General features: G+C 31.0%; 3 protein-coding genes and 1 long non-coding RNA gene across 5 annotated transcripts; 2 read left to right on the forward strand and 2 right to left on the reverse strand.

Moving 5' to 3' along the window:
- The first annotated feature begins 5,857 nt into the window (after positions 1-5,857).
- Positions 5,858-75,491, forward strand: LOC121125115 (maltase A1). Its single transcript, XM_040720229.2, has 9 exons — positions 5,858-6,318; positions 54,092-54,399; positions 62,917-63,221; positions 67,165-67,406; positions 68,144-68,361; positions 68,416-68,571; positions 69,852-69,916; positions 74,943-75,095; positions 75,158-75,491. The coding sequence occupies exons 1-9, from the start codon at positions 6,114-6,116 to the stop codon at positions 75,303-75,305; spliced, it is 1,800 nt and encodes a 599-aa protein (XP_040576163.1). The 5' UTR covers positions 5,858-6,113; the 3' UTR covers positions 75,306-75,491.
- Positions 21,995-23,667, reverse strand: LOC139906521 (uncharacterized). Its single transcript, XR_011782102.1, has 2 exons — positions 22,746-23,667; positions 21,995-22,701 (listed from the first exon to the last, which is right to left on the reverse strand). It is a non-coding gene; the product is annotated as an uncharacterized lncRNA (long non-coding RNA).
- On the forward strand, positions 26,351-34,750 carry LOC121125117 (uncharacterized). The gene is made up of 4 exons (XM_040720231.2): positions 26,351-26,504; positions 27,543-27,708; positions 27,774-27,821; positions 34,327-34,750. The coding sequence occupies exons 1-4, from the start codon at positions 26,398-26,400 to the stop codon at positions 34,471-34,473; spliced, it is 468 nt and encodes a 155-aa protein (XP_040576165.1). The 5' UTR covers positions 26,351-26,397; the 3' UTR covers positions 34,474-34,750.
- Positions 74,911-121,679, reverse strand: LOC121125116 (uncharacterized). Of its 2 annotated transcripts, XM_071891571.1 has the most exons (7): positions 114,566-121,679; positions 108,904-109,182; positions 99,913-105,171; positions 95,561-95,800; positions 93,012-93,288; positions 80,860-80,885; positions 74,911-77,661 (listed from the first exon to the last, which is right to left on the reverse strand). In XM_071891571.1, exons 3-7 carry the CDS (start codon positions 100,060-100,062, stop codon positions 77,149-77,151), a joined length of 1,206 nt encoding a protein of 401 aa, XP_071747672.1. In that variant the 5' UTR covers positions 100,063-105,171; positions 108,904-109,182; positions 114,566-121,679; the 3' UTR covers positions 74,911-77,148. The 2 variants fall into 2 exon arrangements, with proteins under 2 accessions (XP_071747672.1, XP_071747673.1); XM_071891572.1 differs by lacking the exons at positions 108,904-109,182; positions 114,566-121,679 and having other exon boundaries at positions 95,561-95,802; positions 99,913-100,043.
- Between the last annotated feature and the right edge of the window lie 217 nt (positions 121,680-121,896).

The following is a 121,896-nucleotide window of genomic DNA, read 5'->3' on the forward strand; positions in this document are numbered from 1 at the left end:
AATTCAAAATACTACCGAAATATATTTCCTCCACTTTCCTAATAATCAATTTTGAAAAAGCCTTTGACTTGATTATTCCTTAATTCAGAATAAGCCAATTATATAGTTCTAGTTTCCCTCCTACATTCATCAGTGTAATATCTTGTATCACTAGAGCCTCTTTATCTAGACTTGATTTACGAAATGTAAAAGGAATGTTCTTATTAGAAACGGGATGGATGCAAACAAGGTGATCCTCAATCACTCATCTTGTGTCACAGTTCTTCGATATCACAAGAAAATGTCATAAAAGAGAATTATGAAGAAATCGTGGAGACATTGGCATAGGAAGTAAACCGATATACTTTCGGAAAAACTATGAAATTAGAAAAACTACGAATCCATGACAAACTGGTCGTTCTCAAAGTTGCCCATCTCTTAACATAAACGCCATTTTCAAAAAAAAAAAAAATGCAAAAAAATAGACTGTTTGAGAGATAAACAAAAAAAAACACTAACCGAAAAAAAAATCCGTAGATTTGAGGGATTGGCCTGGGTTGTTTTCTTAAACTCCTCCGGGTCCAGTTTGGTCTTTTTGACAAAACTCTTATTCCTCTTCAAAGTTTCGGACTTGCTGACTTGTTGGTGTTCCTGCTGGAGACGCCTAAGTACTATGAGTGTACAAATTGAAATTTGTAGGTCACGTTCTCGATTTGTAGGGATGGAAGAGAGCTCAGGTTTGTTTTATTTTGTCCCTAATTATTTATGCCTTAATAAATCGAAATATGGATTAATTACAAAAACTCAACCTTCATTAAGTATTTAATTAGTTAGTGTTCATATTTCAATCGATCACCTGGCACAGACAGACTCATAGATATAATTAATAATGATATATCAGCTTAAAAGAAGTGGGTCATCATTTCCATTTATTCACTTTTTAATTTTTTTTAGTCACTTTTTCTTTATCCTTTTGTACCAGAAAAGATAAAGGATCACCTAATAACTTCTTTAATGATACTCACCAAATTAAACCATTAATATATCGAGTATATTTAGAAAATAATATATCTAAATTCTTCATCAAACTTTTGATTGGTACTTGTAATAAATTGCTTATACAAGTTATAACTTGAACACGAGGTAAATTTAGAAATTATATTTTCCTAACTTACGCCAGTCATGTTCATAAAATATTTAAAGTGTAAGGATTTTAAAGACAGAACAACTTCAGACCTCAATATCTTGGCAACTCTCAAATATATGTTTATAAAATTGTGCTCATCAGATTCAAATGAAAAAACTGTATTAGAAAAAAAAATATTTAAGATTTTTTCCGAACACGAACGCCGTGTGGTCATTAGTGTGCCCCTCCGTGCCATGCACAGCCACAAAGAAGCAAAGAACTCCATAAATAATTATGTGAAAGAGTTAAAATGTATGTAAACAGATTCAATTTCATATTAGAATCTTAAATTGGTACAGTTTGTTTGTCCAAATCGGGAAATTTGAACCAGATTAATTATGGAAAACCCCATTATTTTAATACCCTTATGTGTTGGGAAAGTAAATGTGGCCTTCTAGTTCGCCGGATCTGAACCCCCTGGAGTATTATTTGTGGGCCGTCTTGGAGAGAGAATTCAATAAATGTGTAAATAATAATGTTGACACCTTGTTGGCTTCCATTCTCGAGGAAATGGTCAACATGAGTTTTTCATCAAGGCCTGTGCCAGGTTCAGGGTCAGTTTGGAGACAAAAAATCGGTGTTTTGAGTGATTGAACTACTAGGGCAAAAGATTCGTGAATTACTGAATTAATTTTCTAGATTTAAAAATCAAGCCCTGTATAAATTTTATCCTCAATCGCCCTATTCGTTATAACATACAGCTTACCCTAAAAAAATAACAATCCATTCTCGTCCCTAACTATGTAAACGTGAAGCTTGACTACTGCAGAAAGATGATAAAAGTTCTTTATCACCTTTTAACAAACATATTTTTAATTTCAAACATGTTCTTGGCGTATTCATTCTTGATTCACAAATCATTAGCCGTTAAATGTACTTAATTTATAAAATGACGGTGTGTAAAGATAAAAAACGAAATATTAAACAAAAATGTTTGCTTAAAGACATTTGTTTTGATACAATAAAATGATAAAACATTTCTGTTAGTTTCAGGAAATTTACACAGCAACAAAAAACTTATTCCTTGCAAGATGTAGTTTCCAAAATACCGCCGATAATATTATTTTATCATATTTCTCTTAAAGTATGCAATTTTTTTATTTTCCTTAAAGATATCATCTTATTGATATTTAATTTTGTTCAAGATCACACCGCTATTTTTATTGTTGCGAAAAAAGTACCAAAACCAATTGGTAGCAAGCCAAATCTTGTCAGGTATGGAATTATTATTCAATAATTGTTCACAAAGTACCAGAACCTAATTCTACTTCATATCAATCAATGTTTAGAACACGAATTACGGCGAAAGATGCAGAAACATCGACAGCTGAATAAAAATTACAGTGTAAATTTTGTGTTAGTAAAGTAACGCCTTGGTTTTCGTAGTTTGACATAAATAATTCATGGTACCCCTTGCAGATAAAAGGATTCTCGTTGCCAACTAAATTTGGCAAAAAATTGATTTCGTGGACATCGTTTTGCTAAGAAGAATGATTGAAGCAAGGCTACTACAAGAATGTTAGGCAAACACAGCAGATTTATTAAATAAATCTTTATCTCTTTCTATTTCTGGTGACGAGTCTAGGTAATTTATACTACATAAATATATGACGTAAAAATTTAAATAAATTTCATTATATATCATTATCATAGAAGTATCATACTCTATATTTCTTTAGCGATATTTTACTAAATATAATACCATAAGTAAGGATTTAAAATTAATAAATTATCAAATACTAAGGTTTAAAATTCAGGCTTCATCAATATTATTTTTGTCTTTTCTTCTACAAGCCACAATCCCAGCCTTCCCTCTTGCAAGGTCTTTTGGGAATCGGTAGTATGAAACACCTTTTGGTTTTTTCGAAATAGCCACTGCCCAGACAAATTTAAGTTTTATTTACCTAAATAAATTAAATATATGAAAAATACATTAACATACTAGCACAAATACGCTATCTTAAAGATGGCCAATGACAAATAGCTTATTTATGTTAAAATTTTACACTGAAACGATTTACTATAAACTATAATTATATATTATAGGTAAATTTCTATTCTAAAATCTCCTTGTATGCAACATTTTTTGTTTCTTCTGTCCATTTGATATAAATATAATCACACCTGCACTTTCTTTTGGCACTCTTGAAATTGCAACATATAATTGACCACTTTAAAATACGGATTTTGTTAAATATAAAGCAATTTTTACAATGTTTGACCTGTGATTTATTTATTGGCATTGCCATTGATTACTTGTCATGTTCCTTCTTCAACCATAAATATAATGAAAATTGAAGATACATACTAATATTAACTAACTCATCTTCTTCCTAATTTCCTTTCTTAATTCGTTTTTAATAAATTATGTTCTTTCTTTTTCTGTTACTCAGTGAGACATACATGACACACAGACACACATAAATTATTTTAATTATATAATATAGGATATTTTTATTAGCATTTGTCTTAATAATTTATGAAATAAAAAAAAATAGTTTTGACATTATACTTAGTAAAATATTGCTTGAGATATTTCTAGGTATTTAACAGTGGTTCTTAACCTCTTTCCTTAATTACACAATTTAAGAGTTGTATTAACTAAATTTGATTTTTTTTTTTAAACGAAATAATCCTTTTACCATAATATTACTAACGTTGGGTACGTTTACTAAAATCTACCATCACCACTTCCTCTTTCTAATTATTCTACCTTTTTTTTTCTCTCTCTCTTTCTATACCAATAACTTTTTTTGCCTAGACTCAACTAGATATCAATCTTATAGCAACCTAATATATTTTTGGAGTCGTGTCAAGGGCATGATGCGTAAGTTATGTGTTTTCAACACTTCAAGAGGTATCTTTCCCACCTATCTCTCAGAGTATACGTGGCGAAAGAAATTCTAAAAGGATAAAGTTTTTGATCAGATTTTGAACCATATTATTAAGCTATATCCACTATAAGTGTATGTACGAGTAATCTGATTGAACAGAAAACACAAATTAGTCACTATTGATTCTCTGAACCTCCGATAATCCGAAAAAAAAATAAGGAGTTGAATACTGGATAATTAAAAGGTAAGAATAAATCATGTTATTGCTTTACGAATAAAAATTAGAAAAATAAAAATTTGTATTATCTAATTCATTAATTTCCTCTATATATACATTTTTATGTTGCAGTATATTTAATATCTAGTTGAGTCTAGCGAAAAGAAGTTCTAGCTATAGAAAAAGAGAGAGAAAAAGAAAGAAAGATAATTAAAAAGAGAAAGTGGGGATGGTAGATTTAAGTAAAGGTGCCTCTTTTTTGTTTTTTTTAAAGGAAATATATCCCCCCTCTTTTTTTTCCATTTAAGAACAACTGCTTTAAATAAGACACAATTTTTGCTTTATTGTGACCTTTGTGGAAAAACAAACAAAGGTAAATATTGACTTACAAATATCTAATCAAAATTTTAAGTTAACAATTGGTGATAAGGAAAACACTTTTAAATCCAAGTTTAAAATTGTGATGTATAAAAGATCTGAAAATGAAGATATAGAGTGTAAGCGTTGTGTTGACTCGAAAAGTTATGACTCGGTTCAAAAAAAAGATCAGTCTATTTGCAAATTTGAAGAGCACTAAAGCCATTTTCATATATTTATTGAGTGGGCTTTATTTTTATCACTAAATTAATCAACTATTTAGAGTTTGATGGCGCTGTCCTTAAGTGATTTTCTTATCAATCACAATTGAATCAGCCAAATTGAGTTTATAGATATTCCATTTTCTATCAATTTAAATATTGAGTATCTACATGTGAGCATACTCATAAAAAACGGAGACTAAGACTCATGATTTCTTGCAGAGTATTCTTCATATTATTAAAACAAAATTTACCTTTGATATATTATAGTAAAATAAGGCCGAAATATTAAGTGCTTAACATATTTTAATTGTCAAATTAAAATTTTGAGCAAACATTGGCCTTCCTCACATTATTATTACGGATATCGTTCAAATTGTTTATTTTGACAGAATTAGAAACAAAAAATGTATCTAAAATACAAATTAAACCCTAAGAAACCCCGCATAAAGGGAATTGTTAAAATCAAATTCAGTTTAAGTTTTAGTTTACCTGCGAAAAGGCCATATTTTCCGCACTATAGAAAAAATAAATTGAATTTCCAGCAAAAAATCATTCTGAATCATGTCAAAAGTTTTATATTTTTTGAAAACGCTAATATTGAGCGATTTACTTCAAAAGATAGATATAAATAAACAACTATGTCTACAATTGATTTTGACGTTCCCTCCCTGGAATTTATATTACTTGGACCACTAAATAAATTTTAAGACTGAGCTTTGATACTTATTTGATTCATTTCGGAGGTGAGTACAGTGTTTCTAATCGTTCCAGTATTCATAGTAGTTCGTGGATCTATATATATATTAATGTTCCCTTAACATGTTAGATGGAGGTGCACTGATTAAGTATAAATAAACATGATAGTAATAAAATTACTTCATCTAACCTAGGAATCTTTTGGTGAAATCCATATACATATAGTATATTTCTTTCCCTAGGAATCACCTATAGTTTGTTTTTCTTCCAATAGAAAAATCAGGAATATATATATATATATATTTTCTGTATCATTTGCGAAAAATACTTTGTTGATCGATGCCATTTTTTTTAAAGTGACATCAGATACTTCTGGCTAGCTGCCTAAACAACAAACTACGTCCTACTTGCGAAGCTATCGCAGGCCCTTAAAGTTATTTGTTAAAAAACAATAAAAACTAATCCATTATCAATTCTTCTATGTAAATATTGTACCTATTAATGACCTAATCTCATTAAAGGGGGAAAAATTAAAAAAAAAAAACTTTTAGTGACATTCAAATAAGAAGTTTAAAGAAGTGTTGTTGATCTGTGAACTAAAGAAAATAATAGTAAAAACAATGAAATTTCAATTTTCAGCGTTTTTAAGTGCTACAGCCCTAATTCTTATGTTTGGCGGCTCTATTTTCGTTATGGTGTATGTCAACATGACTGAAGTGCAAAAGATACAAATGCATCATCAATGGTGGGAAAGAGCCATTATTTATCATATTGTTGTGCCGTCTTTTTATGACTCTGATGGGGATGGATTTGGAGATATTAATGGTAAGAGAAACAATTAGACCTGTCCATAGGGCAACGTCTTTAAAACATTGCTGCAGTTCTTTTAATCTCACTTTCAAAATTTTACGTCCATACGGGGAAGACAACTGCTTAATCTGAAGTGCTTATGAATATTGATAAACAATGTATTTTATGATAATCTTATTATTAGAGAAGGGAAAATAAGCACATTTGGCGTGTAAAAATTAACTGTACCTCTAAATTTATACGATTTGCTTGTGCAAGTTATTTTTGATGAAACTCAGGAGCGTCTACAGGCTTATATATATATATATTTTTTTTTTTTTTTTTTTTGGGGGTAGGCTTGGTTTTCAGACAAATCTGTTTTTTAGTTTCTGTGTGGCATTCTTTGGAATCGAGGAGCCGGCCAGAAAGATTATAGTGACTGTCTTTTGGATTTGCAAGGGACAATCCTCATCGACTATCTGGAAAAGGTTAAATCTATTACAGGTTCATATTATTGGACTGTTTGAAAACCGAGCTGCTGCAAGAAAACCACCCACAACTGGCCTCACAAATAAGTCTTTTACCATCACAATGCACCAAGATTATAGTGATTGTCTTTTGGATTTGCAAAAAAAGAATCCTCATCAACTCGCTGAAAAAGGTTAAAACTACTACAGGTTTATAGTATTGGACCGTTTGAAAACCGAGCTACTAGAAAAACGCCGACCACTGGCGTCACAAATAAGTCTTTTTCCATCACAATGCACCAGCTCACATCTCAGTAGTTGTGGTAGCCAAATTAATGGAAATAGGTTTTCAAATCAAGATGCTCACAGCACATGCAATCTCACGCACCTTCTCTCTACTGACATTCATCAACACATCATGGATTATATTAATGCTATCTGGAGTAGTAACCTCAACAAGACGTCCAGAACATTCCGAGTTACTTGTACACATATGGTCATTCGGAAAATTTTGAAACCGCTTATAAATTGTTTTAATCGAAGAATTTAGAATGGTAATAAAGCTTCTTTTTAGTCTCTTGATACGTTTTGCTTTCATAAAGTTATGTTTAATCAACAGACAAAATTATTTTTTGTCCATCTTTTGAAAGTCACACTGCTTCCTCGCATCAAATGTAGGCCAAACAGAAAAAAATAGACGGATCTAGCCAAAAGTAGGTGTGTGTTCTTCCAAGAGATACTACTACTTAAACATAACTTCGATACGCACCAGTATTGCCATCTCTTGGATTTTGCTCGGACTTTTCATACGACCCTCGTAATAGAATATCTACCTTCGAGTTGATAAAACGCTTTCAGTATAGTTACCTTGCTTTTTCCAAGATAATGAACAAACTTATAATTATTGCAAGCAAGGATCTACGTCTTTTTATTAGTCATTTTCAATATTTCATGAAGGAACTAATATCCCTATACTAAACACGCCCATCCCATTAGCAGAAATTGTCAAACCCGTGGACACCTGTCTGCGAAATTTTGGGAAACCCTGATTTATATTAATAAAGCCAAGTTTATCTGTATGTATGAATTAAAAATTAACTCCATTAGGCGATTTACATGTAGCATCGAGCGTGTTTACAGGTTGCACTTTAAAGACAAGCGGTTTTATTAGCAACTTTTTTGAAATTTCGATTACGGCTACTGCAGAGAAGTTGCTAAACGGTATGAGCATAACCTATGCAAAATTGTATTGTTCTACAAGGTCATCTTTAGGCAGCACATTTCGAATAAATAATGAAACAATGCAAATACTCTTTAATTAGTGAATATAGATACTACGAAGACATTTCTTGTCATTTTGCTCAAACTAATTTTAATACACATTATTTTAACCTATAAATAGTGTTTTTATAAGTTGTTTTTTTAATTGTTCTTTGGAACCAAAAAATAGAAATATGTTTGAATATTTTAATGATCTGCGTATGTCTTTTTTTATGTTTCAGGAAGGAAATATCAAAATTTTGTCATGATATTCTTTCTTTTTTCTCCACATAGTAGCTTTACAATAATGTTTGGCCTGGTTACTTTATTCAAAGTAATGATAAATACTATGTTTTAATTGTTTTTAACGAAATAAATAACTTGTGTCTCCTAATTAACTATTACCCAGATGTGCTACCTGAAGATGACATCAAAGAGCAATAAAATTTTCCATCATCCTACATTCCAACTCAATTCAAACTAGCTGTAATTGATATTTGAAAAAGTTTGAAAAAAAACCCTACTGTATTTTGCTCCCTGATGTATATTATTCATATATTTATTTTTTTATCGAAGAAATAACGATATACATAGGGCCATTCCAAGCCAAATCAATCCCTAAAAAATACCACTATCCTAGATTTTTTTTTCAAATTTAGTATATATTTTGAAATTATTGACAAAAAAAAAAAATCCAAAATTTCAGCCTTTTTGTCTTCCGGTTCAGGATATAGAAGTTTATAAAATTCTGATCTCGACGTCACCTATCTTATTTTTAAATCCCTGTATGTTTAATGTTTTTGAAGATATCGATCTACTTTGAAAACTATTTAATAGATAATAATTTCATCTTTTTTTTTGTTGAATTTTATTATTGAAGTCAAGAAAATTAGTTTTTATCCATAATTTTAAGAAGTCAATATTTTTACTTAAAAAATTTAAAGCATGTTTATTTTCAATTACACTCAAACTTTTAAATGTTAATTGGTAATATATCATAAACATAAATAGTTTTTAGTGATGTATTCGATCCCACTTAAATACTATAGATAAAAATATGAGTGTTGGTAAAGCAAATTTATGAATATCCTATATAATTAAAATAATTTATGTGTGTGATGTATGTCTTACTGAGTAATAGAAAAAGGAAGAACATAATTTATTAAATACGAATTAAAAAGGGAATTATTAAGAAGAAGATGAGCGAGTTAATCTTAGTATGTATCTTCAATCTTCATTATATTTATGGTTGAAGAAGGAACATGACAAGTTATCAATGGCAATGACAATAAATAAATCACAGGGTCAAATATTGTAAAAATTGCTTTATATTTACCCAAATCAGTATTTTCAAGTGGTCAATTATATTCAAGAGTCTCAAAAAGGGGGTGCAGGTTTGATTATATTTACATCAAATGGACAGAAACAACAAAAAATATTGTATATATGGAGGTTTTTCAATAGAAATTTGCATATTATATTATTATAGTTTATAGTAAATCGTAAATGCTTAGAATTTTAACATATATAACCTATTTTTCATTGACTATCTTTAAGATAGCGTATTCGTGCTAAATATACTAAATATTTTACTCCAGTTTTTGCAATATATATGCTTGGTTTTTAGCATGCAGTAATTACGGGGTTGGTTTGAAAAGTCCACCAGCTTCAACGTCAGCAGTTGTAGCCGCAAAACTAATGGAAATAGGATTCTAACTCGAAATGGGCACAGCACTTGCAATCTCATGCACCTTCACTCTTTTGTCATCCATCGCCATATTATGGATTTTATCAATGATTTCTGTAGTTGTACCTTCAAAATATTGACCTCGTGACCTTATGGGCAAAGTTTTGGATTTTTAATTTTTTTTAACTAATTTAAAAATATGTGCCAAATTTTCAACAAATCGAAGATGGTGCCGTTAAACATTTTCTATTTTTTTGAATGATTTCACTTAAAATGACCCTACAGCCATAGTAATAAAACTTAGCTGCCGTTTTGCATGTAGTATTGAGCCTGTATATCTCATGCTCAACCATGTACATCAATAAAGAATAAAGTAGAAAAAAGAACATCTATGGATTGAATAACAGATGATGAGTATGATCATGAAAACAATAAGTGACACTACGGATTTCTTAAATAGTTATCTTTTACAACTTTTAGGTAAAGTTTGTCAGTTCGACGACGCCAAATAATTCAGGGCAATGCCGGTACACCTACTAGTGACATAACAATATTAATTATTACTTACTAGAGAAAAATGTTGACAATTTAGGCTTTAAAAAAATCAAGGAATCACTTTTCTTCGTTAGGTTTTTTGTTTTGTCGTTATTTGTGGTCTGTATTAGTCATGTACCTTATCATTAATGCAAACACTAATCATGTGCAGTTTTACATATATTCGTTGTAGAAAGTTTCAAAATTTTGACATTTGAATCTGCACATGAATCTGCAAATTTCAAAGTAAATACTTCCTTACCCAATATATGAATGATACCACGCCAACTGTTATTATTTAGTCATCTCTAATTTGCAAATTTGAGAGGTTAAAAATAATATTTTTACAATGTTCCGATGAACAATTTTTGGGGAATACCTAATTAGCTGTCAATTGCTTGGAAAAACATTGTCGTAGTCGTCACCATGACGACACAGTACGAGAAAAGGATTGCAATTGCAGTGCTCCTCCTCGCAGATTGTCCAGAAAGTCATCTGGGGGCAGACTGGAGCCTCGAGAAAGACAATGTTTATATAAGGTGGAAGATTGGAGAGGACCTCAGACACTCTCAAGGAGCCAGCAGGAACCCCTCTGTGTCTGTAAAGCGCCTGAAGACGGCCTTCAAAATAAAATAAAAACACAAATTCCTCAAATGCTGAAACGGCCAGGATAATGAGCAAATCCCTACCAAGGAAGCTTTTGTATGGGGGCTGTGCAAAAGAGATCCTGAGCCACATCAAGGGAACCTGTGGACTCATTGGAATATTTTCTGATGAAAAGAACTTGACTGTTGAACCTGTCCTCAACAGGCAGAATGATCGAGTAAAGCCATTTGGAGATGTAGTAGAGGATCATTGATACGTCTCCACCACCAAAAATGCTGCTTCAGTGATGATGTTAGGCCAGGTTGTATCCAACGGGAAGTCTATAAACCTGGTGTGGTGTAGGATACAGGCTAAAGGATGATGAGTGCATAAAAACTCTCGACTCAAAGTAATCTCTTTAGATCAAATATATCGTTGGCAATTTTCCCTGGGTATTCCAACAAGATGGAACACCTACCCACACCACAATGAGACCGCAAGTGTGGCTTCAGACCAACATGCACTTCTGCAAAGAACTTCTAGCCCCCGCAGAGTAATGACCTCAACTCCCTAGAATATACCATCTAGGCGATCGTGGAGTTCCAGGCCTGTGGGAAACACCACAACAGTACCCACGCCCTGAATACCTCTGTTAAGAAGGCCTGGTCCTCCATGAGCACCAATTACATCCAGAGGGTCTGCAGCAGCTTCTGCCACTGCCTGGAGCTCACCATCAATTCTGCATGGGAGACACATAGACTAAAACATGTTCTTTGGGTTTTAATTAGTAAATAATTAATGGTAAGTAAGTTTGTTTCCTAATTCATCCAGGATCCTGCCATTGAATTCAATACTTTATGTGCTACAATGAGTTAATAATAATAGGTTGCCCAATACATAAATTATTAAAAACAGTAACACTTAAATCTTCAAACTTCAGCATTTCAGAGATATCGAGTTGTATATCCCTAAATTTCTTGTGTTATGTTAACTTGAGTCGAACTGATATAAATTGAGGGAAAATTAGATATCCACTTAGGGGTTTCTCTCGAGATCCTGTGTTTTTTATAAATTTTAAACCTATGGAAAATCCACGAAAATTGTTTATATTCCTGGAAAATCTGAAATTTAATTATTACATAATATATCTCGCATTTATCACCAATTGATTTACATAAAATATTCAATTAGATGTTTGTTAGACAATATTTAACTTCGGTTTCTTTTCTCCAAAGTATGCAATATTTGCAAAATGTGCGACTTATTTAAAAAGTAGTTCTTAAATGAAAAAGAAGAAAAAATATATATTTTTTATAAAACAAAAGTTGATTTGTTTTTCAAACAAAAAAGTATTTTCAATTTAGTTATTAAAATTCAAATAAATCAAAAAAATGTTTAAGAACCACTGGTTTAATGCCTGTCTACAGCTACAAATTAAATGTTTTAGCGACGATGCTTTTTTAATAATTTATGATCTTTGTAGAAATAAATATGGTTCAAACATTCCCCCCTAGCGAAACAATGTCCACTGGATTAATTTCTTATCCAAATTAAGCTGGCAAAAAGAATACTTTATGGCACTCACTAGGGGTGCCACCCACTGTGGTATTTTACTAACACATAAGTTTACACTATATTTTGTAGACAGCTGTTGATGTTTCTGCTTCTTTCCTCGTAATTAGTGTTTCGAACGTTGATGGATATGAAGTAAAATTAGTTCTTGTTAAGCTGTCAGCAATTATTTAATAATACTTGCATTGTTTGTGAAGAATTGACTAATCGGATTTTAAGTGATTTGAATCAAAATCTTTCTCGTAGAAGATCTACGAGATTTAATATTGTAAGTATTCTTTATGATAAAGGTTATTTTCGTGAGCGTCACATTGATCAAAAACATTTCTTCCAAAGGATAATTTGCCGAATTATATTTTGACAAAGGTCAATTTTCCAAACGGACATTTACCCCAAGGAAAAATGTTTCGAATGTACATTTTGCCGAAGGATAATTTCAGAAATTTGGACGAAAGGACTAATTGGAACATTTGTCCAAAGAATTTTATACAAATAAATATTTATTTATTTTAATGTTCCTTTAATTGTTTAGATGGGGTTGCATTAATTAAGTATAAGAAAAAATTATATTATTACAATTACACCAGCTAACTTAGGAATCTAGTGTGAAGTTCATTTGCATAAATTATATTTCCTTCTCTATGAATTACTTTGGCACAAAACTGCCCACATTGAGTTGAAGAAAAAAATTTGTTCCTGAGCGAGTTGTCCATGAGCGATTTTATATAAATATAATATATATATACAATTCCATATTCTAATTCAATTTTAAATTATATTATGATAAATAGGTATTTATCATTATTATATAGATAAAATGGAGTTTGTGTCTGTCTGTGCGTATGTCCTTTATGAGTGCCACAATTCGTTGAGCCTGAGAGGGTAAAATTTTGCATAGGTTGCCTCTTTTGAACATGGTCAGGCTAAGACGGGGTTGCCAATTTAGAGTCGAGGTAATATGAGGGAGGCTTATTCTGCTCCCTAAAACACAAAAACTGTTTTAAGGAGACTAGATAGGGAAATTATTTGAAAAAATTATTCAGAAAATGACAGAGTTTTCAGATAAACAAAACTTTTGTGTCCAATATTACAAAAGAAATCCATTTTTTTTTACAACTGAAAAAACCCAAATTGCAATCTCCACCGTTTTTTTTTTTTTGATTTTGATTTTGAATAAAATACAAATGTCATTTTTCATATAGTTGTTGTTGGATACGCTGGTCATTTTTTATAACTCAACCTCCTATCTAGTCTCCAGGATGTTATTTGTCATATAGCTAAATTATTAAGTGTTTCTTTGCAGAAAAGCAAGATTAATATAAACAGTTATTATAGATGAGCTCCTGGCTCAAAGGAGGCTAAATCCTTGGGACGCTGCTTCCGAGGACATCTAAAAATCCTTCTTATATCCAAAATACACCCCGGACCTCAGGTTTTACAAGTGAATTGCTGGACCCCAAAGGTAGTTTCAATTTTTACCGCCGACTTGTTTCTAGGCCCCAAGGACCGTTTTAATATGCTATGAGACATCCCCTGCCTACGGGTTGTGGATCATCTAATTCTACGCAAGTACTTTGTGCTCTTTTGTGTAATATTTATTTGATAAATGGTGTTACATAGACACTTATATACTTTGAAAAAATGGAGTTGCACTGATTAAGTATAAGTAAAAATTATGGTATTACATTTACTCAATCTAACCTAGCAATCTTTTGGTGAAAGCTATATACATAACGTATATTTATTTCTCTAGGAATCACCTGGGCGCGAACGTACACAAATTAAATTAAAGAAAATAACTTCTCGCGAGCACGTTGTCCATGAGCTACGGCAATTTTATTAGTTATAATTTATTTGACTAAAAAAGTATTATACATATACGATTTTAAGGGATGGATAGAGGACAAGCCACAGCTCGGGGGTATATTTTACCATATGGAAGATGATCTTGGTGCTTAAAAACGCATAGTTAATAGAGTTTAAACCTTATTTTTGTCCCAGCACATCACATGTACAACCTGAAGACCGGGGAGTATTTTGGGATATTATGAGGGGTTTTCAATGCTCTTGGAAGCGGAGGCAGACAAATTTTACTTGCTTCGGGTCTCAGCAGTTCACACCTGCACAACCTGTGGGCCGTTGTCTATTACAACATATTACAAGGGGTCCTCAGTGCTTAGAAACGCGTTGGTGTTAGATTTGAACTACGTTAGAATCACACACTATTGCCTTGTATTTATAAAATGATCATGAATGAATATAAAAATATTTGTAGGCAAAAGAACACTCATTCATTTATCTGTATGATATATATACCATATAATTGTCATATTATCATTTTCAATATCCAATCGTATATATCAATAAATTTAATATAATAATTTGCGGCTGAATGTTCCAAATGGTCCTTTGGCAAATTGTTCTTCGTTGAAATGTATATTTGGCAAATTGCCCTTCGACGAAATTTCATTCGGCAAGTTGTCCTTTAGAAAAATCTTTTTTGGCCAAATGTCATAGAAATGCTTATTATATAACACAAGTTCCTTATTTTCCTTAATATTAATATTAAAGGTGGTTTTATTTTTTTTTACAAAACTTGTTATTTGGGTCCCTGAAATCTCTGACATGACCAATGAATACGTTACATAAAAACTTTTATAGCTGAAACTTAAATATTCTAATCCAAGTTAGGTTTGGAACAAGAAAAAAATTGTTATATATATGCCTTGAGAAGTAAAAAATATAATTTCAATGTAATTGAAGAAAAAAACACTGATCAAACACGTAACAAGAATTATAAATGTAAAATATATTCTATATGAGGATTAATGTTGAAAATAATTATTTTTTTAAATTGTAAATATTTATGATAATGAATGTGAATGTAATTAAAAAATGTTCCTTCGTCATGTGTACTTCTTTCTCAAAGTTATGATGTACTAATCATATAAAAAATTAATCTCACAAATTTTCTCTTATAATTGGTTGTTTATGTAGATATTTTTTTATAAATTATCACATATTTTTTAAAACGTTATGAAAAATTTAAGTTCAAAATGTGCAAAAACTTTACACCTTGTTTTAAAATTTTGTAAAGAGAAGTAGAAATGGGAAAAATTAAATGTTCTACTCCAAATCCAGTCTGTTGAATGTCACCAACTCCGACTTCAATACACAATTTGATCATAATACATTTTATAGCCTATCTGATTGTAGAGACACTGTAGTACTTCATAGCTATAAATTTTATAACAATTTACAAAAAAAAATAACTTAACGAACAATCAATTTAATCCTTAGATTTTAAATAAATTTTATTTACATAAATAATAAATTTTTTTTCGTATCCAGAGGCGGGGGCATTACAAATTTTACGACTCCACCAAAAAAGGCTCTGACTTCGACTTCATAAATTCTAAATACATAATTTACTTTAGGACTTGAATGACTCACGCAACCCTTAAAAAGTGCAAGCTGTTTTTTTAGTTACATTCAATAGATAGAAATTAAGTAAATATTATTCAGTTTATTCGGTTATCAATTAATTATCACCATGCAACAGCATTTTAACACACAAAGGCTGAAACTTGTATTAATAAATGTTGTTTAAGCCGTAAAACACGAAAATGATCATTAAAATTGTCCAACTCAACAGGTTTAGCCTTTTAAGTCTTTTAAAAAAATGTCAGGTTTTAAGGGTATTTGATTCAGTGCCATATTTTGACATGAAAGACCTATATCGATGGAAAGAAAAGTCAATATAAATTGATACAAACATTTAAGCATTTGAAAAATGGATTATTCATTACTTTATTTTGATTATAATTAATAAAAAATATATATAACCACCTAAAATTCGAGCAAAATAAAGGATCTTTCTTCGAAGCTGATATATTCTTTATTTTCTCTTCAAGTGCTTTATATCATAAATGAAATAGACCTCATCTTTCAATTTAAAAAAAATGCCATTAATAAGGTAGATATTGATTGATTTTTTATCAGTTAAGCTTTTAATGTTTTAAGTTAGGTTACGTACGTGTATATAGATTTTGCAATATTGTTCCATGGAAAAAATTGAATCGCTTATTATTGCGGGCCTGCAATTATTTTCAAACTCCTCCCTCCTTTTAATAAGTAGCTGAACTGACATATTTTTTTCTGAGTTACCTTATTTACTGGAAAGATTTATCCATGGCAATGACAATATAGGCTAATGCTAAGTGTGCTGTTCATTCAGGGGCGCCATAACAGATGCAAAGAAAAAAAATGTGACCCCGAACCCAGCCCGACTACCAGGCCTGGTTCAATTTTTCCAATACTATAGTTGGGCCAAGTCTCCAACCCTGCAGACGCCCCTGATATTAATATTCATGTAAATGTGAATTAATCACTCTAAAAAGTAAATAACTATTATTTTACCTGACTTTTACGCAGTAATAATTTAATTTATCTTGTACTCAATGAAACACATTCTCACGCTCTTTGTTTTTTATTTTTTGATGTAGTTTTTCGTATGGATTTAAAGTACTTCATATTGAGCGGAAATTTGAGTTAAATTATACAATTATATGTTTAACGTCACTTGTTGCAATCAAAGTAATAGTATTTATATTAATCTTGGCTGCAAAGTATTTTTTCAATGTCGCCTACATGCCAAGATTTAGTTAAAAAACACTATTTATTTTTATGAAAATACACGAATACAAAGGTTCAATCATTTATATTTATAAAATTACAGTAAATATTTCAAAGAGTTATTACGGTCAATTAAATGCATTTAATTCAAATTTCTTGGATAAACAGTGTTAACTGTAGTTTAAAAACTCTGTTTTACCTATCTTAATTTTGGCTATTTTAAGTAAAATTAGCGGTGCCTCCAAAGGATCAATCAGAATCATTTGTTTATTGAAATTAAATATAATTTGTTGGAATATATATTTTATGTTCAATTTTGATAAAAATTATTCTTGCTCTCCTTTCGGTTGACATGCTACAAATATGCAAAATATGTTGGTCATAAGTTATATATAATAGATTTAAAAAAATTAATTATGACGTAATTAATCTATATTTACATATGTGATTAAGAAAAGATCGACATGATTGAATCACAGCAGACATGGATATTCTACTTCTGTAAAAAAAAAAAATAGTGTAATTTTAAGTCAGCTATTAGTGTTTTGAACTTGACCTTGTTTAATTTTTTTAATGATTCACATACACATTTTAGAAACAAAAAAACCTTTAGCGCACCAGACATACATAAAAGCGTTCTCGTTTTTCTACATTCAATTTTATTTAGCAATCTCATTTGGAGTATCCGACTTTTTTATGTAGAAAAAAACAAACCTGTAGAGCTCCATTTAACGAGTGCCCTAGTGTATATATATATACTGTACAAACCTGGTGCTACCTTATAATTAGAATGCGGAACGGAACGAAAATAATGAATAATGGCTCAACGATGAACCCTGAACGAAAAACTGAACGGAACACTTACAAGCCTGTTTCTTATTATGAAAATAATAAGTGCATATCCACGGAATACACTATACATATATTCGTGTAGTTGTAATATTATTTTGTTATACTTGTATACAGTTATTTTTTTTTGTTCATAGTTCAATTTTATATCTTGCCTTGGCTATTTTTAATTATTTATTATATTATTAGAGGTATCTAAATTTTCTCAGAATATAATAAATGTCTAAAGCAATTAATATATTCGGTTTGTGTAATATTGAGTATACATATTATTAGCCAATAATTTACATAGAGCGCCAAATTGATTAGGACTGGCCCTGTTCGATTGCATGGTTGATCACAATACAATATAAATGAAATTTAAATAAAAGAAGCAAGAGTAAGGAGAAGCGACAAACGTCGTCCAATCCCCCTTTTTCTTATTATTCAAATTGCATTGCCTGAGGCCCACAAATGAGTAACTAAATCTAACTAACTCGAAGACAAAGCTACAAAAACGACTAAAATTATGTACTCTAAGGCTACGAATTATATTTATGATGAATAATTTGAATTTAATATTGCAATAACAAATCCTCAACGGCTTGCTAGGCCCATTCATCAAGCTATATATCATAGCAGGCCTTAAAAACATATGTCTCTCTCTCAGTTAATTAATTAATTATTGGTGGGCGACTTTTCAAATATATGACGGGTTGATTTCATAGTGTTTTGAAGCTTCAGTAAATTAATTACCTTGGATTGGAGTTCACGATGAAAATCTATATGTAAGTGTATATTATGTATAATACTTTGCCCAAAAATAGAGCAAATAAAGTAGGTATGTTACAAAATGACTATTTATGGAGAGAAAAAAACTTTCAGGTGGCACGCACGGAAGTATAGAAGTGTTTTGGGGTCTGTATAGAAATAATGAATGTTCATTACTAAATTGAGGAAATCCAATTCTTGGCATTTATATTGAATGTAGATAAATTCTTAATATTTCACCCAGTGTTAATTTTTTTTCTTTCAATCCATTACTTCGTTTAATTGTACCCTTTGCCGGAAAATGAGCCATCTCCAGATAGCCTTCAAATTACGAATGAGGCGTAATAAATCAAATTACAATTATAATTGACTTAAAGAACATTAATTTATATAGTATCTTGTAAAGTTTCAATTTTATCTGTTCATAAGACGTACATCATTCTCAACCCGACATTAGCACATTTAATCTTTATTACTGAAAAATATGAAAGTATTTTGTCATAATTTTTAACTTCCTTATTTATTTATTTTTCAATAATTCTTGTTTGTTGTCTCGAAAGCATGGGAAGATGTTCATATACTCGAATTTCCTACATCAAAACCTGTGATCTAATACAATATGACAACTTTCTGAAACATCATGAGAATAGAATAAAATTTTCAGACATTACAGTATTGTGCAAAAGATTATATTTTTAAATACCTGGAATTGAATTGTATAAAATGAAATTCGAGTAGATGAATATCTTCCCACGCTCTCCAGAAAATTAATGATAACTATTGAAAAAAAGGAGAGGTTAAAAATTAAGAGAAAGTACTTTCATATTGTGCAGTAATAAAGATTGAAGATGAATATGTAGGGTTAAAATTTATGTACTATGAATTGACAAATTAGATAAAAACTTTACAAGATACTAGATAAACAAATGTATTAATGTCCATTGTACCTTTTATTTGATCCATTACAACATATTAGTGATTTTGAAAGCTATCCTGAGATGACTTACTTATACCCATAATCAAGAAAAAAAACTTGTAGTTATCTTGGGAAAAAATAGTCCAAAACCTTTCTATTGTGGACAATAAGAAAATGAATGCCGTTTTTCCATTTTTTTCCATTCGTTGTTCAAAAAATGACCCAAAATGCAGAAAGATAAGCTTGGGATCTAAGTGTTGGAATTGATTTAGAGAAAGAGGAAGATATCGAAATTGGGATGGAATTGCATCTTTTTTAAATATTTGTTGGACTATGTTAGGATACTTACCACGAAATTTTTTATTATCCTGAGATTCAAGTTTATAATCAGAGGAAATAAAATGAAATTTACAAAGGGCTGAATATTCTGAATGTTCCGAATTTTGGCTAGGTACGGCTTGAATCCAAAGTTTTTTAGTGACTCATCCTTAGGAAACCTATAAAAATGTGGTTTTATTATGATTCCGTTGCCAGTTTCGATACTTTTGGATCTAGTTGATCTGTAATTACTATAACCTCCTGGTGAAATATATATCTTCCCCATAATTATATATTAAAATAAAACTAAAAACAATATATAAGTTAAAATATCAGGCTTCTTACTTAATGCTGTCTTACTCATTATAATTTAATATTTGTATATTCATATATTATTACTTGTATTTAAAACAAGGTGCTGTATAATAAAGGTGTGTCGCTCACGACTTTTATAATTTGACAAAAATCAGCAAGCCCATTTTAATGACGTCACATATATGTGGAAAAAGCTAGCTCGTACTTGTATTTGACTCTAACTCCAAGATTACAAGGAATCTAACTCAAAATGTAAGATTTTCTACTTGCAAACTCGGCCTGGCACTATATAAAGGGGGAATTACATTTTATTTTCTTAAAATACCCTTGTAGGTATAAAAAAAATAGGTTAACATCTATTTACGTTCATGAATATAATACGATAAACAACTAACAACGTTGGGCACACTATTTTCTTGTAGAATTTCTTCTCTCAATCCATTTCGCACGGATTCCATCCCTTGACAAACCTTCTTCCACTTCTTGATGTAGGGCTGTCTGGCTAACCGCTCCTGACTCATTGCTAAAAAATTCATCAAAAAATTAACTTAAAATATTATTTTAGCTCATTATCGTAGTTGTAGAAAAAATATATATTCTGAATAACATCGACACTAACCACTCAAACAACAACGAACCAAATACTGAAGGTCTAAGGAAATAGGGGGCTTACAAAAAAAGCAAGTCGAACAACCCTAGCTAAACTCTTTTTGAAAAAAAGTGTGCTTCATTTTACATTCATTTTGAGATATTATCTCTAGTATTTTATTAGTTTTGAATGATAATTGATACAACTAAAGAATAGCTTCAAAGTGGCAAATAAATAGTAACGGCGTTATCACACGTATAGTTTTTGTGTACTAAATATATATGTTCGTGTATTTGTTTGTATATTTTCTTTAATAAAAGAAAATTCTTGAGTGTCTTGAGTTCGGCTAGGGTAAGGAACGGGAGTAGTTTCTTTATATTCGTCGCTAGATATGGTGTTTATACCAAGAATATTTATAGGATCTAATACAAGGATTAGGAACTCAAACTCGTTATAGGAAAGGAATAAGTGTTTATTAAAAAAATCACAGTACAATGTGTAACTGTGTAGGAAAAGCAATTACATGCTGTTACAAGGAATGATGACGTAAGATGCATAACACTATGACGTAAGATATATAACAATTTCAATCAAGGGAATGATTAAAAATTGATATTTTTTTGGCTGGAGTAGTGTAGAAAAAAGTCATTTAATCATTTTTCCTCTATCTTTCACCCAAGCAGATAATCATAGATTTGGGTCCGATACTTAAATAATCATGATACAAAGTTAACTAAGCTGTTTCGTTATTTTCATAACCATGAAACAACATCTTAATGACCTAAGTATGATCGGTCTACGTTACGATTAAGTTGTCTCATGGTTATCAAAATAATGAATCTATTCGTTATATTTAAAACTATAAGTCAATGTAAATGTACCGTTAATTTCTGGTAACGTTCTATCCAACCTTTATTTAACAATATTCTTAAGTTAATATTATGTTGTCCACGAAGTTGATAATCTTGTATAGAAAAACTCGTGCAAGGAGAAGGGGGAAAGACTTATGGTATCATTGTTTAAAATACTGATGTGATTATCAGCTGCCTGCTTTATTATGATTTTTGAGGGTATAACGAAAGTATGTATATCAAAATGTTTAATGAAGATATACTACGTATAATTGATGTAGACGTTTTTTATCCGTTAGAGTAGATTACAAAACGTCAGACTCCGTGAAATTGTAATTCATTATGAACCATATTCTCAGAATAATAACTAATGAAACGACAAAGTAGAGTATTTCTAAATATATTTGAAGTTCCAAGTTTAAAAAAGAAGGCTTAAATTGAATATAACCTACATACTAAAAAATAAACCATCATACATTTATGTTAAATATACAAAATTAAACAATTAGAATCATAACAATTAATAATAACAATGAATTATAAATACAGAATATTGAAATAATACATTGATCCAAATAAGATTTTCTTGTTCTGACATTGGAATTCAATTAAATATGTCTTAACTTTAGAAAATACAAGCCAGACGTGGAGTTTAATCAAAAAGATCACCACCCCTTTTTCTTCATGTGGAAGTTGTTATATACAATTGTGCACAGGATAGATATATCTCTACTCTAAGATCTAAATAATTATTAATAGTAAAGTAAATGTCAAAATTATAAAATTAGACAATAAATTTAATAATAAAAAAAAATATTAGAATGAAATCCATCGTAAAGATTTAGAGCAAAAACTAACTATTTAGTAATGCCCGGCGATATTACTCCTTATTAAGAGCATCAAAAAAGATTCCCCCCCTCACGTTAGTTATGCTTGTATAACAACATACTATTAAGGATACACACAATTGCTAATTATAATGCTACACCCAATGTAACTACCCCCGTTGTTGTGACCACTTAAGCAGTTGTTTTGGCCTTTTATGAGTTTTATGAACACCATTTCTTGGAGCTTATTAACCATAGCTAATCCTTAAGTGATAAAAAAGTAATATTGGATAACCTAATTATCATACCCAAGTCTTTAAGTGAAGAAACTAGTGTCAGAAAAACTAGTTGCAAACCATCCAAAGCTACTACCCCCGTTGTTGTGACCATTTAAGCAGTTATTTTTGCCATTAAATGAGTTGTGTATCATAATTCTTGATAATTTTAGCAAAAATAGAATCATATTTTATTGTTAGATTTAAAAAAAAAATGAATACATACTGTTAGACTGTACAAAATTCAGAGTTCCATTTCGAAATTGGAAAATATTTTATACTTTTTACTGATAACTTTGATCATAATTTAGTGTGAATGACTCTACACATTCTGAAAATTATATCAACTTCACAATTTATAATAGGGTTATTTCTATAAATGACATCATTTACGAACATCCTCCATTAATTTCATGATTGTTCCTCGGGAAGGGATGGGTTTACTGTGTATTTCTCTATAAATTTTTAAACGTAGGATGATTAACAATGGATATGGGCATATTACATGCAATAAGCATCTTAGTGAGATCAGAGTTAAAATCTGACTTGATGTATTCATTATTAACTTGAACTTTTAGATGAATATCCATGCTCTTGATATGAGATGAGGATAATGAGTGGCGTTTAATTCTAGACGGAGGACTAAAGGCACATTTATATCGACAAATCTGACAAACCATCTGTTTCTCGTCCGGTAAGTAATTCCAAATTCCCGGGCCTCCATTTCCAGAAATCCAGACAGAAGGAGACGTTATTTTATTCAGTTCTTTTCAGTTCTCTATCGACTATCAGTATCTAATGTTATATTAATATTGAATAATAAAGGCGGGAATGATAATGTTCTTGATAGAGGAAGATGTTTATTATTTGGTCAATGGACAGTGACACCATAAGTATTTCTTCCCTCCTCCTCGCACGCTTTTGTACCCTTAACAAAATTATCAGCCTTAGATATGTGTTGGCTAGGCTATTACTATTAGTTGCCTTGTTGTTGTAAGTTTGAACAACTGCATATTATTCCATTTTCTTTAGATAAGGAATATACACAATTATCTTAATATTAGGTATATTTTTATAATAAAAAATAATCATTATAGCGAAGATATATGAATAATAAGTGGTTATTATTTTTTCTCAACATGAAACGCTCATATGGAAAAAAATAAAGTTACAATAAAAAAAAATACGTTATCACTTAACAGCTCCGAATAACTATTTATATCCAATTGCAGAATAGAATATGGGTTTCACACAAAAATATCGAGAAAAGGGAAGCACATTATATTTACCAGTCTATAATCATGTTCCACTTGTTTTCCAATGACAAGTGACTCAGTGGTAATAAAGCAATCAGGCTTGAGCTTGAAGTGTACAGCTTATATAATTATAGAACATATGTCACGAAGTCCATCTTATAAGTGGAATTGATATAATTGTGATAGAGATAAGTGATTTCTGCATTATATACATCCAGGAAACTGATGGACTCTTATTAATGGAATAGTTTTCAGCCTTTCTATTCTTAGTTGTTATGATATTATTGCTTACAGTCATGTTGTTTCACGATGATATTACCTAAAGGCTAGAGTCCTTTATAATATTACCCACAACAATTTTTTTCTCACAATGATAATGTACACGACAATTTTATCACGCAACAATTTTTTCTGAAACCTTTTTATCACAATCATATTACAGTGACCCACTACTGGGTTGTGCTTATGTAATATTTATTAATGAATATAAAATATTTTAATGCAAAAGAACACTCAATAATTTACCTATATGATATATCCATATAGCATATGAACAATACCTATACATCATAATATCATTTGAAATTGAATTAAAATATACAATCATATACATCAATAAATTTGATATCATTTTTCGGCCAAAGGTCCTTCGACAAAACTGATACACTCCTTGGCGGTCCATTGAAATATGACCACTTATTAATTCAATAATTAATGAATACTAGATTTTTCAAGAGAGCTATCAAAAAGTGGGTGGAAAGGGCCTTGTGAGGGTGGTAGGGCCACTTTTGATACCAGCAATGAAAGAAACTAATCTTCTCCATTACAAATCTATTTTTAATGAGTCTTTTAAGTTCTTTTGAACTCTTTTTTTGACACTTTTGGCCCCCTACAGTCCTGATGTTAACCCTCTAGATTTCTACTTATGAGTGCATGTCGAGGGAAAGACCTCCAGTTTCCGCCATCCAAACAACGAGGCCCTCAAAGATACTGGGACCTCTTGACAGAAGACTACATCTGCAGTGGGTGCCTGACCTTCCGCCGCAGCTTGGAGGCCAATATTGCCACTAAAGTCGGCTACATTAATGATTAAGAGAGCTCAGACACACATCTATTTATTGTATTAATTTTATTGAAATAGTATATATTGTTAAGTGATAAATTATATCTTGTTGAAAACAAAAAACAGATCATCACATTGTATAATAGTTGAATTCATAAAATGACGGTTATTGATGTAATTCAAACTCGCTAAGAGCACCTTAACTATTACCACAAGCTGAATTTTGCAGCATGAGTATTTTTGAATTTCTAAGAAAACACCTGAGGAATTACGATCTATACTCGTTACTCGCCTAAATACTCTTTACTCACTCTAAACTTTTTCCTCGCTAAGAAACTCGTCAGTTAAAAACAATCATATATTTTAAAAAAACTATTGAAACTTTTCACTATATAACTGTTTTCGAGACTTATGTTCCACAGAATAACTTAAAAATTACTTTAACTTATTTGAATCTTGGTCATAAGAGTAATTAAAGAGTTTATATAGTCAACACAGTAATAGATAAATTTGAAAGTCCAGTGTGGAATGGGTATTTAAAAAAAAAGAAACCGAAAATCAAAATGGTAACCCTAACCATTTAAAGAATATTTTTGGAAGAGAGAAAGAATAATTCTCATGACGTTTCATTAAATCATCTACAATCAGCTATTACAAGAGAGAAAGGAAAATAGGATAAAAACAAGAACATTTGCTAGAATTACTGCGATTTCGATCCCCAATTCTACTGTGTCTAAAAAGAACTTACAATTATATATCTGCAATAAATCCTCAGGGTATTTTATGAGCACACAGGAACGTTCAAACGGGCCTTGAATATAATTGAATCTATTTAGGATAGGATGTTCACTACTCAGGTATTAAATAATAATGAAAACTGTTAAATCTATATTTATTCTGAAAAAATTATGTTTTTGTTAAATAGCATTTGACAAAGATTATTTACAGATAATTTAGCCAATGAACGAATTTGTCTGCAACCTTTTTACCACAATCATTATAGAATGTTGTGGTTAAATAATCCTCATTAATGAATATAATTTGTTATATGTAAGCCCTCAATAATTTACCTACATGACATATATAGCATATGAATAATACCTATTAATCAAAATATCATTTAAAATTGAATTAAAATATGCAATCCTATACATATGTCAAAAAATTAAATACTATTTTTTGGTCAATAGTTCGCTCACGTTAAAATTATTTGTTCCACTCATCTCTTAGTCTGCCGCCTCAATACGCTGGAAAATTACTATGAAATAGAAGGAAAAACATGTGAGTGCGATGATGATAAAAACATTAAAATAAAGATAATATTGAATCAGTATTCAAGTAATCGCTCATACGTACACAACGTTTTATGGTAACAATGAGTCTGTTCTGTGAACACGAAGTAAAATTAATTTCTGAATCTTGGAAATTAATGGCTCTAGATTTAGATAACCATGGACTCAATTTCTTCTTGAAGTAAAGTTATTTATATTTTATTTAAACTAATAAGGTGACCGACCGTTCTTTTCCCCCCAGACATGTCCTCTTTTCATAACCTCCCCAGAGTGCCTGGGTACCTTTTATAGATATTTTTAAATTTTAAAGCTATTTTCATTTGGTTTTTAAATGTGAGTCAAATTAAAATTTAATCAAGACAAAAATCATTTATTTCATAGTTCGAAAAATAAAGAATATATCAGATATGGGACTATGTCAGTCCCGTAACTAGGCCTATACCCAACGAGGAGAATTACAAATTCTATTAATCCTAGGGTTATAACTAAAAAAATAATTTTTTAAATGATTAGCTTGAGATAATATTTTTTCTATTTTAGAAACTTTATAATGACCATATTTTACAAAGTTTAAATTTATTATTTATTTAGAAGTAACCATTTATTTAAAATCTATGTTATATTTACGCACCTCAGTGTGTACATTACATCACTGAGCTATCTATATATTATGTACGGAAGGATTAGGTAAATGCCCATATAAAAATTGGTTACACTATCTAAAATTTTCATTGTGACGGGAATGGACGTGTGAGGGGTGTGCTTTCTTTCAATTATCTTTCTGTTTTAGTCATAATTTTTAAATTAGTAATGTTTTCTATTCAAAATGTTGTTTTTCTTTAAAAAAAAAAGTTAAAGTTTAAATGTTAATATGTTCCAAAGAGATTTAGTTCAATTGGTTTTCCTAAAAGAAAGAAAATTCTGCCAAATTCTATCAGTAAAATTTGGGATTTATAAAGAAGTAAAAATATTCTATCAAAATTATCTGAGATTTGTTAATTAGTCCCCTTTCCCCCCTACACCATGTTATTTGCGCCCGAGCGCCAATAACCTATTTCCTATTTAAATAATATAGTTTCTAAATATTAACAACCCTTTTTATTATATATCCGTTTACTTATCCCGCCAGTTATCCTCAATTTTTTAAAAATCAAAATACGGTCACCTTATTATAATATAAGTCATCAATTTAATATGAATTCTAATAAATATTATTCAGGCTGTTCAAGGAGTATCCTGTATATGAAGAGAAATTCTTTCCAGATATAAATGGTGATCGGAAAAAACTAAAAAGGCATGGAGGAATAGTTATGAAGGCATTAGGAAAGCTTGTTGGCTTCCTTGAAACCGGGAAAATAATTGCAATAGTTAACACAATTAAGGGGGTAATCTTTCATATAATGAGTAAAAAGTATTTCCTTATAAACATAATTTACTAAATATTATTTAGATTGCAAATAGTCACTCGAAAAGAGGAGTATTGGTTCAACAGTTTACAGTAAGTAGTCAAGAGTATTGTATAGAGCGTTTTCATGTGACGTTAGCATTGTTGATGTAGCCCATTTTGAGGCCCTAAACAAGTCAGTTTTATAAAAACTATTTTTCATTCATGTTAAGGAAAATGAGGAACTGTTGAAGTTCAAAATTAGGACCAACAACTAAAAAGACTTAAACCTCTTTTTTTTTCGATCAAAATACATCTCTCTAATGGCTAGTTTGATTATTTATTAGGCTATGATCAAACTCTAAAATGCATTAAAATATGTTATTACATCGTTAAGAAATCATAGTTCCATATTCAAAACAATCAACTAACAATAAAAATAGAAATAATAAGATATTTTTCTCTAATTAGTCTACTTTTATCATCCCTAAAAAAGGAATTGTACAAATTTAGTCATTTCATATGGATTTTACTTTATATTATATTGATTTAATTATAATATCAATGTTATTAAGTTATATGTAATCCAAGTGTAAGTCTTTCTTTATTTATAAGGAAATTTGAGGATAATTAATCAAGATTTATTGTAGATTTGTTCATTTTTTGCTGTAAAAATATCAACTATTAGGCCTAAAGATGTCATCCCCCTCAATTATGATGCAATTAATGACATCATTGATAACGCTCTATATCGAATTTTTTCCTTATTAAGACAAAACATTTGTTATCTTGAAAAATTGTTTTCCCATTGAAATTCTAGTGTGGATGAATAACTTACGTCATTACTTTGATTGAAACACGCAACCTTTCATGCTAAAAGACACAGAAAATATAGGACAAAATCTGTTTGTAATTAGGCAAATCTTTCCAACTATTGAATTAACATACAATAACTAATGGGAATTATTTATAGCTTAAAAATAACTATTTATAATTTTACCGTTCAATACACTGATTAGAGAAAAATAAGCAGAAACTTTGCGAATGACAACAAAATACGCTCTACATTTTTTGCGTTAGACATTCGTTGTATGGAAACCAGTTTTCCTCCTACAATTAACAGAAATTTAGGAGTTATATCATTATAATCACAGATGTGATAGATATTTGTAGGAAAACCGGAATCAGTTGTAACGATTTTTGTATAAAGTTCAATTACTCAGAGTTGGTTTGACTCCATCATCCATAAATTGAACACTATATACCAACATGTATTTTCTAATTTTTGAATCTAATTAGAGTGTATGGAAATTATGCAGCTTTCTCACAAATTGCCAATTAATGCAACTGTATTTCTAGTCAGAGACGATTTCAATAGTTATACAAAATGAGTTTGAAATGAAGAAAAGGATACTCAATTATATTTTTTGATGAACAAATATCTAGAATTTTAATGGTGTTGAAATGTTTTATAGCAGATTATAATCAGATTTACATTATAAGTCACTGATTAACATTATATATATGTAAAATTCAGTCTTACAAATTTCTTCTGGGGCATACCTTGCCGTAAGCCTTGCTTTCTGTCAAGTGTAGATAGATAATATAAGTGAAGAAAAATAATTGATACGAGGACAAAGGAATTAAGTACTGCAAATAACCTCTTTGTACTGTGAGTTACAATATCTTTTGGTTCCAACATTGAGAAGAAATGTTGGTAACAAATATAGAATTTTTCCTACAATCAGTTGCATTATAATATACAAATGTAACGTAAATATTACGAATGTAGTTTTTCTATAGAAAACTGGACATCTCGCAAATATAACCCAGTCTCCCCTACTAACTAAACATTTTGTTAATATACATACATATAATATATAAGAATTTAAAATTAAATCTCTCATTGAGGAAAACATATTTTATAAAATTTTTAGTAATTTTTAAAACTTTTTATTTTATTTAAAAAGTTGTCTTAAGAATAAATATATATGTATATCAATGATAATTTATATTCACATCATTTAGACATGGGCTTTAGCCCCCCCCAAAGTAAGAATTTTGAAATTTTTTACAAAAAAAGTTAATATTTGATTTTTTTTTGTCAAAAGCTGTGGATGTTTGAAATTTTTTCCGAAAAAGTAATATTTGAAGTTTAATTTTAGATTTTTTTGTGAGTAACAATGGATTTTTGAAAAAAAATAATTGAAAATATGTTATTTTTTGAATTTTATTTCCAAATATATATATATGTGTATATACCATATATAATCCTGCCCTGTTACCACTTATAAAAAAGGTTTTAAATGTAAAAATATCTGTTCATCTAATATATTTTGAAGTAAATTAATGTGATTTAAAGGAAATTCATAAAAAAAAACAATGAATATCTCAACTTTTCCTGCAATAAGGTGGAACAAGAAGCCCCATAATTATAATGTAGCTATTGTAGTCCCAACTGTTGGATAAGTATTTATTTAATATTAGGAATGTTATCACACCTTAAAAATAATATATTTGAATTCATGATGCGTGCGCAAGAGTAGATGAGGCAATATCTTTAAAGAAATACACAGTACATTTGTTTGTAGGGCAATACTGGGGGTATATTGTAGAGGAAAATAAAAGAAACATTCAAATGTAATAATGTATTAAACCCTTATAACTATTGAAAACAATTTAATTTTTGGTTCTGAATTTGTAAGCATGATTGAAGACTCTAATCGTTGAAAAATAACAGCATGTTTTTTTTCTATTATGTAATACAGTAAGACTTTTAGGTACGAGTGCCCCAACATTCAAGTTATTTGAGATACGATGTGGACTTCAAGTAAATATGCGTATTACCAAGCGAGTTTTTATTGAGATAATTATTTCTGTATAGTTATTTATTATGAGAATGATTTTATGCCCTAGCAGGCTTTTTGTAGAACGCATTAGACTTGTATGTCAAGTGATAAATTAAATATCTATATGAAAATGGAAGAGGGTTCTTTGTAGTTACTACCTGAATGAATATTTTGTATTTTCCAAAGCTCTTAGTCATTATTCTTATATTCTAGAAGAGAGAACATATAAAATGATCCCTAGTGCTTGAAAGATGAAGAGTAATACTAGCCTAATGATTTGTTCTAGATAAATAAGTGTTAGTGTTTGTTGGGATATGAGTAGAATTAATTATTGACATAGGAGTAAGTAATTCTTTCCTTTGCAGAGTGGAGTTTAGGATTGGTTTGGTCCTTATTTAGGACAAAGGACTGCTCTCCTGTCCGGCCCCCTCCAGTCCAGTCGCAATTGTCGGTTAGTAAAAAGGTATATTCGATCCCTCATTACGTCATTGAAGGTGCTTTTCCTTATTTTTAATTCTTCCTGTATATAATTCATTAAGTTATATGACTTAGTAAAAAATAATATCTTCATTGTTTATTGCATTATAATAAAAACAGGAATACGTTTGTAAGATATGTGCAATACTCTAAATATTTTTTTTTTTTGGACATTTGCAGCGTTTCCCAGTGATTCTTTTTCCACTTTGTCGGGGTGATACAGTTGTATGGAGCTCCAAAAAGATAATGGATTCTTATGGATCTGGAAAAGTTGTTTTTAGGGACCAGACGATGTAAATAAAAGAGGGAAGGCTGGGGTAGAATATTGATCCCGGTCCGTACCCTATAATATAGAAATATAATATTTCTTAAGCCAGCTTTTCCCAAACTTGACTATGCCAAGGCCCCCTACTCAAATACATTTTTAGCAGAGGTCCCCTTGTTACGACATATGGGTACTATTTAAATGTAGACGGAAAGCAATCCTTAATTCTCCATCTTCCATTAATTATTATTCCACTATTGCTAATAGTTACTATTAGCTTAAAGCTTTTTTATGAAGATACAAGTTGTAACTTTAGAGTATTGGAATTAATTAATTTAATGAGAATCAATATTTCAATGACAAAAAAGATTTTTGGAAAACTTAAATAAATTCAAATATTTCTTTTTTATGGTAGTCACTGCGTTACGCAAGACTAAAGCTTTTAAACAAAGTGATAAATACGCATGTTAACTTAAGTATAGAGGGTCTCCGTATAATGAAATATGATGATTTAGTCATCATCAAATTAAGTACTTATTAAAAAAAATTGAATTAGGTCACTCTATCTAAACAAGTAATGAAAAGGTCAAATTAATTGAGAAATTAAAAAATTATTCAGAAAATACTTCTAAATATTACATATACTAATAACTAATATCATATGAATTTTTCATTGTTGTCAAAAAAAATCCTGATAATTCTTACTCTTATTCGCTTGAATTATTCACACTATATAAGTCCGGTTAAGTATGGTAATATACAAAGTCTGACCATAGAACCTCACTCTCCAAAAAAAACAAAAGAAAAAAAACAACTCTTATTGTTGGATGTTGTAACCTTTGTAGTAGAACTATTAATATAAAAAATAAATATTGTGTTATAAACTTGAAATAATATGCCAACATATATACATAAAAAAAATGTCTAAATAAAAAGTCCATTTTTTATTTTCTTCAAAAAATTCCCAAATCGAAATTCGTGAAGAAAATTGCATTAAACTTTTTTGTACTAATTTTGCAAAGAAGTTTTCATAGCATTTATTGGAATTGTAAAGAGGAACACAAAACTTCAAATACTTTTTTCGTAATTGCAATATAAAGTTAGAAAAAATAATGATGTCGAAAAAATAACCCTCCATAACTGATTCATTTTTGCAAATATTGTAAAAATTATGTTATAAAATATTCATGAAATTGAATATACTCTAGAATAGTTAAGAGTTTAAAAATTGTATGTACAAAAAGTATCGTTTTGTGGCATTTCTTTAAAAGAAATTCTAAATAGACGTTTAATGAAAAGATGAGAAAAAAAAAAGATAATTTATTCAGATAATGACAGATATTTCAGTTGAACATTAATTTTTATAAGTCAAATGTAAATGCAAACGAATGTCCAGGCTAATTTCTACAAACTTTTATTTTATTTACTATTATTCCAATATTTCATTGGAAGTTCATTTTTTTCTACTCGAAAAAAACGAAATAGTAATTTTTACGAATTTCGTTTTTTTGGCCCTAACTTTTTTGTAGTAATTCGTATAGTTGTTTTTTGAGACGCCAATCACTTTTTGACTTTTGAATTACGCACTATTATATTATGGCCGTAGCAAAAAAGCATTGCATATATAATTGTAATTCCTAAGCTTTTTTTTTAGCAACTTAAACCATGTTTTCATTCTAGAGGAGAGATTATCTAAGTATTGGTCAATTACGGGCGAGTGTGCTCATGAAAAACGTAGAGTAACAATAAGGACTTCTTGGTGATATATCTTCTATTTTTATAAAACAAAGTTTATCTGTTCACTAACGTCTGATGACTCAGGGATTAACTTGTTCGCTCACCTTCCATAAAAAACCCTATGGATGGTACATTTGTAGAGCGTGGGGTGAATAAACCTCATAGGTGCTCTACAAAAACCATCCTTGATAATGAAGTGAATCAAAAGATGAACATAGTGCAGTAGACAATTTTAAACCTTTAACAATTTAATGTAGTATTTTTGGTTTTACATATATATGTTTGATGTCTTTGTCCTGAAAGTATCTCTACTCATAACCAAGGTTAATAGAAACACAAAGTTATACCATTATGCCTGTACAACTGATGTTTCACTTACACCACGCTTTTTACTATTGATGTCATAGTGTATGAGTGGTTGTGTGTTTTGTCAAAATCTTGATTTCTTACCTAGCAGTTGGTATCATATATCAAATTGAAATTTCTAGCAATAGTGACGTCATAGACTATCACTGATGCGTGTTTTATCAAAATCTTCCTGTCTTGTCCAGCAGTTGGTATGATACATCAAATTGAACATTCTAGCAGGCCCGATTACATGATAGTCTAACCTTGTATTTCTATCAACCTTCCACGTGGGCCATGACTACCTTTTTGTATAGATTAAAAAATCTTGTGTATTTTCTCTCAACTGTTTTTAAGGATTGACTGTAGAATGATTTAAAGCAGCTGGTTGTACATATCATGAACTCAAAAACGAAATTTACACGATTTATATTAATATAATTTTACATCTGCAGATGGATAAAAATTTATTTTTCTATGATAATAGATCATAATTAAATAATAAATTCGTACATATTAACGAATAGTTGGAAAGAATAAAAAAAAATGGATAGCTACTGTATTTTCAAATAAATCAACTTGATGTCAATAACATAAAAAATATCCACCGCATTTGTTGCCAGCTCTCGATTTTTCTGCCTCTTTTTCCCGTATCAATATTCGGAACGCGGATTGTATTAATTTGAATTAGTTCTTTTTAAGCTCTTAACAACTCCTAACATTCAATTAATTATTGACTAATAGTTGATAAGAATTGGCTCTATGCAACTCATAGATTTGGAGCCTTTTTTCCTATTTCTTTTAATTGGAAAGGTTACAAGGTACAATATCAGTCAATGAAAACAAATATTTTAATAATATTAACAAAACAATTCATAGGAATTCTGAAACTAAAAATTTGAATTTTCAAACATAATTTGCATACATATTAACAACTTTTTTGCAGCCGGTTTGTGACATCCTCCTAAAATATTTAGGAGAAGCTTTTGGAGATCAACTTTCAAATGAAGGTACTGCAACATGGAAAAAGTTCTTGGACATATTTGTGAGCGTGATTAATGAGGCCTATGACGAAATTAAAAATAAAAAATAATTTAAAGAAATCAAACATATTCATAAATTAAGACGCACGAATAAAAAACAAAACATTTTACCACACCTCATGCATCATATTTCAAAAAATATATTTTTATAAAAGTTACTTAATCACATATAATTAGAGTAGTAAAAAATGTGCGCATTTTTTACTCCAATGCACCTTTATTTTTTTAAATATATTGTATAATAAAGACAAATTATTTATAAATTAAAGATTATAAAATACATTTTAAAGCTGTTATTCGTAGTACTAACGATGGCAGTGTCGTAAACACGGCTTTTTCTTATTTGAGGGCGACTCACTATCAAACGGGAACCGGAAAAATATTTACAGTTTATTTTACCCCATCGAGTACATGGACCAAACTTGCATCAATGTGTTGTACTATCTCAGCGCATCATAATAGTAAAGACTGTCAATAAATTTCTGTCTGGGAAAATTAAGTAAGACTCTCCAAATAGTACCTCCCCATAAATTAAAACAATATGTTTATAAAATACTTTATCAGGACATTATAACAATCCCAATTTCACCCTATTTTCAATTACATATTGTATTATAAACTTTATAGATACATATTTAAATAAAAAGTATAAATACATTAGCTAAGGATAGTGTGGATTTAGAATCCCCTTATCATTTTCTTCACTTTCATGAATACCATCATTATCTTAGTTTACAGACACTTAAAGAAAAAAGACACAAAAAAATATAATTTTATTAAGATGATTTTCTAGACATTTATACATTTACCATTTTTAAAATTGAGATAAAATATAATTTTGATGCATTTGGAATGTGTAGGGATTTTATTTGGACAAAATTCTGGCAAGATAATTTTTAGTTTTTAAACTCAATTTACCCTTTTTATCCAATCTTTGAATAATTTTGTTATTTTTAGGCATTTATTCGGGGGAATTTTGTACACTTTTTCAGTCTCTAACACTTTCAGTGTTTTCTTACCTAAAAATACAATTCGTAACTTACCTTCTGCACTATCTTCTTGAAAGAGGTCTACCTCTGTAACATTTAATGGTTTTGCGGAAGAATCACCCTCAAACCACACCAACTGGTAGCAACCATTTACATTCTTCCATTCATACTCTGGGGGAGATAATTCTGCTCGGGTCGACCTGGTTACAGTAAGCTACTGTCTAGCAACTAAATGAGTGCGACGTATCTTTTGGAGAATTGACTTTGAACATGGTGGTAAAAAACTGCCATCCAACTTTTGCACACATGTGATTCGTTCATCAGCTTTCTTTGGTTTGTACTTTTCTAAAAACAACTGGAACTGCACTTCATTTACAGATGTCATCTACTTATTGGTGTACATCTTACACAAAAACTATTCAACAGCGGCAATAGGGATGTATTGTACATCTGTGTCCACTACCGGGTGTCAGTAATTTTCTACAAATCCAGGAGGTACTCAAAATGTAGTCAGTTATGCATATTATATATAGCCTATCACCCAAAAAAGATGACCAAGTTGATTGGAAAACATTATGGGACATCCTATCCTTAGCTTTTATATCCATTCCATCCATGGCAAATTTTTTTGTAATTTTTATTTCAATATGTATCTATAAAGTTTATAAAACAATCTTTAACTAACAACATATTAAGATTGGGATTTTTATAATGTCCTGATAAAGTAGGATCAACATATTGTTTTAATTGAGGGGGGGAGGGGGGGAAGTGGTACATTTTAGGGGATCTGACTAAATTTTCCAGGACAGAAATTGGTTATCAATCTTAGTTTTGCATGTTTTGTCTATGTACTTCATGGGTGAAATAAACCGTAAACTCAACGTTTTTGGGGCGACTTTGGGGGAGGGGGGAGTCTGACCTCAAGTTACCGACTGAATTTTTTTGCCAGTCTTGACATAGTTCTATACACTGTTGCAAATTTTGTCCATGTACCTTATGTTCAAAATACCCATCCGTGAAACAAATTGTAGATTTATTGTTACCTTATAATATAATATGCCATTTAATATGTAAAAAGATATAATATTAAAAAAAAAATGTTATACAAATATATATGTCTTATTTTATTTTTTTAAATGTCATGATCATATGGTTGGTTGGAAAGTAATCTAATTTAAAAATGCGAGTCAAATTGAGCAAGTTGGTATCTTAAGAGTTTCCAAAAACTTTAGAATTTCTACATTTTAGGCATATTACAATATTTCCCGTTGACAGAAACCGTTGTTGCAGTTAGAACAAAATTAGATTGGATTCCGAATCTAAGAAAAGTAATCTTTGACCATGTGGTCACACATTAAACAATGTTTCTAGGCATACTTATTTATTATCCGTCACTCACACACTTTATCTAGACAAAATTTGAAGTAACATATCACCGTCTTTCTCACACACAATAATACTTATATACACGCCAAGCTCACTTGAAGGTAAATGTTATTATTATCAAATATATAAGTATATAATGGACGCGTTGGTCCATAATAATACATAATTAAACTAACTACCATCCTCTTCACAACTGTTTTAGCCGTATCGAACAGTAATCAAAATAATATTTGTTCAGGAATACATATCTAGACTTTTTATTGTAATGGGTACAAAGCAATTTTATACTATTATACTGTATTATATTATCCACTAACTTGGTAGCAAGACATTTTTATTAATAGTAAATATGGTCTAAATTATACATCAGTATTATAAAACAGCTTCAATTCATGAGTTAGTTTGAAAATACATCTATGTATAGTGAGGGGGAAGCTGCAATAGGTATTGCTATTAATTCCGTGGACTAAACGTTCAAATAACCGAAATTAATCCTCAAACAGTGAGTTTTGAGTTTTAATTAATAAAATCAGCGGATGGTAAAATTATTAATAAATCAAATGGCATAAGTTAGAGCAAAAACAAAATATAACTGACTTCATTGTTTGGAAAATATTCTTCTTCTAAAAGATTGCCTTTAATCCTTAAAACCTGTTTTATCCAATATCTCTTCGAAAAATTAACAAAAACTATTGATTTTTTACCTCAATATTTTCTATTTGTAAGGAAAGATTTGTTCAAGGTTAATAGAAATACAAGGGTATATTATAACGCGTGTACAACTGATGTTTCACTTACACCACGCTTTTTAATATTGACGTCATAGACTATGAGTGGTTGCGTGTTTTGTCCAAATTGAACATTCTAGTAAGCCCAATTGCATGACGGTCTAACCTTGTATTTCTATTAACCTTGGGTTTGTCTATCTGAATGTATTAATATATGACAAGTGACTGGGTGCAGTGGATATAGTGCTCCCTGATGTATTTTATAAGTATATCTTTGATCTATGGAATAAAGATGTAGTCGTATTCATGCTTGTGCATATAGCAGCTAACGTGAATACAGGGTGCACTGTAAATAGTGCTCCTTGTCATGTAAAAATATGTAATATAAGAAATAATAATGTAGTCGTATCTATGAGATAATGCAGGCGTGTGTGTATAGCAAGGGCACTGTTTTTGTTTATTTATGTATTTGTCTTTAATGTATATCAAACTGCATCTAATTCAAATTAGTATAAAGTAATGAAATAATACAACCTGGCTGACTTTATTTGGACTTATACAATTTCTATGTTCAGAGATTCTTTTTATTTTGCTCAAGACACTTTTTGATGGGAGAGATGTAGCAATAATCCATAGTCACTTTTTCATTAATTAGTCAAGTCTAGGATAAATAAACCGTTGTCTTTGCCACCAGACTAGAGGGTCTGAAGTTCTTGAAAATAAATATTCTGCTACTAAAGTACGAACTTTTAAAATTGCATCTGAAGAGGCATTATAATATTCTAAAGTTTAATTTTCACTAATTTGAAATTGGACATCTTCATAGAACATGAATTTGAAGGGATGAAACAAGCTTCGGAGGTTTTAAGTCCTTCTTCCAAATGTTGTAGGATGCTCTATATATTTCTGCCCTAATAAATGAAAATCCAAATATTTATCATCAAAAAGTGTTTTATTATTTTTCAAAGTATTCTCCAGCTTGATTTATACACTTTTGCAAACAAGGTTTTTAAACACTTCAATTGCATCTTCTGGAGACGAAAATCGTTGACCACACATTTTTTTCTTGATGTGCAGGAATAAAAAGAAGTCAATGTATGCCAAGTCAGCACTATACAGCAGATGACCGATCCATTCGACGTTTTGACCGGTCAAAAAGGCACTTGTTTGAGCCGATGTGTGAGAGCTTGCATTATCATGGTAAACAATGATTCGTCTTCTCTTGTTCGTTTTTCGAATTTTCCCAAAGACTTCAGGCAAACAAATTGTGATGTCCCACTTAAAATTGACCTTCCTAAGATACTCAAGTGGAACAGTCGCCGCATCACCAGTTTTGCCAAATAAACAGGCGACCATTTTCTTCGAAGTGCTTCTTCCACGAACAACTTTCGTTGGATTTGGCTCGTCTTCGAAGACCCAAACGGTCAATTGTTGTTTTGTTTCGAGCTCATACGCATTGATCCATGATTCGTCACCTGTGACAATCTTATAAACGTTTCTGGACGACCTAACGGAATTTGTCTTGGAGCGAGGATCGCCCACGATTGAATTCCTTAAACTATTTTTTTCACATTAATATAGGATGGTGCTTCATGCCATACAAAGATTTAAGTTTATCAATGCACTGTTGTCGTGATAATTCACGTCGAACGTTGTGAAAAAGGATCGCACGAAAATGTTCACGGCTTAATTTCATTTTTTTCAGTGAATTAATTTTTTTCAAGTCACTGTAAACAACACAAATGATGGTCGTACTTCAAAACATTCTGATTACAAATATGCTATAAAAATGGCAAGCTTACCAAAAGAAATGTCAAATTGCACCTGGTAACACTTATTGTAACCTAGGCCAGAAATATATATAACAGCCTACGTATTCGATAGATTTTCTTCTAATATATATAGTAATAATAATGTCTTAAAATTGGGGCCTTTTGCTCGTGGGCTCGGGTATATCCCCTCTTACCACCAGCTAGTTCTAAGGCTGCCTACTCAATAGGATAATGTTACCTTCCAATGGCTATGTATTTATCAAAGTATAGAGATACTATTGATGAGAAATGGAAGGGTCTCGTGGGTGCACCAAAAAATAATCATCTTTAACTTGTCGTCAAGTAAACCCATTATTAATGTAAGGGTTCATTTTAGTTATTAGATGATTATTAAGTAAGATCAACTGCACAGCCCGTAGGCCGGGTGTATTTTTAGGTATTACAACATGTCCTTGATGTTCAAGGAAGTGCTGGCGGAGGAATTTAACCTGTCTTTGGGTCAAGTACTTCACCTGCACAACATGTAGGTGGAGGTGTATTAAAGTATATTAGAAGAGGTCCCTGATGATTAGAAACGCCACGGTGATGGAAATTAACCTTCGTTATTTACCAGCATTTCAACTACATAACCTGTGGGCTGGTGTATTATAATATATTAGAAGAGGTCCTCGATGCTTAGAAGCGCAAGAGGTCCTTTCAGAGAATCTATTCCTTTGGTGATTAAGCTCCTGTAGTGAATCAATTCTTTTGATGATTCAGTTCTTTTGAGGGTATCAGTTTTTTTTAAACAGTTCAATTGGTGAGTTGGTGACTTTGAAGTGGCTCGTGTGTGTAAATTAGAGTGCATTCAGAGTATCAACCTAATGAACTACCGTGTCATACTTGAATATATTCATATTTCATAATAACTCAGCAAAAAAGTCAAAGTGAATAGAAATATTTGGTTGAGGTTGAGTGATATTTTCTATATATGGAAAAGGTTCGGTATAAACGAATTAATCACTCCTGCAACTGAGTCAGTTCAGTACGTTCACTAAAAAGATTCGTTCAAAAGAATTAATCGCTCGCGAATAATATAGGCATAATTTTCAGTATATTTGAATTAAATATAAACGCTGGTATGTTAAAATGAATTTTGTTTCTTCTTATTTTTGAACGCTCTAAAGCATTTTTTACCTTTTTTCTCAAATTCCCCACATTTATTGAGCCAACTCTCCATTTCACATCACAATATCGGTCTTTGCAAAATTCAATTTTTACCCATGCAGTTTTTAGAACGTAAATATACACTTTGCTTATTAGTCCCATTTTACGGACATAATTTTTATTGTCATGTATTTTATTTTATACTAACAGTTTATCAAAAGGAAATAAAATATAGATGAAAAGATTCATAGTGTATTTTCTCACTTGTTAAATGGTCAATCAGGCCGTTTCGCCATTTGGTTTGATATCAACCATGCTCAAAAATGCCAAATCATCTGAGGCTCCTAACTATACACTCCCGCTAGACTAATGGCTGGACATCACTTTTATAGAGGGTAAGGGAGGGTAAAGCTTTAAATCAAGTAACGAAACGCGACCGTTAGTCTGTGGAGATACTAGGGTACAACTTCTTTTCACAAAATGTCGTTTTTCTTATGATGTCCTCTTATTTTTCTTATTGACGTTAATAAAGAGGAATGATAGATAAAGCGCGCACGCCTCACATTCTAAATTTACTAGGGAGAATTATTTATCGTTATTTTTCCTTATTTGAATATCCTACCTATGAGAAAAGGAGTTTTAACAAATTTTTGATTTATTTTTATAATTAATAGTGGGTTAACTAAACTCCCTATTATAAAGATCTTCTCTAGCTAAGATAAGTCCAAGTCTGTCTTCCGGACCTCAAATGAGCATCTTCTAAAACGTAAAATATATTAGATGACAATATATCTTATTGAAGATAACATCATAACTCCTAAATATATCTCAAAATAATAACTTAATAGTAACTCTAGTGAAGAAAAAAAGTTTCTCTGCACCAAGACATTTTTCAGCTGTCATTTCGCTACTGGATTTAATGCTTTAGGAGAGGGTAAAGTATTCAACAAAGTAGGACATTGAGCACCGTTAGCCTGAGGAAATAGTGTGGTCAATATTTGTTATAATATTTTCACAAGATGTCGCTTTTCTATGACGTCACTCATTTATTTATTGTACGCACTACGTAGTATTAACAAGTTTGAATAACTAATAATATGTTTATAATTTGTTCTAGTCTTAAATATTTTATATTTTCATATTGATATTATTATAAAGCAATTTGAAACAAATTACTCCAAAATTGTCACTGTCATTTTTGTGTCTGGGGATGCAAAAATAGAACTGAGTCGAAGAAAACGCTCATTTTTTTAAATTTCCCATTCTCAAAAATCCAAAAGAAGTCGCTGGAAGAAAAAAATGAATATCAAATCTTAAATATCTTCCTGCTGACCATTCTGTATGTGAAAATCATTTTGAATCTTAATTCCTTCTCCATAATTAATCAAGAAAAGTATACGTATAATTAAATAATTAAGTAAATAAAAGTAGAAACAGTAAAGTACTTGACTAATTCACGAGAGAACAGGAAATGATTCTCCTAAATGCTTGAAATAATAATACCTCTAGCGTACAAAAAAAGTAAATTTTGACGAAGATATATTTTTTCAGTAATAACGACGTTCACCTTCGATACACTACTTTGTTTAATATTTTGAGGAAGGGGGAATGCTATGTGTAAGCTTAGCGCATGTTCGAAACGATTGCAAACAGTCACGTCACAAGTGCATGTTCCACTTGTTTTTTCCCGTGCATTCACAAATCTTAACCTTTAACGTACAATATCATTATAACACAGACACACTTAATAAAATAAACATTAGAATACATACATGTATGAGTAATTAATAATCCCCCTAATAATTGGAAGCTCTGTTATCCTCTTGTTACACCAATGATAGATGCAACATGAGTGAGTTTCCGTGAGCCAATGTTTACATTTTTAAAACAACAGTGTTGCCATTTTTGCTCAAGGATGACCCACAATACCTCATATACTGGTTGTTTTTATATTAAAACAGTCTGTATATGTTTTTGATTTGAAATTAAGGTAAAGACTAAAATACTCATCAGTCATTCCAAAATATTACATTTCTTCTTCAAACTCTTATTATTATTTTTTCATTCTTAAGGACATAACACATCAAATGATTTGATATACGTATTGAGTAGTTTTCTCATGAAAAAATGGAGAGTAAAGACTGAAGATTTCTTGGGAGTTATCTTCTAAATTGTTAAAGATAAAAATATATTTTTATCCACCCATAATTACTCCAGGCATCTAATTCATTCCCAAATCTGGTCTACAAGTATAATTCATACGACCCACAAAATTGTTTTATAACAATAATAATTAAAAAAATATACTGGAAAAATCAGTAAATTGGATCAAACATGTCAACAATTGATAATTGAGATTAAATTTTTAACTGGTTAGGTACCCATTTTCATACCTGCCAAATGGTTGAATGGAATGACAAGATTCAAATGTTGTTGGAGTGCAAATCGAGTTGATTTACCTGCAAACAAATTATTAAATGAAGAACATGTTATTGTCACCATTTTCTACTAAATAATTCTGGATTGGATTGTACTAGGATTTGAGTTTTTAAACCAATTGAATATTTGTTAGTGAATTGTTCGGATCGAGTTTGTAATCTTTCATATGAATGTGGCGATGAAAAAAAATATGTACTAACTCATTGTTTATAATAATAATTGTCACTACCAGTCTGGATGCAAACTTTAAAAAGATAGCTCATAATTCACAAGAAAATTAGAGTCATTGTACTAAATAAAGGCATGATCAAAAATATTCAAACGTCAATGGCTTTTATTATCTATTATTATTTAATGGGTAATTAAAATGAAATGCAAAGTTTCACTAGGTTAGCCTGCTAGATTATCTTTTATTCACATTTTGACTAAAAAACCAAAAATTGTTGCAAAATCCTGATGTATATTGTACGATAATTATCGGCTAAACGCTTCTTTTTATAAAACAATTTTTTTTTTTTGAAAAATGTCTGATTTATGGACATAAATATTTATATGTAACTATGGTAGAATGGGTTGTAATCGAAATATAGAATAACCTGATTTATGAACATAAATATTTTTATGTAGCTACATATGGTAGAGTGAGAAGTAATCATTACATAAAATAACCTGTTATTTCGAACAACACGTTTTTGGCTTCGAGTTGCATGGTTTGTTATGCCATTTTTTTAAATTCTTGTCGTTTCATTATCATATGTCTTTCATTGGTCAAATAAATATCGGTTGGATTTTATAAAGGACCTCGAGAATATTATTTTCTAATGTAGGGCATATTTTTACTTGATCCTTTCAAAAAAATTCTGCAAATAGTTGTTTGATAGGCTAGAAAGTTCTTACAATCGGGAGACTCTTGTCCATTCGAGTGAACCGTCTTATAAGCTATATATTCTTTAACGATGGCCATATCCCTTATACCTGTAAAAAGAGACCAATACGAGTTCTTATAGTTTTGAAAAATATATTTGCCATTCGATAATGCTTATCGACACCTCCCATAATTTACCATAGCCTTCTATGACATTGAGTTGAGAAATTGGTCCTTCAAACTTTTTTCTAATAAACATCGTTGACTATTCTATAAAAGTTCCACAAAATCAGAGTTTGTTCCAACTACGACACAAGTATTGACTATTGTCTATTTTTTTTACAAAAAAAAAAAATCTTCTTTCTTGTCCAATCGATAGTCTAATATGCCTTTTTTCTTCTTCTTTAAATCTTCTGAATTTCAAAGTCTGTTTTGTTGTCATGTTCCAGTGGCTTGAAATTCAATAATGCAACGATGTATCAACAAATCATATTCATTAGAAAATATTGTCCACGAAATTGAAATAAGACAGCGGCTCCTTCACATTATTAAGTATATTTGGCCCAAGTTTTTATATAAGATTATGATCAAATATAATCTGAGGTGTGTTTTCTGCAATACAGATCTGTGTTTTTGTAATAAACTGACACACCACACAATTTTCAAAGATTATATCCAAATCTTATTGACTTTCTTATAATTTAATTGTTTCAAGATAATAGAGCCAAAGTAATTCATTATCCTCTCTCCACAACTTAATGCTCTTCAAAAACTGCATATTTCATAAATATTATTTTTGGTTTTAGGATAATTGGTCGAACACATTTTTATTCAATAACATTTCGCCGAAAGATAATTTGCCAAACTATTTGATCAAGTCTAGTCGCAAGTCTCAAGATCAAAATCTCCACCTCTGTTATTTGATCTAAGGACCCAGAAGGAGAAAATATATTCATTTATTTGTGATTGTTCTGATTTCTGACATACATTCATCAGAACTTTTGTACCTATAATTAATATTTGCTCATAATATATATGAAGTTTAGTACTTTATCATGAACATATCATTGTTTAATTGCATATGATATTAGAAGAATATAATTATGAAGATTATTTTCCATCTAACTAAATATTGGATGTTATGTAACAAATCTTAAGTCTATTATTATTTACTTATCTCTTTAATTGTAACGTGAATTTAATTTGTCAAAATATGTATTTTATCAATTAATTCTATTACGAGGACCATAATTATAATTCATTTTTCGAAGCAAACCAAAATTTGAAATGTCTAAAGTAAAAATGTTTGACAAGTTTAAGAGCCACAAATTTGTTGCTGACCATAACGATTCATCAGGTCAAATACTCGTATCCTATTACTACCCTAGCCAAAAAAGCCAAAAGAGAGCCTTTCCACTGTCCCCAAGGCCACTAATTAAAATTAAAGAAAAAAAACAATAAACGCCACATACTTAAGAAATTATAAAAATGTTCCAAGGATCATAATTACTAAAACTTTGTTTAAAGGTTGAAGTTCAATTGTGCAAAAATAATTTTCTTCAGTGATGAGATTCACTGAATCGTAAAAAACGTTTAAAATGTTGATTAGTTAACTGAAATAGGAGAAAATGCATAATACATGCTCTAACCAAGGTTTCTGTCCTTCACCATGACTCTGTGTGTCCTCAGAGTAGTTGTAGTTACATTTAGTTTCTATATTTGCCATGCATGTTGGCTTGGGAGTAAAAACATAAGACTTGACTTTGTGAACTTTTATTTTCGGACCCATCGAAGGATGCATAAGTATGGCTGTTGGAAGCAAAGTCTCGAGGAAAATTTAGATATTTATTATGGTTTGTAAAACGGATAGACGAATAAAGTGTATAGGACTTGTAGTATACGGACCTATATTTCTTCAAGCACAAAAAAAAAGTTAAATTTCTAGTCCAAGTCAAGCCAAGAGTCTTAGCTATAGAGTGTCTTTGATTGTTCAATCAAGCCTAATCGTCAGTCTCCAGCCTCTGTTATTTGACCATAGGACAGAGAAGAAGAAAATACGTTCATTTATTTATGAATGTCCTAGTTTCTAGACCTATACAATACATTTACATTAGAACTTGCCTACTTATTGCTCATAATACATATGTGTTGAGGAGCCTATAACTTTAACATTAATACACCATTGTTTTATTACTAATTAATTTTCATCTAACTAACTACAAGTTTCTGAATTTCTAAAGATAAAAAAGTAAGTAAAAATATTCTATACTTGAATTAATTAACACGGGTTACTATCGACGTGGAATCAGAAAATATCCTAGTTATTTAAGGAGTTACATGTTAGAATACTTGCAACTGCGTAAAAGGATAAATGGATATTAGGAAAGTCCACAGGTTCATGTAAAAGAAGTCCCATATTTGTTGATGAGCAAAAACGATTCATCCGGTGCAATGCTGGAATCTTATCAATACCCTGGTAAAAAAAAAAAAATAACACACAATTAGAGCCTTTCAACTGTTATGGACCAGTGATGAGATGAACTAAATTGTAAAAAGGTGTTTAAGGTAACATAAGTTTTAGGGTATGGTTGTTATTTGTTCCAGTTTATATTCATAATTATGAACTGTAAATGAGCTCAAAATAAATCTGACGACTCAAACTGGGCTTTATAAAAATATTCAAAGACTTGGACTTGTGAGTAACCATGAGACTTGATTTGGACTTGCAGTATAGGGACTTTTTCCCAGCTCTAGCGATCAGGAAGCCCTATTTTAAATACACAATATATTTAATATCAATTAATATAATTACGTAGGAAATGTCTAATTTTGTAGACGTATCCATTTGATTTGAACTTCCTTTAAGTACTTATGTTAATTTTATGAATGATTACTCAATATCTATATACAGAGTGCAGAAGCGAATTTTTCCATACAAGTTTATTTGATTCTAGTTTTATATAAGGGGTATGATAATAAAAAAAATCAAACAACTAACAAATTAGCTTTTACATTCATCCCTAAATTTATAGCTTTTGTAAAATTGAGTGACACAAGTCCTTATCCTACATAGTATTAAAATAACTTATGTGTGTTTGTGTCTGATGTTCGTTCCTCCCGCTTGGAAAAATAATGACAAATACTTCAAAAACGGAGGTAGATACAGACTTAGGACAAAAGTTAAAGTTGTTCAAAATTCTTAGTTACGTACATACGGTTTGTTTCATTCTAATCAGAACAGATTCCGGGAATCTGGAGGGCAAGTTTGTTTTTTCCCAACTAATTTGATTTTTATCATAATACAAGATCGATTCCCCGTGTTCCAAGTTTAAAAAAAAAAAAAAAAAAAAATACAAAAATGAGTTATTGTATCATCGGAAAAAGGGAGAATGTATATTAAATACGAATTAAAAAAGGGAACTAGGTAATTGAAGAAAAAGGAGAATTAAAAGTTAGTCTTAGTATGTATCTTCGTTATGGTTGAAGAAGCGGCCTGGCAAATTAGCTATGGCAACGAAGTTGAAGGGTGGCATCCTGGAATAATGGAATTACTCGTTTATGTACAAGGAATACATCCAGATGACCTACGCTAGGTTTCGTTTGCATATCAATAATATATGTTTTTATCTAAGAGTAGTCAAATTGAGAGATAAATTACATTCATGATCATTTTTTGTCTGTTATACTTTTTGAATAAAAACTTCATATTCCTATTGGTAGAGGTGTATAATATATGTGCTAAAAAGCGGCAGATACTTTTTTCAGTTTGTAATTTGAAAAAGATTTTTTATTTCGCAGTACTGTTGAGCATCTAACTTTAAAGTAATAACTAGTGTGTGTGTTCTGATAAAAGACGAAGAGTGACAATGAGGGTATGCTCAGGAGTTATAAACGTAAGACGAGTACAACTGAAGATCAACATCTTGCGATATACGGAGTGAGATTTGCGTTTATTTCCTTCATGTTATAGCAGCTTGCTGCTGATATGATAAAACGTCATGCCATCTTAAGGACATATATTAGTTGTAGTAAAAAGGCATCCAGTATTTTTAACGGACTTTTCCCCATTAATGTGCTTACAGGGGTCGGACTTGAAGATTTCCATCATTTTATCCACATTTTTGGAAATTGGCCTTGCATCTTCGGCATCAAAATTACCGGAGGGGAATTGACAAAACCAAAATTGCACCCAATTGGCTGTTACTGTATCAGGTACATGAATACTATTCACAACCTTGTTATCCGTCTGCTTGCATTGTCGCCTTGTTTGATTAAAAACTGTAAAATATGGTGTATCGTCTCTTTGCGGGTGTCCTTCTTTGGCACGTGATCAAACAATACCGAGTCAAACAATCACAAAACTCCCTGAAAAGTTTTTTAGTTCCAAATCCTATCCTTCTAACGCCATCTAGTAGAAACTTGATTGTACTTATACAACGCAAGATGCACAATTCTAAAGCACCCAATTGTAAAAATAATTTATTTTTTACAACACTTATTGATATTTACTATAAATATTTTGTAAAAATTTACTCCTCCACCCTGTTTACATTATATTTTTTTTTCTACGAATTCCTCAGATAATGAGACATGATTATATTTACCAATATACAATATAAATATTTACTAACTATGAACAAATATATTATATTTTTAGTTCTTGATGTTTCACTTGACAATTTAATTTGATAATTTTGACATTAGGAATAAATTACGATGAATCATTTGATCAATAAATATTCATATAATGTTATGTATCGCGTAGCAAATATTATAAAAGTATTCATTTGTTAATCATGTAGTTAATATTACCATCAGAAGTAATTGTATATTTCTATACTTGTATGTAAGTAGACACAGTAGACCGGTTTGATTTTCAACATTTTCAAATTATGATTATGGTGTGTGTGGAAAAGTGATCATTTGCTAAGAAGATAACATATTAAAAATTTAATTTTGATACGATGTCATCTTAAGGTAACCCATTTTGTTCCAAGTTTGAAAGGAAACAAAAGTTCTTTGTTTCGCCAATAGTTACAAATATAGAATTAATCATTATGAATATGTAAATGCATTTAGTTGGTTTACACAACAGGAAATGCTTGAGAGCAATATGAAAAAGAGATCCTGTTTTTAGCCTTTAAGCATCTTATAAATAGTCCATTTTGTTAGTTTTTGTATTGCATTAAATTACAACATGATGATATTTAACATATTTTATCAGATAAAATGAGTACTAAGTAAAAGAACCCTACCACAAAATCCCATGCCGACAAAAATTTAAAAAAAAAAATACTCCTAATAGTCAACTCCACTTAGATATTTATTCACTATTTTAGTTTAACGAAGAGGAGTTGCTCCTTCTGTGGATTAGAAACCGAGACAAGCAGGTACATGTTCTACAAGTGCTCAAGATATTAGGGAGGCCGTAGAGAGGAATATTCTTTCGGAGTACGGGGTTAAACTAGATGTCAAAGTCTGGTTCATAAACATGTTGAGCCGACATGCGAACTGCCGAAAAATTGTGAACTTGGCTGTAAGTGTTTTCTCAATCCTCAAAAATATCAAAAAAAATCTCAAAATATGGAGCAATCGATCTGTATTCTCGGATACTTTACAGATAGGGGAGCCCCGCTTGGATCGAGAGGATGGACGGACGAATGTGTATAGGAAAGGATGGATGGATGGTGGGGAAAAATATATATTATGAAAGTGTTTGACGTATATATGGTTTTCTACTTTTCACTAATTGTTGGTTTTAAAATGATAGTTTCTTAATTCTTATGTTAACATAGTCTATCAAAAAAAAAAGTTCAAAAAAAAATTGTACAAATCTAGCCATAATAGGAATTTTCAGTACTTATTATTTAAAAATATATCTATTATTTGACAATAACATGATAGTTCAGCGAACCACATTTCAACAATCGGCGTTCAATGGTCCGCGATTTTGATATTCAATAGATTTATTTCATTAAAATTTATTCATTTGATAAATTTGTGTTGATTACAAAAAATCATAACGAAAAATATTGTTAAACACAGTTCATTCAGTAAATACCTTCGAACATTACAGTACTATAATTTATAATAAAACCTTCTAAAAATGATTTGCAGATGTTGCTCAGAATATTAACTGCATAAAAAATTGTGAGAGTTCATAATAACATTAATTTTCATTTCTTAATGTCCCGAGCAACCCCTTGGCACCTACTCTCGTATAACATTAAATGTCACTGGAAATGAAATACTAGTCTTTTTGGTAGTCTTTTGTTATCAAAATTCGCTAAATAAAGAAATAAAAGGTTATATTTGAACAGAGAAGCAGACTGTTCAATAACTTTAATGGATGCGATTAAATCATAAGCAGGGTTTGAAATTTATATTTGGGCCTATGGGGGATCTTTTTTATTTACATACGGATACTAAGCATAAAATATAGGTAACACATGGGCTGAAAAGTCCAAGGCTTCAAATAGAAAACTTGTTTTGTCTTTGTTCAAAGTTGACTTTTTTTAAGTTATTGTTTACTTATTTGCTTTAAGGAGCGGAATCCTTCAAGTCATTGCTTATTTATTTTTTTCACATCAAGAACCAGTACAAATTGGTTCAAAACGAAATTGTTTTTGATCCATTGTTTTGGAAATAACTAAAAAAGCTTGCACTTACTAAAAATGAGATGAATAAAAAAAATAATTGCGTCATCTATGTCTGAAGCCTGGGACTTTCCTTCCCATACGTAAAACATAACACATATTGAAGATCATGGGGGCCTATCTCTTCTGCTTGTAGCCCCTACAAACTCCGTCTATAGTTAAGGTGTAATACATAGATTTGAAGACATTTTGCATCCAATTCACGTTTATATTTATGGTTTATACTAAAAATATCAAAGGATATATTTTTGCATTTTATATATGTTTATATATTTGGTGCAAGTAATGGCATAGTGTCCAGAAAACTGGAGACCTCATATTTCCAATGTTAAGCATCCGTTAGTGGACATCTTGTTCTTAACATCCTCAATAAACTGGGTAAAAAATACACTCCGAAAATAAAAAAAATTATTTACATGATAAACAGTTGTACGATTATAATAAGTACATGAGTTAAATTGTGTTTCCCTTTTTTATCTATCCTTTTTACTCTTGTATATGTTAATTAAAATGCAAGAAATGGCTAGAGTGAACAAAAGACATTTTTAAAAGATAATATTTGTTACTCTTTTTATAAAAAAACATTCAATTTCTATATATGATATTTTTTTTAGGAAATATTAATTACTTTATGCTAATTTTAGGCATCAAAGAAGTATCACAGAGGCTTCTGCAAGTATATATATATTTACATTTTTTTTTTTTGGGGGAGGGGGGTCGATATTTTGCTAAAACCCCAAAAATTAAAATTTTGGGACAAAATTTATAAATCCATAGCTGTTCTCGGAAAATTTAATTCAAATATTAAACTTTTTCGGAAAATCTTTTTAATTTTTTTCAAAAATCGAAAGCTATTTACATGAAAATAAATATTTTCGAAAAAAAAGTAGAAATTAAATTTCAAATATTAAATTTTTGAACAAAAATGATAAAAATCCGTAGCTTTTCATAAAAAAATAATTTCAGAAACTAAATTTTAAATTTGTGGCTCTGTAATTCTAAAATTTTAGTGAAAAAGCAAAAACCCATTATTTTGAGAATGGGAGGCAGCCCTTTCAGCCCACCTTTGAAACGCCTCTGTATGAATCAGTTTGATGAAATTGTATGCATTGTATAAAATAATAGCTATCATTTTTGTAGAAACGGTTATTTGCCACAGTTCTCACATTGAAAGGAAGAAAAGTGTAAGAAATCAAAATGAAAAAAACTAATGGCATACATTTTAAGTAATATCCACTAAACCTCGATTGAAAAATGATAAAAAATACCAATAAATTATACATAAGGGATTATCAAGATAAATAAAGGACTGCATCTAATCTGATTTAATGTTTATGGGTCATATTGAAAAGTATTGGCAATAATATGTAGATTCCATCTTTTTTTAAACATAAATTACCAATTTATTATTATTGCAAGTACATAGATGAGATAGTGTTGAAACACAAAAATGATTTCTCCATATTAACACAATATTAATGTAGTTATTGTTCTTTTCTCCAAGTTATTATACAACTCATTTCTTGTGTTATTATCATCATAACCATATTCATTTATATTGAAATTAGAAATCAAAAGGTAAACACCTAATTTGTAATGTTTAATATTATTTTTTTTTGATAAAATAGATATACACTACGCTTAGAAGTGACGAGTAGATTTTGTTCGTCGTTTAATGCATACGACAATAGGACCTATTTCTTCTCTTTGAGGAGTGCAATAAGTAAAATGGTATATCCTAAGCATTTCAAAGAGTGTCATTTTTGTTGTTAAAGACAGCCTGAATATTTTTTATTTTCTATAGCTCCTATGATTATTGCTTAAATTTTGGAGGAGAGGATATCCAAGTATAGAGTGTAACGGGTATGTGTGTTCATGAATAAAAGAAGTAACACAGAGGATTTATTAGGGCGTTAAAAGTAGTGATAAAGGTCGGGTAAAACTCCCAGTTTTTTAATTTTGGAGTTGTCTAACTTATGAGTAAAGTTTATAACCTTGTCCAAGTCGTTATTATTTAATTACTGATGAGTGATTTTTTTTTCTACATACCAAGGTTAATAGAAATCCATTGTTAGACCATCATGCAATCGTGCTTGCTAGAATTTTCAATCTGATGCACAAACTTACTGCTGGGTAGTACAGAGATATAACAACGGTATGTTATAAGCACATAATACTTGAAATTATACGATTAATAATAACAGCACATAGTCTTTGATGTCACTATTAAAAAGTGTGGTGGAATTAAATCATTCGTCGGAAAAGTGTTGTGGTATCAGCACAGGTTAATAGAAAAACAAGTTATGCCATCATGTAATCGGGCTAGTCAGAATTTTAAATTTGATATACCATATAAACTCCTAGCAAGACAGACATAAGCGAGATACATCTACTCTTAGCAACAGTTATACTCTATGACGTCACTATTAAAAAGTGGTGAGGAAGTCAAACATCAGTCGTAAAAGCAGCGGTGACAGCGTGCAAAAATAAAACATGGACCAAAATGTGGGTGACGTGTTGACAAATGTGTTGATGGGGTGTTGGTAAAGGAAATATATTACGTAACTGACTGAGACTGGTAATGCCATTTAAGCCATATCCCAACCCCGTACCACTATATTATAACCATAGTACACATAGTGGCAAGCTGGATGACATAATTGGGGCCGGAGCTTCTGGATCTACAAAGTGTAGGATCTCCTGGAAAAAAACAAGCCGCTTACGTAACGGAGCTTGAGCCTCTAGAGTTTGTATTTGGTGGGAGTCACAAATGTCAGTCTAAAGTTCAACTATAATAAACTTAGGAGTAATAATAGTATACTTTCTTGTAAAAATATTGTCATCTATTTAAAGGTTATTTGAGGAATGCTCTCCTTTGTAAATCAATCAATATTTCTTTGTAAATATCCAAGTGGCATTTAACTAAGGAAAAATGTTGTATACAAGTTGTGATTTTGTAGAAGTTGAACTGGTATAAGTTATTTGTACAAGTTGGAACCAAAAAAGAAGATGAATAATTTTAAATGAAGGATTTACAGTAATTGGGATGGGAATAATGCAATAATTGGATATTCCATAGATGATTAACATATTAGTGGTTTAATTTTTGACTATTTGAATCAAAATTACGGAGATATAAGTATTCTGTCCCACATTATAAAGTTCAGTTCATATGCCCATAGTTATTTTATTCATAATTACATAATACACATGTAGTCTTAATGGATAAAAACTAAATGCTATCAATATATAGTTTTATTAGAATGAGTCATGCTGTAATTAAAAAATGTAACTTGTACAATGGGGTTATACAAGTTGCAACTCAGAAAGACATCGTTAAAAAAAATATATATAATGAAAAAAATTCCAAAATTTAATTTAAAATATTAATTTTTTTTGAGAAAATCTCAAAAATCTACAATTGCACACAAAAAATTAATTCTTTATAAATGAAATTTCAATCATTAAATTTTTGGAAATTCTTTTCAAAATCCAAAGCTATTCTTAGAAAATTAAATTCTTGGTAAAAAAATTCAAACATTAAAATAACATAAAGATATTCAAAATTTCACAGCTTTCCAAGCCCATCCCCTACAGACGACCCTGATTATAGAATATATAATATATATAACAACAGATTAGTCTAGTTACTATAATTAGATTTACCTTTCCGTTAATTAATTACAGGGATAAAGGAAAAACTTGGTTACATAAAAAGTCTTGGAGTTAATGCCATTTGGTTTTCACCTTTCTATAAGAGTGGAGGAAAAGATTTGAGCTATGATGTAATAGATCATAGAGATGTGAATCGACTATTTGGAACAAAAGAGGATCTCGACGAATTACTCACTATGATGGAAGAGCAAGGGATGTACGCCATATTGAGTTTTATTCCAAATCATACGAGCTGTAAATCTGAATGGTTTCAAAAGAGCCTAAAAGGGGATCCAGAGTACAAGGACTATTATGTTTGGAAGAATAAAACAAATAATTGGGTAAGTCCTAAATATAGTTCTTTATTTTTTAGGGAGAGGGGCTTTGTTTTTTACTTTATTGCTATTGATGGTGAGAAAGTATTTATAAATACTTAAAACGATTCAATTTGAGTCATCTAGTGAGTACAAAATTATACATGTATGTTGGTAATCCGTAGAGTCATTTTGGATCTACAAATAACAATGTATTCATATTAATAAAATAACGCAGTCGTTTTACATGTAGCCTCAAGCAGACATTTCATCCTACAGAATAGTGTGTAGCTAAAGCTTACCCAGGTAGTGCGTCAGAGAATAAAATACTCTTTGTCTCCTAAGGTTACATTACAATTATTAATATCAAGCAGTTATAATAGTTATTTCAATCTTGAGGAGAGAACATTTAAGTATTGGGTAACTACGTGAGTGTGCTCACACAAACTGGAGAGTCACAATGAGGAATACTTAGGGAGGTATTTTCTATATTATTAAGCAATATACGTCTGTTCATCGTCACCTAATAACTCCGGGTAATTCCAGATAATTCTGGGTAATACCGCTAGTGCCTACATATATTAATAAAAAAATCCGTCTGTTTTTGTGAATGTATGAATGTATGAAACATAGTCACATAGTTCACTGTATATAGTGATCCCTGATGTGTATCATATGAATATTTTTGATCTAAGAAATAACTATTTACCTATAATACTGAAATGTTGTAGGGGTGTGCGTGCATATGTAGTACTGTTTCACTTTGTTTTTGATTATTACTCGCCTACATTTATCATAATTCACTTGCATTGGCTGTATATGTTAAGAATTGAATAGAATATAAAGGCTGGTATGTATGTAAAAATGAATGAATTCGCTCTTTTTATTTAATATACGATGAGTACTGCTTTGTTTGTTTTTGTTAGTGAGCGCTCTAGAGATTAAAATACTAATCCGAAGTCCAATTCTATTCATTCTTTTTTCGCAAACTATTATTATTATTCTTTTATTCTGGAAGACAGAACATGTCCTATGAATTTGATCTAAGTATTGATGAGTTACGAGTGAGTGAGGTTATGAAAATGGAGAATAACACCGAGGATTTTTTGAAGAGTTATCCCCTATATTATGAAGAAAAAAAATTGTATTTTAGTCAATGCATAATTACTTCAGGTAATACCGGGTATTACCACTGGTAGAATAATATGATCGATTTAGTAAGCCTCGTCCCAATAAAAAGTACTCATACAGGTCTATGATTACATGTGTAAAAAATACAAAATGTGGTTGTCAAATTCGTCAACAAGACGACCTACTTTGTCATTTTTTTTGTTACCCTTATGAAATAAACAATATTCGTTGTTCTAAAAAAGCTTTATTCTATCAAAGATTTGCCATCAAAAAATATCAAATCTAAACGTCAAAGGACCTATTTTATAGGTTTTTTTAAAGGAAAAATAATCTTGATTTTTCACTTGTTTTTACAGCAAAAGATTAAAAAATACAGGGTTTCAAATTTTAGCACCTTAACCCTCATAAGTTTAAAATTCAATTTTTGTTTTACCATATTTAAGTTGAACTAAACCTTTTATAAATAAATAAATACAGAATTCATGTAGTTAATTTCCATTAAAAGACTCAAAAGCTTTTAGCTTTAACGATAGGAGTGAGGATATCAAAGGGGTATTAATTGGGGTAACCAATAACGCGTGCGAGATTTATTTCTTATTTTTAATCTAGGTAAAGTTTTTATTTTTCATAGTCGTTGTCATTATTCTTTAATTCTAGAAGAGAAAACATCTAATTATAAAGTAAAGTATTGGTGTACTCATGAAATACTGAGAGTAATATAGATGATTTATGCGGGAATTATTCAGCAAGATTATCAATAGTGTTAAAACTCGGCCCAGCATCGATTTTTTTTTTTTGGTACGGTCTTAACTGATTTTTTCTAGACCGATAAGGACTGATTTTCTTTAGGTCTCATTTTGTAGACCGATTTTAATTCGGTGTCAATTTATGTACCGATTTTTTTCGGTCTAATATACATATTATGATATAACATTTATTTTCTAGATCAACTGTCATTCATTTTTTGGAAAAAAAATCTCAAAAGTACAATACATGTTCTAGAACAAGTATTGTATACATATAAGAGACGGCGGGATCAAAATTAATTTGAGCTATCTCTGTTTAAACTTCATATAACGTTATTGTACTTGAAAAAACATATGATGTCATGTTATCTGTAAAATCGCTGTAAACGGATTTTTTTGGGACTGAACTAGACCGATTTTTTTACTTTGGACCGATTTAGACTGAATTTTTAAATGAGAACGTCCATACCAAATTTTTTCGGTCCAACAAAAAATATAACGGTCTAAGACCGGTCTAGGATTTCCGGATAGAAACTTAACAATAATTACCATACATTTTTCGTAGTCATCTATTTTTATTGCGAGTGGGGACCCAGAACCTACAATAGCATTAAATTACGATTGTATCCACGTTATTATTAATTTTCAGGTTTCATTACGCACCAAACGATATTTAAAACAAAAATATACGATATATTTTTTTATCATCTGTAAGCAGCAGCAGAAAAGGTAACATGAACACTGTCTCCTTTGTACTTGTTTTAGTATCTAGAAGACTACAGATATCTCCCTACAAACTGCCTACAATACCAAGAGTAACCAAAACTTATGCAGTACAATATTGCTGATTTCTGACCTGCCTCCATGTGGCTGTGTAGAAGCCCTGACCTAAACCTCCTGGACTTTGTAGTGTATAGTTTCTTAGAGAAAGAGGTCATACCTACTTCTCATATAAAATTGGATTCGCTCCTTCCTGATTTATGAGCACATGGTATGTTACTCGTCACGGCCATAATTCTGAAAAGCTGCCAATCTTTTCGTCGATGTGTCAAAGCTGTCATTGAATAAATAATATACCTAAATATAGTATTTAACCATATCACTAACTGGTTTTGATTTATATTTTCTCAATTTATGACTTTTCTTTTTAAGTCATGCTACTGTAAGTAGTTTTATATTAGCAAGTCATCAAAAAAACTGTTAATTGATAAATTGATAATTTGGTATATAAAGTCTGCAATTTACTTTGCTATTGATAAAAAGAGTAAAAAAATACCTAAATGGAGCTGGCTATTATTTTTGTCCATTAGCGTTTTTTTCATCTTGAAGAAATTCTGCTTTGGTAATGAAAAGTTACTCATTTGGCGCTTCTCCTTGTGGCCTTCATGATTTACAATCCATTTTTTTAATGTTCCTGTAATTGGTTAGATGGAGTTTCACTGATTAAGTATATGTAAAAATTATGGTATTACATTTACTCCATTTAAACTAGTAATGTTTTAGTGAAATCCATATACATGAAGAAACACGCCACGTAGAATTACTAACGTAAACTGAATGTCTTTCAACAAAGTTTTTATATAATATATAAAAGGGATGTCAACCTGTCTTGTCTTAAAAGTCCTATAATACTCCATCAAAAGTCTGCGTCAATTACGACCCATTAATTTTTGGGTAAAATAAATAAATTAGTTACATGCTAATAAGTTAAGAATTTAAAACGAAATATGAATTCAATAAATACATATAATTTCAAATACAGATTCTTATCACCGAGAGTTGTCCTTGTACGTAGGAAGAATATCCCTAACTCCGAAAGCCGATTTCAAGCGGTCGATTGGCATAAAGTCGGTTCGATGTCCAAACTCTAGACTAAAGGTTCTGTTCAACTTAGACAGGGCTTTAAAAGAGCCTAAACGATGGTTTAAACGGTTTATTTCTCACCAAAATATAATCCAAATTCTTATGAGCTTCCAACGTGGTCCTCACTCTCGCCGGGTCGGATGCTCGGGGATACCTCTTGGGGGAGCATGCTTAATCTCATTGAAGCTCTGAAACAAGCTCTTATCGTTGGGTACACCAGTATGTTCGGTCAACGAAGCTGAACCTAAGATGTAGCGCATTGGAGAAAATATTGCTCCTGGTATAGCTAAGGTGGTAGAACGTAGGCCCAACATCACGAATTTAAGAGTGTCTACCCATGAGTTACGTTTCTGATACATTCTTGAAGCGAGAGAAGTCTTCAAAGTCCTGTGAAACCTCTCAATAATGTTGTTGGACTCAGGGTGATACGAGATGGTGAATAGGTTACTCGAACCGAGTAGTTGTCCCAAGCATTTCCATAGGGAACTAGTAAATTGAGCTCTCCGATCCGAGCGTATCAGGGACTCCGAATCTTGATACCCATACCATGAAAAAGGTACTCCCTTTATTTTCTACTAAAGTGCCTTGTAAAGGAAGTGCTTCTGTCCATTTCGTAGCCCTATCCAAAACCATCGGTAGGAATCGATATTCCTTTGATAGAGGCAGCGGCCTAACGAGGTTGATGTGGATGGTACTTAGCCTACCAGGATTCTGATTAAACGGCGATGTTCCATAAGGTTTTGTGTGCACTGAGAGCTTGTTTCTTTGACAGAATAAACACTCACTAGTCCAAGACTTGACGTCACTCCTAAGACACTGTCACGCGAATGACTTTGCTATTTCACTTGAGTCAACTTAAATCCAGGACGTGAGAGACCATGTGCAGTTTCAAGAATTTTTTTCCTTAGCTTTACCGACGACACTGTAGCTCTAAAATTTTCTTGTGAACCAAAACCCCAAGGGTATTTTGTTCCTGAAGTTTCTTGAAGTTCATTGCTTGGACTTAAAGTCCAAACTCCGAGGTTTCGACAATACTTCGTCAAGTACAATTTCTTTAAGGAAGGGAAACGCCTCTGCTGTGACCGATACTAAGAGCCGTGATAATGTGTCCGCCACAATATTGGACTTACCGGACTTGTGAAGTTTCATGCAGTGAAACTCTGGTGTGAAATCAAAGGATCTGATTTGCCTCGAAATCCAGGATGGGTTACGAGACTCCAGAGCCGGTATCAACAGCTTGTGGTCAGTAAATATTGTGAAACGAACCCCTTCTATGGACCAACGGAAGTGAGATAACGCTTCCTTAACAGCCAGGAGTTCCCTGTCGAATGCTGAATAATTCTGCTATGCTGGGGTGAGAGACTTAGACTAACAGACTAACGGAGGCTAAGAACCAACAACCCACTGCTCAATCAACGGACCCATACCTTTCAACAAGGCGTCGTTTGAAAGTGCTAGAAACGTACTTTTGACACAAAAAGCTAACAAGGGCCTTTCCAACAGAGCAATCTTTATTCTCTGAAAGGCCTCATCAAGCTCTGCTTCCCAATATAGTTTTGTGTGTGTGCACAACAATGTATGCAGTTTGCCTGTGTATTTTGCAAGATGAGGAAAAAATCTGGAATAGTATTGCACGATACCGAGGAGAACCTGGAGTTCATTGGTACAATGAAAAATGATCAAGTATTTCTACATTCAGCAGTACATTTTAAAAATATGAAGGAACACTTCAGTATTTTCTCTAATTAACGAATATGTTTGATTGTTCCATTTTCTATATTTGTTACCTATTTACATTCAAAGATTAGAATCTGAAATAGTCATTAGCCAATGGTAGCTCAAGATAATAGTTTCATTAAATAGAATTATTTCTAACATAAATATATATATACATATACGTACATATACTCGGGAGGACACTGATTTTTATTGGAATATCCCTCATATCCCTAAACAAGACGAGAACATCCAAAAGTACTCAATTAGAGACATTACTTAGTGGTCCCTCTATATTTCTTAACTGTACTGCTGAGTGTAGAGTACTTGTTTTTCTTTTTAAATTACTTTTATTTGAATTATACAATTAATTCTGTATTTTTACATTTGAAAAATACATTATTTCTTTAGAATTTAGTACTTAAAATATATATCTAAACTGTAAAAATGGTTTACTTGATAAAAAGTCAAAGAGGTGGAATGAAATTAGTGGATAATTATATCTACAGAGTGAACAGAAAATCTGGACAAAAAACATACTGTATACGTGAAAATAAAAAAACTTTACACTGTAACGCTATGGAATATCGACAGTGACAATATTTGTGTTTCCAAAACAGTAGGGAAACACTGCCATCCGAACTATCCATCCAAACCCAAAATGTACGTAGGAAAAACAAAATTGAAATCCAAAGCTCTGACTTGACAATTATCCTCGCGATGATTGTAAAATCATCGGGCATGTTAATTAAAAAAATGACATCCAACTTGGACGAAAACACTTTAGCATTAATTCCCGATTCATCGGATTTGGCTCGTAGCGTTCGAGCTGTACATTTTTTCTCACTTACATCTCTCATTTCCTCGTGCTCTCCTACGATCTGACCTTTGAGTGTCTCCTCAAATCCTCTCAGTGATTTGCCACACCAAATCCAACCAATTCTTCTAATATTATATCCATGCTCATAACAAACAGTAAATCACTGATCTTGCCTAACCGGATTTTATGCTTGTTCGTCACACCATGAGCTTCTTCCAATAGTAATGTCTAAAGTCTAATAATAATTGATAACTGGTTATTAAGTGATTAGTACTTCTTCCATTCGAATTGCTGTCGTGTTTGTTTATTTTTCTGTACTCATATATTTATTATTACTACTTATTTTGTCTTTGGTTCGAACACATTAGTCATTACATAAGTGATAGTATTATTTACATTAAATAAAAGAAGCAAGTCTTCTCCCCCCCTTTTTTTCTATTGTTTTTGGAAATAACAAAAGTACCGTCACACTTAGCACAATAACTCACAATGTGAACAACAGTTTGTCACAAAAATTTTGACAGTCGTCTTTTGAAGATTGGTAATAACTCAAAATTGATGCGAATTTAATAAATAGCACCATCTATGGGTGGTGGAGACCGCGACTTTTTAGACCATGCGTTAAAGTAGTAAACAATATTAAGATTCATTTAGCTAAATACAATTTATAATAAACATAGTTCAAGTTCACAAAAACAAGTAAGTTTTACAGACTGAATGCACTCATTTTTCGAATATTCTATTAATAACGTACGCAGATATAAGGTAGTTTACAAAACACATATGAAAGTTTTTATCCCAAATTTTATATTCCTGTTTTAACATATGCTACCTCTTATATATAAGTTTGGAGGAATAAGTGTCATACATATATTATAAACTCATGGACCATAGCTCAAAGGTATTTATAAAATACCACAAACACCGAGGTGCCTACACCTTTCATAATCCCCTATTAAGCGTGTTCATTCAAGTATAGCGACTGGATGCCTTTCAGCAATAGTATTGTTACATTTCGATACATTTTTGACTAAAAATATAATATAAAAATTGCGCTAAGAGATGTATTTACAGGACCCTCTGCTGGTTTTTTACTTGAGGTGGATGCTAGCTTAGGAATTTGAGGTATTGTATTTATTACTCACTGTAGCACACATGCATTACCCAGAGTAATTAAGTGTCGTCTGAAAGCTTACTGGTTGAGTAAGTGAACTGCTGGGGCCCCAAGGTAAGTTAAATTTATCAGCAGTTGCTTGCCTGAGCATAATATTCACAAATGAAGCTTGGCCATGGGTTGTGCATGTAAACTACTGGAACCTATGGCATGTAAAATTATTCTGCCGCCACTTCTCAGAGCATCAAGGATCTCTTGTTATATCCCTTAAATAAACCCTATACCACGTTTTGTGTAGCTCAACCTCTTGGATCCAAATCTGTTAAATATTAAAAAAAAAACATTTTTTTTTCCCCCGGGACCCAAAGGTTTTTCTCCACAACCCGAGAGCCAAACTGTTTTTTGAATATTAGAAGGTAACTTTGATGCTTAAAAACGTGGTAGTGGGAATTTTCACTACCTTTGGGCCAAGCAATTAATATGTACATGATGCTCAAGGAAGTGGCTGCGTATAGATTTAATCTAACTTGAGGCTGTGCCGTTCACTTGAGCAACCAGTGGTCCAGGGGTCACTATCGATTATTATTGTTCAGAAAAGAGGCAGTGGAAGAATTTAACTTATCTTAGGAAAAAAGTAATTTACCTGCAATAACCGTGTATTTTTGGATATTAGAAGTGATCCATGATTCTCTTCTCCAGCGACCGGGGTGAAATTAAACCATACTCGGGGGACAGCAGATCATTTGCACACCCATGGAAAGGGATGTATTATAACATATTGCATGAGGTCCTCGATGCTCTCAAATGCAGCGGCATTGGAGTTAAAACTGCCTTGGAGATTACCCTTTCCCCTGAATAATCTGAGAGGTAGGTGTGCTTTTGGATATAAGAAGGGGTTCATGTACTGCGTGAGTTAAAGTAATATATACAGAAAGACAAACTATGCTTTACTTTTATATAAGATAAAAATTTCTTTGCATTTGTACCCTATGAAAATATTGGACAAATACACATATCAGTACCGAAGATAACAAGGGTTTTGATGTATAGTTTCTGAAATTTAATATAAATTAAATTGAATTGATTTACAATTATATGTAAAACATACTTAACAAAAAATAATTCAGGAATATATCTTTCTGATATAATTGTAGATTAGTACAACTGACCAAACAGCATGGGAAAAAGTCGATGACTCATACTACCTCCATCACTTTCTCCCAGAAATGCCGGATCTGAACCTCAAGAATGAAAACGTTCGGAATGAGTTGAAGAGTATCATGCGATACTGGTTATGCAAGCCAGCAGTCTATGGTATACATATATCTGGCGTTAATTTGTTGATAGAAGACTATGATGACCCTGATATTATTCGTTCGGATGTTAACTTAACTCTCTCACTTTTAGAAGAATGGAAAAAGGTTGCACACGAGAATGCCCATGAGGATCGTCTTAGAAGGTGATTTTTAAATTCTTTAATGACATTGCAAAATTTCAACTATTTTTTTACTCTTGGATCGAAATAGTCTTTTCTTTAAGCAGAAGAAAAATGCCCGGTATAACACAAAAACTTATGCTTTTGTGGCCTAAAAAGTGCTTTTTTGAAGAAATATTCGTTCAATATTTACACGTTTGCGAGTTATTTTTCACATTGAGATAACTAAATGTATTAAAAAGTTATTTGTTTACAGATTTAAAAAAAATTTCGATTCCACCATGCAACAGCGTTTTGGCCCACAAGTTGAAACCTACATATGCTATTGTTATTTGAGCACTAGAACGCGAAAATGACCATTAAACCTTACAACATTTACGGAGTTGGCCTTTAACGCCTATTTTTAAATCAAGTTTTTAAGGTATAACAACGATTCAGAACCATATTTCCACATGAAAGAACTATATAGATGAAAATCAAATTAAATATCAAATTGATACAAAGATTTCAGTATTTGAAAAATAATTTATTTATTACTTTATCTTGATTAAAAATAATAAAAAAAATATATATTACCACCAAAAAATCGAATAAAATTAAAGAACTAACATAGAAGCTAATACCTTCTTTTTTCTTCAAGTCCTTTGTATCCTAGCTGAAGTTAAAGAATATAGCTTATATTTGAATTTACAAAACATTACCTTCAAAAAGGACAATTTAAATTCATTTTTGGTCTATTTAGATTTTAATATTTATTAAGAAATTTAATAAAATAAGCTGGTTAGATTGTGTGAATATAGATTACAATAATATCCAGGGGAATCATTGAACTGTTTATAAGATTATAACTAACAATATACAATTAGATTTTTTAATTTCAATGTCAGGGGATTAAAACAAGTTTAAAGATGCTTCATATTCAAAATAATTCATAGTTATAAACTCATAAGCGATTCAATTTTTTGGTACTGAATCGTAGTTATACCCTAACAACTTGATTTAAAAAAAGCTGTAAAGGGCATTCCTGTAAAGCTTCACAGTTTTATTAGTCATTTTCGGCCTCTATGGCTTAAATAACAATAATACACGTGGGTTTCAGTCTGTGGACGCTCCGAGACCTTTATTTTGATTCATAGTGTTATACATGGATCTTTCTCGGAGCCATAAAAAATTTCCTGTAAGTTCAAAAAATAATAAAAATCGATTATATCATTTAAAGTTTCATAAATTCTTTATTTTTGATCAAAAAGAAAAAAATCATAGTTTGTTATAAAAACTTAACAATAAATAAAAAACAACTAACATCAATAATTTAAAAGTATTTTATAATTTGTTGTTTGAATAAATATTTTTGTATATTTATTAATAATAAATAACCTTGTGAAGGTACTTACGCACACCAGTTTTATATGAACAATCACTTGCAGTGAAGTGAAGAGTGATATCACAAATCATAAAAGTTGGATGTTTGTTTTGACCTCCACTGAACCCCTGAGAACCCAAGAACCCCGGTTAGGAACCACTAATCTATCTCGATTTATTGATAGTATAGGAAAATTCTGCTCTATTAAGACAAAAAAAACATCAACTTTGATCCTTTACATGTTTTTTTTGCGACATATAATACAAGAAACCTGTAAGCGAAGGCACAAGTGCACCTGCTAAAAATGGGTTAGAAAAACGGATAAATTTGTTTCAATTATATAACATAAGTTAAAATGCCATTTTGCAACAATTTGTCTTAGCTTTATGGCAAAAAAGTATTTATTAGATTAAAATGGTCAAATATATACCTATATATATATATAAAATAGCCTTTTGAATTTCATAAATCACATTTTTATGGAATTATTTTATTCCATTACCAATCCTTTCTCAGGCCTCTTTTTTTGTTATGGGTTTATATTTGAATCTAATAAATGTGTGTGCTTTCCATAAAAATATGACAAACAGTATTTTAAACATAAATTATATCATTGATGTAATTTATCAGCTCTTCCACTCTATTTTTTTGTAGCAGTAGTTTCCCGGATTATATGCTTAAGGTTACAAAACTCTTGCACGGCAAGCTCACCACCCCTTTTCACCACATGTAAGTTCTCTTTCCTCTTTTCATCCAAAGACAAGTTTATCCCCATACAATTTCAAGCCGAAGAAAGTTCATCCAAAAACAAGTACATCCAGGGGAAAATTCATACCCAACAATACATGTATTTGGAATATATCTTAATGAAAAAAATCCATGGTGATGTAGTATTTGATTTAACTTTTTAATACATAGATTTAATCATTCAATAATATACTCATTATCCTAGTAAAGAAGTTCCTAATTTAAGTCAGAAATTATGCTTAATTCAACACTTTATGTATTCCTTAACCGTGGATTGCAACACATTTATTACATCACTTTAAGATTTTTTTATTTTTTTAATATATATAGATAAGTTACTCAATTAATGACCACTCCTTGAGCAGTAAACCCCAATTATATGACTTATTTATATTGTTAGTTTTGTTGATATGTTTCTGAATATCATTTATATACTCATCACCGCTAACCGACACTTCACACAACCTCTCCTTGCAACATTGCACATTACAATGATGAGATTCTCTATTCACAAGACTCAGTAATGTACTAGGATGGCTGGTGGGTAGGGCTTATAATAGCTTAGACTTTAGAGGTGTTCAATAATTGTGATTGTATTGAGTAAAGAGCACGCTTAGAACAAATTTGAAATTTGTAAGGAAAACTTATCAATTAATTTTAGCTTAAATAAATTAAATGTACTTCATAAATATACTACTCAATGTAAGCGTTAGATTAAAAATGAGTTTTATTCACATATATTATAATACTTTTTGTAGCCAAAGTGTGAGAAATTTTCCAATTTCTGACTCATACTCCACAAACAAAACTCTGATTATGCCTCCAACTCCGCAGCCCTGACTAAAATATTTATGTCTGTGTCGGATTTCCGTTTGTCTCGCATGGAATATCAGCTAAAAAACTTCAAAAACAGAGAAATAATACAGACTTTAAACATAAAATGAAAGTTGTTCAGAATTCTGAATTACGTGAGTAATGATAAATTTCATGCTGATCAGATCAAATTCCTGGACTCTGAAGGGCAAGTTTATTTTTTCACAAATAAGTTTACTTTTTCATAAATCAAGAATGATTCCCCCTGTCTCAAAGTTTTTTTTAGGTATGGGTTATCGATTTGAAAATGTACCAAAAAAAGTAAAAATCTAAGAATGAATGATTGTACCCACGGAATATGGGAGACCGTATATTATATATAAGTTAAGTAGGTAATTAGGTGAAGGAAGAAGAGGATATGCGAGCTAGTCTTAGTATATATTTTCATTTGGTTGAAGAAAGAACATGGCAAGTTAACAATGGTAAAGAAAATATATAAATCACATAGTCACACATTTGAAAGCATTGCTCTATATTCACCAAGATCAATATTTTCACATGGTCAATTTTATTTTCCATTTTTAAGATTGTCTAAACTGGGTGCAAGTTTGATTCTAATGACATCAAATGGTTAGAAAACAATAAAAATTTCTGTGTATTAAAAAGTTTTATAATAGAAATTTACAGATTATATATTTATGGTTTACAGGAGATCACTTTAGATTAGAATTTTTACATGAACAAACTAAGTGTAAATAATATGTTTTAATTTTTCATTGGTTATCTTTAAGATAGTGTGTTTGCACTGCTATTATAAAAAATATTTTTTTTTCCTTGGGATGAACTTGTTTCGAAATGAAATTTTCTAAAGAAACACTTTCCTTGGGATGCACTTATTTCAGGAAATGTTGTCCTGGAAATGAATGGGTGTCATATGAAAAGAGTACATTGAACTTTTATGTAACCAAAAACACTAATAAACAAGCCATCTCAAAGCTAGGGTGAAAATTTGTTCACTATTTTATTTTTCCAACATTTACATAGGCTTCTCATTCTTGAAATGTTGAATTCGAATCACATTTCGGATTGGAATAGTGAGTTTTTAAATTCAACTTTTGGAACTGCCGTGCTTCCATTTACATTTGGTGTAACGCTTGCAGATGATGACATTGTTAGTAAAGGAGATGTATTGGGATTCAAGATCCGAAGATTTATCCATAGCCTACCAGATTCAATTTGGCCTAATTGGCAAATCGATAATACAAATATAATTGGATTAAACGAAGGTGACATTACTAAACCCTCAGTTAGTGAACGTCCCTTTTAAAGTGGTTAGCTAACTTGGTAAAAATGAAATCCTAAACAGGATTGTCTGCAAGATTATATATATATGTACATATATAAAAAAAAAAAAGGAATTAACTTTCAAATATTAAACTTTTTTAATTTCAAAAATCCCCATTCCTTTTATCTAAATTAAATTTTGGAAACAAATTTAAAATATCTTCATCAGTTCTCAATATATTAAATTTTTTGGAAAAAATTTCAAAAATTAGATATCTGAAACAAAATTTTAGAAGAAAAAATTCAAATATTTAATTTTTATAATTCAAATTTCCAAAATCCAACGTTATTCATAGAAAATTAATTTATTTTCGGAATTTAATTTCAGAAATTAAATTTTAGTAATTTGCTTTTTAGTAAAAAGCAAAAATTCCTTAATTTTGGAGGCAACAGCTCCTATGGCCCACCCCATGCGGACGCCCTTGCATAATATAAAAAGCATTAAATTACTTGATAAACAGAGTTAAAAAATGTAATTATGTCCAGATAAATATAATATTGCATATACTCTGGTTCATTGTTATAGGATCACACTGAAAATTATTGGCAATAAAATGTTAGTTCATTGGAATTAGTTTTATAAGTCCGGGCTGTACTAATATCCCAGTTCACTAACGGAGGGTTATCTTATTTCAAAATTTTAATCAACCTTACATGCACAATATATATACATTTATAGTTCATGGTCGAGTTTCATTCTATATGAATAAAGTATCAATGATTATGGCCATGCTTCTACCAGGGAGTGTCATTTTATACTATGGGGACGAGATCGGAATGATCAATAATGATTTAATTACTTTCGATCAAACAGAAGATCCATATGCATTGCCACCATATGCAGACGCAACAAATTATAAAAGTAAATCAAGGGATTCAAGTCGGTCTCCCATGCAAGTAAGTAAATAAAAACTTAAAAAGTTCTATTTTAAATGTGTTTTTTTTATAAAGTGGAGTAACACAAAGTACGCAGGATTTACAAATGGATCGAAAGAGCCTTGGCTTCCTGTTAATCGCAACTACCCATCCACTAACGTTGAAGACCAAATGAACTCTGGATCTAATAACCTTAGGCTGTACCATCAACTTTTGTCTCTTCGCTGCGCTGTAGGGAGTAGAGTTGTAGAAACTATGATCTTTATGGTAGGAAAGTAGCTTGGCTGTCACGACGACGTTTCATTAAATCAGCTGCAAGTAGCTATGAAAGATGAAAATAAAAAAAATCATTGGCGTCTGCAGGATTATATCTTAAAGGGGGGTTGAAAAAAAAAATCAAAAAAATTTTTTCAAGTATAGCATTTTTTTTTTTTTAAGTTCAGAAATGCAGTTTTATTCACATAAAATTTCATTTTAGGAATTAAACTTTCAAAATGTAATTTCATATATTAAATTTTTTGAAAAAAAGTTTGAAAATTTGTTTGAATGAAATTTCAAAAATCCGTAGACATCTAAAAAAACATAATCTCTTGGAAAATAATTTTTTTTTAATAAAATTTCAAATATTAAATTATTTTCTCTGCTGCATAATTTGCCCGAATAAAGAAAAAAAAATATATTAAAAAGCAAAAAATACTTAATATTAGGGAGGGAAGGGCTACAGCCCCTCCAGCTCACCCCTTTCGGACACTCCTGAAAATACCCCTACAACTCTAGTAATGATATACCTAGGCTGTTATTAGGATTTCCACCTTTTTGGGAATGGGATATCTTTTTGATACGTCTTTGATAATTTTGACAGATATGTTTTTTTTTTTTGTTAATTCCAAACTTCTCAAAAAAAAAAAAATAGATTGACAAAAGACAAATTTTCAGATATAACTTTTTTTTTTTGTGTGTGTGTGTGGGAGGGGGGAGAATATTTTTTCCTTCAAATTTTCCGTCTAACATGTCATTTTCAGACTCTGAAATGTTATGACGTTTTTGGAATAAATATCCAGTATGCCTCTTTTTTAAATTTTATCAAATATTTGATTAAATATTTTATTTTTTCAATTGGGTCTCCGAGGTATGGAATAAGTTTTTTATGCCATTGAATAAGTAATTGTCATTTTTAGTGACTGTGATACTCCCTCAGGAGTATCATCCAAGTGAAACCTGCCTTGTTCCTTCTTCTGTAGATACGGAATAGGATTGGTGTTTATTTCATTTTACTCGATATACTTGTAGCTAATTTAATCAGACGTCGTTTTACCTAAGCTGCTCTTTTACGAAATATTCATCAAATTCTCAGGGTTACCATGTTATTTTTGGATTAGTTTTTCGTTTACCGGAAGATCATATTTACTACCATAGCTCTAGTATCAAATTAAATAATATGTAACCCCAATAATATTAGGGATACATATTATTGAGTAATATCAATAGTCACTATATTAATTTTCTTTCAGCGTGACTTTTATGAGGGAGACGTATACTTTCCCTATCAGGGACATAACACCTTTTCTTTTATAAGGTAAACCATCTAAGCTTATTAAAGTCATCATAAAGTATAGAATATTGTAGATTGGTCTACAAACTGACTTCCCCATTAATTACACATGTTAAATAATAAGGGCACTACACCTCCCCTGAAATCAAATTGAGTTATGTATCTCAATTTGTTCCAAAGTTATGGTCGATTATATATTTTACGTTTTAAATAGTGATGTGTCACGAGCAAAACTCGTAAATCGGTACCAAAGTTTTATGAAGTAAACAAAAAAAGACCACAAAAACTCGGCTCGTGTGTCTAAAATGTGGATATTTACTCGTAACTCGTCCCAAATTACTTATCTCCCTTTTATTCTTTTTGTATGTAAATCCTTAAAAAAATTTTTTTTTAAAGTTTCGCATCCACAATAGAAATAAAGCTGTTTCATCTTAGCCAGTTAAGAATGTGAATCTTATTATTATTTTTACTTGTTTTAGGAGCTGTGGTGACCCTTAAACAATTATTTTTTGTCCTTGTCATCCCAAAACTATCAATAAGGGGGAAATTGCAAGTTGAATACCGATGAGAGTAATTAGTATGGAAACGTTTAACGAGTATTCAAGTGAGCAACCCGTATTCAAGTAAATAACGAGTATAGCTCGTAATTCCTTGAGTGTTTTTATTTTATATTCTCGAAAATTTTCGAGCAACATAATTATGTTCGCAGAACATCACTGGGTTTTGGGTAATCAGGACCTTAAACTTTGACATTGAGCTCAACAATTTAATGCCCTGTTTAATGTGACCATAATAATCTTCATAACTAAGTTAGATCAAAATCGACAAATAATTTTCCCCGTAATCCTGGGACTAATAATCAAATAGAAGAAAAACCATACCCTTCATTTAACTTTATTGGTCAAAGTACCAAGAAATAGAAAATAACCTTTTTACACCAATGGAACTTTTTTGAAGCATGAAAGGTTTTTATTTACAAAAGAGTAGTCGGAGGTAAATATTATATCAAAAGTAACTGCGGTGTTTTTGAAGATCCCTTTATGCATTATTTTATTTTCCTAATGTTTTAATATCCTTACTGAACACAATTTTGACGTCTCATTTCCTTAGTCTGCAATTCAATCCATGTCATAAGTTTGTGTTCTTAGCTCTGATTAAGTCATAATCAATTTACAATGCAATCATCAAAGGTAAATGATTTAAATAAATATCTTTGTAACACTGGAGTTTTGTTCAAGACTGATTCATTTGATTTTGATACAAACTCCGGATTGGGTCAAACGGTTATTCAAAAAAGACAAAAATATTACCACTTTCTCCTAAATGTCTTCCTCAAAGTTTAATATTTAATGTAAATACTTTAGAACAGAGAAATTCCGACTTTCGAAATCAATTTAACAGATTCATTTCATTCTAAAAAATTGGAAAATACTAATTATTCATAATGAAAGAATTGAGTTTCCAAACTTAATCATGTATAATAAAAATTTGAGGTACGTCAATTTGGCTCTCACCCCACCAATTTAATTCCGATATTTTTTTTAATATCTGCTATAATCCAATCGTTTGTTTATTTTTTAATAAAGTTTGATTACTCTCGAAAAGTATATTTTTTTATAGACATAGATGAATATTCATTATTTTATTTGGGATGTTTGGGAATACTTTACAGCCCTCAATATTTTAATAATTTGTACAATAGGTCCTGCATAAGGCAGTTTCACACACCTTAGATTTGGTATAGCCGGTGTTTTGAATTATTCTGATTCCCCATAGAGTGCAGTATATCATTTCCTGGTTTTTTTTTTACATAAATTATGATAATATAATTTGTATAGAGGGAAGTGTCTTGTAAGTATTTGTCTTGATACTTAGACTTAAAACTTTTGGTGATTACTTAATATACAAGCTTACCATTAAAAAGGTTTTATAAATAAATATTGGTTAAGTTCCGAATTTTATATTTTATAATATTGGAATGACCGGGTTATAAATCAAGTGAATACTCCAGTATTATTAAATTTTACTATTATTTTGAATAATTTATGACGAGTAAAATGTTTTTAGTATCTTAATCATTCTAAAAAACAGAAGAAGAAGGGAAAAAAAAAAGAAAAATAGTGAAAAGTGGACTTTGAAAAATAACTTCTTCCATTTTAGGGGTTTTAGTACAAAAAATATCTGTGTTCAACGTGAATTTCATAAAACGCAGATTTTCCTTGCTCTCAAAAACTATAATAAGCGGGGAGACCTGTATATTGTATGGACTTGGCATGAAAAGGAAGGGCTATGAGAATATAAGAATTTGAAATTACAAGGGAATTTACTTTTACACGTACAACAGAGGAGAGGGATAAAACCTAAAAACCAAAGTTCATATCCATATATGTATTAAAATAAGTTGGAAATTTGTCAATAGAACATTTTCAGGTCCTACCAATATTTTGATATCGTCCATTTGGGGCCAAAACAACCTAGTTTTATTAGAAAAAAAATCCTTTTTTCATATATATAAAGAATAAGAGTGAACTATTGGATGTCAAAATGGTACCTACGAATAGAAGGGCTTAAATCTTACTGCCTATAATTATTCTATTACTCAATTGTCTTGTTTTTCATTTATCAGTCCCTAATGGGTGGTCCATTGAACTATGAAGACTTACAAATTCAATAGTAAATGAAAGTTGAGTGATTAAAATAAATTTATACTTTGATATATTCAGGTGTTCAATTTTCTTATGTTAGTTTATATAAATCATATAATAAGTGTATATTATAAACACGTAGGTAAAATTGACAAAATTTCCTGTGAAAAGTAATCTAACTTTAAAATCCCACCCTGGGAGCAATGATAAAAAAAAACCCAACACAATTTTTAGCACGGTGATATCCTAAAAGATGTTTTTTATTTTTATTCTGTAGAAAAGTCCGGGTCGCCGGGTCAAAATCCATTCCTATTCATAAAAAAAAAAATACAATTGGAAAAGTTTCAGAGAAACTGAAAAATAATTAAAGGTAGCTCAACGGCCTCAAAGTTTTGAAAATTGCCATTTTTTTCAAAAAAAAGTAACTTTCTCTTCAATTATCATAAAAACAGTTTAAGATACAGCTTTTTATAGATTATAATTTTTTTAAGATGACTAAATTTACTACAAGATATTAATATTTTATATGGGTAAAAATATTTTTAATTTTAATTATAAGGAAAAAAAGTTCAATAGAAAAATAATACTTATAGAACGTATTTCTCGCCATGTTTCTAATTTTTATCTTTTTTTTTTCATACAAAACATCCAAATTTCATGATGTAATGTCATTTGGTTGAATTTTTAGAGTGATAGTTTGTTATTTTTTATTTCAAAAAATTGAAGCTGCAATTCGCCAGTTGTTAACGAGCCACTCTATTCCTTTATAAGTACCACTCCTCGTCATACTTTGTCATTTACAAGTTTCAGAGCATCAATTATTTTAAGGGATTTTTTATAATCATTGTTACTTGGACACAATTTTGGATCAATTTAAAAAAAACTCTCCCAGTAGTTTCAGCATCTCAACGATTTGTTTTGTCTTTTTGTAACGCATTCTTTTAAATTTTTATGAATTTTTTTTTTCGTTGAGTTCTGGTCTTGTTTTTCCGTATTTTAATTCAAATAATAGTTATTTTTTCGGTCTCAAACTTACTCAATGATCAATTAGAGCCAAAACTCTTGAGATAAATACTATAAATGGTCTAAAAAAGTTTGAGATGCCATTTTTGAAATTAGAATATTGATTCTGGAATTAATATTTAGTGATTTTATCAAATTCAAATAATTCAATGAAGCATCTAAGGCTGTAGGAGCAGAGATCCATGCTTTCAAATATATTTGTACAATAAAAATACAAATATCCCGGAATGTTTGTTCCTCTTTAGAATTTAATTTAAATTGGGCCTTAAATAACTAAAATTTTAAACAATATCAAAACAGACAAACAGTGAGCGTGATATATAGTAGACGGGGAGATATAAATTTTAACCTACGTTTTAGAGTATCCCCGATAAATATTAGTGCAAGTTCCAAAAATTATTCATAATAATCTCTTGGAAAACTCTGTTGAAGATGGTTGTTGACAAAATCGATAATTTATTCTTGGATATCTTGATTGTGACATGCTATTTCACTATTTACAGTTCCAGGCTTGTAATTAATTTTTCTATCATTTGCCACATTTTTTGGAATCTATTGAAGAGTAGAACCTCGGTAGAAGTGGTATCTTCCATGCATGCATTACAAACGGAGCTAATTATTAATTTTATAATGTGATGTCTACATGCAAACAATAATAACTTTTCATCAAGTATTTTCTCTAAGAAAACACAATTTCCTAGCTTTTATACCTGCATTTGAGCTGGTTGTATCAAAACACAATGCTTTAATATTGTTTACTACTGCACAATCTTGAATGGGATCACAAATTTCAGTAGCTTGCATTTCATTTGTACCAGATTCAAGGCTATTCTCCAAAAAAGAAAACTTTTTGATTTTTTTTTAATTATCTGCAACTGCTCACAAGGAATTAAATTTCAAATTTACAAATTTATAATATTTATTGTTATTCACTGAAAAAAAATTTGAACAAAATTTGTAAACTTACATTTTTTGGAAAAAAAAGGTGTAAAATTAAATTTAATATCAAATATTACATTTATTAGTTAAAAGTAAAAATTCCTTAATTTAGGGGGGACTATGGCCCCTCCAGCCCACCCCCCTGTGAACATTCAGGATAACTACAAGCCTGATAATAATAAACTGATTACTCAAATGAGTTATAAGTCATTTTTTATTTGAGCAACATGTGAAGTAGAACTATGGCTCATTACCCTATAGGCCCTTCCCAATTGTCTGTGTCGTTGTTCCTGACAAACGATCCCCGATAATTAGGAAAGTTCCATAGGCAATAAGGCATAGTTCTACTTTAACCTTTTTGCCCCTCAAAAATGTACCTAATATTACGTATAACAGACAGAAAAAGTCAAATTCTACAAAAACATAATTTTATTTTAATATAGAAAAATCAAAGAGAGTGATAAAGCCTACTTAATTGTTGTACTCCTTGGATTCAAATATCATGAAGTCGACTTTACAATTATATTCCCGGATTTTCCTAGGGAAGGAACAATTAAAATAGTAACACACGAAAGAACAAATGGTTACAAAGTTGGGTAAGTCAAAATGAAACATAAATATACGCTAAAATTATTTAAAAAAAAACTAAAATTTTTAGAGATGTTGTGGACTTATCAAAACTCTGCTTAAAGAACTATATTGGAATGGTAATTGAAATTGACTTCGGAGAGTCTAAAGCCCTAGAAAAAATGGAACGAAAAAAAAATGTAAACTATTACATATTATTTACTGTTAATTTATTATGAAAAATAATTTAACACAAATGATCTAGCTATAAATCGTATACCACTTAAACTGCACGAGGCTGCGTGATAAAATTTATTTTATGTTCCGTAATATTTTATGAAAATAATAAATCATTTTGTGGTCTTTTTAAATTCTGGCTAATTAATCATTACAAATAATGAAATACAATTTAGATATTATACACACATTTGTAGATATTACTTTCAATGTTTTTTAGGTCTTATGTTTTATTTATAGAACAAAATGGAATATGAATGCCACATGTACAATAATCATGAAAACAGTTCATATGTGAGTGACAAACTTTTTTTTTCATTTTGCAGTATTTTAGTGAGCTCATACAGCTTTCTAAGCATGAGACTGTTCCATTTGTTTGCAAGTTATCTTTGAGCATGAGTATTTGATAATTAAATACCCTTCTTTTGTCATCATCATCTTTTATTGTCATGGACTTCATTTTTAGATCAGAAATTGTCTTACTACTCTTTGCAAGGAAACAATGAATATTAATTGTACAAAAGCAGCCCTCGTCTTCACAACTCGGTGTGGCAATACATTTTCCTCCATTAGCACAAACAATATTTGCCATTTTTGTACAAATTAAACCACTTGTACATTTCATCTTTCCTATGAGCTCTGGTGCGACCAGTCCTTGAATAGAAAACTTCCAAACGAGATCACTCGTGTAAACTTCTTGAGGTGTATCTTCATGACAGTCTCCTTCTTTTATATCACATAAACAAATCCCATTTGAACATGATATGGTTCTAACATCACATCCGTTTTTACAATTACATATGAAGTTTTCCGTACAGGGGATTGCAGAAGAGTTGACAAATAATTGAGCCTCACCGTTATTCTTTTGTAGAACGTCATTTATATCCTCAAGTGTTGAATAAGGGGCCTTACACTCTAAGAGACAATCACATTTTTTCTCTTTTGTGCATTTGATCTCCGTCACGTTGCAGGAATTATCCATGCATCCGTGATCCGTACATTTAACCATAGAACAATTACCATAGTCTTTCAGATCCACTATTCTATTTTTTTTCTTCAATTGGTTGTCATCTTTTGAGAAGGTTAGTTTATGATGTGATCGGCATCCACGAAACACCTCACATAAACAATTTATTTTGTTACTACACTTAGATTTAATTTCACAAATGGGAAACTCGCATTTTTGTGACACAATTTGTTCACATAAACTATTATTACATGGCAATTTTTTCCCCAACTCCGCAAGAATCAATGGCCTTTCTTTAAAATTTTCTTTTAAGTCATGTTCATTCTCTATAAATGGCACTCGCTTTAGCACATTATTGTCCTGATGACTAATTGGCATGTCCTGATGACACTTTAATGACATAATGCATTTACACTTTTTATTGCTACATTTTCTCTCCACTAGACACATACCTTTGTTACTTTTTGTCCTTTGAGGATTAGCACTGTTCACACATAGATCCTCAAAGGATTTACATTTCTGTTTTCCAACCATTTTACATTCGGTCTCATTTTGAATAGGATAGTCCAAATAATCACCATTTTTAAGTGATTTAATATCCTCATCCGTCGATGAAGAAACGTTTTGAATGGATTGGTGAGTGTCTTTTACTTCTGGAAGTGTCTTAACTCCACAAGATTTTAAAAATACACATATGCATGATCTTTTTAAGCAGCGTCGTTCAACTCTGCAATTACATTTTGAGTTATTTCTTTGACAAATTTGATTTAAATAACAATTTAGATCCCTTGTCTTTGCGTTAAACGTAATATTCTGGAAGAAATTTTTCTTGATCTTCTTCAAGGACATCTTTGGGGATTTATCGTACATTAATTCAACTAAGGAAGGCTTTGAATTCTTTTTAATGAAGACTCGCAGACGATGTATAATATACATTTCGTACTTTGATTAGGATTTTTGACAATATATCTTGTTTCAATGAAACAATATCCAAACTCTTTTCCACAAATCTTTTTTCTAAATGATATGGATGAATAACGACGACATACTTCTTCATTTTTACAGTCTTTTGGACGATTTGCATTGAATTTTAATCCTTTTCCCTCTTGAAGACTTTGTATTTCTGTAGTATTTGATTTGACTTTATTTCCTGTAGATCTACTACGAATATTTTGTGGACAAAAAGCGAGTAGTACACATTCATTTTGATTACGAGGAAAAGCTTTACAGTAACAGCTGGCAATTACTTTTTTGCAATAGCTGCTAGAGCATGTAAAATTTTTAATCATTGGAAAAACTCTGGCATGTTTGAGGCTGTTGAAAAAAATATTTGGCAATTTATTGACCGTAGTATTTTCATTCCTGATGTGTCTCGCTTTCAAGGATGTTTCCTAGGGTTATATTTATATATTTAATCAAAAAACATTTAGACTTGGCAATCTTAAACAATATAATTCTATTGTTTACATATATTATAGTAATATTAATTATTAAACAAAATCATTGTATCAACTATCAACTATTTCAACTGATTAATAGTTAGAGTTGTATAAAATCTGACAGAGAATGCGTGGGAATTTTTTCTAGTTGGCAATTCGAACTATTATTTGTAATTTTCAAGAGCTGTTGCATTATTCTTTGATTCTAGAAAAGACAACATGTGTTTTGCCAAAAATTAAAGGAGAGTAGCAATGAAGATTTCTTAAGGACTTATTAGTGTTAGTCCTCATTGGACTCAAAGTATAATAAATAATCTACAAGGGAGTCATACGTTATGCTCCATTTCCAAGGAACAGGAATACAATTTCTTGTTGATCTATCGTCGTTTATGTAGTATATATATATCGGCCATGTTATTATTTATAAGCTATTTCTTCATAGAAATAATGTGACAGTGATAGTGGTGGAGAACATAAAAGATACAGTTGGTATGATTGACTTATTTGGCTAACTAACAGAGAATTTCACCCTTTTTCTGGGTTTTTTTTTTTGGTGGAAAGGGTTGCGTGATACAATAAAGGTAACGACGTGACGGAGGGGACTTTTGGTTATCTCCTTCCTTTCAAGGCTACTTGTAGCTGATCTAATAAAACGTAATGGTAGTTAAGCTACTCTCCTTTAAAATATTTTTTAAATTGTTAGGGCCACCATGTAATTTTTCTGTTTATTTTCTTTTAGCATTGCGGTAGGTTATAGTTTTTACCACTCTATTACAATTTGTATTTATAGGTCTGCATTGACAATTTTTTTCGCAGCAATTCCTAATTGCTGTTATTTAAATTGTTTAAATATTAAATATATTGATGTAGGGGACACCAGGAACACTTATTACAATAATCACTTATGGCTCAGCAGAGGTTGTTTGACATAGACTCACCAAAATGTAACAAAGCATAGTTAGATCTTTCTGATACTGATTAAAACCCATTGAAAAAAAAATTTCTTCATAATTACATTTGATTATAACTTCTCAAATATTGTAATTGTTGATGGTTTCAACAGTTTCAAAAATTGTGTTTAATTTATTAATTAAGAAAATCAGAATTAAGAATAAAATTATTACTTTCAATTAATTATTATGTTATAACTAAAATATGAAAATGTTTGCATTTTGAAGCTTGTCAAGATAAAATTGGTATATAAATATTCAACTATATATATATACAATTGTATTCTTGCAAGATAAAAAATGCACACATTTTCATATCTGTAGTTATAATGTTTTGAAGGTAAGCTACAAAGATATTTATAATTTTTAGTTCAGTCTTGTCCATACAGATTTTTGTTATTTTTAGATTCCCATATCAAGTGGCAATAAATTACATAACTGAAAATGTAAAAGATATGTTATATAAATTTAGATTCACAAGAACAAGAATGTGTTAATCTCCCTGGTTTCTGCTACATCAATATGTTGATTAGCGTTGGATCAGAAGGGTGTCTGCAGGAATATATAAACATTTCTTTTGGAGGTTTTTTTATTTTATTTTTCCAAAAATATTGCTTTTTATTAACATTTAATATTTTGGGAAAAAAATAGATTGCTCCTCTGAAAAAATTAAATTAAAAAAATCAATTATTCACAGCTGTTCCCAAAATATTAAACTTTTTGGAAATAATTTAAAATATTTAAATTCAAAAAACTAACATTTGAGATATTTTTTTTCAATATACACAGCGGTTTATTTAAAACTTCAAATTCTAAATTTTTAGGAAAAAAATTCAAAACAAGCTATTCTTAAAAAGCTAAATTTTTTGGGAAAAACAATTTAATTTAAATGGCTGTTAACAAAAAATTAACTTTCAAAAATTAAACTTTTATGAAAAAATTTTAAATATTAAATTTTTTTGATAAAAATAAAAATATAAATATATAAATAAAACTTTTTAAAAATTTCAATATAAAACCTACGTATGTTCACATAACTATTAATTTTTTCTATGAAAAATTTCAGAATTTAATTTAAATTTAAAATACTTCTGGGAAAATAATTTCGAAACTATATAGTTTCACTAAAAAAAATAAAAAATCCATATTTGTACTCAAAAAAATTAAATTTTTCGCAAAATATTCCAAAACCCTAGAGTTTTTCATGAAAAAATAAACTTGTTCGAAAAAAATTTCAAAAAATGATAGCTATACTAAAAAATAATAATTTATTTTTTTTAAATTTAAAAAAATACCTAGGTATTCTTTTAAATTTAAATATTTAAAATTTAATTTTTTTTAAAGAAATATTTTAAATTTAAAAAATTATTTTGTTTAGAAAAATATATCAAAATTCTACAAATATTCACAGAAAATAATAATTTTTAGTAATTTTCGGGAAAAATTTTTCCATAGATATATTCAAGATAAAATTTAAATTAGTTCACAAATTTTTTTATTTTTTTCGCAAAATATTTAGATATTAAACTTGAATAATTTTACTATTTGGAAAAAAAAAATTAAATCTACAATTCCTTAAAAAAATTTGAAAAATTAAATTATACTTTATATTTTAATTATTTGTAAAAAAGTTCAAATATTAATTTATCGAGTAAAACACTTTTTTTTTTTTGAGCCTGGCCCCTGCAGACACCCTTGTATCAATCTGAGTATTGACTGTCTTATCACCCTTCACCTCCCTCCTCTGTTTCAGTCTAGTTTTTTTATCAGTGCCATTTTTTTTTACCAACATCGGTTTTTTATTCCTGCTACTTGATAGCTATCTTTTTATATTCTTCACTTCTACGTAGAATCGAAGAATATAAGAACTAAGAAAATATTGAATTATACTTTAAATTTAAGGTATCTTGTCTCTTTGAAAAGAGGTTATGAATTATGATGAAACCTAAATGACTCAAATGCCGTTGATAGTAGTAACTACTTAATTTCAGCTGTTGTAGTTACCATAAAGTAGTGGTCTTAGGACTGAAATTTTTTATTAGGGTCGGATTGATAGGACAACAGTTCTTTTAGTTTTTTAGATCAATCCAACACTAGTTATGATTTAAATAAATAATTGAATGGTTATAAATTAAATTTGTATGCAATTGTAGAAAGCTTTTGTAACATATAGTAAATAAAAACTTTAAATGTTACTTACATTGAAATTGATTCTTTTGAGTATATCTGAAAATAATTAAAATAGGACATATTTAATTAATATCTTCATTAGCTGAGAAAGTTTGTATGTCTGTCCATCGACGTCTCATTTTTGAGTGTGCCCCAATATTATTGAACTGTGTGAAAACTTATAAAATAAAAATCAATGTAGCAAATAAGTATTTTGTCTGTCATTTTCTCTGATCGTCTTCACCTTATTTCATGTATTCTCGCCGACAGTAAAAGCAGTGGATAAAAAAAGTATTTAATCTCTTGCTGATTTTCTAAGTTTGTCCACTGACGAAGAAAAGAAGCATTTATAATTTTTAATGTAAGTTTATTTTAACAGTGAGACATGTTATATGAGCCTGTTAGTCACAAATTTTAATCATAAAAACCTGAGTACATTTGGAATACTCTTAAATAGGGGTATTAGCCTGTTCCGAAATGATTGAAACAGGTTCGTTTGATGAGAAAGGAGAAAAGTTAGTTACAGTATTATACCAGGATTGATTTTCTCATGAATGTTATGGTAGAAGAACATTCCATAGTTATTCAGAGACTAATTAGCTAATGCCTACATACATACCACATTCGCATATGCTTTCTCCATTCGCCTCTGAACATAGAGACTCACAATTTCCGCTCGTACTTTTTGGTACACTACAAACTGGGCCGAATAGTGTATGAGATCCACACCTACCTAACTGTAGTTTACCATAATGCCTTCCCTAGTGGTAAAACTATATTTCGGTGGGTATTACACTTTTAAGATCGGAAAATGTGATGGTATAACTTGTAAACCCAAGCAAGTTTCGGTCCAAGCCCTGCCTACCGAGAACTTGGCCAGCCGAGAAACGATGAGTGAGTATCTGCAGACGACGGGAAAGCAGTTTTCTAGCCTAAAGAATAAGAAAACACATTGGAAAAAAATTCTGTAAATGTGCGACAACCTATGTTTCCATATATCCAACTACACCAGGCAGTTCTTTTACGTGTAGAAAGATGGAAACAATAAAACAAAGTCCCTACAGCCTGGATCTCAATCTCTGTTACCAATTTATCCTCCGTAAGCTGAAAAACCTGTTCTGGATTACGATTTTGATAGCCTTGAAGACCTCATTCGCGGCGTTCATTGGGTGATGAAGTTTGTGAAAGAAGAGGAACTCTCTAGGCATTTGTGGTAGTTGGAAAACCATTGCCACGACGTTATCCGAGTCGGCAGAGACTATGTGACATGATTGATTATATTTTTAAAGCTTTTTAATGTAGTTTATCGTCTTACTGGGGCAGTCTAATTCGTTTCAGAACAACCTAATGTGTACAAAAAAAGGGTATAGAGGTAGATAAAGGCTGAGATTAACCCCCAAGAACACCATTCCAACCGTCAAAATGGGGTAAATATATAATGTTTTTATGTTTCTCTGTTCAGGGGAAAAGGCAAGTTCAGGGCATCGAAGGAAGGATGGACTTGGTCATAAACCCTGGTATTCTTGGGCGACAACTTGGTTTCCTCAGGATTTAGGACACAAAATGGGTCGTGTTATGTAACGGTATATATTTTCAATTAGGGGTTTAGTCCAACTTATAAAGTGGTGATGTCCATTTGCGTTGCTAGACCCTATTATGTGGCCCAAAAAAGGTTTTTGATCAAAGTTATGATTAATATACGGTAATTAGAGCCACCAATATTGTAATTAAATAATACATTTGTAGCAAGTACCATTTGCAAATACAAAAAATAAACATAAATATTTAAGTGATTATATAAATGAGTTGATAACTTTTGGGGCTAAGCCCCTTCCCCCCAAATGATGATAGCTAGCAACGCTCTTGGTGACAGGATTTTCTTTTTTTTCGGGGGAAGGGGGAGTGTGGAAATGGATGTTGTACTTTTTACAATTTAGAGTGAAAGGACTAAATTTAAACAGATACCAATTTAAAAACAAAATAAATATTGATTTTTTTTCTCGAAAATTATGACGTTTGAATTTTTTTTAGATAAGAGGTATTTCTCATTATTATGAGCACTATAAAAATTTGCTAAAGAAGGGGCCAATAATCCCTTGCTCCCTATGGCTCTGGTCCCACTGGTGTAATGTATATTCCAGATAGTCCTGTGACAGTCCCGTCCAGTTCACTCCCGATACGGTCCAGTTCAGTCCTATATATCCGTCTTATAAACTAATAAGCTTTGGTCCACGATAACATTACTCAATATTTTTTAATAAGTTCTAATACTGGCAGTCCGAAGGATTGACAGTATTAAGGTCCGGTTCCAAGGACTGATATGAACAGTCCTAAGATTGTACTGGACCGAATAAATAAGAACCGACACAATACTTCTTCCAGATTGACTATGATAAAAAAACATACGGCCTTCCCAACAAAGGAGTGGCTCAAGAAGAAACAGTTGCCTCACCAGTCTCTGGACCTCAATTCTATAGAATATCTTCATCAGTGGGTAAACTTACAAAATTAGAAAGGAATTAAATACTTATTTGTTATCCACTGTGCATAAATAATGTTAAAATATTTTCGAACTTATATATTCAATATTATAGGAATTCTACGAATATTTACAAGTTTGTAACGTTGGCATCAAAAAATGCTGTATATTCCTACATTATAAGGCTCGAATGTAAGGCTGCAATAATTCTTAAAAAGAATAAAAATTCAAATCAGAGAGATAAATCATATTTAGAAGCGTATTAAATATGTAGGTATTTGTAGATTTACTGATAATATCACGTAGGAGAAAAGTTACTGCTTGTAAGAAAACTTGTTCTCAAAGAAACATAATTAGTGATTTGCAACGAACGAAGCTAGTAAATTCCAAGGTTAATATAAATACAAGGTTATACCATAGGGCATGTACGACTAATGTTTCACTTCCACCACTCTTTTTAATAGTGACGTCAAAAAGTATAACCCTTAGCAAACATAAAACATAAAACATAGCTATATATTGTCTTCCTTTTGACTGTTGCTGTTAGAGTATCGGTATCATACTCTATGACGTCAAATCTGTCAGTCTTATCCGGCACTCGGTATGGTAAATCAAATTGAAAATTCTGGCAAGTTTGATTAAATGATGGCATAATCTTGTATTTCTATTAACTTTAGTCATTTCGAACTCAAGTGTTATGAAGTAAACAAAAAAATACAACAAAAGCACAGCTCGTGTACTTTAAAGCATTAAAAGAAAGTATCAGATCGAGGTAACTACCCATTAAAAATTCAATGCACCTGCGTTACATTTTTTTATAACAATATGTCGTTTATGAATCAACCTTCTTACGTCAAAATTCAATTTAGGTTATTAATTTCATTCAAACATAATTATAATTTTACCTACTTTATTCTTCATTCAATTGGAAATACTCAATACCATTCTGTTATATCTTTAATGAAAAAACCATAAAATTTATGAATAAAAAAATTAGTTGTTTTGTAGAAGAAAATATTTCCAAATTTATTTATTTTCAATTCTGATTTGATCCATAATTTAAAGTTTTAAAGACCCTATTTAAAATGAAGAATATGGAGCTTTTCTTATTTTGACAGCTGTAAGATACCTTCAATTCATTCCATAAAAATTTGAAATTCTTCTAATCTAAAACAGAGATTTGATACACTACTACCTATATAGTTTGAGAGATAATACGACGTTTATTCGCCGTCTAATAGGCATCCACCGACAGTTTAAAAAGTTTCGTTCATCCAATGTTTCAATTTTGTTATTTTGGTCTCCATTCTATTCTTTTAATCATATAATTTTGATAATTCCTATTCATTTGTTTTCTATCAGATCATTTAACTAACTTTATTGAAGATTTTTATGAAATGTGATAAACTATTACAGAATATTTTTATTATTTTTTGACTCACTGTTTTTACTTTTATTTAGGGATTTAAATGTAAACTAAAATGTTCATTTAAATATATTTTTAAATATGTAACTTCTCCAAACGAATAAAGTCTTGATGAGAAAAACAATATAAGATTAAAAGAATCGTAGTTTTACTAATGTATCTATTAAAGACGCATTAAAATTATTCTTTTTAACTTATAACGAGACATCCCACCCTAGTCTCACAACGTTATTATTACAAGTGATGCGTCAGAAGTCGAATTTGAGATTCGAATTGTAATGAAGTTATGAACACTCCAGGATAAAAAAATAAAATGAGTGGAAAATTGCGTACTTTCAAAACGAGTTAAGTTTTTTTATAAATTTTCAAGGAATATTGGACCATTATTCATCATCAAATACTGCTGACACATCACACATTATGACTTAAAAAATGTAAGACATTGCAACAAGAGTCTGTTTTTATCAATCAAACTCTGATCAGTTGAGTTCAAGACACCAAATTTCTTTTAACGCTTTAGTGTACCGTAAAGACGAGTATTTACTCGTAACTCGTACAAATTTAGGAATCCCCTTTTCTTTTTCGAGGACATTATAGTATGTAAATTTTTCTGAATTCCTTTTTTTAAAATTTAGAATCTATGTTTTCCCATAGGCAACAATGTGTTAAAGTAACGGGCAACAACTTGAAAATTACACACATTGAAAGAAGATAGAAGACTGCCTGCCATTCTTAAATAATACGTTTGAGAATAATGTTTATTAATATTTTTTTGATCCATAGCCAAGGTTAATTTGATTTATTCTATTCAGCTGCCATTGTCCTCACAGATGGTGACGAGCTTCTATTTATAAAAGTTGCAGGTATTGCGATTGAATTTGGTGTCCATGACAGCCCACTCCTCGTCGGCAGAGGCATTCATGGCTTCCAAGTTCGGGTGAAGGATGCTACAGGTGCTCCTCTCGATGTGTGGCTAGAAGGAAAAGTCAAGGGGATCGAAATCCACAATTTCTTGTTCCAGAAAGCGATGATGTTAGCTAAGAAGATATGATGATTTTTTAGCAGTGTAGTGGGGCTCCATCTTGTTGAAAGACAATGTTGCTGTCAGAGAAATTTGTCTGGAACCAGAGGAGCATGAGAACGTTTTTTCAATTTTCTCCAGTGGTTGGCCTTGAAAACAGCCACGTACATGGCATGGGCGCGTAGACTTGGTTGAGTTCTTTTTTGATGGCGTACTTGGGGCATCTGCTATAATGATGGGCTTTTTTTCTGGAGTCCTCCTTCATCTCTATGGTCTCATTGTGGTCTTGTCTTTTCTTGACATTGTAGATGATTTTACAAGCAATTCCCATCAGCCTGGTCTCCTCAGTTGGAGTGTGACCCACACGAAGAAGAGTTGATACCCTTACTCTTGAATCTCACTACGATTACATTTCTCGTACGATTAAAAAAGTTCAAAATGTAGTAGGTGCTTGAAATACATGGCCACTTATACAATTACAGAGAGTTCTAATTTCCTAAAATAGAACCTCTCAAATGAATATAATGCAAGTATGCAACTTTTAAAATTACACACGGTATGTTGATTGTTTTGCAATGTGTATCCCCGTCCTTGTACATTCGGCAATGTTTTCAAAACGGTTATTTATTTCTTGTATTCGGATTGAAAAAGTTTCTCGTCTACATGTAAAAGAAATCTACGCAATCTGATCTAGTAAAGAATATCGATGTATGTAATAATGATTTTTATTTTTACTTATTACTATTATAGAAGGATTTCATAAATACATTTCTCCTCTTTTTGAATGAATATTTAAGAAATAAATGTTAGCCATTTAAAATATATATTTTTAAAACATTAATCATTAATATTTATAACCACAAGTGCAATTGAAAATATATTGGCTGTAGACCAATTTTAATAAAATATTGATGTGTTGATTGTATAAACTGATAAATTACGCTTATGATGACTATTCAAATAAACATACGAATTTTTAAGTTATTCTGTTTAATATAAATTAGGGGGAAAATATTAAAAAACAGGTTCTCAATAATTCTTTTCAAAATATTATTTTTTGACTGGCGAGTTTGTTTTTGAGGAAAAAAGTGTTAGACAAGCAATTATATAGCTCGTAATTCTTTGAGTGTTTTTTTTTGTAGAAACTTAAAAATACTCGATCAATAAATTTCAGCAAGTATCACGCCACTAAACATAATACATTTCCGTTAGGGGGTTCGTTTTCGAATGAGTGATTAGGAAGCAAAAATAATTTGTTTATCTGACTTGCTCGACGCACACATATCCCAAAAGTAAATCGCTGCCATTGTCATGGTCAATGTGAGAACTGTCTACAATATCCAACGTTATCCAAGGGACGACCAGAGCTCAAAAAAATTGAAATCTGGCACAAGTACTTTGCTGATTTCTTGCCTAAGGATATGTGGCCTCCATCATTTCCCAGCTTGAACCCCCCTTCATTACTTTTGGTGGGGTTCCATGAAGGGCATCTCAAATACAACCCCACAAAAAATGTGAATGACTTGAAGTTATCCATCTACATTCTACAAGGTCTGGACCAACTACCCTCTGACAAACTTGTCAAAACCTGTACCATGTTCAGGCACAATATTGAGGCTTTCAATGGAGGACATACAGAATAAGATGCAGCCTCTATGATTTTCCAACAATTTTTGTAAATATATATATATTTTTGTTTCAAATCAGTTAATCAAATTTTGAGTTTTTGAACTAAAAAGTTTATATAGAAATGATGTGGTAAGAAATTTTTAACCTATGAAAATTTGTAATCTTCTACGATGTCATATTTAGATTGCACATCTCGGTCAATGTTTGCAAAAACTAAAGAAGAAATTTGTACGTTCATAGGGTTATTTTGCAAAAAGAACAATTTTAATAGACATTACCTGCTAATTAGGTTTCGACGAAGAGACACACTTTGTTTTAACAATATAATAGATAGCTAGTGATAAAGATTAGATGTATTTTTCTAGCTCAACCATTTTTTGGGAATCGGTAATCTGAAAAATAAATTATTGAACTCCAAAGTAGTGGACGTCCTTTTCTACTTCATTCAAAACCTGATGAAACATTCGTTTTTGCTAATAAAAGACGGAAAGTAACTTTCAGGATTGGTTGCAGAGTTATAATTGTAAATCCTTGTTCAACATGGAGTAAACTTTAGGATCGACAACGTAGTGTAGTAATTCTTGCCAATGTCCTCCCCTTTAGTCAGAGTTGACAATACTTGGTCTAATTTAACGACATGATAGCTAAGCTGCTCTCCTCTAAAAAATTCTTCAAATTGTCGAGGTTACCATATTGATTTTTTTTTTTGTTACTTTTTGTTGAACAATATCAAAATACTCACGATTTTCAGCACTAAAGATAATCCCCCACAAATCCTCAGTTTTATTTTCCATTTTTCATGAGGACCCTTACATGTAGTTATGAATATCAAGGTAAAATGAAGGAATTAAAATCAAAGTTGAAAAAACAAATCAAAAAACAAAACAACATTCAGATTACTAAGAACAAAAGACTTGCACGCTACATAATGCTTAATGTTTACATCATAGAAAATATACATAAGTAGAGGGACAACTCTCCTCTTTACTGACCTATCAAAGAACGAGATATTAAAAATTGTTGACCTGGCTCGACTTGTAGGGGCAACAGGAATTATTTTGAAACTACGCGCTTTAATAAATAATAATCTATTCATTATTTTACTTTAGTGGAACAAGGCAAAATTGTTCTAAGTTGCTGTGCAATAAAATGTAGTAATTGCCATGGATCGGACAAGGTGAAATTAAACCATATTTTATTTCATCGGATTCCACAAGATCCCCAATTAAGAGTTGAATGGCTACAGGCAATTCGCCGTGAAAATTTTAAGACATCACTACGTATCTATTTGTGTTCAAAACCTTCTAAAGAGTTGGACTTGGTTCGTGATGATGTTGTAAAAATCATTGTCTCAAACAAGGAAGTATTCCGTCAGTATTCCCAGGTATTCCGGATAGACTATGTCCTCCTAGTCCGAAAAGACGCCTATTTTTTGTTCGTCATGCTCAGAATGAGCCAAAGACGAATAAAGATATACACTACAATTCAGATGTTCCAGAATCAAATACAATTATTGAGGTAATGCAAATGTCTATTTATATATATATATATGTATATATATCTCTCTGAATATACATTGCATACGTATTCAAAACTTGAAAAGATCATGCTTACATATTTTATTCTTTATTCTTTCTATGATCCTCATAAACATATCTTACAGCAAACGGATGATGTACTTGCTATAGCTGAGTTTATTCTTCTTCATAATAAAGTGTTTGACATTCTCAACAGTCGCTCAATGAAGGCTCCAGTTTATAAAAAGGCACTGAATAAGAAACACTTTCATTTTGCAGAAAGTATTTTTAATGATTTTGAAAATTTATACGAAAATCTCTTTGATCCATGTGGGAGGAAAGTAACACTCTCAATAAGAAAAACAGACCCTCTTGGCATTCTTGGTGATATCAAATCTATTCGTTTTTTGATCTCAAATTTGGATTCAATGGAGTTCTCGTACCTTGCACCATATAAACTTTGCCAGTATCATTTGGAAATTTGGTTCAATGCTGTGAGATTACACAATGGATGGAGTTATAATCCTACTTGTAGACAATTCAGAAGTGCAGATTGATCTCTTTTAATTCATGGAAGCAAAAATATTGTCGGAAGTTCTTCTGCTAACTGTACGGTTCTTGATGAAACTGCTGTATTAAATGTATCGTATAATTCGTCGACTTTGGATTATGTGATACCAACTATTGAAGAATTTTATCCAGAGCAAGAACAAACAGATGCGAACAACAACTCTGAACTGAAAGACTTGAGAGTATGTGACTTTTCTTTCAGAGGGAATGTATGTACAGCATCTTTATGCTACATTGCTGGATTTTTGGCACCCACAATAAGTAAGTTAATTAAATGCCCTACTTGTAAGTTAGTTAGCACTTATTCATTGGGAGGGCGATCCCTGCAAGGAGGAATCGTTAATTCTTTTCAAGAGTTATGTCATCTTTTCCAATATGAGTGATAAAGGACTAGGATATCCTTCAGGAAGTATGTGCCAATTACTGTATCACTTGGTGAAAATATTACGACGTTATCAACATCTTGCTTTTAACAAAAATACTCACGACCAATTGTTGCAAAAGATTTTGTTGGCTGAAACACTTTTCCCTTTTCCAAATGTTATAAAGTCACATATATCAGAAACTGCAATAGGTGAAAATTATCCTTATTGGAGTCTTACTCATCTTGTCATTAAAAAAATATTTAAACATACACCTAAAGAGCTTCCTGAAAGAGTTTGGAAGCATTTCAAACGTTCTGGGAACAATCTTCACTGTTTAAGAATATTCTCCAATTTATAAAATAATCAGTACTAGACTATTAGTTAGGTATTTTATAATGTTAACATATAGTAAAATTATCTATTGAAATTTATTTAATAACCTTTTCTAAATAAAATATATTCTTAAGTTAATTATCAAAATATGTGTCTTATTCTCCTTGAAAATTACAAGCTGAAATTGTAAAACATTTATTAAGAAATTGGTTCAATATTAAAAATAATTACTTTCAATTGAAACATTCACAAAAGATAAATTAAGATTTGCAATTGACGGTTTAGATTGTATTTTGGGGATAAATTACTAAGATCAAAAATTTTGACCTTTGCCTCTTACTCAGCAACTCCTATGTTATTTTCTAATTCAGCTCTTATAGTTTTCCCTTAATTAATTTATTAATACTAATTGAGCTACAACAACTTTACCTACTGATCAATGAATATTCAATGGATTCTTAATTGGTGAATCTCCTTTATAAATTACTAATTTACCACAAGCTTTTATTGTTTTATTGTATTGTATTTTTATTGGAAAGTTGCCCTCACTGAGCTAAGAAGAATATTCTCGGCAATATACTGCTACAACAGGGATTATAGTCACTCTATTATGATAATAACTCTATGGTTTACACCCTTAAGTATAAATACTCTCCTTTTCTTTTCTTTTATTAAATGACATGGTGAGCCAGCAAGTACTTTACTCTCTCTAGAGGTATCCCTGGCTGAGCTTTAGCTAGACACAAGCTCGTTGTTAAACCTCATCTAAAATCACATTATTATATTCATTATTCTGTATTGAGCAGAAAGGGACATTCACATTAGAAAATTTGTACAATTTGATCAATTTCATTGATTATTACACAAATTTTCTCAATATGGTGTTTTAAAAAGTTACCTTTATTAATTTCATAGTTTAGAAATCGAAATTAAATGAAAATAGCATAATCTGAAATACATGAATTTGAAAAAGGAACTATGTTTTTAAAAAAATACCGAAATAGTTTGATAAAAATAAGTATAGCACTGTTTCTAAAATACAACATTAAACTATAATCATAAAAGGACAATATTTGGCAGGTTTTTTTTATTCTAAACATCAGTTAGTAGCTGTTACCCAATTCTTCGTATTTCAATTGAAATATTATTCAAAACTTAACAAGAGCTTTATCAAATTCAAACAATAAAGTTTCAAACACTGATTCATGAAAAATAAGTAGGAAACAAACAGTGTATATTTTATATTAGTGTGCACTGTGTAACTTTTACATAAGTAAAGATTGCCTAATGACGCTGTCATTGTATAATTTCACGTCAGTTATTCTCAGATGAATACATCAATCAAAAATTACTTTATATTGTATTACTAGACATAAGAATAAGAAAAAAAAAAATGTTCTTTTGTCTTGTATAAAAATACAATATTATATGAATTGTGTCAAAGCACAATTATTAATAAGTAAATTTATTTATTTATAAGTTTTCGATAAATGATTCATCAAAACAAATAAATTTCAAACCTAATAAAATATTAATTATTTATATATAATATTGATGCTATCTGTAGGGCACCACTATTGTTTTTTTCAAAAGGGGTGTTGCTGATATTTATAAAATCCACTTTTTTTTTAATATTATATTTTGGAACGTAAATGATTAAAACACAAATGTATTATCAATCATCTGACGAAATTTTGTAAGGCTGGAACTAACCATTATTTTTATAGTCATAAAAGTGACATCTTTTTAATTGAAAGGAACAATACTATCTTAGACTACAACAAAGCATTCAAGTAAAACATAGTCATTCTATTTATATATTTAGTTTTCCCTCATATTTACAAAATTTAAACTTTTTTTTCATGACAACTGTCAATTTTTCAGCTTCTATTCTCTTCCTCAGTGTTTTGAACATTGATTGGTTGATTTAGAATTAGTTTTTAAGTTTCTACAATTCCTAATAATTAAAAAGGGGAACAATTACGGGGGGAGTTTTGTACAAAAGAATTGAAGATAATAGTCGAATTTATTTAATGAGTGCATAATCCATCTCAGTTTTTCTCTATTTAAAATATATATATCTCAAAGGATTTTGTTTTCATTTGGATTTTTTAAGTGATCCCGTTTTTATGGGGGTGTATTTTCTATGATATCAGCCATGATATTTCTCCTCATTATGTATTATGAATACGTTATTAGAGTCTAAAAAGTAGTGTCATTTTTCATAATTTTTTTAGTCTAAAAATGGAAATATATCGAGATCAGAACAAGATACGGAATCAATCTTTAAACACTCTTTAAACCATAAAAAACACTTTTATTAAAAATTTTATTACTCCCACTTTTAATGTAGGGATTGTTTTAAATGTAAAATTTAACTCTGAATGATAAAAGTCACGAATTACTAATCCCGGATATTTCAGAATTAAGAGGATTGAGAGTAAATTTAGATCAGTTTAGTATTCCGTGCTCAAAAATAATTTCATTTTGTGGCTTGAATTCATTTGTACGAAATGAGTGTTCCCCTACCTATGCTATTAAGTAACCATTACATAATTGGCAATATTTTTACAACACCTCAATGTTTTTTTTTTTTTTTTTTTTTTCGGAACATAAATTGAGGATACAGAAAAGGCACGTGTGTATCCACAATTTATTGTAGTAGTATATATGTTTTTTTTTAAATTACGCAAAATGAGCTGATTTAATAATTATAACTTTTAATTATATGTGGGCAAAAATAACGAGCAACACTTCAAAAATGAGATTGGACCTAACGATTAGAAACAAATTTGTCTAGTCTACTTTTTAAACTAAAATTAACATCCTTATTAATAACAGACCTGATTTCGTCGTTGTGCCATCATAAGGATATACTCTAGTTGAGAAGTAATTCGTTGCCTTGTTTTGATATGTATGGGATTCATAGGACTCTGTTAATGGAGTTTCATCATTGTTATTGTCAGGAAAGGTTGATGGTGAATGTATGTTAGAAATGGGTTTCTTTGTTGCTTTTGTTGTATTTTTGATTTTGTGCGTTACAGAAAATGAGGTTTGTAAGTCATTTGGAGTCACGAAGGGTGCTTCTTTTGATACTTCTTCCTCACTTTTCTTTGATGGCTTTAAAATGTAATTTGAATATAATATATTAATGTTTTATAAACAATATTTCTCAAAATTGCTCGGACAATCTTTTAAATAAACTTAATTTCTTTCATATATTTACAAAAAAAAACATTTATATATATTTTGTTAACATAGTTTAAAAATTTTCTTTTTTTTTTCTTGGCCAATAGGGCATTCAGATTTATTCAACAATTTTCTAAGAACAATTAAATTGATATAATAATTTAGCAAATAAAATATATCAATAAAAAAACTACGCGCTCATTCTAATCAACATGTACTAGAATGCAAATTTACCTTTCAATCACCAAAAACCGTCGATAGCTGCATGGCAATAAAATAATAATCCCATTCAAAGTCCTTAAATACAATCTTAATATAGGTAAAATGCCATCAAAGTTATTGTCTCTTTTAGTGTGCAATTTTTATATTATATACTGTGCCTTTGTAATTATTGTGTCGATTTTTCTTTTGTTTGCTGTTGATAAAAACTCATTTTTCGAAAGTTGGAGGGCAAACCCCTCTCAATGATGATTTGTACGTCACTGTAGATTTCCGTAAATCTGCTGCATTGCCACAGTATGGGGTCGTTTCTTTCTCTTCTTAAACTGCCGAAACCATCTGCTCGCCCGTCTTTGTAGTATTTTCCAGTCGTTTCTAGAGTACTTGAAAGTACTCTGTACTTAAACCATTTCTCAGGAGCGGTTAGATACTTATTTTTAATGGCTTTGATGCATTGCTGTGGAGTTCTTGGGATTTACAACGGCTTGAATAAGCAAAAAAAAGAAGTAAGTGTAGGTTGTGTTAGACATATTCTCAGGTATAAGGTGGAGAAAATAATGATCTCGATTCCAATAGGAAGTATGAATCACTGTATTGGTAAAAAATGTTGCAAGACATTTTATAGAAGGAAAAAGCCATCGGATATACAAAAGATTTGACTCTTTTAAATTTGTGCCTACTTCCAATGTAAAATTACCAGTGAAATTGTAGCTAATACGATTTTTCAGAGGTATTTCTCATTCCAAGGAGACATCAAGTTTTTTTATTCCTTCCCATGACCCATCACAAAATCCTTTGAGCTGAGCCGAAAATCCACACAGTTTTTCAAAAACTTTGGGTAGGCTCGAATATCGGCAGCCGGTGTATTTTAATCCTTTTTTGAACTAGAAAATGGTTCAATTGGACGCTCCGAAAGTGTTGTGTGTCCCTCAATTTCCTCATCCAATAGAATGAGGCATTTCAAAAATTTACCAAATGATATCACGCTTAAGCCACCATATCTTATTGGATTGTGCATTCTTTTAGTTGATATATTTTTCTTCTTTAAAATTTGAAGGAAAGAATATTCATTCACAATAATCTCAGAAGCTATATTTGGACGGAATAGAGATATTTGCAACAAGTGGGTGATTTTGGGTAGAATGTACATGTTCCATGTACTTATTCTATCCCATGTTCATAAATTTAGGTAAATGCATAGGCTTCAAACTATTTTTATCCTTGAAAGGATTTCTTTATAAATGTCTGATCTACCGAAGAAAGGGTACCTGCAAATTATGTATTGCAAATTTTATATACTAATCGTAGTACCCAAAATTGCCCATAGATATTAGGTGTCGACAAACAGACAAGCTTTACATTAAATATATACAAGAAACTACTCAAGAAATCTTCAGTCTTACTATCTGTTCTTAATTGCACACTCACACCTAGTTACTCAATACATGGTTATTTTCTCCTCAAGATTGATGAATAAAAATGAAAACAAAAAAAAATATAATGTTCAGAAAAAGAAATATTTTTATGCCCTGTGCCTAATTGCAATTCACTAATTAAATAATCAACTAATCATCTATAACTATAAAAAAAATATTGGTTATTGCATTTTGTGTTTAAAAAATTATTCCTTTAAAATTTCTCAATGAAAAGTAATTTATAGACAAATAAAAATACGAAAAAATTAATAATTATTAAAATACCAAAGTTAGATTTATTCATTGTATGGACAATGGTGGACGTCATCTATTTTTCAAAATTGTGTAAAACAAAACTTTACTTGTGTACTATCATTTTGAAACAAAAATAAAATGTTTTTGATAGATAAAACCTAGTTTCATTGGCTTTTAGAAAAAAGGAAATTATGTTGTCACACCTTGCTTTACTTATTATGTTATATGTAATGTTATGTAAGTTATTAACTTTAATGTTTACATAGTAAAAGTGTCCAAGCGATATTAAGATATACTGTACAGAAAATACACACCTTTTGTGTCTCAGTTTGTGCTTTATTACTTTGCTTATAAAATGTAATGTTATTGAAAGTCCTTAATGCTTTGTCTCCTGACTTAAGCTCATTCTTTTTAGATACATTTCCCAAGAAAGCATTACGTGATCCAAGTGTATTCTTTTTATTCGTACCATTCCATTGTGGAGGTAATACATCGTACATGTTGCTATAATCATCACCATCATCATATGAATAATCTAATCCATATGACGGAACCTCTCAAAATGTTAGAAATAAAATTATAACCTATTTTAAAACGATAGCAAGACTTTACTGGATAACATTAGATCGAAATTTTACAAAGATATACAAAGTGCGACGATGAAATTTGGCTCATTCAAGCTACAACTTGTATAAGAATCACAACTTGTACCAAATATATATAATATCAATGAAAGTAAAATAAAAAAACATTAGCTTCAAAAGAAGATAGATTGATTTATCAAATGAGATTGAAAAGTAAATATTTAAGTCTTCACAATCATATAACTTTAATTTATTTATATAAATATGTGAAGGAAGAAAAGCTAGGAATTCTCATTTCTCAGGGAATGGGCTCTTGAATGACTTCCCTGACAATCAAATTTTTAATTTTATGACAGTCCATATAAAAGCTGTGATATTCTTTCCATATTTTAAACTGTTTGTAATATGTATAATAATTTAAAAAAATTAATCAAATCAAACTTTTTTTGAAAATTAAAATATAATTTTTGTTGCCAGTCAACACTAAAGCAAAACTAGAACAATTTTTCTCAAAAGTGAATCTGGATTATATTTGTATTTTTCGACAAAATAGGGTCCATTTCTATAAACATATTAGTATTAGTATTTTTAAATGTGTTGCAAATTGCACTTAGGTAAAGTAGCAAAATTAATTGACAAAATAAAAAAAAAATAAGAGAAAAAAATAGATTATATTTGAAAAGACATATCAAGGTCTCTTAAATTAAAAATAAATGCTTTACGCTACGGCTAAATTTTTGTTTTTAGTGATTTGTGAACAAATAAAGTAGTATAAATTATATGGATTATTTTTCTTCATTTTTATCCAAGATTGGTTTCCTGTTGACACACCACATGTCTTTTATAACATCAGCTCTGATATAAAGCCTTTGGAAAATAAATAAAAATATATTTGATTCCACGTCAAATCTTTTGTTTTACTCGATTTTTTTCTGGTCATACACATTTTTTATTTGTTTTAATCAAGATCATGTAATAAATAATTTATTTTTCTTGTACTGTAATGTTTCTTATCAATATGTCTTGAGATTGCTTTTCATATATACAGCTATTTCATGTGTAAATATCCCCCTGAATTAAAGTTACATATAATATATATATAAACATGACTTTTTTTGTAAAGCTGTAAAGGCAAACTCTACACACATCCGTTTAATGTGTTAAAGATTATTTTCGTTCAAAGACCTGGTTATTTATCACACATAAAAAGCTTATAGGTGTGGTTAATTCTGTAGTAAAAATATTATTTATAAGAACTGATAAAAGATTGACCAAATTAAAAGTTTGAACTGTTAACTTTCAAAAATATAGTAACTCCAATAATTTGTTGTGTTGAAATGGACTGCATTATGTATATTTAAGATAATTACGTATGTATAATTAAGATGTATCTTTAACTCAATGCCTCGATAAATCACGGATCTAGGCCTTTCAAAAAAAAAAAAAATCATTGAGTACTAGAACGACCGGGAATTTCAACAATGAAATCCTGTTTTATTTTATACTAAATAAAAACAACTATCTCATGCGTCATATTTATGTTTACAATTAAAGTAATTCTCACAGCTCGTATTTAGATATATTTTTTTTTTACAAAAATGAGGTTGCATTAAATTGTAACTATCATTTGCACTTGTATCGTGTATCTTCAAAGAAGACAAAATAACAAACTAAAATAATTCTTGTGCTGGAAATTCTTGCACTCAAGAAAACCACATCCGGTATTGGCCATAATATCAGGATCAGCTGGACACCCGTGTATGGGATAAAAAAGTGCTTTGAAACTGAATGAACAGTCCCCAAAAGTTTGGGCAAGGTCAGAAAGAAACAGTAAGAACAAATGTCATGATTTTCTGTGTCAAAAAATGCTGTACTAGAAATCCTGTGGGGATACTTCCCCCTTACAGATGAATCTGATCGAGGTTACGCTGCAAAGGATCATTAAAGGTGACTTGGGAGTAAAATCAAGATCAAGGAGGAAGAAATCTCTCGATCCCATAGCCAAAAAGGAGAAGATGTTGCCAAGCGGCAAGCTTCTTTTGAATGTGTCCCAGAACATGTGACCTCCCATCTCCCCGATTTTAATCCTTCACAAGCTTCTTTGGAGTCAACTATCAAGGCTGTATGACCTGACTTGTCAGAAGACTAAATCCATTAGATTTGTGTAGCCTTCAGGAAGAGAGTGGAGGCCGGCATTGAGCCTAAGGGAAGCCATATTCAATAAAAAATGTCAATTCCAGGTATAATTCACTTAAAATAAATGTAAAGATATTATCGTTATCTTCACGAACTAGTTTTTAACTATTTATTATAAACTTAAATAGGACGCATTCAGTATGTTTTTTCTATTGAGTTGTAATTTTAGGACTTATTTCTTTCAGCAATTAATTTGATCTTACCATAAATAAAATATGCAGGGTTATAAATAATGGCAGAATACACGTTACCACCTATAACAGCCGGGTATATCATTTTGACATCACTTATGTCATAGATTTTTAGGAGTTATGTCAAAATGACATCTCATGGCCTACTAAGGTGGTATGCAATTGTAGCCGTTCTAGTGTAAAAATAAGGTAGTCCGGTGCTCCCGCTTATCCCTCTAGGCTTGGCTGGAATATTTCTTTATGAAGCAAACTTGTATCATGCTATAAAGCGGTATTTTGTTTAACATTTATCAACTTAAGATCATTTAAAAATGAAGAAAGATATCTTCCATAGTTTGATAAAACATTACCACTTTTCAATATTTGTTTACAAAATTGATTATGAGGTAAACATTAAATGTCTCTGATCCGAACTTTGCCCCATTTTAAGTGTTTTTATACTTGATTTCCCCGCTCAAACAATTTTGACTCCAATAATAGCTTTGTCTTTTCCACTTAAATGATTTGTTTTTGAAGGAGGTTTTAAGGACTTTAGACTAAGTTATTCCATATTTTCGACTCAAAATGTGTCACCTCATGACTCCAGTCAACATTGAGTTCAGATTTTTTTTTAATATTAAAAAGTTATTCATTAACGTAGTTGAAGTATAATAACATCACAATTTGCTTTATTTTTTATAAATAAACAGATGTTACCACCACTTTTGAGCATTAAAAAGTATAATATGACTACATTATAGTGTTGTGCAGTATACTGGTACTTTAGTGGTACCTGGATACAAAAACAGTACTATAGTAAGTCTTTATAAAAATTGGTAATTAAGACTTTACTGCGTCATAAAAAGATTGGCCCATCGATGACTCAAAACAAAAGAGTTCTTAAAAAAAAGTTTTCTTAACAAAAAAAGTAGTCTATTTTCTGAGCTATATCCCATCCTAAATAAAAACTTTACGATGGGTCGACGTAAGTCAAGGGACTACGTGCTCCAAAACAAATTGTTCAATTGAGCTCAGTTTGTCTAGGCTCGAATCCCAGTCGGTCTTTAATAAAGAAATATACATTATGTATATGGATAGTGATGAAAATCGTTCGTATTTTGGGCTTAATAACCCCCCCCCGCTCCCTCCCTTCAAAAATAAACATGGTCACCCTAACAATTTGAAGGTTGTTTTGGAGGAGAGCAGCTTAGCTGTCATGACTTGTCATTAGAACAGCTACAAGTAGCTGTTACAAGGAAGGAGAAGGAAATATAGAAGGCCATATGAAAGAATGTATAAGATTTCAATTCTCAATTCTACTCTGAGTCCGGAAGGGACTTATAATTACAACTCTGCAACAGGTCGTTTTTGAGTACAAAAATCAGGTTTAGAATAAAACTGAATTTAGTGGAACAATTCAGAAAATAATTTAGTATAAAATTATTGTAGCTAAGGGAAAATACAGAGCCTTTCTAAGACATTTTTGTTATATTTTTAGAGTAAAAAAGGTATTGAAAAGTACCGAAATACCGAAACGTATACGGGACCGTTACAAAAATATTGGGATCTGTATAGTATCACTACATTTACACACCAATTCAACAAAATATTTTAAGATTTCTTAATTCTATATTAATTAAAGAGGATTGTTGAAAATCAATCTTGTAGCAGGCTTTTAGATATATGTATATTTATAGTTTTAAATTCAATACTGACTAGTGTTCCTTCTTTTGTGTTTTCTTGCACGTTTATTGATATATTGCTAGATTGTACATCCAATTGCTCATATTCTATAAGGAAACTCCCTTCGCTTGATAAGTTCTTATAGCAAATCATTTTGACAAGGCAATATCTACAGTCTTCCATGTCTTCGCAGTGGAGGACAGCTGCTGTGCATTGTCCTCCGTGACGACAGCTCTTTATCAGTAATGGGCACTTTTCTCTGTTGCATTCCTATAATTTTTGAGGTTAAAAAGAAATCAAGAAATATTATTTTGGGGCATTTTCTTCGATTTTTATTTTCAATTTGAATTGTTTGCATTGAATATTTCATTCGTACCCAAAGTTTCTAGTAAAAAGGTTGTAATATAATTTTATCATCATTTATAAAAAATTTACTTCCAGTTCCTTTTTTGTTATGAAATATTCTCCTGTACAATACAGGGTTGATCTTATCTAGCGGTACACATTAAAAAAAAATTCAAGAGTCAAATTGAAACAACAGGTTTTGTGAGAACATTTATTGATCAACATCCTCAGAAAACGGTACTTGGCACAACTATTACTCAATATGTGAGCCCTTAGCTCTAAGGAATGCCTCAATACGAGGCCAAAATCTGTTGCAGGCCTTGACTATGTAGTCAGAATATAGCTTGGTCCACCCATTTTTATCAAAACCTCTAGAACCTGTACATTCCTGCGTGGAGTAGCACACATCCTTTCCTCCAGACGTGCAAAGATAGATAAGTACAATGGGTTCGTGTCTGGAAAAGAGGGTGGCCTCAAGTTGAGATCCCATAAGTCCGGAAAATTGTCTCTCATGAAGGACTGGGTCTAAGTGGCGTGATGACATCTTGAGTGAAAACAAAGTTGTACTCGAAATTTCTCTGTCCCAAACTAGCACTTTCTTAATTAAAAGTTCAATCAAACTTTTAAGCTCTTCCCTCCTCTCTGATAAAATGAGAGGGTAGACTTCACCTGTGCTGGCAACAACGCAAAAGACCATGGTTCGGACTTGATTTTTTTTTTTTTCTGAAAACATGTCTCACTGACATCGGACCCTATATACTTGGATATGGCCATGGGTACATGCCACATGATATAAACCTCAAAAATTAATTCCTTTGTTGCTCCATTTTACTCATTACCGTTTTTTTATTTCTAATTTTGTAAAGAAATCTACAGTCACAAAATGTACCTTTCGCATAATTTGAAAACAATCCACGAATAAATTTCATATTTATTAAAATCTAAATTAAGTGTATCTCTAGATAAAAACAACTATGGAAAATCATACTTTCATATTTTAGAGTAGGCAAACTACTGGCCGTTAAATAGGGTGTCCCTAATATTGAGCATTTGTTTGAAAATGAGGTTTAAAAAAATATGTAAATATCACTTTTTGATTTTGTGAGCTTGACAACAAATTAAATATAAGATTGAGCCCTGAGGAATAGTTATGCCACTCTATGACCTTACTATGCCACTCAAAAAAGTGTTAACACGTGTATTGAATACTAAGTGAAAGCAAATTCAAAGAAATCAATTTGATTTCATTAAACATCCAGATAATAAAAAAATGTTTTGAGATAAATTAGGAACGATAAAACTTGGATAATTCGAGTAAATTTCTGATCCTTATTAATTCAAATTTATTAATCAAAAAGTTACTTTACTTTTCAAATTTCGAGGGAAACGTATATTTGGTATGCTAGATTTTTTTATTCTAGTACATTTAAAAAAGAACCTATATTTATTGTTGAAAGCTATATACTATGTTAAGTTTGTTTGTGAGAGGCATAGTGGTTAGAAGTATTTTGCGTGTTCGGCGATTTTTTCTATATATGTCCTTTCATTTTTCTTTCTCTTCTGCTTTTGTTTTCTTTGTCACCAGTCATAAACCTTTTGAGCTAATTAGGATCATATTTGTACTCTGTCAACAGTTAATTAGCGATGCTCATGCGACGATTCTTTTTGTCATCATTAAGCAGTTTCAGAACAAACTTCTCTAACACTCGTCTCATGCACCAAAAATTCGATAAAATTTCATGACATGACCCAACGGATAGGTCAATATCCTCAGCAACTTTTCTGATAGTGCTTGGGTTCCACAGCTAGGGTCGTCATTCACATCTTCCTGGCCATCTTGGAGAGTTTCTGCCACTTTTTAACATTTTGTTTACTCATCATATTTTCACCATGTGCCACTGTCAACATTTTAAATTGTTTTGGGGCACTTAATTTCATTTTTTTACACAAAATTTCATAAAATTAATTGCTATGTTTCTTAATAGCAAAAAATCGCCTAACACACAAAATATTTTTATGCATTATGCCTCTCACAAACAAAGTAAACATATTACATAGCCTTAATAAATAAATATTTGTTCTTTTTTGAATGTACAACATAAAAAAATATACCATACCTAATATGCTTTGCCTGCGAAAGTAGAAAAGTCACCTTACTGTGTAGAGTTAAATTGAATAAAGTAATCTAAAGTGAATATATTAGCTTCATTTTACTTGTTTTTCTGTTTTATTCAACATATCTTATATTAACTATATTGAATATAACTCCAAAAATAATTTATGCAATAAGGTTTTTATCATTTTTTAATATATTTAATTTTCATTTATTTACTTTTTTCACTTTGAAATATGAATTGAAATCGAAATTATTCTCTAAAAAATTTATTTAAAAAGGGTTTAAAGTCCAAAACTTATGCGTTCGAAGGTTTTTATGGTCAGTTTTGTGTTTAAGGGCTTAAATATCTATAATTAGTATGGGTTTAAGCCGGCCAGGAAGATTCGGTTGCAAAAAATAAATAAAAAGCAGATTCATTTTTTCATTTTGTTCTTACCAACATCAAGGACAACTACAGAGAAGGACAAGATACAAAATTTTAATCAGCTGTGAAATGGAGTCCTTTTACAACATTGTTAATTATTTTTTGGAAAGTCATATAAATGAATCAAAACAACTAATCAATTAAGGAAGTATATATATTCATAGAATTTGAGGACTGTAGTCAACAGCTGTCCCAATTCTGTCTTTAATCCTTCCTTTAAGAGTTGCTGATAATTTTTTATCTCAAATATTCCCATCCCTAGTGATATAAAAAATATCTTTAATACATACTAGAGTAGGATTTCCCGCTGTTACACGGGAAATTAAGGAATTAAGAAACAATTAAGAACTGTTCTGCTTATTATAAAAGAAAAATAAAGACCGTAAAATTTTAAGAGTTTGATATTTTTGAACCCTTTTTTTTAAAACAAGATAGAGTAGGTTTGCCCAGCTTTAAAATTAATTCTTTACCCTTTTGCTTTTTTAAGAGTAGGCTATAAAATTTAGAGAAGAACAATATTCAAGTTGAGCTATTGTTTCAAATTATTCTAATAAATCATTTTATTTTTCCTCTTTCTAAACCTTATAATTTCCCTTTTTAAAAAGTGGGAAAAGATTCATACCAACAAGTAGAAAGAATCATTCTTAAAATTCCATTTTTTTATTTTTTATATCAAGGAAATTTGAGTATTTAATTGATTATTAAGTATGATATTTATTACAAACTATAGCTATGAGGTAGAAATTAATCCAAATGGACATTCCGGCATGTTGAGAACATATATGTACTAAGTTTTTTTCCTTTTTCCACTTTTTTGTTATTGAAAGTGTGTTTTTAGAAAAATACTTCTTGAGGCCCCCCATGGCATTCAAGGCAAAACATTGTTATAGAACAATTTATTAGCCTTAAGAACCTACACGAAAAAATTCAGCCAAATTCATGCATTAGTTTGGGCGTGATTCCCGGACAAACACACCCACAAACAGAATTACATTTGCATGTAATATATGGATTAGTGTATGATCTCTCTAAATTAAGACGTTAAGGACAATTGGTTTATGATAGACAGTAAATAGTTTAAGTTCTACAATTTGCTGATTCAATTTTACATTCAAATACTCAGGAGTAATTTGCTATTTTTTTTAAAGTGAAATAAAAATGGCGTTATATTCTAATACATATATTAAATGTGAATGTCTTGTGTGTGTGCGTAAGTCCTTCAATCACGTTCGGACCAAAGGATGGATTTTGCTGAAATTTTTCATGTAGGTTCTTATGGCTACAAAAACAGTTCTGTTATACTGTTTTTTGGGTCCTTGGGGGCCATGGCGGTCTTTAAATAGTATTTTAGAGCTTCGCCTGTACAACCTGAGGCCAGGGTATATTTGAGATATTATGGGGGTTCTTTGATGCTTAGGGAAGTAGGGGGAGGGGGGAAAGATAATTTAACCTGCTTCAGTAACCAACAGCCCACAACCCATGGGCGTAGGTGTATTCTAGCATATTTGAATCCATGTACTACCTGAGGGCCGTGGCGTTTTTGGTATATTAGGAAGGTTCATTGGTGCTCAGGAAAGGGGTGGCAGATAAATTTAACTTACTCAGGTCCAGCAGTTCACCTGAACAACCCGTGGGAGGGCATTCCAACATATTGCAAGGGGTTCTTGGTGCTTAGAAATGGGGTGGCGGTGCAGCTTTAACTGCCTTGAGGCCTGTTCCTTTACTTGTACGGCCTGATGGCCTTATCATATTTTGGGATATTTTAAGGGTTTATTAGTGTCAGGGAAGGGGCGGCACAAAAATTTAACTTGATTAGGGGCCAGCAGTTTACCCGCATAATCCGTGGGGGGGGGATGTATTCTAGCATATTGGTAGGGTTACGTTGTGCTTAGAAACACAGCAGTAGAATATGATTTTTCAGATCCTCAAGATGATCGGCATGTACAATGTTGACCTGACGTGAAAGCACTCTATTTTAATCCAATTCAAGTTAAAGTTTATCTTCTAAACCATATTTAACATTATATAACACCATATACAATTACTGACTTATATGTTTTTAATAGTTTACATATGGGGGTAAACACATGCTTAAAAACCGAATGAAATATTTTCGTCAAACAATATTAAATAAATTTTTAATTTTAAATAAAGAAAATGCCCTGTGGTGCGTTAATCCGGTATATTTTCGTGTAGCCATTCTGGTCGTGATGAAACTTCTTGAGATCTGAAGCATTAATATTTTTTTTAGTGGATGAAACACAATATGACTTGAAACAGCATTTATTAATCAAGTTTAGTTTCAGTGTGATACATTCATCTTTTTTTTGGGCATTTCGTTCCATCGTCAATTTCTGGCAAATCCTTCCGGCAAGGAAATACGTTTGAAATATCAGAACATTCTATTCTGAAAAAAAAGAATGCTTCCAAATTTATTTAATTATAATTTTAGAATAATCAGAAAAATAAATAAAGCTTTAAGTATTTGCAGACCGTGTGAGGAGCAAGGAAAGGATGATTCTACTTTATTTTACATATGCCCTTAGTTACAATTTGGAAGAACAAAAGTGTGTTGCCGTATCTATGATGCGTCAAATGTTAGATCAACAATTCTCCCTGTCAAGATAAAGAGGTTCTGATCTTTAAAATTTTTTTGCTTCGAGGAGAGAAAATATAACATTAGTCGTTTTTTTGATATTTTGACTCTTATAAACAAAGTGCATTTAAAATCCCCAAGCCGCATTATCTTAAAAGGGATAGTTGTCGAGGTTTGAAGATGATAAAATGCAAAGTTATTATCAAGTAATAATATATTAATTTTCTATATATAGTATCAGTTCTTATTTAGGACTGAAAACTGCAGTTTCGTCCATTTTAGTAACGGTTCAGTCCATTTTAGTCCTTCATATCAATCCTAATAACCTTTAAAAACCAAATGACGTCTCTCTACTTTATTAATTTGATAACTAATCAGTTCTTTTATTGATAGTACGAAGGACCAACAGTCTTAAGTACAGGTCCTAAGGACAGATTCTAATATACGACTGGACAGAATCAATAAGGACTGATACAACACTATCTATACACGTATTACCTAAGATTATAGTTGGGTTACCAGATATACCAGTTGTGTACAGTGTAAACTATGGGGGTTTCTATTTTATTTTTTTATGATTAAGCAAATATTTTCGGACAACAATTATTTTCAGATGCCACAAATGATATTTTTATTTTAAATATATATGAAATAACTTGCCCTTTTCCAAAGATTTTTAAATTTCATTTTTATAACGTATGTTCCATTAAAATCTGAACACTTTGAATTTTAAACTTCAACCAGATATAATTTGTAGATTAACAATATAATTTCAACAAAACAAATACCGTAACAAATACTGTGTGACTCATCTCTTTTTATCATTAATGTAGCCATCCTTATTGGCAAAGATGCCTTCCAGACAATGGTGGTAGGCCTCGCACTAGCTGCAGATGTAGTCCTCTGTTATGGTGTCCCAGTGCTGACTGACAGAGCCTTTCAGGGCAAAGCTGCAGAGTCAGTCAATAAAATTCTAGATTCTGACTCAAGTATTTTGAATATCATCGACTCCGACGCCAACCAACCAACAATTTTTTAATAATATGCATTTTAAGCCTATATCTATAATTACAAGAGAGTCATTTAAGTGTAGATACTACTAAAATCGATGGTATCTATATTTCTTGTGAAAATATTAGAGGATGGAGGATTGGAAAAAAGAAAAATAAAGTCAAAATTTAGAAGATGAAATGACAAAAATGTACAATGGGATAGTGGAGGAAATTAAATTATCTAATAAGTACAGAATAAATTTTTGTAAAATTCACCCAGTTCTGAGGTAAGACAAATAAATTTCAAAAGTCAAAAATTGTGTCTAGCTGTGGAGGAGGGTTCAGTATTAGAAACTTTATTGAACAAAAGCTGAGGTTACGGCCTTACTATATTCAATTGATTCAGAATACTTGTGTGGAGCTTATTATTTGATATGGAACAGGGATATGGCCACTTTGTGTTCTCGAGGTAGGCCTTTTTATACAAATGATCAGGAGAATTAATAGGCTAGAATGTCTCTTGACGTGTCGAGCAATGAGGTCTACTCCTACAAAAGCCATGGATGTTATGTTCGAAATGGAACCACTTCATTTAAGCTTAAAAAAGAATACACATTGGGCAAGGCTAAGAACTAAGAGAAGGCTAAAATGAAATGGATCAAAATATATATATTGTTAGTACATTCAGAAGTTTCTGAACATAATTTATGTACTTGTAATCGAGAAACAAGAAGACAAATAACTACTACCTGCAACGCTACTCTTTTCTCTGATGACATTGACTTTTCAAATAACTAAGTAATCAACAAACATGGCTAGTCGCTATGATCTACCCAACATTATAATTTAGATCTTAGAGATGTTCGAAAATTGTGATGATATATTATACCCTATAGAGCACGTTTGAAATTTGTGAAGTAAATATGTAAATGACTTAACTCTGAAGTTTCGTAAATTAATAGTACTTTATACCTATAATTAAAAACCATCGGTGTTTGGATGACGGACACTGTAGGCCTTCTCCTTGACATATAACCCAAAAGGTTTAGTCAAAGAGGTTGGCATCAGGGCTGCAGGGGGGCAAAATATGCAAAAAAGTTGAAAAGAACTCAAAAGAGTCTTGCAACGGAGGATATTGGTTTTTATCATGGCTGGTGTTAAGTGTTGCATATTCAACATTACAGTCAAAAGGGCTGAGTCTCAATAGATCGCAGTGTGGTGGCTGCTCTACCAAGTACGACACCCCGGCCGGTACATAAGTCGTCTGTAGACGACTTATGTACCTTTTTTGATAGCTCTCTAGACAGTCTGGTGTGGAACACTTAGATCTCTTGCATGGACGGTTATGGACTTGGGGGGATTGGCCGTGGCGGTTTTCTTTTACTCCTCCAGGTCCAGTTTGGCCTTTTTGAAAGAGACATTCTTCCTCTCTAACGTTTCTGACTTTCAAACGGCGTAAACCGTGGTCCTGGACACACTTGGAGTGCAATAATTGAAATTCTTACATCACGCTCAAGTGTAATTGTTTCGACTTGTACGTAAGCTCAATTTTGTTTTGTTTTTTAACAAATTGTTTATGAATAACTTTCAATCACTCAACCTTTATAAATTATTGTATTAGTAGGGGTTCAGATTTCAATGGACCCCCTGATATAACTTTTAAACGCACCAATAGACAATTTCATAAGAATGTTTTGTATTTTTGTTTGTGTGGGAGCAAGAGTTTCTATTTGAAATGAAAGTGTTGCTTAGATCTTAAAAATGACTGACTAGGTTATTTCTAGTAGACATTTTTCGTACAAGATATATTTTGAATAACCTTTCTTTGTTTATACAGAAATGTGACACTTTTTGACAGAAACGAGTAAGGTCAAGGGGGTTGCTTGTTGTTAAAGCCTAAAATTTTAGAATCTAGTTAATGTAAATATGTATTTAAAACATAAAATACGTAATTAGTAATAAGAAAAAATATATAGTTTCTAAACTTAATTTTTCTTTCTTATATTACCATAGGAAACGTTTATTACTTGATAAAATTACTTTATAGCAAAAAAATAATATTTAAGAGTTGAAGGGTAATTAAATATTAAATTTAGCATATACACAAAAATTCTATATTCCCTTCTAGCATACTCACGTCAATTGTATAACGACAAACTCTATACGAGGTTATTTTTATCCTATTAATCAACTCCTCACCTTACAAAGAAAAATCTCTATCACGGCTTTGTAGAATTCAGCCATTTTGTAAACGATTTAACTTTCGATAAATTTGCCCGAAAATATAATATTATTTTAAAATGTTATATTATAAATAATTTAATTTTGTCAAATGTATTTCAATCAAGATATAAACAATATCAGAACTAAAAAAATTTCGCATGAACAACACACCCCATTCTACAATGTAAAAACTGTTAAATAAGATTTCATAAAGTGGTTTTTGGCAATATGGTTTTTTGTCAAAGTGTTCAATAACCAAATAAAGGTATTTATCAATTGAAAAAAATCAAGGACTGTTCATTAATTGTGTACTAAAAAGGTTACTTACTTATTTCGATTTTTTTTCTTAACCAAACATTTATGTAGGTTGGGCAAAAGATCCAAATATTTATACTTTCCATTATAGTTTTCACAACTCAAATGATAACAAATTTCTCCCGTACTTTGTTTCACATTGTAGTTACATTTTCCCTTACCATCCTCACAAACCAGTCCCTTCTCTCTTCGACACGACAAAATTAAATCCTTTCTTGAGGCACTTTTTGAACATGTTGTTTTGATTTTTTCATGGGCTGAAGAGGCTATTGTGTTTATAGACGATGCTTGACTTTTAATATATATAACTTGCATCAATCATTTTATATATTTGTGTTTAGCTGTAATATGATCCCACTTAAATTTCATTGAATAATAAATTAATGTATTGAATAAGGATCATGATTGAAAGATTGAAAGTCTGTAAATCTGTTACAAAGCTATTCATAAATATTAATTATTGTGAAAAAAAGAAATGACGGGGTAGAAACTTAAAAATCACACAGTTTACAACTTTTACAAAGTTGCTTAATATTTCTAGTGATATTCATATTAGAAAAAATAATTGTTAACCCATTAGTACAAGACTCTAAATATTGTACATATTTCAATACATCCATCTATTGATTACAAAATCGAAGAAAAAAAATCTGTTTGGATCTGAGTCCCATTACAAAGTTATACTTTTAAAATCACAGATGTAAAATATGTTATCTCTTTAATAAATTCCTTTCATTTTATACGAACTTGTTTTTCTAGAAAAGATAAATAATAAATTAATTATGCCAAATTTAAAATACAAAAAAAAAAACATAATTAATTGTTGTTTAAAAAAAACTAAATCCAACATTTTAGTTTATTTCTGAGTAAACACGTTTTTTACTAATTTGCATATTTTTTTGTGAGCTAATAAAAATTAATCAAATCCTGTCCATTTAAGAATTAGTAAAAGTGAACCGTACGTTGCTTTTCTGGGGGTTTTGAAACTCTCATTTGATAAAAACCTAATTTTTTTTTCATATTTTTTTTTTTGTTATTTTCGTAAGATAATTTCACTATATATCTATTACAACTCTAATGTAGTTTTTCTAATCCTTTTCGGAAATATTCAAAAGTTATTGTAGATTTTTTTTTTTGCAAATACACCCTTCTTGAATGATAGATTTAGCAAAAATCTTTATTAATCTTTTTCTGATATTTTACAGAGCCAATGTAAAATTTATTTATTCTATCTGGCTGCCTTTGGCCTCACAGATGGCGACAAGCAAGTATTTCAAATGAAATTTGGGTCCATGGAAGCCCACCTCACGTTGACGTAGGCATTTATCACTTCAACGTTCGGGTGACGGATGCTAAAAGTCGTCCTCGTTATATTTCTCCTAAAAAGAAAAGACCACTGGACTGTATGGAGGTCACATTATTTTGTTCCAGAAAGCGATGTTGTAAGTTAAGAAGGTCTGAATAATTTTCGTAGGGTGAGCGGGAGACCCATCTTGTTGAAAGACAACGTTGCCGTCGGCGAAATTTGTTTCGACCCAGAAAAGTAGGTTGGTCTTGAAAACGTCAATGTACATGTTGCCGTATCCTTTAATCCTCAGGTAACCAGATCGGGGCATCCGCATTAATGATGGGTTTTTTTCCAGAGCTCTCCTTCCTCTCTATAGTCTCGTTGTGATCAAGCCTCTTCCTAGCTTAGTAGATGTTTTTATGATCCATTTTTGTCAGTCTGACCACTTTTGTTTGAGCGTGACCAGCACGAAGAAGAGATGATGCCTTTAAATCTCGCTGAGATTTAAAAAAATCAAATAGCAGCACGTGCTTGAGATACATGGATACCTCTTCAATTTCAGAGAGTTCTAATTTGTTCACAAATAACCTCCCAAATCCATATAAAACAAGTGTGTAATTTTCAAATTTCCACCCAGTATCTGTTAACATTACATTATTATTTTTTGTCTTGTACTTACAAGGTGAAAAAAACGACTGAACCATTTAGATTCTGGGTTTTTTCCTTCCCAAAAGTACCTTGTATGCAAAAAACCCCAAAAAATTGGGTTATTTAGGTCATTTTTATGTTTATCAAGATAAGAAAATCCTTTTGTTGATTTATGTTGTTTCAATTGGTTAAAAAATGGATGTCATTAGGAAAATTTGATGTTAAATATTTTATTAAAAAATATGTTTTTTTATGTCATAAAAATTTCAACTCTCTAACCTATAGGAAAATCTTAGCTACATCCTGTTTAGATCGAAGGTTCTGTATAATATGTAATAGGAATTTATTGACCCAGCAGTAAAACATAATAAATGATATAGCATAAAAAATTGATTTTTGGATTTAATAAATGAACAACAATAGAAATTCATTGATTGTGAACATATTTCATAAAAAAATTATAAGTATACTGGCATAATATTTTTTTTTTGACGGGGCCTAAAAGAACCCCAGGAAAGTATTTAATTCGAGTATTTAAAGTTAAAAATGGAAAGTTAATTGTTTTAAATTCATACACAAATAATGTTTAATCTTTATTTGTTCAAACTAGTATCTCGAAATGAGCCATAAAATATGATTTCGTGACTTCAATCAAATTAAATAAATATGTTAAATTTTTAATAATTTTTTTTTTTTTATATTTTAAATCAATATAAAAATATAAAAAATAGCTTATTAGTTTTGATAAAAATATTTGCATTTTATGTTTTAGTGGAAAATAATTCACATAAAAGAAAATAAAATATACTATATTGCTACTTTTTTTATGTTATACGCAACGGACAAAAGCCTTTTTTACAAGAAACACAACGGATAAAAAATATAAATTGGTTTTTTTACGGAGAGTTATTAAGAAATAATGTTTAGCAAGAACATTCCTCACCCTAAAGAGAAATATTGTGAATTTTTATGCGGTATCATTCGGTGTCATATGATGCTGCTTGAATAAATATGTAGATGCTTTATGATAAAAATACCCTACGTTCAAAAATGTATTCATGTTCTGTTAATACATAATAAATTTATGAGTATTTTACACCACAGAATCGTAATCAAGTAGCAAATATATTGACATATTAATTTTATGAGGATTTTAGTTATAAACGGGTTTGAAATGTTCGTATTTCCTTCTACTTTGAAAGCATTTGTAGCTTAACCTACGAAACTTCTAAAGATCACTTTTTTTGTTGTTCAGTATTTTAACGCTGTTGACTACTTATATTGTTATTAATTACATGTTAGTGACTTGTAAATTAAAAAGGTTTTTTTATGACGGCAGCAATTCTACTAGAGCCCTTGTTTCTTCCCCGATAACTAGACGGATAAGTATCTACTTCATTGTCGTCATATGGGATTCAAGATGTTAAATTTTGATCTCAAACAGCCTATGTACTTCCTTTAATATGTTGGAGGACATCTACGTCTTTGTGAAAGGACTTTTATTAGAGGAAGATGAAAAACCCCAGTAGTTGGAATGGTCCTTTCTAACTCCAGGATGAATAGAAATCGAGTTTTTTTAATTTATATAATACGAGAGATTGACCAAAAAATATACAAGTCACTATAATATACGAGTTGGTCCTAAATATACAACACGCTGAGATTTGGTAGGAAGAGTTATCACTATCAGGATCAGATTACTAACATCACATAGGAGTTGAAATTGTTTAGCAAAGAAAATACTCGGATACCGTAATTTAAGTATATTAGCGATGATTTGGATCTTGAAACACTAGCTTCAATTCTTCTGCTAATCCAGTTATAAAATCAATATAACTTTGAATAATTAATTTTATAACTACATTGACGTTGTTTACAAGTCATTGTCAGTGTCATTACTAGAAGGGGAATAACAGATAGATACTATATAAAATGATAGTGTTACGTTATTTATTGATTGCCTTCCCCAGTGTAGGGAATCTTTGACATGAAAATTACTGGAAGGTAATTGTTGAAACCAGAATTTTGCTTCCTTGCCCGTTGTAAAATATGGTGTATTTTAATCTTGATGGTGGCCTACTTTGATGTGCGTTCAAACAATCCTGATTCAAATAATCACATAAATGTCTAAAAAGGTTTTTAGGTTTCAATTATTATCTTTCTAACATTATCATGAGTAAACCTATTTTAGAATGTTCAACGTAAAATATAAACTATGGAAAATAATGGATTTCCTTTCACTAAACTATTGATGATTTATGCAACACAATTAACTTCATATAAATTAATTCTTCAAATTCTGAAACAAACATGTCTTCAACTAGAATTCATTTAAAGAGTTGGTCTTATTTCCAATTTTGAATGATACCAATACATGCTGAAATATTTAGTAAAAAAAGTCTAGACTAAACTTCTTGAAAGAACCGAATTAGTTAGATCGGCAAAAAAATACTGTCTTAGTTTACAGTGCACGTGAACAAAATTGTTACGTACAGTTATCTGAAAACCCAATTTTTTAGGCAAAAACATTGGTCCGTCATTTTAAACAGATCTATTTTCTATTTTTTTTTGAGAATCAGTCTACCGACAAGGATGAAAGGGGTAATAGGTAGAGGATAGAGTATATTTTCCACGCCATAGTGAGCAAAAATAGGATTGCAGAGATTATAAAGGTGAGCAGTATCTTGGGTCAATTTTGATAAGAAAGGAACTAGTAAGACTATGTCTGTAAATGGTGGCCATAGTCTGACGAGGTCAAACGAGCTCATGGAAACCCTGAAAAAGTACATGGAAGGGAATACTCGCAGATTCCATAAGAAATCTGGTAAGGGAAAAAGGCGTGTCCGACTCCACCATCAGGTTAGTAGTCAATGACTTGGCAGATGACACCTGCAATTCCTCACTGAGGCATGGAGAAGGGGATCAAGATCATCACTTAGCTCAAGCACAATGGTTCACTATGTACATATTCTCCCGAATATGTGGACAGTAGATCAGGATAGGAAATATTGGTACCTGTCTTGGCTGGTGGAGGATGTGCCATCCATCCACAGGACAAAGTTTCCAGTAGAGAACCATGATGGAATCTCCTATGTCTGGCAACAGAATTCTGCCCCTAGCTGCAAGATCAAGACGATGCAAAAGTGACTAGTGGACACCCTCCAGGATTTCCAGCTAGCTTAAATTTGACTCCATTTTTAACAGATTGTTCGCTATTGATCTTCATGGAGGGCAAGGCCTGTGTTACTTTTCACATTAATGTTGACGACCTCGAAGTTGTTGTGGAGAATGAGTACACCAACATGCCAGAAGACTATGTTTTCGATGTCTGCAAGAACTTCAGGACTCATGTGAACTCTATAGTTGTTGATTGAGGATCAGATTTTGAATAGAAAATATAGTTAATAGTTTGTTTAGTAAATTAAATTAGATAATAGTGTTGTTAGACTTATTTTTCTCAAATTTCAAGTTTTTCATAGTTTCTTTGGTCAAGTGTAACAATTTTGTTTGCAAACCGTTTATATATGAGCCATACTATGGAAAATTTAGACACATTTATTTTTTCTTATGCGATTTAAAATTTAAATCCATAAGAAATGTATTTTTGACTGAATAATTTTGAAATGTCTAGATGGAATATAATTTTTATCACAGATTCAAATACTTACAACAGATCCTGTAGCAATACTAATGTACAAACACAAATTTATAAAATAATCAATGCAAGTTAAAAACAAACAAAGTGCTTGACCCAAAGACGGAAACGCAGCTCCAAATGATCCATATTAAAAAGCACAACTTGGTTAAAGTCAAATGTAAACACAATTTATACATTGAGGAAAACAAAATAAAAAATGCGAGAAAACTACTATTTGCTAATAAAGTGCTTCACGCTTTTTTATTACTTTCTCTATATTACTAAATGTGAAGGTATGTATATTCATAAATGATTAATGATAGAAGCTTCATAGGCTCTCCAAAATAACTAGCTCTATGCATAGATATAAATTATTTCCGGGAAAAGGGCAAGTAAGTAACAGAACACTTAATTGATGTTAATTTAAAATAAAGTACATTTTTAGTATACGAGTATATATCTACAGTTATTTTTTTGTTCCTAAGTAGGGGGGGGGGGGAAGGGGCTTGTTGATATGCAGTTTGTTTTTTTATCAATTAACTTATGTTTTATTATCTGTGAGACCCAACAACTAGGGATGTAAAAACCCTCAAAAATTAGCATGCTCGCCCTGAATATTTTAATAGTTTTGAAAGAGAGCAGATTAGTTGTAATGACGTTTAATGACGGGTAGCTATGAAAACAGGAAATTAACACATATACTAATCCATATTTCCTTACTGAGGCCTCCAAGATGTCTGAATTGAAGAGGTCTCAAACACCATGGATCAAATCTGTGTATTTTCTCGCGAAGATGAGGACGGTAGAACTGGCCAAATAGCTCTGGAAATATGGGTACCTGGCTTTACAGATGAAGGAAGTGCCTCCCATTCCAAATACTAAGTTTTCAGCAGAGGGTCATGATGATCAGGGTGTAAGTATAATAAGGGAAGAGGATGCCTCCCTCATGGTTCCTAAAAGGGTTTGAGGATTGGGACTAAGGAGTAACTGGACACCACGAAGAACATAGTTACACCATTGATATGCCAATTCATCTTGGATCTTCTATGTCTGGCAGCAGGATGGTGCCGTAGCACAAGTGCAAGGACACCCAAAAGTGGCTAGTAGAGAATCTCCAGGACTTCTGGCTAACATTAATTTGACTTCCGTCCTCAGTTGATTGTTCATCATTGAACTATTGAATATTATTCTTTGAGGAAGACAAGGACTGTGATACTTCTCACAGGAATGTGGACGACCTTAAATGTGTTTTTGATAGGGGTTGGACCATTATATCGATCTCCAAATGTACTCCAAGTCCAACAAAGACTTAAGACGATATTGCATGTACACTTATAGTTGTTCATATGTGAGGTGTTAAGATCAAATAGGTGTATGTTTAAAAATCTTTAAAATATCTTGGGAGTCACATTTTTCGGCAGATTTATTTGAAAATAGGCTTGAACTGTACAAATGAATGCTGTGAAAGTTTTCATTTGATGTACTACTACTATAGATTAATTTTTCGAAGTAAAGTGATTGTAATACGTAAATTTCCAATATTTCATACAACACCTACCTATTTAAGCTTTTGAATGAGCTATTGCAATCGCCTCTATCACTTTTGTAAACAAAAATAGAAAAGAAAAAGAAATTAGATTGCTGCTCCAATTTGAGCTACCACAGGGCACCTTAAGTTCTCAAAATAATGAGGATCGAGAGGCAGACAGTCTAAAGGGTCAAAGAGCTTCTGGAAGAGGGAAAATGCCTTAAAATCTAGCTCAGTAGTGGACGGCCTGCCAAACTGACCTCAGAATTGGCAAAGAAGGCGTTTGAGGCCAAGCCCCACTTGTCCATGGCCAAATTTGCCAAAAAAAAAAGGTAAGTGGCTCCCTCCACCATGTCCAGGACGATCAAGGCCAGCGGAGGAGTGTCCAAGAGGTACGTGGAAATGTCATTAATGCCTGGACAACAACAAAATATCCGTTTGGAGCCGGCCAAACCTCCATAAATTATTTCAAGCATCCTTGCAACCCTATGATCTACTTCTCAAATGAAAAAACATTAACTGTCGACCCCGTTTTCAACAAGTAGAACCTCCACCACGTGTCCAAGACAGGTGGGCGGACGCCTTGCCCGACTACTTGGAGGTCTTAAAGACCAAGCTACTCCTGTATCTCCTCAAGATCACCTTGTCTTCCAGCAGACTGGGGTATCCGCCCACTCAGCCAATGTTATTTAACCCTGGATGTAAGAAAGCATGGAGTTTTAACCCAATAGCTTCTGGCCTCCTCAGAGTCCGAATCTGAATCCTTTGGATTACTCTATCTGGTGGCAAGTCGAGTCCAAGGCCTTCAGTTCACGGAGGAGAAGGAGTGGAAGCTCATAAGAAGGGACTAAATTACCATAGTGTGATCCACTTTCTGTAGCCACAGATTTGAAGGCGTCATTAAGAGGAATGGAGGTTAAATTCATAAATAATATCTGACATTGTGTGCTTAATAAATGTCTTTTAAGCAATCTATCACGTCTGACTTAACTGAGACTCAGTGGGTGCTAAAGTTAGCTCACGTTGATTAGTGGTATATCCATTTTGCATGACATGGTATATTTACAAGTATTTTTATACATGCAAGATAAATGTAGTAAATTGCCCTAACACTTATAACTATAGCTGTAAATAATATAAACTGTCGGCATGTTCAAAATTAGAAATCTGGCAATTGAAAAATGTTTGTGAGGAGTGCAGCTCAGCCGTCATGATGTTATATTAGATTAGCTTCGAGTTGCCATGACAGAACGGAAATAAATCCAAAAATCATACCATATTTAGAAAGGAATTACTCCAATATCAATCTTCAATTATACTCTGACTCAAACAAATGAAATGAAAAATAGAAAGTGAAAATTAACAAGGACACTGACAATTCGAACAACGTTTTTGTGGGGATAACAGTACAACTGTCTTGACATTTTATTAAATTAGCTTTAGGTAGTTATGGATGAACTAATTAAACCCAAATCCTACTTTGTATCTATTAATAATATAAGTAGAAAATACAGGGATATTGCTACTCAATTCTACTTCGATTCCAAAAAAGGATTTACATCTGTAACTCCATAACAAGTTTTAAGTATTGAACTTTGTCTTTCATTATTATGAGAACAGATTTGGAAAATAAATAAGTAACACTCGTCCGGCAACATAAAAAAGATATTTATCTGGTCCAATATCCTGTGTTTTACAAATATACTCATAAAACCCAAACAAATCCTTGGCGTTATTCATGAGCAATCTATTCGTAATTACTATATACATAACAAAATTTCAAATAATATCTTTTTAGATGAAAAGTTTCAAAAATCCACGGATATTCCCTCAATTCTGTTTTTTTTTCAATTGAAATATTTGTGAATAAAAATTCAAAATTAATTTAAAAGAATTAAGTTTTTTTGAAAAAAAAATTCAAATATTAAATTCTTTGCTAAAAATTTTAATCGAATTTTTGGGTAAAACTTTTCGATCCGGACCCAAACAATTGACAAAGTAACACAAATTTCAGTAATTTTAGAAGTGATTCCCCTTGGCAGTGCTACTCAGGATATTGACAGTTAGTCTAATCATTCCATGCAATTCTACTGAAAGTTGACTTTCACGGATTCATGAGGCATACAAGACCTCCTAGATAATTAAAATTATAAGCTATATTTTTAGAATATCATGATAGAGGACTAACGTCAATCTGAGGGTTACAAACTTGTTTTGTACTCTGTATAGACCTCTGTTTCCACGATTCTTATAACATCTATAATCATTAAAGTAGACGAAATGAAAAGTCTACTTTTAAAAAACAAAAGAAAAAAGATTGTTGCGTTTTCCTTTTCTTGTTTTTTGTTGATTATTTATTTGGTCGTTGTTTTGTTATCTTATCCATCTTAAGTATAAAAAAAATATTAATGAATTTAAATACAATATTAAGCTTTCAGAATTGTATTTTATTATTGCAATCTGATAACTATTTAGAGAGAAAATTGCCTTTGTAAAAAATCCTTTTTCCAGTTCAGATAGCTTGTGTATCTTGTGTAATTACAATATTTTCACAACCTTGATATTATTTTAAATATAAACGGTTCTCCTCGTTTCAGCAAAAATTATATAAGAGGCATCTGATATTCACTAGGTTATTAATTGAAGTCTATATATGTCTCGCTCGCTCCCTCTTCTACTCAAGGTCTTATACAAATCCCATCTCTATATATAATTAAAGTTGAGTAGTTTGTAATGAAGAAAAGAGCACACATAAAAAAGTATATTTAAATCTTTTTATTCAATGTTCTTTTACCAAGAGTTGTCAAATAAGAGATTTAAAATTATTAACATACTAAAAAAAACTAAAAGGAATATTCTGTGAATAAGTTTTATCATATAAAATGGAAAATACATTCTGCAACCAACAAGGTTACAATTTGACTTCAACATGCTAAAAAAAAGTATCGAAATAACTTTTAGTATTTTATAATTAACTTGACTTGTTATTTATTTCTTTTGTTCCAGGGGATCCACCATACTCAGTCAAATTGATTCTAATTCTACTTTTATTTTTATTTTACACTGCTTCTTGATGAGGAAAAATACTGTTTAAGCTAATCAATGGCTTGAAATGGTTATCCGCTCCATAAAGTGAATTAAAAAAATAATTTAAAAAAAGGTAACTTTGAACGAAAACAACATTCCTTTTTTTGGTTAAAGCCTCTTACTTTATTTATGTGTTATATTTATTTTTGAAAAATAAGTCATTACTTATAAAATTAAGCTTTTTAAAAATTAAATTTTGATACTTTATGACCTTATGTTTTTCTCTTTGACTACTCTCTATTTAAAATGATGTCATGCATTTAAAAAAAAAAACCGAAGCATGATATATTTGTTAACTGAATCCCAGCACTTAAAAATTTATAAAAATTTCTCGTCATTAGGATAGTTTTTTTACCTTTTAATTAATTTAATATCTTTATGTGTCAATAAATGAGCTTTTTCAAGACCCTTCTTGATTATTAAATCGTAGGAAAGATCTTGTAATGAAAATTGAGATTGATAGAATTAATCTTGATGAAAAAAATCATGACAAATACCTCACATCAACTATTTTTTAGTTCTCACTTCAATCCTTATTAACTACACACGTATATGTCTAGAGCTGTATAAAATATGACTTGCCAGTATAATAAAAGAAATAGAAAAATGAAATGGTAACCGTGACAATTTCAATAATGTTTAGAGAAGTGCAGCTTAGCTAATATGACCAAGGAAGTATAAAGGTAGTCATAGGCCCCTGGGATATTTTTTATCTGGGGCCTCTCTTATGCATCATGTTCTCCCAGAAAAAAGTAATTTAACACTCATTTACTATAACAGCCTGTATTTGTAACAAAAATACTACAGAAAGCCATTTAAAGTACATCAGCATACTTAACAAACATTAAGCTTTCTGAACCAAGACACATCTGCTGCAGCAGCAGCATATACCGCCTTGCAGAAATCAAGCAGTGGGGCAGAGTGATACAATTTCAAGAAAAAACATAGTAAAGCAGCAGAAAACCTGTGTTTGTGTGGCAGCAATGTAACAGAACTGCAGCCCAGTAAATACACACAACTTATTTGCCCAGGGATCTCTTTCTTGTTTTCTTGAATGAAAGGTCTTTGATGAGGCTGGTAAAGTCCAGTTTTCTAAGAATATGACTCTCAATACTCATCAAAGACAGGAGATTGTGTCTGTTTTGGCCCATTGTGGATGTCAGTTTATCCTTCACAAGTCCAAGTTTTGAAAGTGAACGCTCCCAAGTGGCATTGGTAACAGGTACATTAAAAAAGAGTCTCAAAATCAACTTTTGAAACACTGACTGTAGTCTCCGTCCTCTTATATGACTCAGTAGTGATCTCTCTGAGGTGTCATCCTGCCCCTTAATGAATTCTCTGAACTCTCCAATTTCAACCACAAAATCTTCTTCTAGATCACTTCAATATTTCCTCTGGAGCACAGCTGCTCCTGAACAGAGGTCATGTGTGGAGATAGATGGAATGTTGTTCTGAAATCCAAATGTGTACTGAACATGTGTGTAGGAGTGATACCTCCGATCCATTTCAGCAAGGAGACGATCTATGGCAGCAATGAGCAGTATTGCTCTGAGCCTGCCACGGCCCAGCTGCTAACAGTCCGGCTCAGTTGCCTTATCTGCTTGTTTTTTCGTCTTCTGTATATGTGTATGTCCGTTGTATATTGCTTGGACACTGTCGGAGACATGTTTTCTTCACTCTCAAAGTTGTCAAAATTATCACGTAGGTTGGGCACATAATCCCTCAATGAGCTGATCAAATCGACAGCTTTACATAAGTCCAGTTCCACAGTTTGCATTGTAAGTACTGGTCTTATGGAAACTTTGTAGTATTTTGTTCCACATGGTGCACATCAATGCATTATCTATCTTTTCTATTTTATTGTAGAGTGCCCTTGTTTCATTTCGAGTAATAAAATTTTTGCTGGAGTCATCACTTAACATCATCAAGGACTCTTGGATCTCTTAATAGTTCTGGTGCAGTGCTTTTGTCGCTTGTGCGTGTGCGGACCATAACGTGTCAAACAAACTTTTTAAAGCTTCTATTCTGTGCTTATCATTGGGTTCTAAACCTGCTGTAATAACCTGCCTACGGGATGTGGATTTGGAGGAAAAATGAAAAAGTGTCTGTACGTAGCTAAAAAATTCATCCGTCTCAAGGCAGCAGTTATTGCTCGTAACCCCGACTAAATTAAGTGTGTATGCAGTCCACAGTATCCAATCAGCCAAAGGGTTAATCTGTTTAATGCGTGATTGAATGCCACTGTAAGTACGACATATTGGCGGCATTATCGTATCATTGGCGTCTGCAGTTATTTACACCAACACGAAGACACTAAGAACAAACCAGCAGAGTGACTCTCCTGAGACACTTTGAATAGGCAGAAACTTAACAAAGCGCTCCTCAATCCTGCCATCGGGTGACACATATCTCATGATGAATATCAGCTGATCTATGTTGGTCACATTTGGCATGGAATCGACACTTATTGACAAGTACTTTGCCACTTTTGTTTGCCTGATGATCTCTGCAAGGACCTGCTCCCCATCAGCTCAATAAACTCCAAACATGTTGTTGAAGACAAATAGGAAGGTGTTCCCATACCAACATTGCCATATTTTTCAATATGAACTTTCAGAAGTGGGTCAAAACTTAACAATGATTTCCAGAACTCCCATGATATTCCCGTTATCAGCTTGTCCAAAAAATCCACTGTGTTCTCTGAATGGTAGTCCTCGCTCCGCCAAAAACTTAACCACTACAAGTACCCTCTTTGGCTCTTCGTTCCTTCATGTTCAACAAGGTGCACGGTTGCGTTCTTTCCGTCAATATAGACAAT

This window comes from Lepeophtheirus salmonis, chromosome 10, assembly GCF_016086655.4.
Source record: "Lepeophtheirus salmonis chromosome 10, UVic_Lsal_1.4, whole genome shotgun sequence".
NCBI lineage: Eukaryota > Metazoa > Arthropoda > Copepoda > Siphonostomatoida > Caligidae > Lepeophtheirus > Lepeophtheirus salmonis.

Excerpts from the sequence above, each read along its gene's own strand:
- LOC121125115 (XM_040720229.2), top strand. The coding sequence starts at position 6,114 with ATGAAATTTCAATTTTCAGCGTTTTTAAGTGCTACAGCCCTAATTCTT. Across the intron at positions 63,222-67,164 it reads CATGAGGATCGTCTTAGAAG|GCTTCTCATTCTTGAAATGT; the intron begins GTGATTTTTAAA and ends ACATTTACATAG. Across the intron at positions 68,362-68,415 it reads CAAGTCGGTCTCCCATGCAA|TGGAGTAACACAAAGTACGC; the intron begins GTAAGTAAATAA and ends TTTTTTATAAAG.
- LOC121125117 (XM_040720231.2), top strand. The coding sequence starts at position 26,398 with ATGGTAACAATGAGTCTGTTCTGTGAACACGAAGTAAAATTAATTTCT. Across the intron at positions 26,505-27,542 it reads GGACTCAATTTCTTCTTGAA|GCTGTTCAAGGAGTATCCTG; the intron begins GTAAAGTTATTT and ends AATATTATTCAG. Across the intron at positions 27,822-34,326 it reads TATTGGTTCAACAGTTTACA|CCGGTTTGTGACATCCTCCT; the intron begins GTAAGTAGTCAA and ends ACTTTTTTGCAG.
- LOC121125116 (XM_071891571.1), bottom strand. The coding sequence starts at position 100,062 with ATGGAAGACTGTAGATATTGCCTTGTCAAAATGATTTGCTATAAGAAC. Across the intron at positions 93,289-95,560 it reads CACAAACTGAGACACAAAAG|CCATCAAAGAAAAGTGAGGA; the intron begins GTGTGTATTTTC and ends TACATTTTAAAG. Across the intron at positions 77,662-80,859 it reads TCAAAAGAATCAATTTCAAT|GAAACATCCTTGAAAGCGAG; the intron begins GTAAGTAACATT and ends ATATAACCCTAG.